The 144,179-nt window shown below is 42.5% G+C and overlaps 1 protein-coding gene across 2 annotated transcripts; it reads right to left on the reverse strand.

Annotated features, from left to right (window-relative positions):
* Positions 1–21,955: 21,955 nt before the first annotated feature.
* Positions 21,956–101,087, reverse strand: ELOVL6 (ELOVL fatty acid elongase 6). Of its 2 annotated transcripts, XM_030947526.1 has the most exons (5): positions 101,003–101,087; positions 100,784–100,845; positions 51,259–51,390; positions 30,085–30,236; positions 21,956–28,182 (listed from the first exon to the last, which is right to left on the reverse strand). In XM_030947526.1, the coding sequence occupies exons 2-5, from the start codon at positions 100,795–100,797 to the stop codon at positions 27,758–27,760; spliced, it is 723 nt and encodes a 240-aa protein (XP_030803386.1). In that variant the 5' UTR covers positions 100,798–100,845; positions 101,003–101,087; the 3' UTR covers positions 21,956–27,757. The 2 variants fall into 2 exon arrangements, with proteins under 2 accessions (XP_030803386.1, XP_030803385.1); XM_030947525.1 differs by having other exon boundaries at positions 100,784–101,072.
* Positions 101,088–144,179: the final 43,092 nt, after the last annotated feature.

Consider the following 144,179-nt stretch of genomic DNA (forward strand, 5'->3'; position numbering starts at 1 on the left):
CAAAATTAAAGGAGCAGGACTTACATTAATGGAGCAGAGCCATCTCATAGCCTTTGCTCTCTGAGCCACTCTGAAGTTCCTGGAAGTACATGGATCATCCAGACACCTTTTTACATCACTAAATGTATTTTAGATGTGTTTTTTAGAGGAAAAATAGCTCAGTGTGTAAGATTATTTGCTATATTTATAGAGAAAAAACTTCCACCCAAACCCTTAAGTGTTTCACTGATCTTAATGAATCCTGGCTGGAGAGAAACATTATTTGTATTTTTGAACAGGGCACCTGAGGCACTTGGAGAGGGAGCAATTTTTGTGAGTGCAGAAAGGCACTTACATCCACCTGTGCAACCTGCTCTTCTCTGTGGCTGCATTTACTAAAGCAGCATTTACAAAAGCTGCATTTACTAAAGCTGGGTGGATTCTGACACTTGGACTCAGTAGCACCCTCGTGGATGGTGCCAGCATCAGCTCTCTTCCGTCCTTCTCTCCTTGTCCTCTGTGTCCTCTAACTGAAGCTGAAATGCCAAACACTTTCAAAGGTCTGGCTGCTTCTGCAGACTTCCTGGTGCACTTTTTCATTGCTTCCAGTATTTTCCGGCTGTGTGGGAGCTTCCACAAATTGACACCGTGGAAAAAAGTAATGCGGGATACCAGGATTTGTGTCTAAACTGGGATCAATTCCCAGGTTCCAGGTCACCTGCTTGCCTTGGCCAAATGTGTCACCATCACTCAATGACACCTGCACCCATTGCTACTGCTGGCACCTCTTTTCCAAGCGATGGAAACCTCCATGTGCAGGAGAGAAAGGAGCTGTGACAGCCTCCACCAGGTCCCTGCACGAGTCACCAGGACAATATGATCCTAGGCCATGCCAGGGGCACGTGTACCAGAGCATGAGCAGAGTCAGAGTTCAGCAGCAGCTCCCTGAATCCAAGTGTAGCCCACCTGGTCTCTGACTCTTTTCAACTTCTCGAAGCATACGAAGGAGCTGCCTGGGGCAGGATCACAGCCTGTGGGAACTGTTGGGCAAGGGAATGGTACAGGCTCTCTTCCAGCAGGTGGTTTTCCATGTGGGGAATCAGAGGGAAAATAATTTTTATTGAGATTATGTCTATTTGTTTTCTAGCTCCTGGTAGACAGCTTGAGCATGAGAGACTTTGTGCCAAGGCAGCAGATGGACGGAGCATCATAAAAGCTGGGGCATCTCAGGTGAGTTCCCCACTGGCTTTACACTACAGATTGTTTCATCCTTTATTTTCACTTTCACTTTCCCAGTTCCTGGTATTGGCAGTGATCTTGTCAAAATGCACAAGTGCAAGTTGCCAACCCAGGGAGTTTACACTTCCTTTGGAGCTGTTAAATAGGATGTTATTAAAAGTCCCACCTGTATTGCTGCCTGACAGTGCCACTAAACAAAGATGTGAACTAATTTGTATGTACTTAAAAACCTGTTTGGCGTTTCTTCTAAAGCTCATATCAAACCTTTTTGGGGACATGCTGGGAGAATTTGACAATAATGACTATATATTAGAGAAAATGCATAGCAGCAGCATTGAATATATTAGGGGATTTGTGTGATTTTTTTTTCCTTTTTGGGAAAGAAAGTCTACATTGCTTTGCTTTAAATTCTCCCCAGACTATAAATTGGGAAGAAGTTTCACAAAATATGCATTTAAGGAATTGAAATGAGAACTATTGTTTTAATATGGCAGGCATGAAGGTAAAGAGATAAAGAATGGATTTGATTTCTGTACAGAAATTTGTAACTGGGAAAAGAAAAAGGGGATTTGGAGAGTTTGATTTAGAAAGAGGTTCTTTTTCCTGCAGGAAAAGTTGAAGATTTGTGCTGGGCTCTGTGTGGTCACCAAAGAACTTTTTTGGGAAAGCAGGAGCCCACTGAGCTGCAACCTGGGTAATTTGTCCATGAATAACCAGAAGTTAACTGTAACTCTGATAAAACAAGCTTTAAATTGCCAAGGGGTTCAGTCTCTCTGGTTTTCAGAGTATCTTGCAAAAAAATCAGGAACAAGGCTCTAAACTCCATTGGAGGCTTGTCATGTAGTTTTTATCTGTAAGATAATTGTGTGCTGGAGTCTGGTTATGAGCATTTGTACTCAGTGTTAACATCTTCCTTCATTTTATTGTCCAACCCTTTTAGATGTGAGGTTTTACATGGATTAAATTAGGATATAAGAGTTGTTTAGTCTTCTGTTCAAAAGAAGTCCATTTAAAAAAAGAAGCTGTAGCATTTAAATGAAGGGCAGGAAGGAGTGCATACCCAGAGGGGCTGCCGCTTCAGATGAGTGTGAAGGCAAGTTCTGCAGCAAGCTAACACAGAGAGCTGGTTTCTTCATGTGTTAGTTTTGCTCACCACTCAGTATAATCAGGAATCCAGGAACTGTTCAACCTGACCCAGAAGAATAAAAGCTCTTTTGAAGCACACTGCAGAAGAATGCTGATAGCTTTTCAGGATTTATTATATATCCTGTAATATAAAGGGAAAAGATGACTCTAATTTGCATTCAGCACATAACAGTAAACACTAATGTTGTTATTCACTGTCTTCCAAAGACATATACATTCAGTTATGACATATAGGCCTGGATGACTGGGTTAATCTTTACACCTGGATTTATGAACCTGTTAACAAGCTTTCCTATTCTCTCTGAAGGAGGGGGGCCATAAACACTATAATTTAATCAGAAAGCTTTTGACCTTAGCACTATCTGTGGGACTCCTTGTTGCTCACTGAGGGTGTATAGGAGCGTGCTTGAAAGTCAGTATTGCAAAAATGTGTTTGCTATGAATTAACATTTGAGTGAATTTTGGCAGCTACTTTATGTCTGGTTTTGTCTCTTCTCTGGTACAAAACTTTATCTGGAATTTCTGAGAGGAGCTGCATTCAAACTCTAAATTCAAAAGTGTTCAATGAAACAGAAATACATATAAGCTACACAGTTATTTTTGCTCTCTCAGCCAAGGGCTGGAAGCAGTCCCAAACATGGCCAATAACAGCTAGCAAACCTCAGCCTGGAACATTAAGTATTCCTTTGCGCTCTGACTTAGTAGATAATTATGAGTTTATTATTGAAGTAATTGGTAAATTAAACAGTTGCATAGATGTTTGCAGAAGGGTGTTTGCAACTAGAGTTTTACAGAACAAAAAATTTCTTTTCGCAGTTGAAGAAAACAAAATACATTTGAGAAAATTACAATTGTTCTCAGATATTCTGCAGATGGAAAGAGAGTCTTATGTCATGGGATGTATTATTTGTTGAGAATCAATTTTTCCAGCTCCAGTTGTGGATGAAAGAGAAAATTTAAACTGATCAAAAATTACAGAGCTGTTACAGAGCTGTAACTGTAACTTCAAGTAAGTGGAAGCTCAGAAATTAAAAAAAGCCATTTCCACATGGCTGAATTGAGATGATGACTAGTGATGAGATCCCTTTGACACAATCTTGGTCCAAGCAAGAAATTGCTTGGAGGGCTTGAAAGAGCGAAATTTGTGGAGTGCATAGAGAGAAGGAGAAGAGAAAAGGGTAGAGTTAACTGCACTGTTTCAGACCTTAGCAAAACCTCTGGATGTCAAGGAGATGCATTGTGAAAGCTTTGGCCATACCCTCTTCTCCCAGATATTTCTATTGTCTCCTGTTTCAAGAGATTGGAAGAGAAAGCTTTGGAAATATTGTGTTAGCTAACACTGCTGACAAGGATTTGTCAGGGTTTTTTGTCAAAAATTTGGTGAACTTTAAAAGTAAACTTTGAAGTGGGTTTTACTGATCTGTTTGATTTCCACATGAGTTCAAAGATTGGCCATCAAGAACAGACTGTGACTACAACAGCAAAGCAGCAAACACTGCCCCTTATTTTGGCTCAGAGGGGTAGGATATTCATGTTTGGAGCAGAAGGCTAAGACTGCTCTGTGTTCATCTCCTTCAGGACACCACTGTACCTGAGCTCTTGCAGTACCAGAGTATTGATCTTTGAGAAGGTCTGATAGAACAGGATAGTACTACTATTCTCATTTTACAGGTGGTGGAATCAGGAAGAGGGTGTGCTATGACAAAAACATGTTTGAGGCAGAAAGGTGTCATTACCTCACAGTTGGCCCATATGGAACACATGCTCCAGAAAATAAGTCATCTGGGGGCTCAGATTAATATACTGATTTAAAATGTGTTTTCCAAAAGAAATAAGCATTATTTATTTTCATTGCTTTCCAGGTGTGCTGATTCACAGTGAGTAGTTTGGACAGCTTTATGGACTGCTCCTTCTCCAACCCTGTGATACTCTTCCATGAAACTATGCCACTTCTTCTTCACTCTTCACTTATGTCTCTCTCTTCTACCACCTCTTAATGCCTCTCTGCCATTTTTATCTGCCCTGAAAATGCTGGTTACATTTGTTGCTCTACTAATTACTCGATTTGCAAAAATTTAATTGAGAGCCTTTCCTTGAGTATCTTGGCTCACATGATTTTCACTTGAGTCCTCACACAATTACAGGGCTCCTTTCTCCTCAGTTGTGTGTTTCAGCTGCTTTTTACTCTCACCTCTCAGTGGTTTGTGGACCTTTTTTCCCCTCCAGTTCTTCCCTCTGCTCACTGGGGATGCTTTCTCTTTTTTCTTTGTGAGATGCTGTCACACAGCTCCAGCAAGCCATGTGTGAGAGAGATTCATTGCAAACTAATGATAGTCCCCGTGTTTATTTGAGTTGCTGTCATGTTTAGTCTCCATCAAGGCAGAGTGAGTGGCTGCATCACTGCCTCTCACTTACAAGCTTGTGTTAAATGTCATTTTCAGCATGTGTTATAAAACACCACGTGGTGAAGATAATCCATTTTGTTAGTTCTGAAACTTGAAACCTCTGTCACCAGATGCCAGAAGGAACCCCACATAGGTTGTATAAATGACTTTGTTATAGCCAGGCTAGATGCTGAACCCACAGATTTGCGCCATTGTTAACTGCTTAAGCAGAAGTGCCTGGCAGGAAAATTCACACTGATGAAAAAGCATAATTTGGTTTATTATGAAGTGAGGAGGTAACAGCATCGTCCAAGTTGTGTCTTCCTTCTTGATTTTTCCCCTGCTTTTGCAACATCTGTGAAGTTAGTTTTGGCCTCTTTTGATCCTTTGCACTGCACCTGATGTAATCCCTGTCCATTTTCTTGTAGTCACTAAATTTCCCCATTTTTTTTTCCCTTCAATTTTATTTCCCTTGGTGGTATCTCCATTCCAGAGTGTTCCTAAGTCCTTCTTTTCTGTTTTGGCCTTCAAGGGGGATCAGTTTGGGCAAGCTTTGGTGCATGTCTCTGCACTTGATGGTATGCCATGCTTTTTCATTGCTTTCCCTTCACCCAAGATTTTTTTTTTTTTTTTTTTTTTAAGTATGCATGCCATGTCCCTCATATCTTCCCCTCCAAGTTGTGTCTTCCTCCTTGATTTTTTCCCTGCTTTTGCAACATCTGTGAAGTTAGTTTTGGCCTCTTTTGTTCCTTTGTCTTTTGTCCAGCAAGCACCCACAGCTCTTCACCCTCCTGCATGTTAAAAGGCATTCCTGCTGTAGGCAGCAGCTCATTGACAAAAGCCATATTGACTGATGTCCTAATGAATTATTGACTCTGGGCAGGGTCATCCCTGGGTGCAGCTCAGATATTGGGTGTGGCAATAGTAAGAAGGGACAGTTGGGAAGCTTTTGTTGGAGTCAAGATCCAGCTGAAAATGGACAGCTCATAATGATGGTGCTTGTCTAAAGAATCAGATAGTGATGAGAATATATCAAAGGTAACCTTGGAGTTCCTTTGTCTCCAGTGCCTCTTGAGTGAAGGGGACATAGAGAACAGTCACCTAAATTAGAGCAGAGCACGACACATTCATTTCTTTGTTGCTCTCTCCGTCCAGAGCAAATAACTCTTTAACACCGTGTTCAGGAAAATAACAATCTTTACTTTTGCTTCAGAACTTCTCTGATGCTGAGTGTTTTCAAGGTATCAGAGTAGCCTGCTCAACTCACTGGGACACTTTGGTTTCACTCTTCAACCTTCCAACATCTCTTCCATTTCAGACGTTCCTCAGTATTAAGAGGATCCTCTCCATGAAGAGGAAAGGATTAGCAGCACAAAAGATCTCCTGGGGAATGGCATTGCTCTCCGCCAGGTAAGAACTGCCTTGGCAGGATATCAGGAAACAGCCTGAAGCTCAGGAGTCCTCCACACTTGGGACAAAAGGCCTTGTGTGCACCCCACACGTGGGACAGGTAAGGTGTGTGTTCATCCAAGCACGCTGTATCTTAGAAAACCATTCCTGTGACTCGCATGGCATCAGTCAGGGAAAGGGCTCCCTGCAGGAGGGACAGCTGACGGAGAACTGCTTTGCTGACTTGTCCATTTTTGGGGAGGAGGTGGGATGATCAGCAGGTTCAGCGTTGCGTGGTTTCCATGTCGGGCTGGCCCAGCAGAGGGGGCTTTCGCACACAGCGGAGGCGGCCCGGCGCTGGGGCGAGCGCTCCTGCAGCAGGAAACAGCAGCCTGACCAGAATCCACTCACAGCACCTCCTGTGTGAACACAGCCCTGGGCTAGTTGCATTAGATTTGCCGTGCAGCAGACGTTTCCCATTTTTATTTGTGCCTGTACCACTCACCTGATGCAGTATTGTTATGTCTGTTACCAAAATATTCCCCTGTCATCACTCCACCTTCCCAGTCATAGGATGTTTCAAAAATTGCTATAAAATATGCTCACACTGATGAAAAGTAGGAGCAGTGATACGATCTTGGGAAAAGTAATTATATAAAACCTCAAAACATTTTAGAAATACATTCATGCAGCACCTAGAATTGACCCTTTCTGGCAAAGCAAAAGCTCTATTTGCGGCTCTGACATGTCTTGTTTGATAGTTAAGTGAGATTCCTACACATGGAAAATTAAAACCCCATGAAATAATAATTGGTTATTTGTGCAAGCAGGGCCTCAGTGAATAAGTGAAGCTTATGGCCTCATTTTTGACCACTAAGCCCCAGTCTTTGCTATTGAGAATCCATGTAAATTCTGCCACCATCACTGGCCAAGGATGACCACTGGAAAAATACAAGTTGATTTTTAGAGAGTTACAGTTTTTCTATAATTTGCTGTATATGACAGAAAGATTGATTATGCTTTTAATACCATTTTGCCTAGTAGCTGCTTGAGGACTTCTTTTGGCCTTTTTCTGCAAGTTAAGTACACTTTCTTGGTCATACATAATCCTCTGGAATAAAACCCATCTGTTCCTGTTTAGAAAGTGAACTCTTACAGCTTTTCTACTGACCATACCACTTGGTAATTGTGAGTTTTATGTTTCTTAGCAAATACTTTGCTTGGAAAAAATAATTGAGGAAAACCCATTGAGGGTTGCAATAAAAATCATAGCAGAACAGGGCTGAAAAGAAATCCAGTAGCTTGCCTGATTCTTTCTGCTCCAGGATAAGAACAACTACCTTTATAAAAATATTTATTCTGTTATCATATTGTATCTTCCTAATATATTCTTCAATACTTCCAGTGGTGGAGGCACCACACTTTAGCCATGCCTGCAGTACACACTGCAGTACTCATCTCCTCTTCCCACTACTTTTTGTCTCACCTTGAGACAGTGTGAGCTGTAAATCCTTCACTCAGTCTGTGGATGCTTTGAAATATTATAGATGAGCCCCAAAAGTCAAGCCACACATCTGTTTTAGAACAAAACTTTCTGACTGACCTTCCCCAAAATGGTGGGTTTGCACATCAGCATCACTGTAACTGTGGGGCTTCCTGATTTATGAAGAATCAGGAGTGAATCAGGAATCAGGATCAAGAAACATGATTTCATTTTAGCTCATGAGTGTGAGTGGAGAAAAATATCCCCCACACAAAAGCCCTGGTACATGCTATGAAATGAATAGCCAAATGGCAACTTGCATATTTGTGCATGTTTGTGTCTGAAAACAGAATTAGTTTCATTCAGAGAAGGAGATGTTCTGTGGTTTGCATGCTTCAGAAAAAGCTCTGTGAGGGATATTTCACAAAGTTTTGAAATTATGTGTCAAAATGGAACAAGATGTTCTGCTGTGTCCAGTCATCTTGATTGAAAGACACTGGAATATTACTGTTATTGCGGCCCCTGAAAATTTCTGCCTATCCCCAGAACAAGTTTGTAAAGAATTAAAGGAAGTGGATCACTATAAAAAAAAATCAAATCTCAGCTGATACATAAGTAGTTAATAATTCAGAGTTAATCTGTTACCCAGGGAGAGCAGCAAACCACTGATCCTTGTTTGCTCTTTATCACATTGAGTAGTGACAGCCTTTGGACGAATGGGAATAACTTTGCCAAGATTTCCTATAAATTGTTTCTGTGGTTTGATACTCTAAGGGAAAAATTATACAGTGAATTAAGAGAAGAGCTCAGCCTGTGTTATGTCTTGGTGTGCTGACAAGGGGTAAAAAAAAATGTGTTGAAAGGATGCAACTGTGAGAATGGCCTACCCTCAAAGTTTTACATAAAACCAGAGAGCCTAAATTTGGGCAACTAAAGACATGACCACCTTGTAGCAAACCCAACCAGCCCTACATCTTAGCTGAGGCTTGCAAATGCTACTTCAGTGCAGGCACAAGGCATCTTCAGCGTCTCAAGTGTGCTTAGGGCCAGAAGGTCCCTTTTGACCAAAGCCCCCCAGCCTGGCACTGAGAGCAAAGACCCTGGCAGAGGAAGAGCTGAGGAATACATGCCCAGAGCCTGGCTGAGCTGGTGCAGCCCTGCAGGGTGGTGTTGCTGGGTGCTGCCTGGCTGGATTAAAATTGAAGCCCCCCTTACCACTGCCCCAGATCACCCACCAAACTCCCCCAGCAATACCCACCTGCTAGGAGTAATGGCAGGGGTGTGGATAGGCCTAGGAGGCAGATCTCCTCCTCTTTCTCACTGTTTCTTTCTGGATTAAAAATAAAAGGATAACAAACCATCTAATTTGCTGTGTTTTACACCTAGATATCCCAGTTAATGCTGTGAATTTAATTCTACTAATGCTCTTTGATCTTTCTCCGTTGGCAAGATTCTTACAGTCTAAACTGCAATTGAGTGAATTGTCATAGAATAAGGATTCTTTTGACATTTTTTAGCATTGTCATTTAAAGCAAATTTTTTTGCATCAATAATATAGCATTTTGGGTTTTTTTTAATTGTAGCTGCTGAAAATCCCTGTGGTAGTCAGGCTGTTAGGAAAGATATATTTGTTTCAATATACTTTATGTCAGATTCCTGTAAAATAAGTAACTGAGCCATAAGAAAGAAAAAGAGGGGCTTCTATTCCCAAACAAGAGTCTGTCTTGTTGAAAGCTCTGAACATCCACTTTGCTTTGATTGTGTATGTTCATTCTTTCTTTGATCATCTCATTAAAGATGAAGAAATAATTGATTTGCTCTACTTTGTTCTGGCCTTAACAACATTGCAAGATGTGTGAGACAAACAAAGACTCCTCAGAAAGGAGAAGAAGGAAAATGAGAAGGAAAGAAAATACTGAAAGGTCTCTTGCCTTTGTGAGTTGAAGCAAAAAAAATTGATACTGACAGTTCTTCTTGTGGCAAAGCATAGATCTGCAGAAATTAAGTGTTAAATTCTCACGAGGTTGGTCTCCTGGCTGATGTATTGGCTAATAGCAATGCAAGCCATTCATGGTAGTCCATGTGCTCACTGTGCTTGTACAGATCCTTTCTGCAGAGGGAAAGATCAAAGATCACTCTCTCAATTCAGAAAAAAATTACTTAGTCCTGATAAAATTCCTTACATCATTGCATAACTGCTCACCTCTGCTATGGAAAGCAATGGAAACACAAGAGAGCAATTTGTGCTGGTTGGTTCCCTGCTCTGAGATGAACTCATGCTCACCTGGAGGCCAAGTCCTAGTCAGAACCTCTGTTTGCTCCTCTCTCTGCCCATCCCCACATTTGTTCCAGCCTCAGTGTATCCATCTCCCCACTGACTGTGCAGGATTACAGTCCAGAGGATTAGATCACTTCTGCCTTCTCCATTTCCTAAGGGCTGGTCTGTCCCTTTGGGCTGCTGACTTTCTGGGTGGCTCCTTCAGGGACAAACCTTCCCAAGGCCTTATTAACAGCTGTGTGTATCACTGATTGATGAAATATCAAGAGGTCTTTAAATTTTCTTAAGAAAGAAAGAGACACTGGAGTACTTAGTCCTGGTGAATGGAAACAAGATTAGCTTTTTGCCTCAATTTAATTTTCTGACTCTTCTCAAGGGGATGCTGCCATCTTTGCCAATTTGCATTGGGTAGGTAGCTCCCCACTGACTTTCTGGCTGGCCTGTATTATTTATGTGAACACCTCCTACTCTGTCAAACATTCCCCCAAATCACATAAGCACCACATTTAGTGTAGAGAAAACCCTGGGGCTAGTTCATAGTTTATAGGTTTGGAAGATTAACTCAAAAGCATGAGTGATGTCTGAAATGTTGTTTCATGCATCTGATGAAAGAAGAGAACTGCTGGGTTGACCCATCTACCATCCATGTGCAATCATCCCCTGCTCTGCTTGCCTGGGCCAAGGGGTAGGAGGAGTGAGAAGGGAGCAAGGAGGAAAGGGACAGCAGGTGGGAGTGAGAATGTGCATCTGAAATGCACAGATTTAGTAGGAGTCATGGAGGGACCTGACTGACACACCTGAGAACGTTTCACCATGCTGCCAGCTCTAAGCTGATACAGGTTACCTTGGCTTGCAGTCATCCCTCTGGTGCTCTGAATGCTGCCAAAGAAATCAGAGAACCATGTTTGTCTCTGGACAATGGTTTTATCAGTCCCCCTATAGGCAAGCAGGCCACATTTTTCCATGTCCTACTGCCCTTCTCCTCAATGGGCCAAGGATGCTGGCTGGGGTGGCACCAGCCATGGGTGCTGACCATGCCAGAGCTCTGCCAGTGATCCAGCTCCTCAGGGGCAGCAGCAGGGGGGAATTGCTGGTACTCCCACCTGTCTGAGCCATCTGTCAAAGGAAGGCACCACAGGGCTGTTGCTGTGATTGAGCAGGCTGCTGGGTGGGGCTTTCCCAAAGGTGTGGGAAAGGCTGCTTCCCCACCCTGCTCTGCTTGATTTATATCAGGATTGATAAGGGAAGGCATCTCTTATCATCTGTTCATCAATCATAGAAGGTCTACTTATTGAAGAGAAAGTGAACAGAGCAGGTTTTCTTCACATCTTCTGCATTCCCTTTTATATACAAAATATTCTTATGGGAGCAGGAATGTGAACTATGGCTATTTACACAGGAAAACCAGATCCACCACGCTACTGACTGAGCCTCTCCATTGCAAATTCTCTCTGGTTTTCCTAGAAGCAAATTAAACTATCCAGCAGGAAGCAGCTAGTTAATGTGTGTAAAAGAATGGAAATCAAAAGTGTTTAGGGAAACTGGGGACAAGTGGCACTGAGCCACAGAACCTTACTGGTTCTGTTCTCTGAATTTGTCATGTTCAGCACTTGTCACCTGGTACTGTTACATGAGGATTTAGAGAGGGAATCAGTTTAGTTGGCCATTTTCTTCCAGCAGAACATCTGAAAACTGTTAAGAGAAGTCTGCAGACAGGAGGAGTAAAATGCCTTTTTCTTTAATTTGAAGGTTGTAAATTTCTATTCAAGGGACTGATGTTTTACTAGGTAGTGAAGCAGCCTGATTAGCAAATTCAGGAGCCTTGCACTTGTGGAAAACAACAACAGAGCAGCTGTCACTTCTCAAGCCCACATTACTTTTAGCAGGGTCCTTTTAGCAGGGTCTCTACACTCAGGCTGATGTCCCACGGAGTATTCAAATTACTTTTGGGCTTTCTTTTGCATTTCAGACAGGTCAGACTGGCATGACTGACAGTGCTGCCATAACAGAGCAGGGCTGTGGCTGCACTGCAGCTCAGATGGGGGTTTCCCACCTTTCCTGGGGAGAGCCTTCAGGTGGCCACCAGGCTGTGCAAGGCAGGAGTCCAGAGCTGCAGCGTGCATCATCCACTGGTTTTCATTTCTAATTTCCATGGCAGAGTAAAATAAAGATTCTTTCTCTCTTGAAATGTCCCCTGAGTTCCTCTTGAGGGCTTCCTATGTGGACAATTAAAGAAAGCCCCAGAGACATTCACTTTCTTCCCATGATACATGTCTTGTCACAGATATTTGTTATTCACTCATTTGCAGTCAATTCCTAGTTCCTGCCTGATCTCAGCTCTCTTGTTTAGAAAGCAGGAGTTTTTGGGAATGGGAGGTTTTTCCCCTTGTTAGAGTGACTGAGAGGGTTGTCAAACAGGTATTTTTCCCCTGGAAGCTATGCAGCATTAAGCTGTCAGGTACCCTGCCAGTCATTTTCTCTCCCAGTTTTTGCACATGCCTTTCAGTGAGCTTTGCTCATGGGTCGCAGAGAGCCATGGCTGCACAGTGGACACGTGCTTAGAGTTATGTCTCACTCACACCCTCTCAGGACAGCTTCATCAAAACCCAGTCCTGGTGGAAACTCGTTTCTTTTCCTTTCCTTCAGATTCTATCCAGAAAACTTCAGCTGGGCTTACATGTGAAGGAAGAAAAAGAGCATAAGAGAGAAAACACTCCTTCCCTGCTGTGCTCCCAGGGAGTATCCATATTTTCTTCCATCAGGGCTGACTTTTCACATGAAAATCCCTTTACCTACTTGAAAGTTTGTACAAATGCAAACACAGGACTATCCCTTTCCAGATCCTGAGGAAGTCTTCTTCCCTCCATCTGTGACTGAGTATGATGAGACAGAGTAAGAAATTACATCAGGGCAGGCTAACTAAAGCCCATTTGATGCCTACTCCAGAGGCTTCTGCAGGGGCTTGCTTGTCTCCCCTTGCATCTGGCCCGCCCAAGCTATTCCATTTCTCTCTGTCTGCACACCCTAGGCTCCTGATCCTCCACAGTAACTACCTCCAGGGCTCAGCTGCAGCACTCCCTCCCTCTCCTCCTGAGCTGCAACAGCAAAAGCCCAGGCACACTGTGATTTTAGGATTGGGACTCTCTGCTCTTAGCCTGGAGTTCAGTAGCAAAATGTATTTCTAGGAAGAAGTACTGGCTGATCAAAGCAAGGGCTGCTATTCCAGCCCACAGTGATCCTCACAGCTGTGAGGAGCCCAGATGCTGCTGCTGCTGCCCTCCCTGCCCAGGGACTGGGCGGCACAGGCTCTGCTTGCAGGCAGTGCACCAAGAGGCAAAGCTCTGCAAGCACCCAGGCACACACTCGTGTTGACCTGCTCATCCAGGTCAGCACAATCCATGTGCTGCCAGCAGGTGATGGAAAGCTGGCACAGAGCTTTCACCTTCATGCTGTGTGCCAAAAAGAAACCTGAAGCTGGGAAGGGCATGGTATTTCTCAGTTGGAAAGCAACTTAGGGAAAAAAAAATTCTTGGAGGCCAACTTCTTCCACATACTTTGTGTTTGAAGTGAGTCCTTTGTCTACATCTGTCACCCCTCTGGTTAGCTGATCGCCCAGTCATGCTCTCTTTTGGCAAGGAAACCCCAGGAGCTACTTGATGGCTTCCTTCATGGGAATAAAGTTTCTTCCAAGCAGGAGTAGAGACAGTTTTTCCTTGAATTTTAAACAAAGATAACTTTTTCTAAGTTTCCTTTAAATCGTGGTGCCAGAGGAAGGGGAAGAAGAGTTACCACAAGAACAAAAGTAAGCTTCTCATAAAGTTCAAACTAAGAAAGAAAACCTACTAGCTTAGGCTCCAAGCTTGTGATGAAAGCTGGGAAGTATTTTTCCTCAAATGGCAGATTCCAGAAATTTTTAAGGTGAAAAAAATTCTTTTATTTTTTCCAGGTCCAGCTGGTAGAAGGAAGGTAAATAATCCCTCATCCCTTAGAATACCATCCCTGGAGAGAAGGAATTTGTGAAGAGCAGCAGTCACTGGCCAGCCAGGTGCAATGCAAATGTAGGATCTCAGCACCCAGTGCCCTCTTGGCTAAGCATGTGAACAGGCAGATTGCAACAGACACAGTGCCTCTGACCCTCAAATCCCATCTTTGGGAGGACTGGAAGAAAGAGAGAAAGGCGGAGCAGCAGAGGGTCTGCAGATGGACGGTGCACCTGTGGTAATTCTGTGCTGCAGAGCAGAGAGTGGGAACACCAGCACGGCCTCTCATCAGTCAGGAGAGGTTCTTTGAGGCATTTTTTGTGCACATCTTCTAACTCCTCTCCAAATGGAGAACTGTCAGGCTAAGTGAGGACATTTATACCCATGTGAAACATGAGTAAAGTAATGAGTGCTGAGAACTTTATTAAAAGATGGTTTGTGCCTAGAGAGTAGGTCACACAAATCCCCTGCCCTCTAATTATGACATCAAGATTTTAGTTTTGTGTCTTTGAAAATGTTTTCAAGGTTCAAGGGTCCTGCTGCAATAATTACCCAAAAGCATAGAATTCATGACAGTCCTGCTGGTGAAATATCTATTTTTAAGAAAAACACTGGCTCCCATTCTACCATTGACATGACCAATGAGGAGATTCGCCTCAGCTAAAATACAAAAAAATGTTTGTCTGTATCTTTCTTTATGTTTGTTTTGGAAGCTTTCCCATTTAATTGTAGCAGTATTCAGCTCAAGCTGTAAATGTGGACATAAAGAAAGAACTGATGAGTCATTCTTTACTGAATGCTACTTTCTAAAGTTACAGGTCTATAGTTTAACTTGATTTTTTCATTCTCACTATTCCACCCTCTACAGAGCTGTAATCCCTGTAAGGTATCTATTGCTCAACAGCATAAATAGTCTTTGTGAATGCACGATGAACTATTTGCATTCCTCTTGCACAATTTATGACTATTGCTATGGAACAGCTCAACCAAATAGCAAGCAAGTTTCTTTTCTGGAAGTTTCACGTTTGCTGCTCTTGTAAAGGATTTTGAAAGGTTGTGGATAATATTATCTTACTTTTTGGAACTAGAGAAAGGCATGTAATTGAAGCAAGCCGAAAAAAAGAGTAACAAATGATGAAACAAAGAAGTATCTTGTAGACCTGACAAGAACTTTGAGAAAGTTAAATAAGTAGCTTAAATTCTGGAGACATGTAGAACGACTACTACTGCCTTACCCAGATAGTGTCTGTCTTATCTAGGCAATCTTAAAAAAAAATAAAAAATAGAAGTTTTACCTGTCTAAGTAACACAGATTGAGAGGGTAAAGATTGGGTTCAGTACAAAACAGGACCATCAATGTTGAGAGTTGCACTTAAGCCCAGTGTTATCTGGGGGAGAAATAGAAAGAAAAGAACTTACCAACAAACATATTGTGAACAGCAGGTTCACAACTGACCAGCCACAAGCACTTATAGGCATCTCACCAAGCAGAAGTCCTTAAGCAATGGACAGAAATAATCCTAAATGGAGAGTTTGGTAAATGAACAGGTTCAGTACATCACAATACCACAGTCACATCTCTGTGGGCTGCTGCATGCAAAGCCTTTCCTTGTTGTCATTCTTAGTGCTTCCATTTCTGTCGTTTGTTTGGGGGCACACCTGAGACTCACATTTTCTCACTCTTGCAGCAGAGAGGACCCAAGGGCCCGGCCATCCTGACCTTATGGCAGTCCTGGCATTGGTATCAACAAAGTGGCTGTGAGTGTCTCCTCAGTCATGTGGTGACTTAAAGCGACTGTTTCACCAGGCGTCATTCTGGAAAAATAATTCATGTCCTTTCCCTCTTTTCTCTCTTTTAGGCTTGCCAGTGTATTAGAGAGGAGGTGCACAAGGAGAAGGATTTGCTCAGAGCAGGGGACACAAAACCAGAGGTGACCTGTGTGCTTCACTCCGACTCAGAAGGGGATGACTCAGGAACAAGCAGCTGTGTGTACAATTACAGCAGGTAGGAATTTACAAAAAAAAAGTTCCACAAAAATACATTACAGATCTTAAACCCAGAGTGTCTGCCATACTGAAGGATTAAGCTTATCAGTACAAGTAAAAACCAATCCGCTTTAAGCATTATTGCTTAATTTCAAAATTAAAAAGTGTCAGCTGCAGAATTACCAACTTGCTGGTGCCTGATATACACATTTCACTCTGCAGGCAGTGGCCAGCACTGTGGGGTTTTGACTGCTGAGAACTTTCCCACTGAAGAATGAATTCATGAAGGACTGGCAAGTGCATGCTGCACATGGAGTTATACAAGTCCTTTTTGAAGGCAGAATCAGGAACAAAACTGTATTCTCTAAACTTGCTTTATAGTTGGTTGCCATTTCACAGCACTGCTTGTGACACTGCAAGTTCAAAGTTTGCATGGCATACTTTCAAGCAGTGAGCTGTTATTCATAATGAAAGTTTTATGTTCTTTTAAAAATCTCCATATTTTAAGAAAAAAATCAGTTGCTGCCTTTTAAGAAAATGACCCCAGGAAGTTCTATACATCAAATATTCACCTATGAGACTTTTGCAGTTAAAATATTGGTATTTTATATATATAAATGCACACATACTTTTGATGAGTTTTCTAGAGTTCTACAGAATTTGAGCAGCAAAGTTAGCTCCTGGTTCCTCTTACTGCCAATATTTTACACAAAGGAGTTTGAGAAAGAAAAATAAAAAAAAAGGAAGGAAGGAAGGAAGGAAGGAAGGAAGGAAGGAAGGAAGGAAGGAAGGAAGGAAGGAAGGAAGGAAGAAAGAAAGAAAGAAAGAAAGAAAGAAAGAAAGAAAGAAAGAAAGAAAAAAAAAGAAAAAGAAAAAGAAAAAGAAAAAGAAAAAGAAAAAGAAAAAGAAAAAAAGAAAGAAAGAAAGAAAGAAAGAAAAGAAAGAAAGAAAGAAAGAAAGAAAGAAAGAAAGAAAGAAAGAAAGAAAGAAAGAAAGAAAGAAAGAAAGAAAGAAAGAAAGAAAGAAAGAGAATATAAAAAAGACTCTACACAGTTGAGAGCAATTGAATTTTCAAGAGACACTTGTACAGTTTGGAGTCACTGAAGCTGTACGTGGTTGAAGTTCACCTCTTTAAAAGAGTGGGAAGCTCTCCCTGCCCAGGAGCGATGCACATCCACCAGCCCTGGGCAGGCAGAGAGCCCAGCTCAGGGGCTGCTCAGCCTCTCTGGGGCTCAGGGGTCAGCAGGTGGCTCTGGCTGTGCTGATGGACCAGAGACATCTCAGCACGTCCTGGACTGCCAAGCTGTGGCAGAGGCTTTTGGTCAGGCGTGCAGTATCTGCAGTTATATAGAAGACAGGCTTGGGGAAGTCTGGCTGGGTAATGATGACAACCAGTTTGTCCTCTTTCAAATACCAGCAAGTTTTTCTTTCTGTTTTACATCTACCAGCAAGTTTTTCTTTCTGTTTTACATCTGAAGTTAATTTTGTAGAAGTTAAGTGCTTTTATTTTCCAACCTAAGACCCTCAAGTTCATTAGCATTACCCTACTGAGGGAGGTGGAAGGGAAAGGAGCCTTTTTGTTGTCCATTTTTTTGCTGGCTCCTTCACTGAATCCTCCCTGTGGTGCTGTATGATTTTAGAAGACAGAGATGTCTTTGTTCTGAGGCTCCCATGCAGTGTTGCCTTGCCAAGCTTGCTCTCTCTGAGCCATGCCATTTTGTGTGGTGGCCTGGAGCCCATACCAGTCCCATGGCCAGCATGCAGGACCTGCCAGTGGCATTTCTGCCACCCTCCAGGACAGTACACAGCCTTAAAACAGCAGCTACATCCTTCCCTGCTAGAAATTAATAATTTTCTTTGCTCAGGGAAAAGCCCTTTTCCTTATGCACATACTGAGGCCACACCATGGGGTGGCAGAGCAGGGAGTAAACAATATTTTGTCAAGGCAGTGCAAGAAGTGAGCAGCCCTGAGTTCCAGAGTGCTGCTGCATGTTGCCCACCACCTCCCAGTGCACCAGGGATGGGCAATTTAGTGAAGGGAGGTCAAAAGTGCCCACAGCTGCATGGGAGAGAGCAGCCCAGTGCCCAGGCTGTGTAAGCCCATGGGAGCTGCCTGTATGGGATTTCTGCATGGTTTCCTCACACTGAGCAAGCCAGGTGTTCCCAGCCTCTGGATGCAGATCCACACAAGCCACCAACATTATACATGCATGCAATAGTCCTGGCCAGCTGCCACATCTCATTTCTTGTGTTCTTCTCTTGCTTGAAGGAACAGGTGTCCTGATTCAATTCAAATGAGTCTGGGATAAAGCAGGGAAAATAGCAGCTCAAAGGTGTTCTCTTGAAGAAACATGTATTGCATAGGAGCAGATACTCTGAAATTTTGTTCCCTGGGTGTAGTTCATACTTAAAACTCTTTAACTCATGCAAATTTTTCTCCTGGCCCACATAGTGTACTACATTGGATGGCTTTGTACTGACAGGGCTGGCTGCAAAAGCATGGTGGAAGCTCACAGAGGACCTCAGATAAGACCAAAACCTTAAGCTGGAGTCTTTGAGATTTTTCTCAGTTTTCTCTTGAATGTTCCATCAGCTAAAAGCAGCAGATGTTTTTCAGAAGCCAAGTTTCCTGTATGTTTTGTCCTTTTCTGATTTAAATTAGCCCTGTGAATTATTAGTGCTATCCTTGTTTGACTTTCATTACCAGCCACACACCCCCAAACTGCATATCCAAGAGTAGCCCACAGACCATGTCTTGTGGTCAGCCCGTGGTCCAAGGCTGATGAGACCTTCTCCAAGCTCCCTGGGAGCACTGGCACCCCTCTGTGGAGACTCACTGCCCCCAGACAGGGCCAGGGACCCCCCAGGATGGGAGTTTCTCACAGCTGCAGGATGCCAGGCCCAGCTCACCTGCAGATGCACCCTCCAGCTTTGGAGTGTGGGGTCAAGCCCCATGCCTGCATCATGCTGATTGCCATGTGGGACAAAGGAGGTCATCTCTGCTTGGGGCTTGCAAAACTCCACCTGAGGCAACAGTTTCATGAGATATGCTTGAAGTGGTTTAACATCCTTTCAGCCTAAATCTCTATGGACATCAATAGCTGTGAATTAAATACTGAAATGGTACAGAGTTGCCATAATGAAATGCATAAGTGATGAGTGTTACCACCCTTAAGTGACAACAGGCCAGAACAGCTTTCATCTGCCTAGACAAAGACTCCATTACACAACAGAAAAAACATTCCCAAACAGACAGCACAGCCCCAAGTAGCCATGATCTTACCTGTCCTACAGACAGATACCCTTAATGCCCATCAGCCTCTGTGGGCTAAGCTTATCTTACATGAATAAAGCCATGTTGAAAGAAAAGCTGTAGTGAGAAAGCAGAAGAGGTGAACAGCAAAGTCTTTGTTAACTGTATTTTACTGTGTTTAACAAACACTTAGGGAAAAGGGTTTAAATTCTTTAAGCGGTTCTAGTGGCACCATTTGTATCCAAGTGCCAGCATTGCATTGGACAAACCTCAGATCCCTGGCACTTCTAGTAAAATTTTAAAGGAAAAAATACTGACCAAAAAAAAAATCCTTTACATGTGACCTTTAAGGTCCTTTCAGCAAAAGGAAATTATTCTAATGCTCAGAAACTGGTATTTTCTATTACTGTTTCCCTTATTGTAACTTCACCTCCTGCCATTTCTGTGGTTAGATTTTCTTCATCTCCCGCCCTGTGGAGGTGCCAGCTGTGCTGGGGGGCAGCAGCTGAGATGTGATGCATGGAGAATATGAAGAATCACAGTGAGCACAGCAGCAGAAAGGATTTGAGCATTGGATTGCAAACTGCAGCTGGAAACAGTGGGATGGGGACTGGAGCAGGTGGACAGAAAAGTCATCCTCTGTTACACAAAGCACTGGATTTCAGCCTGGGCTGAACAGACAGACTGTCAGAATCCTTGAAGCAGCAGGACTTGGGGCTGTGTAAAGCAGAGAGGAAATGTGAAGGGCAGTGTAGATGAGAGGCAAGACAGAGCACTGCGCCCCTAGCAGAATTCAGCTGGCTTCACCTGTCTCCCCCAGATAAATAATTTAGGCAACAGAGCCTGCTCCATCGCTGTAAAAGTCATTATAAATAACCCCTTTTAAGCCTTCTCTTGTGAGCTTCTGACAGAGCAGCAGTGAGGGTTTGCTGCCTGACAAGTTCTCAGGCCTCCAAAGGGCTGGAAGGTGGCAGAGCAGGCGCAGCTGAAGGCGTTTATGTGAGGGTTTCTGGCAGGGATTTTGCGGGCACATCACTCTGAGGGAGCACAGAGGTCACCAAGCTACTTGGAGGAGAATGGATGAAGAAAGTTTATTCAGCATTTTGACATTAAGCAATGTGGCAAAGGCTCAAGAAACTTCTTGGCCAAGTCCAACATCACTGTAGAATCTGTGTTTGCTTGTATGGACTTAATGTGAACTTTGTGAGGTGCTTCAGCTTTGTCTCTGAGGCAGTTGCTGTGCATGAGGGACAGAGCATGGATCAAGGTGGGGCTGTGCCCTACTCCCTGCACAAGCTGGCAGGAGAGCATCAGCTACAGCTCCATGGCTCCCCTCCACTGTGGCTGGGCTCCTGCATGTGCCCAGCTTGGGAAAATGTTTCTTCTTGCTGGGATGGCAATAAACAGAGCACTGCTAAAGCCTCGTGGTGGATGCCTGCATGTCCACTCAGCGCTGAAGGACAAGCACAACACAATTCCTTTCATCCCGATATCATCTTTCTGGGTAAGCAGCAGCCCATGTTTAGTGGGATGCCAGGATGACTAATTCTGCTGGGGACGTCCAAGCACAAGCTCACTGCAAGCCACAGCAGCTTGACAGAAGAATCTAGAAAGATCTGGGGGCACAGACAGTGTCACAGGTACTTGTCAGAAGCATAGAGAGCTGGAGGAAAGAAAATGTAGTTTCTGCCATAAGCCTGAAGCAATCCTATATGGCCCACATAATGGGTTTTTTTTCTGCTTGGTTATTGAACCAGTTATTGAGCTGCACCTACCTTGTAAACCCCCTTCTGCTTTGCTACATTATTTGCTCTTTCATTCTCCCTGTGATAATACTGAAGATGGTAGGCAGCACTTCCCAGACCATATGTGCAATTCCCTCTTCTTGCTGCTTCATGTTCAGACTGCTCCTTGTGCTGATTCCCGAGCCAATCCTCAGGAAGGTCACCAGGGTCTCTCATATCCCCATGTGTCCCTACTGTGGGCTTCCCACTCCTTTACCCTCCTCCCTCTGCCTCCAGCTTCTGCTGTCTTTGCTCAGAAAGCTGCCATGGGGCTGGAAGGCAGTGGGGAGTGGTGAGGGTTCAGCAGGGTGATGATGCAGCCCAAACATTTTTCACTTTGGATCTTGCCTTAGGTTTTGGTTAGTCCTGCAATAGATGCCAAGTCACTTCATTGATTTGTGTATATAGGGCAACAAAGCTTTTCCTTTATAGCCTGCTTTAGCTTAACTCCAAAAGAGTAGGAGCAAAACCAGCCATGAACTGCTCTTGCTGTGCAGAGCAGGGCTGGCTGTGTCCATCACTCAGCAGGGGTGCCTGTCTGCACAAGCCATGCTGCTGGCAAAGGGATGGATAACTGGGATGTTCAGGGAACAACAGACACAGGATTGTCCAGGGAATGGCTGGTGAGAGCCACTGCAGAGCAGTCAGTGCCATGGGTACAACAGCACAGAGCTGGCAGGGCTTGCTGGCAAGTGCTGCTCTGCTCTCATGGTCTCCCTGCACAGATGGTAGCATGGTGGACAGGGATTCTGCTCCTTACCACAGATGCAAAGATTAGGATTTCCAAAATGTAGGCATGTACAGTCAGGGCATTTAAGCACCTGTATGATATGCACTCTCATCACACAGATGCATGTGACATACACAAAAAGAAAAAAAAATCAAGCAATACTTCTGCGTGGTGCACAAAAATGGTAGGGATGTGCTGGGAAGTGACACAGTAGTCATGTTGTAGTTTCATATCTGGAGAATGACTTCTCTTTTTCAATAGATGGACTCAGTGCAAATAGAGAGAAAAAATGGATGTCACAGATTAATAAGACACAGAGACAGATTTTATTTTGAACCAAAAGTTAAAATTTATTTGGAATATCAATATACCCCCAAAAAATAAAAATAAAAACTTCCTTTTATGTAATGAAATAGCCATTTGAAAATGGTAAAATAAAGATATTTATCATACTATTCTCTTCTAGTTATTGTACACATATTAAGGTTGTATTTCTTTTTCTGAATATAAATCTAGCTTGAGCTTTAAGGCTCCAAAAAGCCTAAAGCGTGTAGTGGCCCTTTTGAGAAAGCAGATAAGTCAATCAGAGCTGCATTTTTTCAGCAGACAGGCCTGTTTGAAGCTGTCCAGGACTGGACAGAAGGGAGATTTCTCAGGAAGGTCACTGTTTCAGGGAAGTATTATTTCATACCCATTGGGAAATACACTCTAACCCCTCTTCATGCAGCATTTTACATTATGATGTCCTGGGGAGGGCCCTGGTTACCCTTAGCTGTCAAGTTAATGTGCAGATCCAATCTTATTTGTGTTGGTACAGTTGATTCAATTTAAGACATCAAATCCTACCCTGTGGTGTTTGCTCTGCTAGAAATTAAATCAGTAACAAGACCCTGGTCCTGCCTTTACCCCTGTAAGCAAAAGCCTGTGTATGGTGCAGTGGCTGCAAGGGAGTGTTCATGATAGCAGGATCAGGGACTTGTCCTTTAGCTTGCTTTTAATAAAATAAATGGAATGGAAAATGTATTGAAATAAAACAGTGGAAACCCACTGATAAATTCTGAGTTACAAATCTTCCCTTGTAGAGGGCTCATTGATGCTGGGCTGGAAAATATGACTGAAGACCCACGTCAGAGCTGAGTAATGCCCCAGATGGTTCATGTCACCACTAAGCAAAAAGGGAATTTAGGTCTTACATCACCCTCTGCAACTGGGCTCCAGTGGGCTGTAGAAAAGCTACCTGAAGTAATTGGACATCTCACCAACAATCTCACTTTAAGCAGGCATTGGAATAAGTCCTGAACTTATGCAGTATGGTCTGAAATTGGTTTTGACTTCTTCCTTGATCAAAGCCACCTTCATTACTTTATGTCTGTGTTTCTGGTTTCTATACAAAGATGCTGTACTTCTGCTTCTGGTTCTGAAGAACACGATAGGCTACGACTCCTAGAGATATTACAGCACCACTGCATTGCATCTGGCACTGCTTACAAAGGCTGCTGTTTCACGGTCACAATATTTGGTTTCTTATGCTCTTTGTTCCCTGAAACCACCTGAATGTCGCCTGAACCCTGAGGCACCATTGTTTTCAACTAAAATGTCCCAGGTTTTTACTTTCAGATGAAAAAATAAAGTACACCCAGGACTTGAACAAGTTATCAAACCATGGATGTTCCTCCAAACAAATCCACAGACCCACCTTCGCACTCAGAGAGCGACTGCCTAATTAACTTCTCCAGGAGGGACCCCTACATGGAAACTTCATTGCACCAGCCACCCCATCCTGAGCACCTGGCACTGTGTAGCCCACCCTTCTTCCATGTTGCCTTCCCTCATCTTGGAAAGGAGCGAGTGTTCAACCTGGAAATACTTTGTCCTGGGATATGGAATAGATCCCTCTGTGTCTCTCCTGCAACTTGTGCAATATTTCATTCCTGCTACCTTGCCTGACTCTTTTGACTGATTCCTTTTGCAAACTTTGGACCTTATCTTGCAAAAAACCGGAATCATTTTACTGGTGAGAGGTCTCTTTTGGAGCCAGCTGCTCCTAGTTGGGTGTTATCAGTGAGCCCAGACATAAATAATTTGTGACTCTGAGTTAGAGAAGATCTCTAAGAACCAGGGGTTTCCTTCTCATCACAGGCATGGTGTAAGGAGGCTGCAGAATTATACAAGCTTTCGTTCTTTCACTAACTAGTTTAAAATATTTTCCTTAAGGTGTTCACTACACAGAAGTAGTTTTAAGGAAGAGCCAAATTCTGCTGGCAGCTGCCTAAGCATAAATCCATACCGACCTTTCTGGTTTTATTTCAGTACATTGGATTAATGCATCAAAACATAAAACACAGACTTTGACCCTGGCAGAGTGACCTCATCAACACTGGAACTTTCCTGACTTTAACAGTAGGTCCCATAACAGCATTTCTAGCATGTCTCATGGCTGTCACAGGTCCTATAATCCTTGGTAAATTTATATAAAGTTTGAGTTCCCCATGGCATGTGTGAACACAACAGAGTTACAGATTTCTTTAAAATAACTAGGGCAAAAAAGAGTTCTGGTACTGGACAGAAAAATCTGAAAATATGACTCCAAGACTCAAGCCAGGGGAAATAAGTAGGACCCAATTAGCTCTGTTTGTATCTTGTGGCTCAAAGGTTGAAACAGCAGGAGTACTGTTGAGGTGTCATTACATGACAAGCTCAGTGTTTAAGAATTTGCAAGTGGATTAAATGTGATGTCTAAATATGATTCATGTATGTTTCAGGGGAAGAAAAGTAAGAAAAACAGTGTCAGGTGTATTTTGTATTTTTGTCAAATTCTTTAATGCCAGTTAGACCATTTGGGTCCAGTGGAAAACCTCAGAGGAAAAGCCCACTTGGTACAGTAGGGCCAAAAGACCTGTGTACATGTGTGTATGATGTTCTAATTTCCTGAAGCAAATGGCAGTGTCACAGCCAGCTCCCAGTGCGACAAAAAATGCTCCCTAATTTGTCACTGTACCTTACATGTCTGATCCTGCTGCCACATCCCTACAAGTGTGCTTGTCTGCAGCCCAGTCACCTGCCAGGATCCCCCTGCACTTGCTGCTCAGCTTCCCCTGCACACCAGGGGGTGTGCCTGCACTGCCTGCTGAGGAGGTCACTTGGGCTGGTGACTGCACTGGAGCCACTTCCCAGGCAGCAGGGCAGCTGCAGCAAGGAAGCTGCAGCAGGGCAGCTGCCTCTCCCACAGCCAGCCTTGTCTGGGAGGGCACTGGGCATGGGAATGGTGCAGAGGCACCCATGAGGGCTTTGAGAGATGGGGAAAGAGCAGGTGAATTTCTTGCTCTGCTGAAATCACTGTTGGCATTGCCAGCATTGCCATCCAGGACCTAGAAATATGGGGGTTTAATCCTATGCAATTAAGGAAAACAGAATATGAAAGAGGGTTGATTGTTGTTTGCAACCCACCCTGTTTCATGCCTGTGTTAAAGTTGGGCAGCAAGTCCTTGCCATGCTGTGATGTCACTTGCCATCAATAAAGGTTTTGAGTCATGAGCCATAAGCCTCAAATTTGCAGGAGATATGCAGGGCTCCTTCCCCTCTGCTCAGATAAAGGCAGTCAGGCACACTGGCTCTGTTCAAAGCACAGCAAAGCCTCCATTGACTTCAGTGAAACCAAGAGGTCTGCTCCAGCTTCAGCTCCAGACACTGGACCACTTCCAGCCCCTCTTGCTCTGTCTGAGAGACTTAAGACACATGGGACTGAGGCTCTAAATGGCACAATGGTGGGCTCCTCCTAACACTTTATCAGCTAATTGCAGTTAACTTTAATTTTGCCTTTTCCACTCTTTACTGGCCTTCTTAACCTGCTTTTTGGCCAGGGCAAAATTAAACATGAGGAAAAAGGCTTATTCAGCATTATAATTATCTACTCCCAAGCTGTATAACAAAATGGTTTACACATTTAATTGGTTTTGTCTAATATTTCCACGTATACAGTAGTCCTATTAATGAATATCATAGCTTCATTACTGCATATCACATTTTGCAATGGTTTGTACCATAAAATAATGTCAGCACATCAATAACTTAAATAACACAAATGTAAAGTCATTTTCTGCTTGTTATAATTACGATTTGAGCCTGAAAAGGCCTTTGATTTGTAAGACCATTCACATAATATGGAATGTAACTTTATTTGTTTTTCTTTTGTATATAATGAGACACCAAAAGCCCTTGTCATCTCTTAACAGGATACTAAAGCAGCTCTGTTTCAAGAATGACAGCACAATTAAAGCTAAAAATCATAATTAAAGAAACCCCTTTGTACTGTACAATCTCAAATTAAAGCAAGAAAGATAATGACAATCTTTTGCATTAGCCAGGAAATGTGATTCTCTGCCACTGGGCTGTTTTTTCTTGTTGACAATTCACAGAATGTGTATATGGGTGTAGTTATAGGTGTGTGTATATTCTATGCAGAACAGCAGTCCCTATTTTGTTGATCTAGTTCTTCTAATTGTTTAGTTAAACTACCTAGCTGTTACAATTTAGAATACTACATTAACACATTTAACATCAAGTTTACATACTTGCGTCTTTGAAATACTAGGAACTTTTACACATTTTATTTGGCTTTGTAAGGACTGGAATATCACAGATAATGCAATCTACTTGTCTTTGAAAGAATATGGCTGTTCTCAACTAACTCTCTAAGGTTCAGAGTGAAATACATTTCTGTTTACATCTGTAGCTGACTTCAGAGAAGAAAGAGTGCCTTCTTAAGCGGTCAGTCTGATGTTACAGTACAGATTCTGCAGAGATATATTTATTTAATGAAAGATTATTCTCTCTGGACTTTAGAGTCAAGCTGTTGCAGCAAAATTACTTCATTTAGACTAATTTTTTTCCTACACAAATCTCAAGAAAAACCTGTTCCAGGTATGTTTTGTAGTAGTATCTCCACATGACCAGAGGAGGGCACTTTGAACATCTTTGCACTGCCCAGGAGGCAGATGCAGAAGCACAGTGATACCCAATGTCGCACAGTCCTGCCACCTCTCCCGACTCAGGCAGGCATCCTTGTGTCTGCAAAAACACAGAATCCAGATTGTACCACAGGGCTCTGTTCTGAAAACAGTGGGCAGATAAATCACTCTCTTCTCGCTAACTGTGATTTCTCCCGATTTCCCCCGTTTAATTCGGTGTTGCTGTGGGCTAAATTAAGAGCAATGGATAATTCCTAAAAATCTTGTGAGGGGAGTTGTCTCCCTCTGCTTTCTGAACATCTCTCTGCTATTAGCCCCTGGTAATTTAGCAAATATTGATTGATTTAACCCTCTATGACTTATCCTGCTGCAGAAATTCCTTGCCTTTAACTGAAAAATGCACTTGGAAATGCACTCTCTGAGATATGTATTGCAACAGTGCATCTTTTCACATTAAACTCTTGTAAAAATACTGCTCCATTCCACCTTCTGAGGGAGGTCACTCTGTATCCCAGATCTGCTCTCCTGGCAGAGTACATAGCAGAGAAATCAATCTCTTTTCCATATGTAACCACAGTGTGGAGTTCAGCCAGTTTCCATGCAGGAAACATCTTTTTGGGCTTCATTTTGGCTGAAGGTATTAACCTTCTATGGAAAAAAATTTAATTCTGCAATCTTGTTGGTATTATAGACAGATTTTTGTCACCTCTGCTTTTTTTTGCTGTTTATTGCAGAGAAATTATTAGAAAGGATTTAGAAACCTTTTTTCTTTTTTAAAATAAAAGTCTCTCCTCCACCTTGGGGAAACACACTGCTTATTTAATGTACTTTTTCCTCCCCCCTTAACATTATTCCATTTCTCTTTTCTTCTCTCTTTTTTTCTTTTTCTTGATTTTTCTCTTCTTTTCTCCTTCTTTCCTAGAGCAGAGAGGTACAAGAAGGAAGTTGTCTTTCATCAGCAGTCCTTTGAGATAGAGTAGAATTCAGTGAGTCCTCACCATGATAGGATCATAAACTTACTGGGTTAAACCAAGCTAACTTTCCCTAAGCTGCCAAGTTTTAGCTGCACCATACATATATGTGTTTCCTTGTGCCTTTTTTTTTTCTTATAATTTTGTTTTTCTTGATGACCCTGAGCTATGGCTTCTCGTTTCTACCTCTAGTCAACCTTCCTTTCTTTTCTGGTTTTGCCAATATAGGCCTCAAAGAAAAAATGGCAGAAGAGCACAAAGTAGCTGAGGTACATGAGAGAGGACCAGATGATGTTCTGCACATGGGAATGGCACTGGCCGTGCTGCATCCAGGAGAAGACCAGGTAATTGATCACGCAACCGATCAACATCTGAGTGATCTGCGACAGGGTGATGAACATGGCGAACTTGCGCGAGACCCTGAAGCCGGCGGCCCGCAAGGCATAGTAGGAGTACATGACGGCGTGCACTCCGTAGTTCATGGTCATGAACCAGCCCCCACCAGCCACCATGTCCTTGTAGGAGTACCAAGAGTAAAGTAACACTGTAATGTGATGGTACCAGTGTAAGAAGATGAGCTTCTGCTTCCTAAGAATAATGAATATTGTATCACCTGTAATGAAAACAAAACACACACACACACAAAAAAAAAAAAAAAAGAAGAGGGGAGGAAATGAGAAACATATCAAACAATTCCATAATTAATGCAGTGCTGTCTTGCCTTTGCTGCTGCTGGAGTATACACCACTTTAGAGCATGAAATCCACCTCAGCTCTAGATCTGAGAGCCTGTCTGAGAGCCAGTTTGGCTCCTAATCCCTATGCAATCTTTAGCAAACCAATGCATTGACATTTTCCTGTATGGATAACCCCATATGGAAACTCCATATGTGTACTTGGTAGGCTTTTGCTGCAAACATTATCCACAAAAGTCTGGGGTGAGGTAGGTGGATGTAGGTGTATCATCTCTTGCTGTGAGACTGCCCATTATATACTGTGACTGGAAGAGAAATGCAGCTTGACAGAGAGCAGAAAACCTAGAGGAAGCAGCACAGTGTCCTCTGGCTCAAATGTCTACATGCAAACTGAACCTAGTTAAAACTGGTAGAGCCTTTTGAGGTTATACACAAAAAAGCTGTTGCATATGCAACTTACCATACTGAAAGAGATGCTTCCAGGAAGAAATTTGGGTTATGTTGAAACACACATCCCTTTTCTGCAAATCAATCTTACTATTGTATAAAAGTACGTATTATTCATCTTTCTTGCTTTTTTTCTTCCTTCTGCTTCTCATTATTGCAATAAGCGTCTCAATTAGATTTATGGATATAGATATATGCTACTTGTTTTCCACTGTTATACACACAGTGTTTCCAAAAGGATCCCTGAGATTTGAACCTGGGGACTTAGTTTGATGTGTAAGTATCCCAGGAAATCTAAGTCATGGATGGAATATTAGTCATGGATGGAAGCAAAACTGCACTGTCTTCACAAGGTCTGTAATAAACCTTAACACTGCTGTTCACTTCATTAACTGCAAGATGTTGACTCGTATTTTAATAAGTAATCATATGTTCAATGTATTGTTGCTGTGCAGTTCTAGCTGATGTTCCTCATTTTTAACAACTAAATTTCTATGGGTTTGCAGCAATTTAAGCAGCAGGAAACCCAGGGATTCTGACACAGCAAGGCAACTGGTGTCTGTCTCATTCTAGTTTTAATGCTGATGAATTGCTGTCCTCTAATTTGCTGAATTAAATTACCTGCTGAAAGGTAAAGTCTCATTTTTGCTGTACACCTGAACACAGTGAGAACTTAAGTCCTTTGGGGTTTAATAAGGGCATCCCCTGAAATGAAAGCTGGAGGGCTGCTCCTTTCCATTAAAACAATCCTTTCTTACACTAATAAGCCATGGATGAGAACACATGAAGTCTGACTTTCAAGTTGGCTTTCACATAGATATCGTAAGTATCCTTATCAAGAAACTGCTGGAGAGATATAAGTTTACAAAAATCAAGACTGGAAAAGCTAGGGATATTATGGGAAATTGGTTTCTACTTGGAGGAAGCAGGCAGCCACAGCTTTCATAGTCTAGGGAGGAAGCACCTTACTGCTCATAATTGTACCCCTAGATGTGTATTAAAGAATGAAAGCTGCAGAATGGAGGCAGAGCCTGACTCAAAGCTTCCTGCTGACACAGCTGCTCTAGCCCACCCTCCACTTGTGTAGCCATGGGGTGTGTGACTGCCAATTATGCCACTCCTATTTGCCTGCAAGGAGTTCAGGAAAAGGTATGGACCAGATTGCTTTTACTTCTTGACTACACTGCTGGGTATAATCACTGCAGTTTATTCCTGGGCTAAAACATGTAGTTTGAGCTTAGTTATGCTTACTCAGTTTTTCTGAGACTTAAATGGGATTTTGACAGTGATGAGACCCTTCTTGTGCTGTCTGCATGGACATTTCTTCCCTAAAAATACACAAATGCATATGAGAGAAAGAGAGAGGGTACTCACCTAGTTCGGGTGCTTTGCTTAGCACGAATGCATATGCCCAGAATTTGCTGACAGGTCCAATGTAAAAACTCTGGTCACACACTGACTGTTTCAGGCCTTTGGTCATCAAAATGTACAGCATGTAAGCACCAGTTCGAACAGCACCGAATATACTTTAAAACAAAAAGAGAAAATTAGGAAAGGTCAGTGGACATTTGAAATCTACATGCCATCACTTCAAACCATTATGAGGAAAAGACCATAACTGTGCTGAAATAGTAAGTTTGAGACAGCTTGAAAGTTGAAGAAGCTTTGCTGGCTTCTAGGAAGTTACTCTGAACTCAGACTGTAAACTGGACTGCAGCCACATCTCCTGGTGCAAGTCTGGAATGCTAACATCAGTGTTTTATTTCATTACCACAGGAATGATCCTTCAGCTTTCAGGAGCAGGGAAACATTCTATTTCAGCTCAAAACAACATGTAGAATTTTGATACTGGTGGCTGGGAAACTACAAGAAATGGGTTGATAAAATGTTGTATTAGGAATATAATCAGGACCAATTCACTCTTCTGGTTTCCTCTGAGTTTCATCTCTCCCTGTTTTTGTTACATCCACAGGAGCTCTGAGCACAGCCATACCTAGGCACACAGATTTTGATGAGGAATCTCAGAGCCAGTGTTTTGGAGCACATGCTTGACTTCATCCCTGAACAGGTCATTGCTAACAGAGGAAACAGGTAGTTAAATCAAGCTGTAAACAGCAGATGCACCTTCACCTCATCAAAGTGAGATGCAAGATAACAGTGTTCTGTAAATGAGAAACTTCAACAGATTTGTAACAGTATTAACTACTGCAATTACAGAGGGGATAGGTTGACATCCAGCTCATATCAGAAACAAAGGCTTCTGTCTCACCAGCAAGGAGCTCTGCAGAAGGAGTTTTGTCTCATTGTTTTATGGCAAGAACATGCCTGCCCATTGTCTATCACTGTAGTTTGGTGGCCCCACATAAGCTGTGATGAACACTGGATGAAGGAAGTAGCTTTCAAAAACAAATAGAGCAAAGACAGACACAATCTATTTAGGGGTTGAGTATATCTTACTTTATGCCTACATCATACATCCTCATCCCTCTACCCAGCTCCATCTTATTTCCCCTCTAACTTCTTTGTGACCTTGACCTAACCTGGTTCCCACTCTGCCTCACTGTCATTACATGGCAGCAGGCAAAACAAGCCACCTAAAACTGGTGTATAAATACATATGGGTAATGCAAGCTACCATTTATGCAAAGTGTGTGAAAGGAACAGTTCCTCTGAAGCTGCAGATTCTCTGTTACTTGCCCTTGTCTTGTGAAGTTAGTATTCTGTAAAAAACTATTGTTTTACAATCATCCAGGCAGCCTCAAAAGCTGAGTTTGATGGCAGTTTTGCTTCTTGGTCAGATTAGATGGTTCTAGCAAGCCTACTGCACATTAAAACTGCTACCTAACGTATATAATATGCAGAATATTCAGATTTCCAAATCTGCAGCATTGCTACACCCAGTCAAATCTGCCTGCTGCTAAGGAGCAATGCAGCTTGCTCTCCCCTGTCCACTGCATGGAATCTGCAGCCCAGTGGAGTGCCACAGTGCCTGCTGCTCTTTGGGCTGTCAGTGGCATCACAGATGGGGCTCTACAGCCAGGTCATACCCACGGAGGAGTGCTGCATCCTGGCTCCTGCACCATTACCTTCTGATGCCTGAGGTTTCACTGCACCATCAGGAAATTCAGACGACTGTGAGCACTTACAAAGCTACTATTATTATCTGCTATTTGCACAGTGGTATTTGCTCATTGGGTCTGCTGCCAGATGAGTCCTCTTGTGCTATGTGCAAGTAAAAAACCACCCTGCTGTGGTTTCCAGGTGTGCTGAAGAAGTTTAGCTGAGTCTGTGTTTCCCATTACCATTGCCCAAAGCAACGCACACATTCCCAGGCTTAGGCAAGAGAGCCACTGCAGCCTCCCATGTTCACCCACCCCTGTATGCAGAGGAGACAGTGCAGAGCTCTGAGCATCCACACAGCTCACAGTGCATCCTCTCCATGTAGGGTGGTTTCCCCCCAGAAATGTTCTCTCAGCACACTTTTCTCACGTCTTTCAGGCATCGGTTATTTAAACCCAGGAGAGTGCCAAAACCTGCAGGAGGAGTTTTGAAATGAGGTGCAACTCATTCTGTGTCTTCTCTTTGGTGTTTAAAGCTTGCCCTTTTTTTTCTTTATTTTTTTTCTTTTTTTCTCAGGAACTGCATTTCTTGTTCCCAGAAAAAGACAGGAGATCCTGATAGAGATGTGATCTGATCACTTCCTGAGGCAGTGAACTCCTCAGGCTAGCCAGGGCATGCTGCTGCCTGCTCCTATGTTTTGGGTGGTTGCAAAACTGGGTGGAGGAAGATCAGGCAGAATACCTAATGATATACTGGTTTCTCCCATTAGCAAGTATCTCAGTGCTGACATTAAAATGGGGGGAGAAAAGGAAATTTTAAATAATGAAATCAAATAGCTGCAAGCAATATGTCTTTTTCTATAAAGAGGATGTATTGCTTTTCTAAAAAATTGTTTGCTACTAAAGTTTTAAAACCAAAGAGAATTCTGTGCCATGAACACAAATGCAAATAAGAAGAACACTTGTTGGAGCAGCAGGCAAACAATGATCTAACTGTGATTTGGTATGGACACCCAGGGATCTAACTCAGACTGATAACAGAGACACAGAGTCTCTGCCTGGGGGGTATTACAGTGTCCCTTTCTGTCTTTGAGATTATATTGATGAAATTCTGCCTGTCTTTCCATTTAGCAGCGACTGCAGAGCTCTCCTTGGAGCACACACACACTGATGCACACTCACACACTTTCCTACAATTCCTCAGGATGGCGGCATCCTTTAGTTCCATGACTCTAGAAGTGACCCCAATTACAGCTCTACACAGTGTGAGTCAGCCTAATCTGTATTTTTTTTTTCTCAATAGAAGCCAAGTTACATTTTCACATAATTCACCAAGGAAAGCTTTATGCAAAGGAAGGATAGCAAAATCCAAGTAACTGATTCAATTACCTAAATAGACACCATGAGCAGGTAGAAGCTTTTGAGAAGTGCTGCATGCCAAAACACTGCCTTGCCAACAAGTATCTGCCACTCGAGACTGAAAAAGATCTAATGCATGCCTGCAAATGTGTCTTGGAGCCAGAGAAATATGCCTGCTTTCTGTGCCTCTGCCACTTAATCTTGTTTGTTCTGTAAGGTAAAATCAACCAACAAATTTCTATCTTGCAAAGACATGATGTGCAGCAGAGTGATGACATTGCTTACTCAGTAAATCACTTCTGCTTCATCCTGTCCTCGCCCTGCTCTCTGCTGTAGCTTTTGTGAGGTACTGAAATGAACTGCTTACCAAAGCAGTCTGTCTGGTGGGAATCATCTGCAGGGATTTTCAAAATAAGGTAGCAGTGAATTACTGTACAATTACAGTCTGTACAATTACAACTAGAGAGACTGATCAGAAACTGCATCATCTAATGCAGCTTTCTTATCTATTCAGGATCAGAGTGCCCTACATTCTCCTCCCTTCAGGCAGTGACTTCTCTGGTAAGTTAAAAAATGCCCAATTGATATTTTACTCTCCATAGTATTATCAAAATATATCCATGAGTAAAATACAAACAAATATTTTACCATCTCAAACTTGTTTTCTAACAGGGGTTGGTGGGTTGACCCTGGCTGCATGCCAAGTGCCCACTCAGGCTGCTCTATCAATCCTCTCCACAGCTGAACAGGGGAGAGAAAATATATCAAAAGGTTCCTGGGCTGGGATAAAGGCATGGAGAGATCATTTACCAGTTACCATCAGGGGCAAAACAGAGTCAGCTTGGGGAAATTCCTTTATCACCAATCAAAACAGGATAGCATAATGAGAAATAAAAGCTAAATATTAAAAACACCCCCATCTTCTCTTCTTCCTGGGTTTAGCTTTACTCCCGAATTCTCTACCTCTTCTTCCCCAGTGGCGAGGGGAGGAGGAGGATGAGGAATGGTTCTTCTGCTACCAAAATCTGGCCACAGAAATCCAGTACTCAGAGGGCCTCAAAACACATCCCATGCATGGGTTATGTGCAGAATTAAGGGCTATGTGCAGAATTAAGAAGGGCTGGAGAGGTGGCTGATGGGAAGACAATGCAGGTGTTATTGTATGAAGCCTATTGCTACTTTCTGCTGTCTCCATCCTACCTGCCAGTAGGGAGTGAAGTATGTTTTTATCAAAAGTCCATGTGAGTAGCAGGTACCTCAAGCCTTCAGTCCAACCCCAGATGGCATTGCAGCAGGCTCAGCTCCTCCTTACAGTGGAGGTCACTGCACATTTTTGCTAGGGCTGCCTTCTGTGGAGACCCATCCCTGCTCTTGGCTCCTGACACTTCTGGACACTCCACTCTAGGCTCAACACTGCAGAACTGAGCAGGGAACGTGACTTCCAAATAAGAACAAATTTAGAAGTGCAGCAGAGAATATAGCAACAAGTCCTAAAGGATAATCACAGAGTGGAAAGTCTCTGCTCTGGTTGTAAAAAAAACTTAACCAAACAAACCATGCAAACTGTATATACAGTGCCCAGCTGGTTCAACCAGTCTCTGAGGTGTGGGACTACAATGTGCCGTGGGTGTGCTGGACTAGTCCAGCAGCAAGCCAGCCAGCCAACCAGACAGAGCTCCCACAGGTCCAGCTCCAGCACCAGATTCCAGCCTTAGGCCCAGCTGGAAAAGAGAAAAAATATTAATTCTGCCCAAATCTGCGTACATGGTGACTCACAGGAGTTCTGGCAGGTAAGTCTGTGCCCTGGATATGCCAAAAAGCACAATGTCCTCCTTTGTGGATGTCACATTGAGCACAGTGGTCCTGGGAAAGCAGCTGAGATGACCACACTGACTGCAGTCTGCTTGTACCATAACAGCAAGAAAAGCAGGGAAGCAGGCTCTTTAGCTGTTTGCTTACTCCTTTTCTTTTTTTTTTTTATATTTTAGCATGTGAAATATTTACAGAGGCAGCACTCTCTGCAACATCTAAAGGGCAGCAGGTGAAGAATGTGGAGCTTCCCACACCTTCCTCCATGACAAATGAAACCACGTTCACCTTCCTGTTCTGGTCAGCAGCAGTACCTTGGCAGTCATTTCAAGCTTCCCTTCTGCTGCTGAGGAGTTATAACATAATAAAATGGCCTTTCTGTGCCCTTCTGATTTAAATCCCACAGTCCTCAGGAAAGAGGAAGGAGTTGCACCGCTTTGGCACAGGAGCGTGGGAAGTACAGCGACCCCTCAGTCTGTCAGTTCCAAGCAGCAAGACAGTCCTGAGGGCACACCTGGAGACAGCAGTATCTGTACAAAGGGGCAGCAGAGTCCTTCTGTGCTTAGCCAAGCAACAGAACACACACAGACTATGAACCAATGCTGGGAAAATGCAGGGAGGAAGCATGCATGAGAAACAACTCTCTGAAAAGAAATGCAGCTTCATCAAACACTGAAGTCCCCAACAGGACAGTAGTCAAAAGAGTAAAGAAACTCAGGAACTCCTGGTATTACCATGCACCATGTACAAGGTGGGTGCATCTCCATGTCAAAGAACACCTCATGTCATTCAGCTGTTCCCTTGCTGTGCTTTTAACTCATTCCTAAAAATACGTTTGTAACAAAGCAATTTTTCAACATGAGTAGTAGGTTTGTTTTGCAGTTCTCTGAAAGTACTTATAGTTTTTCTTCTCTGTCTGGTAAGGGCAAGCTTCTTTCCAATCACTCATTCTGCAGTCTCACAGTACCAGCCCATCAAAGATGTGAACCACAAAAATAACACAGCAGACAGGGCTAGGTGACAGACTTCTTAAGAAACTGACAGATTTTGTTGCTGGAAATTAAGCTGTTTGCAGGAGATTTCTATTGGTCTCCCATAAGACCCTGCTTTGGCCATGTGAGAAATAACAGTAGTTCTGGCTGACTCAATAGACACTGGGGCACCTCCAGAGGATGCTGGCATTGAAGGGGGCACTTGCCAACCAGCAGAGGAAAGGGTTTTTTCCAAGTTTTGTATTATTTTTTTCCTAGGTTACTAGAGATAAAGTTGGCAGACCAGTGTTGGGAAATGGCCTATTCCAGGGAGCAAGGAGATGATGACAGTTCCTACCTAGCAAACAGGGCAGTTCTGGGAATGTGCATTTGTATGGCAACCACATACTAAATATATATTTACAGCTGTATTGTAGAAAGATAAACCTAAACTATTACCTGTGTAGACAGGTGAGGCAGTCAGATCACAGTGTGCTTGCTGTATTGCTATTGCTGTGGTGATTATACTATCAGCCCAGTGGGAAAGATGGAAGATTTAATGAACCATTGGCCTGCTCCTAATCTAAAATCTGTCTTTATATTTTGTGGTAGTTTCAGGTCCCCTAGGAGCAGAGTACTCTGTGAAACTGCTAACCTTAATGGCAAAAAGAGAAGGCAGTCAAAGAAAATTTTAGCAGTTAAATCAGAATGCTTATGGGAGTCTGCCCTCATCATCTGAAAAAAAAAAGAATAAAAAAGAACTGCATTTTTTTCAGTTCTCCCAGGATGTGGCTATAGACAGACTAGTTTCTTTTTAAAGTTGAGCAATACCAAAAGGGAATGTCCAGGTTAAAGCGTTTATCTGGGTAACAACAAATGAGGAAAAGATACACTATGGTCTGGTTTGTGCTGACCAGACTTAGGGACCAACAGCCTACTGATGCTGGTGCCTAGATACTTATTCAAAGATTATTGTTCCAAAAACTTTTGTGGGCAGATGTGCCAGCCTGTTTCAAGGCTGGGAAATTAATTAAGACCACAAGAGTAGCCTCCTTAAGAGTCTGTCTGACAGAGAACAGCATTCCTTCCTCCATTGATAAGAGATGGTGAAAAACCTGGTCACACAACAACCTTCCAGTGTACTGAAGCAAAGGACAAGTGAGAAGTATGTTTCCTGGCTAATTAAGTTTCCTTAAACTTTTGTGTCCATGGGCACATGTTTACAGGTATCACTGAGACAATGTGGGTTCTGTGGGCCCCACTTTCTAGGGGATTGACGTGTGCACGAACATGACAAAGGGGCAACACAACCCATCAGAATTTGCAGTTGTTTTGATCTGATTTCTGATATCCAAGCTGCTCTTGGGTGTTTGTGGATTGGTTAGATTTCATTGCAGGTGTTCCTCCACTTCTTTTTTTTTTAAATGAATCACCTCTTATGTCTTGTTATGACTTTTTTCCACTGATGGACATAATTGTCCACATCTGGCTAGCTCTGCAGGGGGAAGTGAGGAGCAGCACCAACTTCACTGGACAATGTGCAATATGTGATGGTGCAGTACTAAAAAAAAAAAAAAAAGTTGGATTTTCCAGAGAGGAAAAAATCTTGGAACAAAAAATCTATGGAACAAATCTTCTAAAAGAGAGAATGATTCAGTTATGCCTACAAAAATCTTAATATATAGTGTCACGAGAAGGTTGTCCAACCACCTAAATATGACCTCAGATGTGACTCCTGTCTTAGTTTGTCTTGATGGTATTCAATAAAATTTAGGTTACATAAATTCCACGAACTGTCATAGGTCCCGGATCTTCCTGTATTTAAACTGGTGTAGAAACTATATGGTTTCTTTAGACTTACCTTTGATTGCAAAATCATGGTATTTGTACTGTACGGTGAAAAGTCGATCGTTAAGCACAAATTAAATGTGACCAATGACTGAAAGCTATCATTTGACTGTTGTTCCATGTAGTGACCTATGTGGCATTAATGGCTCTTATTTTGATTTCACAGAGTTAATGAGATCTGTTGTTAAGCCACTGCAAAATAATGAGTCCTCAAAACTCACAAAAAACAGCCTAGAAAAGGATCTGGCACCCAAGATCCTAAAAGGTCAATGTGACACAAGGGCAGCCTATACAAAATATTCATTTGTATTAATAACTGACTAGAAGAACCAGCTTTGTAACTCTGTGCCTAGTTATTAAAAATATTTTGCTTGGTTTGTGGGAGAGTGTTTAACTTTCCAAATTAAATTAATCAGTCTCTTGGTCCATGAAGGATACACAGCAATATGGTACTCACAAAAAAGTCTGAAAAGAATGGTACTGAGTATGGATTTGGTCACTCTTAACTCTAAATGTAATATTTTTGAGGTGTTTTAAAAGCATTTAAAAGATAAGACTTCTTAACAGTGAGTTATGTAGAAATCCTAGAGAGACATTTGTTCAAATCACAGCTGCTGAACTCAGCCCAACTGTTATTTTGTAAGAAATGGCAAACAAAATTAATGCAATTAGGCTATTGTTTCATCGTCTTTCAACATTTCCAAAGTGCTTTCAAGCAATGCCAAGGTTAGTGATGAAGAGGGAGACCTGATCCTGCAGAAAGACTGTTGTTTTAAGACATTTGTAGAGCACTTCTCTGTTTTACCTCCTAGAACTGATCCAGGTACCTCCCCAGAAGGCTCTGCCTCCTTACTGAATCCACTTCAGATGAAAAGAGCATCTCCATTCTCTCCACAGAGCAACCTTTCTCTGCCATTCCAAAATCTTGGTCTTTGCTTTCCAACAGCCAAGACCTACCACCTCCAGCCTGGGCTGTCCCAGAGTTACCAACCTAAATAATATTCAGGCCAGCAAATGCTTTAGGTCAGACAGTCCTGTGTGAAGAACTGCTAGGTACAAAGCTGTTCATGAGCTGGGGTCTATTAGGTAACTTCCTTCAGACTTCTGTCTGTGTTGGCATCTCCAAGGCCTTTAACATTTTATGTAGGAATTCCTCACAGAACTTTATGGACTTTACTTATATGATAGCCTTGTAAGGTGGTTAAGCATAAAACCCATTTCAAAGAGAGGTGAAGCAAACTGAATTTTAATTGTTCTGTCAAAAATCTGTATCCAAGTTGGGATAAGAAATGATGTGCAACTTCATGAGTCTAAGGTTGTGGGTTCAATCTCCATATGGGCCATTTACTTAAGAGTTAGACTTGATGATCCTTGTGGGTTCCTCTCAACTCAGGTTATTCTGTGAATCTGTGAGTTGTGGTTCATTGCCCTACCCATGAGGTCTGTCTGATGTAAGCAGAAAGAGGTCTGACCTCACTCCGTATCACTGAAAACAGTATAGTTGATGTAAGAGTAAACACACGCCACTAGGAGGAATTTTCTTCAGAGTCCTTTGACCTACTGCAGATTTTCTTTTAACTTTTTGAAGTTGCTCTCTAAACCTTCAAGTCCAAAGTCCTTCATCTTAATTACCCAAGGTACACCTATACCTTTCAAGATAAATAGTTTATAGACATAAAAGCTATTGGCACACCTCTTAACAACACTTCATTGCTTGTACACTTGATATTTTGGCAGCACACTTTCAAGATCTAAAAATACAGAGTGATGTGCAGAGACACACAGTGCAAATTTACAAAGCTGTGCTGCCCTAGAAACACCCAACAGCTGAAAACATTCTGACCTAGCCTGAACACCAGATGTGCCTTCCACAGAGGCAGTCAGACCCTTGCCTTCCCTCTGTTTTCCCTTAGGAAAGGACGCCAGGGTAGATTTGGCCTGACACAGCTGGACAGAAGTGACAGAGTATGTGAACCTAAAAGTGAGTTTCAAGAGCATCCGTACTTCTACCTCCTCCCCACTATCACACCTCCTGAGTTTGCACAGGACCAGACTGCAGCAACTGACCTTTACTGTAGCAGAAAATACTTGGGATTTTCTCCCTCACGGAAGTTTTGCAGCTGTTTTAACTACTGTTGTTGTTTTGCACTAGTCAGCTCCAGAACAAAATCATCTATGGATCAGAATCCATGATGGGGTGCTTAACTGCTTGTGACATGAGCAGATACAAAAGTGAGGTGGAAAATTCAATATTCTTAAAAACATTCTTATATTCTTAATATTCTTAAAAAAATTCTTATTGGAAAAGCCAATATTCTTAAAAACTCCTGTTCTCCTTTACTTATGCCTTCAATTGATAAAACTACAAAAATGGAGTTTTAATCCTATTCATCAGCAATGGAGTATGTGGAAAACCCACTTTTAAAAGGCTTCCATCCAGCCCAATCTATGAAGGAAATGCTTGAAGACACAACCATTGAGTCAACTATGGACAAAACCAGAACCCTAAACTTTCACTGTAAAATGAAAACATCAGATTATTTCAATCTCAGTCTTTCAGAGGACTGCAACGCTTCTTTTTGTATGTCTGGGATTTAGGACCATTGTAACATTACAGAGCACCTAAGCTGAACTCCCTTCTGCTCTACATTGTTTGCATTTCACTGGGAAAAAAAATCACACTGGCTATAATTTTCTCACATTTTCCTTTAAGAAAAGTAATTTTGGGCACAGATGTGAAAAAATGTTACCAAGTTTTCTCTGGTGCTGATGAACTATGGTACTATTTACATGCTCATTCTATATCTAGCAATTTTAGTGTAAAGCTATCAAAAGAAGGAAGTTTTTGCCACCATATTTTACCCCTTGTTAACTGTGTTTAGACAACACCTTATTAACTGTGTTTAGACAACCATGTGCTCAGTTACTACAATTCAGTTGCAGCAGATAACTGAAAGCACAGGAACAACTCTCTCATGCCTGTGTCCTCCAAGGCCTAGCCTATATATAAAATAATTTGTGACTATTATTTATTCTCTTACAACAGGCAGGAAAAAGAAAAAATAATGGAATAAGCACCCTGGTTCCATGATACGCTTTTTTCTTATGGTAACTGAACACCTTTAAAAGCACTTTTCCAAAAATTAACGTAACAGTAATTTAACAGCACTTATGTTAATCCCATTCTTTAAAAAGAAGACAGTACCCATCCTCTTCATCCCATGCGTCTCAAAGGCTACAAAGTATCTATAAAATGACTAAATCATTATAATTAAGAGCACTATTTTCACAAATGTTTCCGACTAGAAAATGTCTTTAACTTCCTAAACTGCCTGAAAGCTTGCAGTGACTAATGCCTTTGTTCCCACTTGCAATGTTACCTCTCCAGCTGAGAGAGAGAGGGAATCCACTATTAGAAAATGTTGGCTTTGGGGAGGTGAATGTGATTACTAGCAATGGGCACTCTCTGTAGCTGCTCTCTGCTCTAAGCTCCTGTATCCATGCCACTCTCTCCTGCTGGAGCTCTCCAATCCCTCCACCCATCCCGCAAGCAAGGCCTGCAGTGCCTTGCTGCCCACCCCGCTGTGCTGCTCAGGCTGGCTCCGTGGCCATGCCATTTAATCCTGGACTGGTGAATGATGCAGCTAAAACAGTCTCTCCTCCACTTCTTAATGACACGATTTCATTGCTCTCATTCATTGTGGAGAAAACAAAGACTGGGAAAGGCAAAGACTTTCCAGCCAGCTTTGGTACTAAAGAGTTCAAAATGTGGTGCTGTGCTCTGAGCAGCTCTCTGCTCTAGGAAGCCACTGAAAAGGAATTAAAGACAGTGGCTGGCATCTCTGTTGGATCTTGTTATAAATATGCTCCTTTACAGAGTGACAGAAAATCTCAGGAGTGACTCAAAAGCTCAGAAATACACAGGCTACAGTGGAGAATGGAGCAGGAACTGCACCAATGCTGTATTAGGTACCATTATGTTTTATTACAGACTCTTATCTCTATAATCCATTGCTCTGAATAACAGAAATGAGTCCCTCCAAAACATACACAAATGCAAAGGCATGAGAACACCAAGAATTTAACAAGTCCCAAGACTGAAACCTTCCTTCTGGTGTTTTGCTGCCCAGTTGCTTCTCAGCCTCTCCTCCTGACCATTTCCTAACTGGGAGGAAGAATAAATCAATCTTGCAGTTCACCCACACAGTCCTCCTTTATCAGACCAGGTGCAGCTGAAGGAGACTCATTCAGGGCAAAGTCCAAGCCACAGTAATGTTAAAAAAAAAGGCAGGAATAGGGGAAGATGAGGAGTAACACTTTTTTTTTCAGTATGGTGCTTTCTTATCCTAAAACCCGCTGGTCAGCAGTACTGGAAGTACTTTATAATGAGGTTCTCTATCTCTCAGGACCATGTGTGTGAGCACAACTTGTGCTGATCTTTGCAGTTATCATCAGTCTTCTTGGCAGAAAATTTCTTGTTGCATAAACTCACACATACTTTTAGGTTCGGGCTCCGTCCTATCAAAATCCCCCCCAAAAATTGAGAGAATTCCCCTTCCATTTCTAAAAAAGACCCCTACCACTGAACCAAGCATACAAGCCTTGCTTTTCAGACCTGTCTACTGTAGTGATCCAGATGCATTTCTAGAAAGCTTTGCAATGCAAATCAATTGAATTTTCAGGTGGGACCAAAATCTGAAGTCAGGCCAGCTCAGACTGATTTAGAAATTGTGCAAATATTTCACAGGGCTCCAAGAAATGATGTATCATTTGTACAGCTATACAGACCCATAAACATATCCATGCATGCCTGGGTGGTGTTAGGATCCCATGTATTAAATTTTGGGGGAGGTAATGAGGTCTATCAAAGTGATGGCTCACTCTGTGGTTTCCAAGTGAGGGCAGATATTGTGCATCCTCCATCAACCTTTTTTTTTTCTTCTTGCAATAAATTCCTCAGTGTGGGACCACTCCCTTCAGCTCTTCCTTCTTGTAGGCAGATTTCTTAGTCACAACTCACCTGGCTCCCCAAACAATTTCTTTGTCCTTTTTATTGACAAAACTGGAAGGAAAGCCAGACCTAACTTATTTCTTTCCCTCCCCAGGGACCTCATTAAGCATACCAAGCAGTGACATCTCTGCAGGGTTCCCGATCAATGGACACTGTCATCTGGAGATTTTAATCACATTAACACCACAGCAGAGGAAAATCCATCTGAGTCTCCCTTCCTAAAGTGGAAAACTCAACAATTCTGCCAATTGCTGCAACTACTACTTGTAAGGCTTATTTGTATGTGTGGATAAAAATCAACCTACCACAGGTACTCCCTTCCAGTCTCTCCCCATGGAACCTGAATAAATGCAGTTTGAGTCTCCAGATCTGCCTTCCTTATGATTGGGAATAGCTATATTCAGGCAATCCCAAGAGCAGAGCACAAAACCAAAAAATCAGTAAGTGAAGCTTTGTGAGCTGGTGGAAGAACCTGCGCTACTTAAAAAGCACAGCAGGAAGAAAAGATGCTGGGGTGTAGATCCCTACCAGTAGTCTGTGCAACAGAGGGGAGGATAACTGGTAAAAGTGAAGAGAGTTATTCTAGCATGGAGAGCCTTACCCAGAGCACTCAGCAGCTATGCAAGGCCCGCTGGGTTTTGGCAGAGATAAGCAGGGAGCAGTGGTCAGGCTGAAGGGCAGCTGCACTCAATCATTGCCCGGGGAACACCAGAGGGACACTCTTGTACCCATACACTGCCACAAATCACATAATTCTTTTCTTACAGAGAATGAAAAATAATTTTCCAGCTCTAACCATGCATCCTTGCATCTCCTCTGATTTCCAAAGTGTCAGTTATAAGCTAATCAACAGTAATAACCTATCACCTGGTTTTACCCCATTCAGTGTGCTGCTACCTGACATTGCTTCCTGGTGACCTGGCAGATGGAGGGTGGGAACTTGCAGGAACAATATTTCCTGATGAAAGTTGTTACTTCTTGAGCAATACCATCACTAAATAGTAACTGGACTTTGTTGTAGCTGAAATTCTCTGGCACCCTGTGAAGGCTGCATAATCAATGAAATATTTTTCTTTCAAGAAGCATTTCCTAGTTCTTGGATATTTATTTCGACAAGTTTGGACCGTGGCTCAACTACTAAAAAGGAAAAAAAATCAATTTTCTACTTAAGCCTCGTGTTTGGTGCAAAATCTCATAGGAATTAAGGAATCCATCTGAGGATTTCTAAAGTAGCCCATGAGGATTCATAAGCACAGTGTGCCTCTTAAGCAGTCCTTAATGAATGCATCAGGGGCATTTGCACTTGTTCCTACGTTGTTACTGAAAATTATTCTCAGCATCCAACATCATCTCAAGGCAATCTTAGAGTAAGTACAGAATTGCAGTGATTTAAATGATAATCCAAAAAAGTGGCATTATCTAGTTCTGCAGGATAAATTAAAGATACTTACAGGATCAAAAGTATCAAGTTGGCAAAGTAACTGTCATGTATAGCACTGAAATTTATGTATTCAGGAGTTTGAAATGATCCTATGCAAATAAAGCCAAACAGTAATAAAAGTAAAAGATTTAGCAAAGAATCAAGCCAACCAATGAAGCCAGCCATCAGCAAAGCTGTAGAACTGGCAGATAACAAAGCAAGAAAAATCTAAGTTACAGGGAAACACTAGCATTTGACAGAATAAAGGAGGCTTAAAGAAGCTACAAGTTATAATACAATTGTAATAAGCTGCTGAGATCCATAATTTAATACCAGTTGCTGGCCCGGAGCCACTGATCTTCTTTTTCGTTCTGTCCTCAGTGGGATGATGCTCCTGCAAGCACCTAAAGAAGTTCACATCTCAGGGATTCGCCTACAGTTGGCAAATAATTTACTTTTCTTTTAAATTCAACAATCTGGGGGGAGGATGCTGAATGGTACAGGCACAAGGAGACACATTTGTTTAGAAGAAGCTGAACTTGTGACAAAACTGTGACTCTGCTAAATCGCGGGCCGACGCCCGTGTGCAGCCCAGCCCTGCGTGCGAGCCCTGCTGGCTCTGGCAGGGTTTATTGGCAGCCTGGCTGCAGAGGAAGCACTGGATTTGATAGGTCATGCAAGTTAACACCTCTCAGCGCTGTATTCCCACTGCCTCCAAGAAGCACAAGCTGTCAGGGACTTACTCAGAAGGAAACACATGGAGATACAGCTCCCCAAGGATTTCTGAATGGAGGAGGCCCTTTCACCATGCTCATGAACCAAGTGTTGAGGCTGAGTAAAATGCAGAAGTGCTGCCACACAGGCAGAGAATTTGATTGATGGATTTGACTGATTCCTTTTAAATTAATTATATAGTTTCTCTCTAGTACAGTTCCCTACTTAAGCCACCAGACAGATGTTCTTTATTCTTCAAATGTGCACTTCAGTCTGATCCTTGCATAAAATTGAGAGGCAAAGTTTCACTCTCATGGACTTTGCTTTGGGTATTATTCATGCTGGGTGGTGGGTGACCTGTGAGGGTTCCTGTGGGCTGGAACAGGGTGAGCCCAGGAGAAAGGTGTAATTTAAGGTGAAACACTGAGTGTCCACACTCATTGATTGTGAGAGAGGGGAAGGAACAGGGGCAAAATGCACACAACAACAGTTTTTCAAATGATGTACTGAATTCACTTTGCTAAGATGTTCATTTTCCAGCAATAAAGGCAAGAAAGCTAAGTCAGAGAAAAATAAAAGGTCTTAAAGAAAGGAGGCCCAGCTTAGCACCGAGAAGAGATTTTTCAAAATAATTTTCAGACAATCCTATCCATACCTCCCATAAAGTAGAATCAGCCAGGTCTCACAGTTAATCCTTGGTTTACTTTTAATTAGGCCTGAGTAGGTAAAAACAGTAAAATCAACTTACATTCAAAATTACTTTGATGGACACAGGAGTCCACAAGAGTAACAGCAGAGTGAACAAAGGGGTGAGACTTTAGAAGATGGGCACAGTATTTTGTCACATGGTATCTGTTACAAATCTAGGAATAAGGTTAATTAGAATAAATAAGGTAGATATTGGAGATACATCTTCTTGACAGTTCTTTGTTTTGTGACAGTTTATTGTTCTTAGTCTGTATATTTTTATCACCTCTACAAAGTTTTTTTAATGCCAGCTAGCATTTGTCTTGCACTGTATGAATTCACTCTACACAACGCTGTTTCTGTTTTCCTACTGGAATTACAATAATTTATGGAAAAAACCTTTTCTTCTTAAACTGTTAAATCTTATCCAATGGATTTTTGTCTTCTCTCCAATCATTCTGAATTTCTACTGTTCACCCAACATTCAACTTCATCTCCAAAATGGTAATTAAAAAGACGTTTCTTTATCTGTCATGCAAGAAAATCAGCTAAGTATGTAAAGATGAACATGGTCCTACAGAAATAAATTATTAAGTAGATGTATATTAAGCCTTTTACTGATGTAGGTTCTGAGAAATGTCCTGAAAATATGCATTACAAATGCTTTACAAATATAGGGAATGTTTCACTTTGAATTAACTTCCTTTTAAATTTATAAGTGAGAAGATTATTAATTCACCTTAAATGTGCTTATTAATTTCAATGTTATTTGGCAAACATTCCTCTTTTCAGTAATTAAATTTTCTCTTTGAATGTACTGTCAGGACCTTATAAAATTTCAGAGTATTTTAAGATTTTGATGGGTTGCTCAGCAACATATGAAATTAAGTTGTGTTTAAATCTCCACAGCAAGTATCTGTGAACTTACAATGAGACATAAATCTCAACTATCTTTCATCGATTTTCCTACTTACACGCATGATAACTAGAATGTATTTCAGAGTTACAAATCCAAGCAACTGAAATCTTTTCTTTAAATATATGTTTTGTCTTTTCTGTTTAATTCAGCCCAGAATTGAGCTCTTCACATAAAGGCATGTGTTGGATTCCCTCGTCAGGAGCCCTCTGTGGCTGCAAACCCCTCTACACGTGCTGCCGTGCTTTCAGTAGGAAATCAGTCAACTCCAGTTCTGTAAAGGCAAAGTGAGTCACCTTCCTTTAGTGTGTCTTTTTGGGTTTGTCTTTCAATTATAACACCTGTTGTTGCGGGAATTACTTTGCTTTTGAGGCTCTGGTTAGCTCTGTGGCAAGCAGGTAGCAACCTTTTAGCTACATTTGATACTATTTCTACTGCTTAGAGAAAGTGGGAGAAAGACATTTGGAAACCTGTACCGACATCTACTCATTTCCACCACAGCTACAACACATAGCTGGGCTTCGATTAGAATCTAAGTGATCTCAGGAGATGATAAGAGCATTATAGTGGTGTGGTTTGGCTAGATGAAGAGATATTCTTCCTTTCACTGCACCCACCAGCCATAGTGAAGCTCAGCCTCTGCCTATAAATGATTGCATCACGTTAGATGTTTTAGCTTCTTTGCCTCCTGCATTGATGTGACAGTACTCCCTAGGGAAGACAACCTTTTACTATTATTAGTTAGAGCCTTGACCCTGAAACTTCTGTTGTCAACCCCTTAAGGATGCATAGGAAAATGGTGCCATGCTGCTGTCCTCTGTGATGATGAGGTGATCAAACACGTTTAAGCTCCTTGAAAGAAAAGCTACCCATACACAGGCTCTGTGGCTATAAAAGGAATTACAAAAATCCATCTGAGATGTAATGAAAACATGAATTAATGACTTGTATCCTTCTGTGAGTCCAGGCCTCAGCTTTGATAGACTCCAAGTAAAACATTCAATGAATGGCCCCAACTTTATGCTCAAAGTGTCAGAAATATAAAACTAGCAATTCAGGTTTGATGTGTTTTGCCCCAAGAAATATTCAAAAATACAGGACTGTCACTTTAATTGTGTAGGTGAAACAGCAATGGTTTCCTTGGGGTCTTATGAGACTGAAGAAAGACCTTTTGTGTAGCTGCCTAACAGCAGGTTCCTGTTACCACAGAGCAACACGGTTCTGCTCCCCAATGACCTCAGTACATACCTAGGCTGGGTAAACACACTTAATTAAAGTGTAGAAAACAAACCAAACCAAAACAGAACAAATCTTCAATGACTGAAACAAGTCAACAAGCCTGCTAGGGACCAAAAGACCAAACCAGCCCAGTAACCCCAGTATCTCAAAATGATTTCTCAGCCAAAGATTTCAGGAGATGATGTTTTCACAGTGGTTTCCAAATGAAAAGCAAGATTTACTGTCATTGCTCCTACTGAAGTTTTCAGTGACAAAATGTTCAAAACTAGTCAATGCTTTCAAAGGGAAATAAAGCTACTTTTTCTCTCAGAAATCCTGCTGGCTGCCAGTGTTGACACAAAACTCGCTCTTGACCAGGCTCCTGAATGCTCAGCAAGCTCAGCAGGGTGGTGTAATTGTTTTGTTTATTTATAAGCGTGGCGAGTTTCCTACTGTAGCAGCTACCACATGTAAATGATCTTGGCAAGCGTGAGGGCATACAGGATACCTTCTGAAGAAGGACCATGTGATTGCCTGGCAGGCAATTTCCTTTTCTTTTAAAGCCCAAAACACATCTTTTCAGCCTCTGCTAAGTGTTACTATTTCTGAGGATATTTGAAGCAGGTAAAATGGTAGGAGTGCTAAAAGGGACATAAACAAGGAGTCCAGAAAAAAGGCTCACACTGACATTGAGGCAGAATACTGAGGCCTCTCCAGGCAGGTTTTTCTTCCTCAGTACAACCACTCATGGCAGACAAATATATTACTTAGAATTTCTGCAAGGTATTGTAAAAGTCAGAGCATTTTGGCATCACTGAAAGCCAAAGAGGAAATATTTTGAAATTTAAGGAACATTTTCCTGGATCCATAGTAAATATCCAGTCCTCTAAATGTACCTGAATAGACCTTTGGAGGAAGCTGAAATGCCTTTCAGTCCAAGCATATATAAACACAATACCTAGTTACAACAGGAACCAGAAAAAAAACCAAATCCAAGTTACTTGGCAAATTTACAGCATTTCAAGTGCTGCTTGCTGAGACAGTCAGTAAGGTTGTGACAGATGGCCCCAAAAAGGACACTGGCGCTGAAGCACCAGGTAATGGATGTTCTAGCAAACACTTATATAAGTCTTTGTCTCATGTCTTCATGAATTTTTTGTCACCTCTCCTGTTTTCCAGGGAAGAAGTCAAGGGGTTTTGTATGGGATTGCATGTTGCTATGGAAGTTACAAAGGTTTCATGCTGTCTTACTGCAAACATTTGGGGTTGGTTTTCCCCTTTCCCTATTTCTCTCTTCTGCACACTACTCAGCACCACAGAAGAGCAAAACATAGTCATATAATTTTCATAATCAGCTGATGCCCATGGCAAATCCAGCAGGTTAAATGCACAGTGCTTCTGTGCAGGCCAAACATCTGACACACCCCCTCCCCTCTGCTGTCTCTTTTCCCAGCAGACAGAGGAAAGGGTGAGTTCTGCAGGGCTTTGGGAACCCTTGTCCCTGAGTGGTGCTATTTGAGCTGACAGAGGAAGCAGACTGTGGAGTTGCAAATCCCTCTCCCAACTGTGCCTTTCTGGCCAATGCTTCTCATCTGCACAAGCAGAGCTCTCCTTGAGTGCCTGCCCTGAGGCGCTCTCTGTGGCAGATTCATCCTGGCAGCTTGAAGCTTCAAAACATGAAGTCCACAGTTTTACATCACCCAGCATCACTCAGCAGCTCATGCTGGCCATGAGTTTTTAGCTACTTCATATGATTATGATGGGAAACTCCAATCAGCAAGTAATGAATCTGTTGATTTCAAAGTCCATCTAGGCAGTGCAGTGTAAATTCATGCTATTCATTGATCAGTGCATTGATTACTTGAGATTTTGGGAGGAAATTAGCCAGTGAAATTGTTTCAAAACCCCACACTGTGAATGTCAGCCACATCTCAAAATAATACGATTTTAAAATTCTCCCTAGACATCTTATGCAAAGGAAAGTTCCAAAATCACGCTTCCCCACCTTAGATTGAGAATTAAACTACAAATGCTTTGTGCTAGTTCCTACTGTCCCCATTTATTAAGAAAGTGCTATCAGAATTGGGATCCTGCTGGCTACAAACAACTTCACAAACTGATCCAAAACCAAAATGGCATCTAGGATCCAATTCAACAGCTGCTGAGAGTCAGTCATTTCTGGAACAAACAATGACAATTGCTTACAGGACCTTAAAGCAAAATGATGTTAGATACACTGCCAGAAATACAGCACCAAGTGCAATCAAATGAAAATTAGAAATTTCCACAAGTGCTAGACTTGCTCTCAAAGTTATCCAGACCACTAAAAGTTTTGTCTGCTCTGAGATATTCTTTGATGTGTTGATGAACTATTAAAACCAAGCCAAATTAAAGTTCTTTTGTTAGCATGCCCTAGCTATTAGAAATACAATTTGTTTTCCCCTGCCAGAGTTTTGGAAAGTTTCAAGGTGATACAATTTTGGACAACAAAAGGAAAAGCCATGAAAAAATCCAAACTTCCCCATTCCTGCTTTATTTCACTCTGTAGAGTCTCTCAGCAAAAACTATTCCTATCCTGTGAAAAGCAATGCACCATTCACACCTGCTCAATAAGCAAACATGTTAATCAGTAAGTATTATATTGAAATTAGAAAGATACAAGTAGCAGTGTTTGATAATGGTTTGTGGATGGTCTGTATGTTGTTCAGTGAGCTCTAACTTACAGTCCCCATAGTCCCTGAAATGAAGGATAGTCCTCAGGTCATCTGTGTACTGTTACTAGTAATTTGTACCAAAAATCATGTGTTTGTAAGGGCTATTTTTATAAGCATTTGTTTATCCATTCATCTTCAGCCTCATTAAAAGTTAGCATATTAAGCATGTAGAGAGGAGTTCAGATTGGCCAATTCGACTTCAACAACCACCAACAATCCAAACATGACATTCCCCATATTAAATATGGAGTCAACACACAGCCAAGAGATGTACATCACTAAGAAACAGCCTTTCCCTGTCGAGCCACCTTTTTGCTACAGTCACAAGCAATTTGTGATGGAATAACCAGAAGTTAGCTCCTGATATCAGTTACAGTGATCTAATTTACCTGTCATCAAAGCAGTGACTTTTGTTTTACCTCACTAATGGGGATCAGAGTGTCCTGACTGAATATTCCACATATACAGACCACATAGACATAATACTACTAGCACCTGAGACAAGACTAACATCTTAATGTGTTTATTTCCATTTCTAGCTTGCATGGTAAATGTATTGCAATGGTAAGTGCTTTTTCTCATGTCCTCCTGTATTTTCGCCTTTGTTATTGATTTCTCCCCTCTTCAAATGCTCTATGATCTGCTAAGTCAAAGGGAATAATTTCAATGTTAAGGAGTGGATCAGGACACAACCCTGAATAGCAGAAGCAAAGAAATGCCACTTCTGTGTGAGCCTGTTGTTGCATTAGCAGTGCTGCTGGAGGTGAAGAAGCCCAAACCAGGGCCTGCTGTCAAAGGCAGGTGGTGTGAGGAAGTGCCTACCTGAAGACGGCGAGGCTCAAAGACCAGAGCACTAGCGGCTTCCTCAGCTCAAACTTTGCTCGTTTGTTCATTAGGTGCCGACCACCAAATATAAAGGCAGCGTACAGAGCTGAAAACAGGAATGATTTCTTCCTGCAAAACAAAACCAAAAAACACTTGTCAAACGTTTAATTAATATTAGATACACAGCAGAGTCATGTGTGGACATCATGGCTAAGGGCTTGTATGCTTCCTTGAAAGGAAACTCTTTTGGAGACATTCCTGCATCCCAGCTGAGCTTATAATTTCTGTATTAAACTACTGCACACACTGAGGGCTGGGTGCAGGCAAAACTGACCCTGGAGAACTTCTGGAAAAGAAGAGACAAATTTGGCTCCCATTCTTCACCAGTTTCAGAAGACTGAACTTCTGTGAGGAACAGAATAGATGTGGCAGAGCCTAGACACCCTTCTGCAAGCAAAACATGGCTGGAACTTGAACCAGCTGATCACATTTTGTGCCTCATTTATCTTTTTCATACAAATTTTTGTTTCCTGGAGGATCCTCCCTATGTGGCAATTTAGTTTCCCACTGTTTCCCCTAAAAAGACACTTAAAGATTATCAGCCCTGCAACACACCATGATGAGCCTCACAAGAAGCAGAGGATCAGCAAGCAGAGGTCAACAGCCCCATCAAGCAGCAGGACCATGCTGGTTGGCATGGCCCTGTGGCATCGTTCAGGAAATCCAGTGCATTTGCTGAAAGGACAAGCACAGCTCTCTAAAGGAACTTCAATTATACTCTTCAAATTGCGAATTTTATTTTTAAAACTGCCTGATAGTAGTCCAGCTCAGCAATAATCACCAAATATTTGAACTCTGCTACTATAACTCATTTTAAATCAACCATTAGAGGTCTAAAATAGACTAAGCCTGGGATTCCTTCCCACACAGCACAACATTATACTGACTAAGGCTTAATAATGTACACCATTAATCGTGGCCTAACTGGAACAGCATCTACTAAAAAATAGAATTTTCTCTACATAATTTATCATTACATTCACAAATATAGGAACTATGGACTATGGTTTTGAATGTGTCATGGTGTCACTACTGGTACCAAGTAGATGCCACCATGCTCTTCCATTGTGACTGGCCAGCTGAGGTTACCTCGTGGCAAGGAATCTGCCCAGCACAGCACAGCATGGTCCTGAGGGCCAAGCATAGTGGCACAGCACAGCACGTGCCTGTGCCTCCTCAAGGCAGCTGGTAATGGATTATGAGACCCTCGATGGCCAAGGGTCTTCCTGGAAGGTTCAGAAAAACTAAGAAGGCTGTAGCACATCTGACTGGAACCTTCAATGCAACCTTCAATCAAGATAAATGAACTGAATTTTATATAAGTTTAAAAGCTAAGTAAAAACTAACCCAAGAGAGTCAGATGCATATCAGTAAGCATTCTGCAGCATGCCATTTTCTACCCACTGAGAAACTCTGTTTCTACTGATATATTTATAGCTCTGTGTTGTAAAATGCAGGTAACTGCATGAAGATACATCTGATGCTCTGAGAAGGGGAGGACCCAGTGTCTGTAATCCACTGGGTGAGCTTTAGCATCAATGCTGGCAAAAGCCCCAGGAAGACCCAGGAGCCAGCACCCTCTCACCTTGTGCATTGAGATGGTCGAATTGCCAGGGCAATGGTTATCATGACCAGGGTTTGAAAATGACAAAGCGTCAGCCCTTATTCATATAATACAGAAAAAAACCCATTTATTTCTACTTCACTGGTCAGGGAAGGGATAGAATCACCAATTTGAAAGCACGACTGCACTTTAACTTGGCTGGAGATCAGTAAATATTTGTTAACCAGTCTGGGTAATGATGAACCACCTCAAGCTTGCTCGTACTGAACCACCTAACTGTTTACACAAGATTTATGGGTTGAAAGATAGAAGCAGGCTCTTAGTGTGAGTCTGGACTGCATTCCCATCTCCTTCCCTCTGCAGCCTTTTCAGCAGCAGTGTGAAGCCCAGATCAATGCCATCCTGGGCATGGGTGATGTCTCTCTTGCACTGATCTCCAAAGCAACTGAGAGCAGAGCAGGATGACATCCCAAGTAGTGCAGGGGAAAAGACTGCCATGCCGTGCTGCCATGCAGCTGCCAACACAGCACAGGCCACGCAGGCTGCCACGGGAGGATGTCAGGATTCAAGAGCAGGAGCTAGAGACACTTTGCAAAAGGCAAGCTGGAAACAGTTCAGTTCTAGATCAAACACAGCCAAGACTTCAAAGTAATGATTCAACTTCAGTTCCACTTCAAGACAAAAAACACAGTCTGAATGAGTTAGCAGCTTAGGTCTATGTTCTGTCTGTCTCCAGTTCTTCCCGAGCCAGATAATCTATATATTTACATCAAGTAACATTCCATTTTGCTTCTTATTACTGAAACTATCTTTTGTGAGTTCAATCAATTTATTGAGGTCAATAGTTATGTTACAGTAATTAGAATAGATAAATTTTAGGTCACTTTAGAGCTTTGTAATGAGTACAGCATTATTTACAATGATGGTAAATGGTACTCCCAGAGAATGCAGCTTTGTATCAGCAGTGGCAGCTTTGTATCAGCAGAGGCAGACATGGCAAGATTTGACTGCACACATGATGTGAACTGCAGAGAGCAGCTGTAAGCAGCTTCAGAAAAGGAGGGACACAGCAGTATTATCTCCCATCAGAGGTAAGCACAATACTGAATAATGATTAGGCTGATCTTGAAATCATCCACTGTTTTGATCCCTGCTACTTTTTGCACTCAAAGGACTTTGAATTTTCCCCATTTTTTCAGCCTAACAATGGTTAAAAGAACTGGGCAGTCCAGGTGACAGAGTTACAAAGGGGTTGCAGAGGTATGTACTCTTAAGATAATCTGATAAACTCCATTAGACTGGTATTAGCCAGTTTCCTACTAGTGTTTTTATGATGGGTTTTCCCAAAGGTTCATACTACAGTCTGGTGCTGGGCTAGTAACATAAAGCAATGGCAATCTGACAGAATTCAATAAGGTCTGGTACGATTTTAGCCAAAGGAGAGCAATATTGAACAAGCATTTTGAAAGACAGAGGTTTGGAGCTGCTCTGTAATGTACCTTTTCAAAACTATTACCTGAAGAGAAACTAAATAGAGCAGAACAATGACCAAAAAAATTAACATTGAAACTAAAAAAAAATAAAATTCCTCAAAATAATTCAGTAACAGACTTGCATCAATAACTTAATGTTAGCACATTCATATGTTTGTCTTCAATTCTGTTCTGCAGGGTAACACAGTAGACATAAAGACAGGGCTGCCAAATCCTCCACATTTTTCTGGCATTTCTGTTTCTCACAGTTGTCTCCCACCTTCCTACATTTTCAGACTTCAGGGACTAAGCACTATCTGTACTGAATACAACTCCATGTTCCTCTGACAAAAGTTGCCAGCTCTTTCCCTCTTTATAGGTTTCTGGAGAACCTATTAAAAGCTATATTTGGGCTTACTACAAGAGAGGGAGGCAAGAGGGGCTATGGGCTAAAGATGTGACACAGATCTTCCAGGACAGTAGCAGAGAGATGGCTGGGTCATGAGGCAAAGGGAGAGGAAGAAGCTGGGACATGTGATGTGAGAAAGAGAAGAGAAAGGATGAATAGTAAGCATGGCAGCAAATGATGGGAGCTGGCAGCCATGAGATGGACATAAAGCTGGGACAGCATGGAAGGCAAGGAGGCTTGAAGTTCTTTCTGTGCTGGAACCCCTGGAAGGATCCTTCCTGCATCCATGGGCACACCTGAGGCAGAGGAACAGAGACAGGAAAGAGGGAAAGTACAGCTGAGAAGAGGGAGGCAGAAACTGAGAAGGATAGGGGAAGACAGAAACAAAGCTTCTCCTCATTTCCAGCAGGGAGTCCCACGCAGGAAAGCCCACTCAAGGCACCATGGAGTGACAAGAAGAGATCAGCCACCCAAGCCTCAGGCAGGAAAACATAGCACTGGGAAGGGGCAGCAAATAATCCAAAGAGGAAAGCAGTTGTAAACAAATGGCTAAGGATTAAGAAATCCTGATTTCCACAGAAGCAGTTATTTATAAAATGCTGAAAATGTAAGATGTAATGTTACCACAGTATTCTAAAATTAGGGGCCAAAGCCTGAGGGTGAGCCTCATGTGCAGCAGCATGAGACATCCCCCTGTCTCTGATGCAAAGTGAAATAGCTCTGAATATTGCACTACTGCTGAAGGAGGTGGTTTCAAACCCAGATGCACTGTTGCCATTTTTTCCTCCTGAAAATAGCAGCCTGAGTCATTATTGTAGAGTTCTCTGATGTTAATGAGTAAACTGAAACAGATAGATATATGTATCTGTGAGTGTGTGTATGTGTGTGCTATAAAATTGACTATTTCCACAGGATTTTCCTTAATCATTAAGGAAAGTCCTTACAGAAATGCCCAAAAGACAACCTTATCACAGATTGTTAAACTCTCTTTTATCATGCAATACAGGATTATCTGCATAACAGCCTTCAGTAAAGGAGTACTAAAGTGGTGTTAGCCCCCTCTTTCTACATTCCATAGGATTTTTAAAGCTTTTTTAAATCAAGATGTATTTACTTTGCACATCCAAAGCTCATTTTTAAATTCACTACCACTTCATCTGTTGTAAAAGGAGCGCAACAGGTTAAAAAAACCCCACTGCAGTTGCCAGAGCAGAGTGTTGCTTGAAAGTAAACAAGCAGTTTCAGGTTCCTGACGTTTTTCTCTTGGCCTTCTTCATCACCATTTTATTGATGTAAAAAAACCCAACCAGATTTACTGAAAAAAAAGAAAAGAAATAAAATAATGTCCGGCTATATGAAATATAAGGGAATTTTCCTACTGCTTTCTCCCAGGTTTCAACAGAAAATAACAACAATAACTTGTGTTTATAATTGAAACTGCTAACTTGAGAGTCTAGCTCAAGTGCTTTAACCTGAACCCATGTGAATCACACAGCATATCCATGTCCACAGATCAGGCAGCAGGACTGGTAGCCCTGGCAAAGTTACTTTCTCTCTGGTGCTTATTTAAAAATCACACATTCTGTATAAAAAAGGGTGTGAAAATGCTTCTCAGTCTCTCAGTGTTTCTTCTCAGAAATACTGTCAAAGCAAACCATTCTCTCTCTCTTCACTGATGCAATTTTGACAGAACCAGCAAGAAGAGATCCAATGTGTGGACATGACAGATCTGTGTATGAAAATATAACCTGTACTCCTGGCTTAGATTTGAGTTCCTGCAGCTGCTTCCCATTGACCAAGGCAGCCTTCATAACAGAGAGAGAAGGACACACAGAAGAGGAAGGCCTGTCTGATACCCACATGCCAACAGAGTCTGATTTATTCCTGCAGCTCAATACCCTTTGACATTTATATTTAGCACAGCAGTGATGACAGTCACACAGACGTGTAGGTGATTCACTGATGATGGTCTCTGACGTAAAAAGCTATCAGAGAGTAACCACAGACGTATCTCATACCAATCATCTGATCCCTTCATTTCTAAAGCCTGTGCCTCAAAGGCCATTCAGCCTCCTCGTGAGAGGTACTGTTGGATGTGCAAGTCTGTGCTTCCCCCAAGGCTGGAGCAACTCTCCAGGCACCCCTCTCCTGTCTGAGAGCAAAGGAAGAGGGGTCAGGGCCCTGGGAACACACATGGGCCAGGGACTGTTACTCCCCCACATGTGCCTTCTCTCTGGGCTGCTGTTCCCATCACCCAATTCTGTCATTACTGCTAGATGTAGTTGTGTCACTGCCCTGACCCCTTAACCCACACAAAGGAAAGAAACATGGGGCCAGGAGGCTGCCAGGAGGAGTGCTGTGGGACCTGTCCCAAGCACAACACTGCTGAAAAGGATGGAAGAAGGATGAGGAAGACTTGCGTATGCACTCTTGCTCTATGAGTGCCAGTGGCTGAGCTGAGGGGCAGCCTGAAGCCCGGGTCCCCACTGCGCAGGTCACAGTGCCAAAGGTGAGAACTGCAGATGCAGCAACCTCCGAAAAGCAGAGCAACTATTTTTTTGTGGCGTATCACCAGCTTATAGCCTGCTGTGGTCCAGTGGAGATAGCCCCAGCTCACCACCAGCCAATTTGCAAGAGCTAAACTGTTTAGTGCAATACAACACTGGCCCAGGGGAGCAAGAGGCTGAGCCGACCTGAGCCTCTGCCCACACTGCACTGTCAGACCCAGGGGCAGGAAGCCACTCCTGCAGACAACAGGGCAGGGCAGACAACAGCCCTAAAATTACAGAGAGGAGAAACAAGGGCATGGAAGTGTGGGGGCATGGGGGAAGGTGGCTCATGTCCTGCACCTCCCTGATGGTTGTGTCTGTTTTGTTGAAATGTTTGCCAGTAATTTGTAATACTCATGTTTGCAAAACATAGGTGTTAGAGAGTATTAGACACATACTTCAAATGTGGGCAGCTAGGGACAAAGAAAGCAGTAAACTTTTGTTTTTCTCTCTGTGAGTGGGAAAATATAAGAAAACCATAAGGGTGGGAAAACAAAGTTAAAATTCAGGAATAATTTGGGTTTTTTTCAGATAGAAGGGGCAAACTCAGCTCTGACGCACAGTCCCCTGTTCTTTATAAGCCTCATACAGGCTTGATGGAAGAAACCATGTATCTGTAAAAAAGTTACAATCCCAAATATAAGCCATGCCACAAGAGAAAAGAACCTCTCAAATAGAAACCACTTCAGAAAAAGACCCCAAAACAAGTTCCAAAATTTTGGGGTTTGAAACCAAGTTGCCAAAATTATCACTGAAGGAAAATCAGCTTCATCTCTGGCTCTGCCCTGGACTTCCTCCACTTAAGCTTTGAATGGGGACCCACCCAGTGGAGATGGCAGGTGAGTGTGCCATGACAACAGCCACCCCTGAAGTTTCACCTGGCACAGACAACAGTGGAAGTTGCAGCTCAGTGGGTTGGGTGACTGGGGTGAGCCACACCATACCCTCCTACCCAGCTGGCATCCCAAGTGACACGGTTCAGCCCAAGTCATAGCCTGCACCACCCCATCCTCAGTGCCACCACACATCCCAAGGATGGGCCACATCCCAGGGATGGCATCTGACCCCACTGTTACTGACACTGACCATAGGTGACAACCATTTTTGCATAACCCCCTCCAAGATTTACAGGGCCAGTGCTAAGACTTGAATCGAGCCCCACAGGACCCTACTGGAAAAATGACGGCCATCCCTGTCCCTGTTAAGAGCCTTTACAGAAGCTCAGTGTAGTCAGAGAAACTCCCTGACAGGGAGCCTCTGCTAAATGTATTGATATCACTCTGACAACATACATAGTTCTTAAGACAAAGATTTGGGGTTATAACAGGTGACAAGTCAGGGTGTCCCAATTCCACTTGATTTTTGCAGGCTTTGCTGAGACTTTCAGGCAGTAGGTGGAGAGATGGTAGAAAGCAGAGAAGCTAATGTAGGTCATAGGCACTGCAGCTCTGATGAAAAGCTACAGTACTTTCACTTTTAATTTCATCAATGTAAATGTAAACCTCTGGCCTCCACCATAAAAACCTGGAGCTAGTAAACACAACTGCAAGTGAACTTGGGGACTACTAACCTACATCCTTCCAGTTGAAATAATTCTGTTTGTTCATACCTCTCACCTGAAAGCAGTTAATGAAGATGCTAATAGAGGTATGTCATACAGACATAGCTGAAAATTACTAATTTCCAAACTGCCTTACTCCTTTGATCTGCTTTATCTGATCAAATTAATCAATGGTTATGACATTTCATAATTTTACACTTAAAGAAGTACGTCAATGTAAATCCTTCAAATCCAAGAAGATCCCTGAAGAAACTCAGAATGTTATTTATATAGACAAGTGCTGCTTTTTTAAACTGCTTAGCAGATAGATATTTGTTTATTAAACAGAACAAAACACAACTCAACTAACAGATCAATAAGAATACTTTACTGAAAATGCCTTTGCCTGTGCATCTGCAGAAAGCCTCAGCACCACAATGGCAAGTTCATGTCTCTCTACCACTGCAAAGGCAATTTGTAACTATTCTGGGAAAGTGTCTGTTGGATCCCAAAAAATATTTAAGTAAAAATGAAAGCAGTCATTCAAGATGAGGCAAGGAAAATGGAGGGGTTGCAAGCAGTGCGTTATTTTTCTGTCTATCTGCCCTAAAAGACATTCCAGCAGACATTGCTCCCTTCCAGCCTTCTGCAATACAGCCTCAGAAAATGATGTTGCTACAACTGTCAGCGGATTGCAAAACACAAACAAATAAAACTGTTCTGATTTCCCTGAGAGCATTCTCAGCCAAAGGAGTCATGCATGATTTTCCCATGAGCAGAGAGCAATGGCAGAAACAGGACAGCAAAAAGTAATACACAATTATTACACAAAGTAATACACAATTAAGACCTTACAGCCAGGGCTTGTTGATCATCTTATAAAAACATCACCATATAACTTTTCCAGTGCTAGAAAACATTAAATTATCCTAGAGGAAACCAAACTAAGGGGATGCCTGAAAAGCATAAGAATTTAGAATGCTGTCCTGGGTCTGGCCAGGACAGGATTAATTTTGCAGTAGCCAGGAGAGGGCATGGCTGGGACCCAGAGGTTATTCTGTACCACCACATGTCACTGCTGAGGTTGGAGGTAAGGGAGGCTCTTCTGGGAAGAAGGGGCACCTTTTGGTCAAGTGAGCATGGCAGAGGGAGCTGTCCAGTCCTGTTGGCTGCTGGGGGTTTTGTGTGTGAATCCTTCCTTTCCTGTACCCTCTGTCATTAGTATTGCTGCTGCTACTGTTTGTTTTCTCATTGCTCTTTCCAGTCAATTGTTCTTATCTCAACCTGTGGTGCCTCCAATTCTCCTCTGCAGCAGGGGAATGGCCAGGAGGGGAGTGAGTTAGAGGAGCATGGGTTTTAGTGGGAGTTCTAAACTGGCACATACCATTCCTAAACCACGTCAGATATACACTTACTCCACTCTTCTTCACCACCTAAAGCCATACACCTGGATGAGAGCAAGCCAGCAATATCATTTGGTGGCCTAGCTTTGATTAGAAGGGGATAGTGGTACCAGTGACATTGCAGTAACGTAACTGTGGAATAAAATGCCTTGCTTTCAAACTTTCTGAACGTCCAGGCAACCTGTGGAAGAGAAGGCAGCAAACAGAACTCATAAAAAAGGACATTTTGGTGGAGAAGCAAATGAAAGAATATCTTCCAGTATCCCCTACTGATGAAAAATCAGGTCATCTTGACAACAACTGCCTGTTCTGACTGGTCCCACAGTACTTTTTGATTCATGATGCCAAGGACTGCTTGATGTAAATCTAATAGAATCTTCAAGGGCATGTGACCTTTGTCTACGGGTGAGAGAGCAAGTGACAAAGGATGCTAATGGACACGCTGCAGTGAAGCCAGACCTAACTCTTGACCAGAAACAGAAACCGACAAAATCCAGAAAAAAAATTGGGCAATCTTTTCATAATCTTTTCAATTACCTCTCAAAAACAAAGAGCTCTGCCCAACAATCATTCTGCTTCTCAATCAACTGGGAATTGGGTCAGAACAAACAGAAAGGTGTTTCAGCAGAGCTCAAAACTTGCAATAGAAAGCAGTTTGGAGTAGCCAGGAGGCAGGTTTACATGCTGCAACCTCCTTCCAGCACAATGCTTTGCCACCCACTTGTCTAATGTGTCCACTGGCAGGGAAGGTAGCATTATCTGATTATGTTGTCATTGCCAGATGGCATTTTTGTGAACTAAATCTCACTACTACTTACTTAAGAGTTTCTTGCTTTTCATTCCCAGTGGAGACTTCAATACCCAGAATAATCTGCTAATAAATTTCTGGGTACTTCCAACCTGTCACAATTCCCATGTGATTGACCATGACCTATAGCTTCTCCATTAAATCCAGAATCGTTTTACTTGAAATCAGTCAAGGCAGTATCTTTAAAGCAGATCTTTTCAAATGCAAAGGTAGAGGCAAACTGGCCTGAATCCAGCTAATAAGTCTTTGAGGAATATATTAAACACCATGAGAAATACGGCAAGAAATAAACTAGCGGAAGTAATTTTCTAATTACTGTCAGAATTTTCAGGATCTGAGGTGGACAAAATTTAAGAAACAGGATGACATTCCTATACCTGTAGTGGAAAAAGTGGGATGAAGGAATGTAGCAAGAGCTGTACACTGTACAATCACCAACACCTGTTCCTCAACTAAATATCACAGCCTGGCTGTTTTTTTGGCCATTTCCTGCAGACATCCCACTTGCACTCGTGAACAAGTCCAAAACAATTGGCATAAACCAGCAGGAGTGGCACAAAGCAGTACAAAGTACAAGGCATTAATGTAGCTTATCTCCATCCTGTCAGCAATATGGCTGTGACAGCTTGTTCTGCCTTTCCACCTCTGCCTGCAGCGTCAGGCTTGGCACACGCCCCTCAGTCTCTCTCAACAGGTGGCAGGACCCACTGGCTGTCCCAAACTAAAGAGTCCGAGTCTCTTTTTGCTTCCAGCCACGATGGTTTGACTGACTGCATTCTGCCCTCAGCCACCCCCTCACCTAATGAGATGGGATACTAAACTGCTTAGCCGTATTTCACTTTCCATGGCAGCATAAGAAGACCAAGTTACTGAAGGATTAGGAAGTGTAACATGAAAGAGTTACATATACAAAGAGAGTTGCCTGTCATAGTCTCTGCCCAATCTTGCTCAGAGGGGACCTGTTAAAAGACAGGAGATGCCAAAAGGAAAGAAATCACAGACAAACAAGGTGATGAATCTGGACTAGGGTGGAAGTGCCTGACCCAACAGAAGGAAAAGAAGCATTATGAGGAGAGAGCAGTGACTGACATTCAGCTCTTCTGGACAGGCAGACAAATGGAGCAAACAAGGGCATAAATATGAATAAATTTTTAAACAATTCACATACACCAACAGTCAGAATTCAATGGCTGTGGCCACTAAGGGACAAAAAGCAGAACCAGATCATTGCAAATGAATAGGAGAGCTGTTAACACATCAGTGATCCTGTTTCAGATTGTCTTTAAATAGGAAGCAGCCTCCCGTGAAGGTAAAGAACTTATTTAAGTTACCTGACCTTGGTTTGTTCTCAAATGTCACATAACCAAAATTTGTTTTACATCTTGTAATATATTCCATTTTCCATTTTTTTCTTCATTGGATTGTACACCACTGTAACTTGTGGATTTTGCTCATATTTCTCTCCATGGCAGGTTTACTAACTTATGGGTGGCCTATAAAGAGGTTAAAAAAAAAATCTGTTCCAGTCAAAAGCCAGGCTAGTCCTACATTAATTTCTGTATCACACAGCTACCATAGTAGAACACTCTCCATTCTCCTCACCTATGCTTACCACTTTTCTTTCGTGGGGCTGTTGTAAAGTCAGCAGTAAATCCATCTCCTGTATCTGCCCACTGTTTCTCTCAGGCTATAATTAGATGACAGATGAACCCGTTTGCATCAGTATCTCATTCAAGGATGCTCTATTCTCTTTGCAAACAGAATACAAGAGTTCCTTGGCCCCTGTGTGCAGGATTTGGTGGGCAAGAGAGGTGGAAGAAGGTCATCTTCCAAAAGACATTGTTTTCTCAGAGGATGCCTTGAGGTGCTCCAGTGCTTTGCAACTCTTCCACCAGATCCCACCAACTGAACAAAAGCAACACCCAGGCACTGGTCACCCTCACTGCCCCCGCACCTGATGGCCCCATCACAAAACCCACACATGCAACTGAGAAATATCTGATGCTTTCTTGCTAAACCTGCACGATCCAAGCACCTACCACACTCTCCAGGGGTGGGGCACTCCAGTTTCTGGGCATTAAGTACACATTAATAGTAGCCTGCTTTTATAAGCCTCTCCTTGGGAAGGTAAATGCTATCTCTTTGAGGTTGGTAATGATCAACGCAACTGCACATTTGCCACCCAGCTAACCTAACTGCCTGGAGAAAAAGTTGCACAGCTGTGCATTCAACAAGCTTTTCCACTTCCACGATACTCTAGAGCAAATGGCAGTTTGCCATTGTTTACTGCTTTTGGTTTTGCTTCTTCTGTTGCTGTAGCTTGCTTTGAGATTTATGAGTGTAAGCATGCTACAAATGCATATTAGAGACTTCCAGAATTACCCTGCATCTGGACTGACACTTCACTCCAGCCTGTTTTCCAAAAGGCAGATAGTCTTGGAATTGAAAGCACCAAGGGTAAAGAGTTTACTCACATTTTAGGGAGCTATGCCAGTGATTCCCCTTCTGCCCCACTGCAAGGGGTTTTCTACTTTATCCAATTTCTCCAGATCATTGGGAAGCCAGCTCACTAAAAAACATTTGAGAGACCTGGACCTGCACCACCACCAAGTGACCACCAACACAGACACATGCCCCTGTGTTTGCCTGCATCCTGGCCGTGGTTCTGCTGTGTTGCAGTCAGCCTGTACCTGCACTGACAGCCAGCAGCAATGGTCTCAGGCACAAGCTCTTCTTTGCTTCTTTGGGGCTCCAGGCTGCTGTGTCCCCATGGTCAACACAGTAAAGGGTGCACCAGCTCACGTGGACATGTCCAGTCCAGCCCTTCATTCTGATCCTTCCCACTAGCCTGAATCACCAAGGTGACAGCAAGTACAGAGGGACAAGTGACAGAGAGAAACCTCTGAAGAAAAATATTCGAGTCCTCTGTCTTTTGCCAAGCAGCAACAAAATTCATGCTCAAAGTTTTGGTTTAGCAGTTTCAGTCCCATTGGTAGAACAGGTTGGGCCAAGCAAAAACACAGTTAGTTTGTGATTCATTGCAAATTTTTTTATTTCAGCCTACAGTTTATGTTTTAGTCATTCTACCTGTCTACTCTATCAGTAAAAACAATCAGCAACTCCTCGCCTTAGACATTTAGCAATCTCATAGGATCCTGGGGACTTGTTCAAAGATATATCAAGCCTGTAGTTGCAGAAGTTTGTTCTTTTGGGAACTGAATTCTCATAAACACAGCTTTGAGCTTCTCGTCAACATTTCTGGAAAATGCTGGATCTGTGTTACAGTAGCGAATGCACCCATCCCGCCCCACCCCAGTAGCTTTTGCTCTAAATAAAACAAGGCTATTAGCATAGCTAAAACCCAGATGATGGACATAACTAGACTTTAGTCACAACTGTACCAGTCCTTACCACTTAAATCAGACTGTGCTTCCTTGTTCTTCTATGTTGGTATTTAAACAATGTGCTGATATACACCAAATTTCCTATAGCACTATAGCACACTTTATTCATATCTCACATGCACTTGTTTGCTTGGTTGGTGTGAAGAACAAATCCCACTTCTACTCCTCACTCACTCCAGTTAAATAATACCAGCACCATGGATAAAAATTAAATACTACTGATAATACTACTACTGGTAACATGCTAAATGAGCCTCTTAAATAATAATTAAAGAAAATGGATTTACTCACAAAAGAGGTAACTAGTTGAGAATGTGGCTCCATGTAATAGAAACTTTACCCCAGTGCTAAATTTGCATTCACAAAAAGACCATAAACTTTGAGTAAAAATGTATTCAAACAACTTGCCTAAATTTGGTGCTCACAGGCTGTGCTAGGCTGACATCTTTCTGAGAAGGCTTATGAATTAATTCCATTAGACCTTCTAAAACGTACTGATGACAGGATGTGTTAATTGGCAATGGTTTGGGAGCTCCTTGAGACCAAGAAAAAGCTGGTAATGTGTCTGTGTGAATTTAGCGGCTGCACTGATCCAAAAGAGCAACAGTGCAAAAACATTCTTAAGCAGCTGCTTCTCTTCCTCACCATTGTACACTGAAGCACTTTAAACCATACAGCTGTTTAAACTATAGGAGTGGACATAAAGCACCCTTCTGGCATACATCCTGCAGCCAAAATGAAAATGCGAAAATCCTGGTACAAAACCTAATCATCCTGCAGCTAATGTAACTGGAAAGCAACAGAATAATGTCTCAATGTCACTGCATGGCTGATTCTTATATGCTAATGCACTTTGGAGAGAGTGAGCAGTCCTGGAAAACTCTCTGCATCCAAAGCTCCACAGACCCACCAGTACTAGGGCTCCTTCACAAAAGGAAGGCTTCTCCACTATTAAGTTGGTTTTCTGGCAAACTTTATGAGCTTTCTGAATGGTGTCTCTGGGGGCAGAATTTTAGACCTAGAGCTGCAGTTCTTTCCTTTCACTAGTCAAAAGCTTTTCATGAGATGATTCCATGGTCAGCAACCTGCAAGGGAGCTCATCCCAAATGCTCCCGCACCCACTGCCTCTTAGTCTGTCTGGAAAAAAAAATCTCAGCTTCCCCCAAATTAAACATTTTATGGAGAGGTCAAATTGGCTGGGGAAGTATTTGTCTCTGATGGGTCTGAGGAAGTCAGACAGGCAGTGAGAAGGCTGGGAAATTAAAGTCCCTGCAGCTGCCTGCCAGTAACGGGCATGCATCACTGCTCCCGTGGCTCCCTGGGCTGCAAGTGTGTGTCGCATGAAGTAAGTCCACACCTGATGATTAAATTTCTAAATCAGCATTTCCGTGTGGTGCCTGGGGGCAAAATATAGGGCTCTGTCATCCTTCCTGGAGCTGTCAATACTGGACCAAGAAACTGGAGGAAAAATGTGGAAACAAAAAGCTGGAAGGAAACTAAATTCAGGTCATGGCTGAGAGTTGGATCAAGCAGCTACAGAGTGAAGGCAGGTCCTTTTCTTTGCTTTCTTTCCCTGTTGAATGCCAGACTTGTTTAACAAGACTCTTCTTGGTGAATTTTCTTTTGTAATTAACAAATGAAAAGGAAACATGTTTCTCTGCATTAAAAGAAAAAACAAACAAACAATGCAGCTGCTTTTTGTAATCCGTTTCCATTTTCAATACTAGGAAAAGGTTTTGCTGCCTCTGCTTAACTACAGTCTTACTTTTCAGCCTTCTTTACTTTGGGAGGGAGAGGGGGAACAAGTGAGCATCTTAAATTATTGAGGATTTCTGCATACATATTCAATGATAAACACTAACAAAATAACAGTGAGAAACAGTTTCCAGCACAAGGGCTGGGCAAATCTATCACAACAGACACAGTGGATGGCTGCTGATCTCACAAAGTCGAAAGGATTATCTTGCTCCTCAGCCTGCACTAACCACACATGCTTTAATTATTTTTTTTAAAGTACCTTTTGATGCCTTACATAGGCTCACACAACTCTTCCCTGACTCATGTCTATTAAAAAACCCTGGCAGGTTGAGTTTGCTCTCATGCAAGAGGGAAGGTGAGGAAGGTACATAATCGCTTCAGTTTTCCTGGCAGCAGAACAAACCCACAGACGCCAGCCACCACTAAGTGTAGGCAGGAAGATGACTCCCAGGCATTAGGACATCCAAACTCTGGGAGACTCTGCTTTCCAAGTGCAAAAATATTTGCCTGCTTCAAAGATGGGGCTTGGCAAGTTTCGGGAAAAAAATAATTAAAGACTAGGTGATGGGCTGCATGACCCTTCAGGGTCCTTACAAAATTAAACTGGGCTTGGGCACTCCTGCCTGCACCCAATGACCTCCTGCAAGACTGTGCTGAAAGTGATCACTGGGAACACAGACCCAGGAGAGGAAAAGCTTGGTGCTGCTGGGTACAGCTGGGTGTGACGCACAAAGGTGGCAGACAAGTCTCACCTCTACCCTACAACAGAGTCATTCTGCAAATAGAAGCATGCAAGCCTAGCACCTTTAATTTGCAAAAATTCTCCTTTGCCTTCCAGCACTTGCACTTTGCCAACGCAAATCCCCCAGGCTGCAAGGCTGGGACTTGTTGAGCAAGATGTACACAGTGAAACTCTGATTGAGACTCCTGCACAACACAGCAGCATAAAAATGATATACAGCCCTCCTCTGGGCAGGAAACTTCCTACAAACTGCATACTCAGGACAGCTGCAGAGCTATCAGCAAGGAAGGCAAATCTAGAGAAGAACAGAAGGAAAGGAAAACTAAGTTTGCAAGCATTAAGAGACACAAAGATCTGCTCCTGCACAGCCATATAGTTTGCAAGCATTAAGAAACATAAAGATCTGCTCCTGCACAGCCATATAATGACTGCCAGTCTATGTGCTACATCATCTTCTGCATCCTTGTAGACTGGTGACAAAGGATGGTCTCTATCTCCAGGGCCACTGAAGACAAGTGCTGTCTAAACTACTCAGACACAGAGACCAGGACTTGGGATGAGGCTTGAAAAAATCTCATTACTCTGCACCTTGAGATGGGCTGGAGTGGCTGCAGTGGCAGTGGGATCAGCAAGGATCCCAAAGTGGTCCCTGTCATGGTATCAAGTCTGCCTCCAGCACAGTGCTCTGCAGACCCAGAGGTTTTGGCTGCACTGATAATAGCTGGTAGCTCAACCTAATTAAAATTAGGATTCCTTTGGGGCTGACTCATAGCAGAAATGTAGTATTTTACTGGCCCGCGCTTCCCTTTCCCCATGTGCTCGCCTCCTGCACAGCAGAACAATGAAGAACTACAATTTACCAGTGAACAGGCTCCCACACCTCCCCAAGCCAAGACCAGCTTTGCTCAACACTCCAGATCCCTGCAGCTACACAAACAATTTAAAGGACTCCAGTTTAGAAGGCAACTCGGAGCCAAATGTTTAAACGCCTTACTCAAAAAAGCTCACTGAGCAGTACCCCTGCATAGATTCCTCCTTCTATTTGTTTCACCAAAATGCTTTGCTGCATCAGTGCATTGACTGGGCTGACAACAGTGTTCCTGAGAACTAAACAGAAAACTATTTGCTAGCCCATTCCTAGCAAATATGCCACTTGTAGTAAGAGCATGTTTTTGTCTGGCTTGGTTTGGATCAGTGGTATTTGTTATGCATTACCACAGAACAGAAAGAGGATAAAGATTTCAGGGTTTGGCCCTACACTCTGTGTGCAGAAAGGAGAGCGAAAGGGAGCCTGGCTCTTAGTGATAACAACATTTATCTGAGCTCAAGACTTGGTAAGTCCTGGAAGTTTTTACCAACATATGTTGACAAGTCTTTTATAGTTTCATCCCCTTTCCCAAGGGACCTCTCTAAGGACTGCATGGCACTGCACTGACAGCACTTGGCAGCTCAGCCATCGTGGCAGCCAATGCCAAAAGGGCTGACAGGGAATTACCTGAGTCACTCTCTCACTTCAGTTCAAGTCAGCCCAGGTCGCAGCTGAGGTGATGTAGAGAGACCTGCACTGATCAGCCTGTAAGGGTGGACAAAGGGCTGCCAAGCTGGTGTTTGCTCCCAGTGCTAAATGTTCTTTTCTACCTAATTCTCTAGCTGTAACCATGCATGTGTCAAGAAAAAAATAGAATCATAGAACCTTTGAGGCCAGAAAAGACCTTTAAAATCATCTAGTCCAACCATTAACCCAGCACTGGCTCTGGGTTCTCCTCCAAACCAGGTCCCTAAGTGTGACATCTACATGACTTTTAGAACCACCAAGGATGGTGACTCAACTACTCTGCAGGCAGCCTGCTCCAGTGCCTGTTAAACCTTCCTGTGAAGACATTTTCCCTAATATCCAATGGAAACCTCTCCTGGTGCAACTTGAGGCCATTTCCTCTTGTCCCATCACCTGTTTTTTGGGAAGGATGCAAAGAGGATAGAGCCAGAGTCCTCCTGGTGGTGCCACGCAGCAGGATGAGAGGCAATGGGCAGGAATTGGAAGAAAGGAGGTTCCGTCAGAGAAAGAATTTCCTTCTATGAGGGTGACTTATCACTGGAACAGGTTGAACCCCCAGAGAGGTTCTGGAGTCTCTTCTCTGGAGATATTAAAAGCCATCTGGACACAACTGAATAACATGTGCTAAGGGACCATGCTTGACCACGGAGGTTGGACTAGATGATGTCCAGGGGTCCCTTCCAACATAAATCACTCTGTGAAAAAAGACCAACCCCCAACTCAGTTCAACCTCCTTCCACATAGTTGTAGAGTGTGATAAGGTCACTCCTGAATTTCCTATTCTCCAGGCTACACAACCCCAGCTCCCTCAGCCACTCCTCACAGGACTTTAACCTCTAGACCCATCACCAGCTTCACTGCCTTTATTTGGACACACTCTTAAGTTAGAGCAACTTACTGGGCAGAGAGGGTAGAGAACAACCCTTGCTTAAGGCATAAGCTGGCAGAAAGCACCTATTTCTATATCTGAGAAACACAACTCAGCAACTCCAAGCCAAACACGAATGCTGCAGGCAAAGCTGCTCAACTGCCTGTCAAAGAACAAACACATTTGTTTCCTGTCCTTTTTATCTGCACAGGCCCAGTGGGAAATAACAGACAAAGGATGCCAAACACTGCCAAAATATGTGGTGAAACTGCACAGAAGCCAGAAAAGATTTCACCTCTTTCTGACTGCCAGAGAAACACTTAGGTCTGGTGCAAGCTTAGGGGCGTCAACGAGAAATTCCTTAAAATTTCAGAGCACTTTGAAAAAGTTGCATATTAATTGGTGGACCCTGTTTTTTGACATCCCTAAGTCAGACAGCAAAACTCAACAGCTTTTGCAATCTTACTTTATTTCTTAGTTCCCCCAAGTCCCTATCCAGTGCTTTTTCTTGGTTAAGCAAACTTTCTTAAGGGACTTAGGAGCTTCCAGTGACCTCTCTTTCTGTGTGACTTATTCACAGGCAAAAGCGTGTTGAACCCTATTCCCCTTCCCTGGGGTTCCTTGCAGTACCTTTGAAGTGTTTTATTCTGCCTTTTCCTGACTGGATTGGCAAGATTACCACTCCCTGTATGGGTGTGTTGACTATATCTATATTGCTTAGTAAGTGAAAAAGAAACAATTCAAAAACTATTCCTCATCTAAAAAATTCACGCGGCCTGGCTTTCAAGAGTGAATTAAACAAAGGTATCTCAAGGGTGGAACTACACATCTGACCATGTTCCTGCTGTGGTCAACCACAGGAGTCAGTCCAAGCCATTTACAGCCTCTGCATCCTTACAACAGACATTAGCTGGGAGTCAGAAGGGGATAGACATCAATGCAGGCTTGCCTTCCTGCTTCCTTGCAAGACTCCCACTCACTGCATACAGGTGGCATCATCCCTGGTCCCACTACAGCTTAGCTACTTCCCAAGAAAAACTGGAAGTCCCCAGGCTGCTGAAGAACATTCCATACAAAGTAGGAGCAAGCTGCACTCTACTAAAGAAAAAACCCAGTTTCTCTCTTTCTATTAATCTTTGGCCTGTACAACCCAGCTGTGTCCATTAAAGTTCATTTCACTGACATTTGTAGCAGTGCTACAAGACTGTAATTTGCATTGGTGCCAGGTTGTCTTCATTGTGAATCTGCATTGTACAACTCCATTGTACATCTACCCTAGTGGAGGTTTCTCTAGAGTAGGTCTGAAGAACAGAAATAAAACCAGAACTTACCAGGAGCAGAAGTAACTGAGTTTCATCTTTGGTTTACAACATCTTACTGGATGCAGCATGTATGTTACATATCAAAGTGCCACCTCATGAACTTTACTGTAGGTCAGTTAAGTATCTCAATTTAGTTATCCAGAAGTAAAATAAATATGTAATTACATTTTCTATGTCTGTATCATCTTCTTAAAACTTCGGAGACCCCCACCTCCTGTAATGTCCTGGTGCACAACAGTTTGCTGGAGGCCTGCTTACAACACAAAAATCAGGGACAACAGAGCCAAGAGGGAAAACTATATCTTTCTCCTAGTTTCTCATACCTGTGCAAAATGCCACAGCATTATGAGACACATAAAGACATGTTAGTATGGACAGATTCACAGTAACAACTCCCCACGTACAGTACTTTTCCTAACAGTGGACTGTTGGTAGATGCAGCTGACTTCTGGCCATAATTACTACATAAGGTGGTTCATCTACTTTAAATGCCTGTGTAATCTCATTACTGCTCATATTCTTCTCACACGCTTTTTTACTTCACCCCAGAACAGGCCAGTGCCATTTTACAGACGGAAGACTGTGTTACAAAAATAGGCCTGGCCACAGTCTTACCTGTGCTTTTGAGTCTCTTTTGTGGAGAAATGCTGTCCAATGGCAAAACTTAGGAGGAACAGATGTAAGACTTCTTCCCTTTCCTCTCTCCTCCCTGACTCACTCTCATTATACCCAGGTCTCTCTATATTGAAACTAGTCTTGATACTGGGGTGCATTTGGTTTTACCAAATGTGAGGGTTGTCAGTGACAACACTCCTGCCCCCATAACCCTTCTTATCTTGCAGACTTTTTGGTGTCTGTGGGAGGAAATGAGGCACAAAATATTGCCCAAGACCCCGCCTCTACTCAAGCGCACTTCTGATTACTCACTTCATTAACTGACTGCATTAGGGAACTGCAGCACCAAGCACATCTACATGTAGGGCACATCTACATTCTCCTTTTTAATACATCTTCATGATTTGCAATGTATTTATCTCATTTAGAAGCAGAATAACATTTCCTACCACAGACTGAATTTATTCAGATGCATAGAAGTCAGCTGTCTTTACCACTGACAGATGCACTTCAATGTAATTAGTTTCATGACTATTAATGAAATAACTCATTTGAACTTTTGCCACTAAAATGTTAATGAATAAGACCAGACAGTGGCTTGGTAATGGGATATAGATCCTTTTACAGTTTGCTAGTTTAGATCTGGCCCATGTCCACCATGACCAAAGGTCATTACTACCTGAAGACCATTTGATAATCTGCACGAGTCGAGCTGGTAGCATTAAGCCCGTGCTTAGCAAGAAACAGCCTTATCATTTCCTCTCAGCAGAAACACAAAGCTGAGGAAGGTCACTGCTACTTTTACACAGCTGTGGTCAGAACATTTCAGACATTAGGACTGTTCACCCAGCATCTTTCACCAGCAATGAATTCAATGAAGGTGAAAGAGAAATAATTGGAGTTGAAAAAGCTTGTGGATTTTCTGTGCAAGACACCATTAGCCTCTCTGACTCACTGCCACAAATTGTTTGCTTTTAGCACACTTGTAAAGAGAACAGGAAAAATAAATAAATACTAAATCCATTAAAAGATCATACTGCATCTAAGGTTTAGCTAGTCACTCATTAGGTTCAGAAGTGGATTTAGGGATGTGACCCATGTTAATCCTGGTATATTGTGCCCTCTTGACAGCCCAGCAAACCAAAATACACATACAGCTTTCAGCGGTAACCAACACATACTGCATCCACCCCTTTAAAAATTTACACTCTTCTGTTTCGTACTGATACAATTCAGCCCATACATAAGTACATACCAAAAGTAATAAATTCACCCTGACAGCATTCCAGTGCAAGCCTTGAAAGATATTGCTACCTCTTCACAGACAGTAAAACGAGACATGGACAAGCAACAAAATTATTTGCTGAAGGACTTAAATGAACTAGGACTTATTACATTTTTATGGGGAACTTTAGGACGGGGAGGCACACCATAATTACTCAAAGAGAAATTCTAAGCACTCGAGCTGGGAACCCTTCTCTTGTGACTGCACACAAGCTTGACCAGTGTTACATGTCTCACTAACAGGATGATACTTCCAGTACCATGTTCCTTCACCTTGCCATCTAACTCTTACTTTTACATGGAGTCACAACGAATCCTGAACAAACACCCTCCTCCAGCACTGATTTTGACAAAATAGGCAGTGTATGCACTTAATGCAATCCCCTAACTTACCTCAGCTTTCCCCTTCTTTAGTGTCCTAAGAACAGTTTTATTTGGACTGGATTATTTTCTGCAAGAGATAACTGGTGGGAGATCTCATAAACCCTCACCATTGTTTTGGCCATGAAAAATGAAATTAAAACTGTTGAGTGGGACCCAGTCCTCTGTGGATTTGACAATATGATCAGAGCACTCTTTCAAATGTAGTTACAGGCTATGGCCTTCCAAAGTTCATGGGTGCAGATCCAGGATAAATTAAATGCTCACAGGGTGTTGTTATTTCATGAATTTTTAAAAAATAATGGATCAATACTTAGCATTTACTCATGTCATATAGGATAGTAATTCTAGCTCACCTTTTTTTTTAAAGAAAAAGGATTGCAGCTTGGGTAAAAACCAGTCACTGATCTAACTGGGAAATTGTCATATATTTACATTTACATATATATGACTGAGCCTCAGCAATTGGCAGTACATGAAAGACCCAAGAACTTTTTGAGCAGTGTTGTCTTAGATGTTGCAGGGAATAGTGACTGTAAATGCTTGTGGCCAAGATCTTGGTGGCCAGTCTGGCTTTCAAAGCAGAGCTGCTCAGTACCTTTTGCAGACTCTCATAAGGTGTTTCTGACTAGGAAACTCTTGGGAAGAATTATAACCATTAGTCACTTTGAAAACTTTGAGACACAGTAGATGTCCAAGACTGAGCACTTGAGTTCATGCACATTTCAAAGGGAAACTTCACATTACATGGTGTAGCCATAACTCCATAGATACTAATGCACACACAGGCACTCTTTTCCCACCATTTCCAGATTTCACACAAATACTGCAGCAGAGTAATGAATGTCATGTGTTAAGATTCAAACAAATAATTCTTCAATTAGTTAAGAACCCTCCAAATCTGACACCACATAAACGAACATGGCTTTCCCTAAATTACACATGCACCCTTCAGTAATAACCCAGCTGCTCCGCGCTTTCACTTGCTTGTCTCCAGCTGGGTTATGGAGTCACCCCTGCAGTCCTTGCATAAACACCTACTTGTGCACAGACAACCTCCCTAGGTAAAACCCTCCACACTAAAAAAGGCTCCAACCAAAAGGACCTTTGACACACTAGAGTGTCTTGGTGAGTGGCTAGAGCTTTACTCTAGGAAGCCACACTATCAGTCATCTTAACTACAGCCACAATCAAATGATTTGTTTATTGACTTTAAATAGTTATTCTAAACAGATTGGATGGCGGCTTCCAAACCTATTGATATTACAAGGCAAAGGCAACAGAAGAATTACTTCAATGTATCAAAACCAAATCTGTCTGAATTCAGACTTGACAGGAAGAATGTGCACTTTTAACAGCACTGCTTGAACACAAAGCTTTGATTCTCTAGAAATGGGGCACTTTATTCTGTATTTATATTTTTCCTCAAACAGCAAGGTATGGCACTGTTGTACTACTGACAGATCTTTTTATTGTTTGCAATGATAATTTTTTTTTCCAAATATTTGGGATTCTTCTGAAGTGGGATCTTCTGCACTTCACAGTGACATTCCTGAAATAACTTTGAATAAGAAATAATGAGCCTCCCCTTACTTTACAGGTTCTCTAATACAACATAAGCAGCTTTATAAGGCTTAGCTAGTCTCTGCTGACCTAACTGCATATTTTACTCCTACAAGAAACTAAAATAAGCAGCCTGCTTCCACAACAATTGACTAATTGACATAGTGCTTTTGTTAGTTTGTTAATAAAAAACAATCCTAGTCTTTCAAAAATCAGGCATACCAAGTAACAGTGGAGAAGATTACTAGAAAGAGAGAGAGAGGACAGACACACACACATCTCAGTAAGCAGATCAGCGCACTATGGTTGTTATGTGGGGTCTGGTTTTGGTTGCTGGGTTTTTTTTTTTAATTTCCAGCCATTTAGGGTGTTTTTTTTTCATTGCCTCTGATTCATTTTCTCAAGCAGAGACACTGTTCAGATCCCTGTTGGCTTCTGTGTTTGAGCACTCCCCCATCAGCGCTGCAGTGTTAGTATGGGATGTGTCTGCTACTGAGTCACTGTGTCCCTGCAGAGAGCAGGAGGTCACTTGCTGCTGGAGCAGAGCACCCACAGGGAATGCCCAGAGCTCAGCTGGACTAGGGAAACATCTTTTACATAAGAGACAGGCTCCTCTCTGCTGCCCACCATCAATTGCCCTGTCTCTGCTCCAGAAGCAGGCAATAATGGGCTTTTTATTAACACAAGCATTTAGGGAAAGACAAGCTTGCAAAATTTACTATCTGGAACATCTATGTCTCTTGCACTGAGCAAAAGCAATACCTACACACACCCTATATACACACTGTGTGCATACTGATACTGGGATGTATGGGGAGGAGAGGGAATTTAATTGGAACAAACCCTAAAACTGCTTTCTCAGATCCAGCCCATCACACCTGTGATGGCAGACAGCATTCAGATATGATGTCCCCAGTCCACTTCTTCTGTGTTTGCCCACAAAGGAATCAGCAAAGAATGCTTTTAAATTGTTATCATTAAAATCTCAGAACTAGTGCCTTACAGAAAAAAAAAATAGGCAGCATTCAATTCAGTTCCAGCAATGGGGCAGAAAATTACATGTTGATGCAAACTTAATTCACAAGGTTTAAGAATTTTTTCCAAGTATTTAGTTCTATTTTATCTGAAAATTTGGTTTCTGAAACCCAAGTAAGTGGCAATTCTGAGCAGCAGTATTTGATCAAAAATTCTGTCATCCCCTGGCTTTACCCACTGCAAACACTTTTTGCTTTGAGAAAAAAAAAAGGTTTACTACCTATACCAAAGCTCAGTTGCCTCAGTATTTTTAGTTTCCTCAATTTCCTCATTCTAGCTTCACCTTCTGGCTGAATAATTTGGTCAAAGGTATAAGTAAATAAATGTGATAATACAGTGGAAAATTAAAGGCAATGGTATCTCTGTATATTGTTATATCCACAGCAACAAATAAATAAAACTAATCTAATAAAACTATACAGGTAACAGACTGAACATATATTTAAGTTGACTCTGTGAACAACAGTGAGCAAGAGTAAAGAAAGGGATGCATCTCATCTCCAGCAGCTGTTCATGTGACGAGTCCCAGAATGCCATCATCAACACTGGGAACACATAAAATGGTACACATGAAGAACTGTGTATGGCAGTTAAAGTAATACAATTTCTGAACCTTCTTTCACTACTGAAATTCCAAAAATTCTACATCAAAGGTTTCTTCCTAGGGACTGATAAAAATATATGCTTTTTCTAAAGATGTAATTATCACAAGAACTTACAGAAAACACTTAAGGAAAGGACAAAATTTTCTAAGGTGCCAAAACATTTTACAGTAGTCTCCTTATGTAGGTTACTAATTTGCTCCAATGCATAATCAGGCTTATTACCAGCCACAAATGCTGTGCATAGGACTTCACCTCTCAGGCACAGACCCTTGCTCATCCTCCCTTTACAAGATGGGAGAATTCTTCAGTGCTCAGTATTTTCTTTCTTTTCTATGACAATTTGGGATAAAATCATCAGATAAATGCTTACATCTTTCCTCAGAGGGCATCTTCTGCAGACCTTGAGTCATCTGAGAGCTCTTTCACAACTTTTCCATCTCTGCAATAACACTGCCAATGATGGATACATACAAATTTTTTTTTCAATATCCAAAACAATTTCTTGACTTTATTTCATGTTTGTCTCTTTGGACACTGGCTTGAGCATGTTCTGTGGAAGGAAAAACCTGACCTGACGATAACAACAACCGCTGATGCACTGGCACATCCTCCAAAAGAGCTGTTTGAAATCAGAGGACTCCCAAGCATACTGGATGTACCATTAAACATGGGCTGTGTATGCTTGATTTCTCCACAAGGCACTTCCCCAAAGATTAAAAACAATCAGGAAAGGCTGGGACTTCCTCCCTCTTGCTATAAAAAATGAATACCAAAGCATTCAGAGGCCGAGAGGCACAAGACTAACTGCAAAATGGTTAAGCTACCCACAAATGTTTCACTGGAGGTTATTCTCAGCCCTTGGGAAGAAATATGAAAGCAGACAAACTTAGGATGACTACAACTAAAAGCACCACCTGACACCTTAACCACTAGCTCCTGAGAAGCAAGCAACACAGCCCAGAAGAGCTCCAAACAAAGTGCAGCTCAGCACTTGTTTGACACATGTTTTACATAACTTTCTTGGAATAAGATGGCTGAAGAATCAAAGGAAATGCTTTGCAAACAACTCACTAAGCAATTTTGAGGTGAAATTTTAATTGCACAAAAATAAAGGCCTTTGGCATTATCATTACAAAACTAAGTTTATATTTGTCCTCTTGCCTTGTTTGAATTGCTCTGGATTGTGCAAGTGAACACGTCACCAGGTTGTGCAAGTTCCAGCAAGGTGACATTTATTTAGCAAACAGATTTAAGAAACTGAACTTCTAAAACATCAGATGCATGAATGTAATTGTTTGTTTTCCTGTAATTATTCTAGGCTGTAATTTAAATACCATCCCTCCAAATACAACTACATAAAAAGAGTTAATTCTGCATCATATGCATAGGTTCAAAAGGTATTTTTTCTATAGCTATGGATATATTATCAATCCAATCTCATATTTCATGCTGGATGATAACAGAATGCTTTTTAATGAAAATTTAGGGAGCAGAAGCCAAATGGCATTTCACACAGAAACCTCTAATCCAACCAGTGATCTTTACATATATATCTCAATCACACCAAGAGAAATCATCTTACCAAAGAGTGCATGTATCATCAGCCAGCCAAACAAACAAACCAATGTAAAAGAATTTAAGTTTGACCATGCATTTATTTTTTACTTACCTTTCTGTGGCTTAAAGCATTTTTTGACAGTAATCCCCATGTGGTGTCATTTCATAGTTTTTCCATTAAAATTGCCTTTCAAAAGTTTACATGTATGTGTGCATCCATCCCGATAGCACAGCTACATCTTCTGGATAATCCAGATGAATAATCCGGCAAGTATCACAAAACCCTATAGATTTTAATTGCAGACTTACAGGAGGAGTTTGAGAACAACTGCCTGCATCTTCCTCTGAATCAGCACTACAGAAATCTGGAAAGATCTTACTCATCTTGGGCAAATCTAGAAGCTTTTACTGTATATGAAGCCAAATTCATCCTTTGGATACGTCAGAACTAATGCATCTCTGAAGTCAAATGAAAGAACAACACAATTCTGAGATCTTCAGCAGTGATAAGGCTTGCCAGTGGCGTCGAGTTGAGTTTGATAGCAATGAAACCTGCCTCTAAACTTGCTCCTTCTCAGTCAGGAAAATGACATACCAAGCAGTTGCCAAAACAAAGCCAAGACCAATGTTCAACTGCTGCTCTGCTTTAGTTATTGCTATTAATTATGCACAAATTCCTTGAACTTTCAAGGGGTTATGGATACCCTGATGTCCTAGTTTCATTTTGCTAGCACTCACTAAGCTTTCAAAGGACTTGCCTGCCTCAGATGGTCTCTTCCTCTTCTGATTTGAAGTTATGTCATTACTATTACTATGGCAACATGGCAACAAACAGGAAGCCCCAAAGCAAGCAGCGCTCATCCCAGAGAGCTCAGAGGATTATATATGACAAGGTTTATTTAGGCAACACACACAACTTCACGTGTGACCAAAGGGCAGGGGCACATTCCCCAACCACACAGTGTGGCTACCTGCAACCAGCAGAAGCCACATCATGAGCATACTTCTCTGGGAATGCCTGAAGGAAGGATGGTGCCAAGCTCATACCGTGCTGTTCTCCTCCCAAGGCTGGCAAGAGGGTCACAATCTCTCTGCAACTCATATTGCATAACTGAGGACTGAATTCAGCCCTCAGTTTTTTCAGACAGCAAACTGAGCTGAAACACCATTCATTGCACGTGGCAATTTGCCCTAGTCACTTCCAAGCAGGTGTGTGTATTGGCAGGTGTGAGAGGTAAAATCAGCCACAGAATCACAGAGTCAGGCTGGGAAAAACCTCCAGGATCATGAAGTCCAACCTTCAAACACCACCAGGTCAACTAGACCATGGCATAAAGGACCTCTTGTCCTGTCACTTTTTGCCTGGGAGGAGAGGCCAACCCCCACAAGACTGTACCCTCTGTTCAGCTAATTGTACAAGAGAGCAATTAGGTCCCCCTGAGCCTCCTTTTCTCCAGGCTAAATAATCACAGCTCCCTCAGTTGCTCCTCATAGGATTTAACTCTCCAGACCCTTCACCAGCTCCATCGTCTTTCTGGACTCACTCTAGCACCTTAATACCTTTCTTGTAGTGAGGGATCCAGAACTGGACACAGCACTTCAGGATCTCATCACTGCCCTGGTCCCACTGGCCACACTATTGCTGGTACAAGCCAGGATGCCATTGGCCTTCTTGTCCAGTGGGCACACGTGACCTCATGTTCAGCTGGCTGTTGACCAGGATCTCCAGGTCATTTTCCATGGGGCCACTTTCCAACCTCTTTTTGCCCCCAGCCTGTTGCACTGCTCAGGGTTGTTTTGGATTGAAGTCTGGGACTCAGGTCTTGTTGAAGGTCAATTAACACACCTCTCACAACCAAGGGTGCAATTAAGGGGAAATTCGCATATGGCTCAGCCCGCAGTGTTGCACAGGAAATGCAATGGAAATAGAGCACTGTATTTCTTCTCCAATTGTTTCCTGTTTACATAGCCCAGCACTGAAGAGATCCTATAAAGACAAACCCCATAATTGCTCCCCAGGTTAATCAGGTCCGCAAAGAAAGGTCCAGACCATGCTTCATAGGCTGTTCTCCTCTTCCTAATTCTCTCAATCCTGGACTGAAAGAAGAGGTTAAAAAATACATGGCCCTTTTCTACGTTAAGCAAATTTAGTTTTAGCCACCTTTACACTTTGGAGCCATAAGTAGTGATCCAAAAAGATCAGACAGAATTCAGCAAATCCCTTTTGGCCTTACAGGGAATGGCAGCTTGAAGTTCTTTGCAAATAAGCTAATTTTTTAAGCCTTTGTAATACTGACCAGGTTTTGATGATTTTTTTTCCTCCTGGACTCATCCTCCAGTCTTACTGCTTATTTCCCTGATGTTTTAACTGCCTAAACTACACTGAATTGAACTAAATCTAATGTAGAATTATGTAATCATTATATCAACTGAAAAGTACAGGGCTAGCTGATTAATTCATTATGATCTTCTAAAATGACTTCAAAATTTGCCTTCTGTGAAGACTGTGACTGAGCCTAAAAACATTGCAAACCTGTGATTTTTCTCTCCCCACAGTGAAGTGCAGAGAAGAACAGATGGATCTCTGCAGAGTTCTGCAAGCATGGGAACAGGGAAAGAGCATGCAGCGTCTACATGAGTTTGCAGTTTGGGCTGTCCATCATTCTTCTACTGATAATAGATAGTAAAGAGCATTATTGTCATTCTCGATTGGACAACACTCTAGTCTAGTCACACCAACCTGTGCAGGTTCCTACATCACCTTTTGTTACTGAGGAATAGCTTATGTAAATGTTAAGATATTGTTTTATCACCTTCTGAAAGATCACCATTTAAATACAGAGTCTGTCTCCATAGTTAACGCCAATGTAAAGTCCTGTGCAGAGCATCCAGATTCACACACATCACACATCGAAGCTGCAATGCCCTCAGGAATCTGGCTACCTGATTTTGCCTTATTTGATCTGTTGGAAAATTGGCAAAACACTGCTGTGCCTGTATTTGGTCTGCTATGCCTGTTGTGTAGTAGGACAGTTATTATGGCCCCACCTATAGAGAGCAAAAACAAGAAACACTAAATAAGGGAAGAGAGCCTTTGTGTCTCAAGGAAAATTATTTTATAACTGAACAGCAATTGTATTAGAGATAAGCTGTTAGTAGAAAAACATATGACTCTAGATAATAACCTAAAGACAACAGTGATCTTTCTCTAGAGAGCTTTTTCTACAAGGTAAGAACATTACATCTCATTAAAGCCTGTGCTTTTTTTTTTTCTTAAACCTTTGTGCTTTTTGATTCTGGATGTCTGGACTTGATGCTTTATTTCTTACTTACTTGACTTAGAACTTGGTTCTGACTTATGAATCTACTTGCAGAAGATGACAAATTTATAATGCTTAAAACTCTGCTAATACATTCCAGACCACATTGCCAAAATGACAGAAGTATAAAAATTAGATCTTCTAAATTAACCTCTTATCAGACTTAGGAACATTACCCAAGTAATACAAAAAATGTACTGTACATAACTGAAGAAGTCAGAGAACAGAATTATATACAAAAGAACAGTAACAGCATTGTTCTATATTTCACTTGAAAAAGTAACCCTAGAAGGTTTTAAATCTTCTCTGAATTCAATGAACTTATATGAACTTTAAAATGTACAGCATGTTGCAATTTTAGACCTAGTTCACATTCAGAATAGGATTGAAGAATGTAAATCAAAGATTTTCTATATTCAAAAACTCTAATATGGTTGAAACCTGGACCTGAATGTTTCACTTTTTGCATGCAGATTTGTTGCATCTTCACCCTGAGGTGAACTGGAAGCAGCTCCCAGAGTGGGAGAAAGGGTACTACCTCATGCAGGACCACAGTCCAGGCTGGTACCAAGTAAAATGCAATGATATAAAACACAAGAGTACACACCATGCACAGTGAAATGGAAACAGGGGTTATCCCCATGTGTCAGTGACTGCAGGCACAATAAAAACAAAACAATGCTCATTACATCGGCTTTTGAGCGGCGCCGTAAAACTGAGATACTGCATGATGCTACTACTCAAGGATACCACTATTTTCTATTCAAGGGTGATAAAACAATGTCTCACATTAGTGTGACTGGAGCCTACTGGATAACACACTAACATTTGGTGAGGAGTCCAAATACAGTTATTTGCCTAACCTAGGTTAGAAATAGGATTACCATTTCAATGCATTTCAGTGTCTAGTGGGATAAGCTATTTCACTAAACAGTTACCTAATGGCATAACAGACTCCTCTCTCCACAAAGCCCTTGACACATTAAAGAAGTGTTTATTGCTTCGGCTTACAAGCCAAAGATCAAAAGATATATTAAGCTAAACAGATCATAACATGAGAAAGTGAGAGGCAAGCCATGAAAGTCATATGGACAAAGCACTGACACCAGGAACCAAAGACTAGAGCTTTGGTTAGATGGGTTTCCTCAGACATGCTTAATCACTGAATTTAACCAGTGAAAGTGCTGTGTAGCCCTTTATGAACTAATAAGCAGCCAGGAAGAATTTAGATGAATACTAATTATGGTGTATTTATGGAAAACCATAGAATCACGGCATGGCTGATGTTGGAAGAGACCTTAAAGGTCACCTATTTCCAAACTCGGCTGTGGGCAGAGAAATGTTCCACTAGACCACATTACTCAAAGCCCCCCCCAACCTGACCTTGAACACTTCCAGGCATGGAGCATCCACAGCTTCTCCAGTCAACCTGTTCCCAGTGCCTCATCACCCCCACAGTAAAGAATTTTTTCCTTATATCCCATCTAAATCTACTGTCAGTTTAAAGCCATTACCCCTTCTCCTATCTCTATATGACTTTGCAAACTGTCCCTCTCCAGCTCTCTTATAGCCCCCCTTTGGGCACTGGAAAGCTGCTCTAAGGTCTCCCCAGAAAATCCTCTTCTCCAGAAAGAAACAAATCAAGCTCTCTCAATCTGTTTTCACAGGAGAGGTGTTCCAGTCCTCTGATCATCTTCATGGCCTCATCTGGATTCACTCCAACAGGTCCACGTCATGTACCCCAATCAGCACTCCCACGTGGTAATTTGTAGTAATTAAACAAAATTTGTCATGTGCAAGTACCTGCAATGCAATACATCCGTAGGGTATCAACATCCTCACCGCTTAAGACTCAAGCAGATTTAAACAAAAACTGAGATGGATTTACTCATAAACCAGTGAAATAAATAAAATCCAGGATATGCACACATTACCTGAAGTTATTAAACAACAAAGGTTGATCCTTCATTGTTTAATAAGTCAGCAGACATGTAGCGCCAACATACACTAAAGAAAACAAGAGACAGAAAAGCTTGACAAAATATTTAGGAAAGCCACATTGGGATAATCTCTATAAGACAAACAAGTATTCATATGGCCTCGAGTCCCTTCTTTTTTTGAGTTAGCATTCTTTTATGGTTGCTCATGGTATAGAAAAAACTTGTCCTTATGGCATTAGTGAAAGCTTTGCCTGAGTTTGTTTCCTAAAACACAACAGCAAAAACATAGCAGCCACAGGTAAAGACTTTCAAACTGCTTTTGTACTTTTCTGACACCAGCCACAGAAGATGTCACCAGTCAAATGAAAAGTACTCTCTCATTGTGTGGTTGCAGTTATACAACTGCAAGTAAATCACAAAACCATCAATAGTCTTTACATTAAAAATAAAACTTTGATTCTATTTTTTTAGAATATGGTGTACATGTACATTTAGTTTAAAATCTGACTTAAAAGATCAAAATGCCTGAATCCTGGAGTACCACCAAATCCTACCTAGATTACTTTTTAATCACTGCAAATCAGGATAGAAATTGCCAGCTAGTAGAAGGCAGATTAAATGCTAATGTACTCTAGAAACTTTGAAACTTAAAGTGAATTAGTGGAGAAGCACTTTTAAGCCTAAAGAAAAGATCTTTAAGTAACACAGAAAAAAGTGGTGGTTGATACTTATTCTGCTGTGCTTTAGCAGCAGGATGTTTCTCCCAGGGAATCTGAAGAGGGCTGAAAGCATCTTGTGCTAGGCTTCACTTCAGTGAACAAGGTCGCATGGTCTGTTGGGCAGCTTCTTAGGGCTCCTTGGCTGGTACAATGTTTTATGCCTCATTTGAACCAAACCAAATCTTTTTCTTTCTCTCTCAATGAGCCTTCCACCCAATGCCTCTGCCTGGCAGACACATACAGGCACCATTTTCAAAATCAGCCAGTGATGCTGCTTACAACAACAGCATCAGGCTTCTTCCTGCAGATGGCTTTCAATTTTAGTCCAAATGCAACTACAAAGTCTATGTTAGTTAACAGCAGCAGAAAGAAATTCATCCAAGTATCTGGGAAATACAGGTATTCTTTCAGAGAGCTGCCAAATCTGACACTTTGAAAAAGTATCAACATACAACGTAAGCCAGTAAGTAGTACTGGATCAAACAGGAATGCTACAGGTCTATTAAAATCATTAAAATTAACAACTTGGACTTAACAACCTCTAACTGCATTATGATGTCGCAACAGGCTTGTAAAATAAACAGCTGGAAAATCTGATCCAACTATCCACATAACTAATATATTGATATTTCGTTGATGCTGCCTGCAGCCTAAAGCACCTTCCAGAGGTACAAACCTGTTTCTTTATCTTACAGAAGAAACCAAGTCACCAGGGGAAGGCATATGGCAAAAAACTGAAGGGTCAGCAGTTTGGAGGCCAGCCAGGGTGGGGGCAGGCTTTGGGCTTCCAGGCTACTGGGTACTGTGGTAAGGCAACAAAGTCTTCTCCTCAACTCTCTAAAAGAGGGGCTTTGAAAGCTGGGTGGCAAAGTCCTGGTTTCCATTTTAAACTCTTCACTGAAGCAGCTTTTCATCACAGAAATTCATCATCCAGCTGCACAAAGAAGCATAAAACATTACTGGGAGCAGGTGCTGCAGTTTGGAGGGGGTTCATCTGTTCCAGCACCACTGCTCACCCAGTCCTGTGAGAGTGTGTCACACTGAAGAAAAAGCTTACTGCTCACCTTAGGCAACAGAAATGAAGAAATATTTCAGTAGAGCAGACCTCACCAGGATATGACTACCACCAACTGATAAAGATAAGGCATCATTATTAAAGCCCTCGTATTATTGCCTGTTCTGGAACTGGCTTCTGTTCACTTGGGCAAAATAAATCTAAACATATGACTTACAAATGGGTCATGCTCGATGCTCTTTGCCAGTAAGTATAACACAAATTCAGAGAAGGTGGGCTAATTTAATGTAAAACAAAAGCTCTGCTCATCATTTAGTTCTCACTGTATGGGTTCAAGGTGCCAGGCACTGCTTTTTAAACTCAGTAAAAACAAGTGGCTTTCAGAAGGATTTGGAAAATGTTCTTACCCTTTTCAAAAACTTCTGCTATATTGCCCCACACAATGATACCATCAATGTACTGCAGGTGTTCCAAAACTTTATCCCACTCCAGTGCAGTCTGGATAAGTCCATGGCAGATGGTAGGGCTGTATTTCTACTACTGGGGTAGTGGATTTCAGGTGTACTGCATGCCCCTCCAAGTGAAAGCAGACTGTAGCCTGCTTTCTGCTGTCAAAGGGATTGAGAAAAATGCATTAACAAGTGTACAAAATTATGTGCACAAGCACACTGTCCTGATATTGTTTGAATATATACTCGGTCCATTATGTATTCAAAATCAATGACAAAAATGTAAATGCTAAAGTGAGTAAAGCTGGGCACAAGTCCTTAGCATTGCCACTGAAATGCCTGGAGGGCTTTCAGAGCTTGATTCAAGAAGCTGACAGTCATTTCCACTATGAATAAACAGATAACAGAAGACACCAGAGAAGCTGCATGTTTAACTCCCTTCAGCACTTACAAAAGTCACAATAAAAAATGCCAAGATTTTTCTGAAGTTTCTGTTTGCAAATGCTAAGTATCACTGATCTCACTGAATCTGGAATACTGAAACCTGCAAAAAGAAATGCTATAAATACTGTTTAACTTGAGAAAAACAATCATGCCTAAGAAGAACCAGAAAGGCAACCCCTTCCAGGCTAAAGCCCTTCAAAAGTGTCCAGGCACTCAGAAGCCTGGCTCTGCTCAGCTGCTGATGTGCAGAACCAGCACAGAGAGGCTGCAGTTCCAACTCAGGGAGGGTTTTGAAGGCACCATGGAAGCTGGATTCCTCTTGGTGATGCTGGGGAGTGCTGTCTGTCTGCATCTAGGCTGACACAAAAGTGGTGAGCAGGAAGGAGAAGGCAGAGATGCAAACAGCATGTTTTGTTTACAGCAATGCTGCTGCAAGGTGATGCTGTGTGGTATGATCTTATGGGAACTCATACATACTGCTCTTTGAACCAGAGGAAGAAGCTGCTAATTAGTTCCCTGGTAATTGGCCATGCAGTGTCCTTGCATGAGGACTATGTGAATATACTGAACATCATCTGATTAAAACAAGAGAAAGGAGCATCATGTGTTGACAACTTAATGAGATGGGCTTCAAACTAGACCTAAACAAGCTGGACAAGAAAAGTAAATGGTGGCTTGTTTAGAAGCCATTGAGAAGATACTTGCAATCATCTGTGCTACTCATACAAAAAGTTTAGGAGCCTGGGATTTAAAGGGAAAGAACCTGAAGACTTAATGTCCTTGCATACTAACCTGGACCCTCAAACATTCTAGGACCATCACTTAGGATCACTGGTATTTGAAAAGACATGTCAGAAATGAGCTGTACCTCCAGAAGTATATGGACATTGCATATCAAAAACAGGCACTCTGAAGTGGCAAGAGACATGGACACTAAATGGCTCTGGGTGAGAGATGGAGGTGGGAAAGCACACTGGGAGGTGAGGAGGCAGGGCTGCTGCAGCACAGCTGGTGAAGAGTAGCCAGATGGAGCCCTTCTAGGAGCAAGCTACAACCAGGGCAGGGCCTCTGATCACCCACACTTGTCCTAGAAAAGCAGGACAGTGGGACCCAGAAGCTCTGCTGACATTCTTAGCCATGCCCATGTACAGCTCCCACTTAGAAAGTGCTTTCAGACACAGGCTGCCTGTGTTAAGAGTCTTCTGCAGGTGAAACATGAAGCTGCCTACAGGCCGTTCACTGAAGAGTTGGACTTGATGGCTGTTGTGGGTCCACTCCAGCTCAAAATATGTTGTGATTCTGAATTTAAATTCATTGTCCAAAACAGTTTGGGCGAGCAGGGCTTGAAGAGACAGCAAGACCGAATGCAGGTGGTTGTGTGAAATACCAGGCAGTGATGCTGGGGATGGCCCTGTCCAAGAGCAGAGTGCCCCTGCACTCCTTCCCATCCCAGGGGTCTTCAGACCCCTGTATTTCATTGCTGTTATTCCCTTGTGGGTGAACGATATTAACGTTTGTATCCAAATGTAAATACCTCCCACCGACACAGGAGCCGAACACAAACACGATGATTATACAGTGTCTGGGACACAGCCCTAGTAGCAGAGATAAAAATCAACACATCCAGGGAACAAGAAAGAAAAGGCAGTGCAAGAGTGAGTCAGCAAATGTAAGCAATATGTTAGTCAGGCAAGCATTTCTGAATGCACCACCAGGCTGCTCATGCTGCAAAGTCACAGCCCTGATAACCTGGAAGACCATCCTGATGTGAGGGCCCCCATCCTTTTGCAGGGGGACCTCTAAATATTCATACTGCTTTTGGGAAGGTTTTAATGTAGATTTTTTCCACTGCCCCCACCCTCTTCCCATCCTTAAGCCTGAGAAAGGAAAAAAATCTGTGCCATGTTTAGAAAGACAGAGATGTGAGCAAGGAAATCTGGTAAAGCAGAGGAGGCTGGCTGTGCTGCTGTGTCAGGTGTCGTGATAAAGGCTGCAGATTTCCAGGATTAGCCTGGTCACTTTGCAGGCCATGAAATGCTCCACCGAGCCTGTTTAGCCTGTGGTTTGGCTCTTCCTCCTGCCAGCCTACTTTTTCTGCAAAAGAAGTGACTGAGTGTCTCAGAGTACTGCCAAGACGTGTCCCCATCAGCACTGAACCTGTGCAACAGCCATGGGGAATGGGACTGCACCGCTCCTCTCTGGGGCCACATCACAACCCACTGCACAGAGTCCAAGGGACACAGCTACAGAAAGCACTGAGGGGGAAGAAAAAGCGAGGCACAAAGCCAGGAAATTTTACAATAGTCACTGGATTTCACGTCATCAGCAAACTTACTTGCAGTTTTTCTGATCTAAATCCTGTTGTTCTGCCACTTTGAAAATGCAGGCTCTAATTAACTCACATGCTTATATACTCTAGTGCCTGAAGGATACTTGCTTTTGTAAATGATATTTATAAAGCAAGAGCTATTTAATACCTGCTTAACATATATCCATAACCTTCAGAATGTCTCCTATGAGTCAACACAGCCTGACTTAAAATGACATCTTTCCTCTTTCTGTTCTGTAAGGCTTTCTGCAGTGTACAGCCACTACCCCAGAGCACAGCAGAAGGCAGCCTAAGCCATTGCTCATATTAACTCATTCAACACTGGGTAGTTTTATGCTGGAGGAGGAGCACTTGCACAGACAAGACTGTATCTAAGCCTGTCTCTGGAAAACAAGACCTTTTCAGCTTAGTCTCCATGCTTTCTAGTGATGTCCCATATTTAACCATTTACTCCACAGCCAGACCCTGCATTTAAAACTCTTCATTGGTATTTCTGCAGGAAGCCTGTAGGATGGTGGCTTAGTCCAACTTCAGCAGCACTCAGATTTCTGTCTGCACCAAAGCTACAGGTAATGGTAGAGCCATCTCATTACTCATCCTCAAAAATTTACATCTTCTTCCCATTCTCATCACAGATATGTCTCCCACTGACTTGGATGAATCCCAGGCCCCAATTTTAATAATGAAGGTCCTTGACAGTCTCTAGCTCTCCGGATGGGTGCCTTACCCACTCTTTGAATGAAGCAGGTTCAGCAGGATAGTCCAGGAACCACACCACAGGGCATTATCACAGCAGACCGTGGGACCCACTTAGAGAGGGATGTTTGCTCAGTTCACAACTTAAGAGTGTTTATCCCCTCTCATGCAGCCATAACAAAACAGCTCAGACTGCATGGGTGCAATGTTTGGGCACACAAGCACCTTAATGTAGATGTCCTAGGTACTATCCTAGGACACATCACCTCCATGCCATGCTTCCTCCAGGACTGCTTTCAGGACACCTACACAGGCAGCCTCCAGGCAAGGCAGCTGGAGCAGTGTGGTAATTTACTGCCTCTGCTGGCCCCTTCCACTCTGCCACAGGAGATCACAGTCCCAGGAGGAGTCATGAAAGGCAGCTCAGTTTACCCAGCTGTGGCAGCGCTTCCACGTGTGCAGCATGAGGACGAAGTTCAGCCCTGGGAAACTACTCCCCTGCCAGCAAACCCAAAGCATCCCACCCTGATATCACCCCCTTGTGCAACCTGGCTGACCAGGAGACTGTCCCTGTTGCCTCACAGACTGGCTGACATTCAAGAGGGAGCATTTGATCCAGCAGCCAGGAAAAATGCATGATGATGGTACCAAGTTTATGTCTGTACATGCAATGGGAGACTCCCCAAAGTTTTGGGAACCAAAGTCTTGTTTTCTTTTACTGTCACACAGGACTTGGGAGCTAAGATGAGAGACCTCTGCTGAAAGACAGTGGAAATGGTAATTTTCATTTGGGAAGACTTCCAGCTGCAATGGCTTCAGGCAGGTCTCAGAGCAGCCCTCATGGCTGTGCAGATCCACCACTTTCAAGGCATCCTTCCTGTTCTTCGAAATGCTACATTACAGAATTTTGTGTCATTAAAGCCTCTAACTCACCAGGAATGTGACTGTGGGATTCTGTCTTGATCTTAGCAAAGGGAAAAAGGAATCTTAAAATACCATAACTCTTCATGGTAATACAGTGAACACAAGTGTCCCTCTTTCAGGATGTACAGCTGTTTTAGAACACAAGAACTACCTGAAACTCCATCAAGTCAAGACTCATTCTTGAAAACTTAAACAAGGTAAGTGGGTTAAAGATGTCTGAAGCCGAATTCGTATCCCCTGTAAACAGATCCAACACTATCTAGTTTATGGAAAGGAGTCTAACTCTGCCAGCAATAAACATGGATTGTAACTAAGGTCATCAGGACACAGCCTGTAAAGACAAAATGCAGGATCACAATCATAAAAGCATAGGCAAGATACCTGTGGTCTGTCAAAAATGCCCCTCAATCCTATATGCCATTTTACTGCAAGCAATGAAAACTGGTCACAGTACTTGCAACAGTTCATTGACGCACAGCAAAGGACCACACTCAGTATCTTACACACTTAGCATGCCTACACCAGAGCCACCAGAATCTATATGGGAAGATGCCCCATGGCACCCCAAGAGCTGAAGTCACAAGAACTGCTAAGCCAAGAACATTTGGAAAGCTTGAGGTCAAAATCTGCATTCCCAGCTTTAATGCCAATACATGATCGATGCTAACAAATCCTGTTTTGTTACCCTCATCCAATTTTCCTCTACATCAATGGCATGCCACTACAGAAAGCAGAGGAAGGAGCTCTGCTTGTTCACCCCACAATAAAAAGCTATGGTAGCTCTTCCAGTTACAGTTTCTCTCTCATCTCCAGACTGCCCATATTATCAGCCTGGTGCACTTGTTTCTAAATGTAGGCACAACTTTTCATTTTCTCCTAACATCTTTTCAAATTATTCCATTTACAGTAATGACCATTTCAAAATATGTGAATTGTCATAATTGTTTTACATACCAGATGCTACATTACATTTAGCCAACACACATAAGTTTAGGAACTAAATCTTTTACGTTTTACTATAGACTAACTTTAGTATTTTTCCACTTAGTGACTGGGAAGTGGCTTTTAAAAGGGAGGGCCCTTTTATACCAGTATACCATGGGGCTGTGCAAAGGTACAAGCAAGCACTCGTCCTTGGTTATTATTGCCTTATTCCAGAAACAAAGTGATTTTATCAGAAGATGGCAGTGGGACCACCCTGATGTAGTGTTTTTTACGTTCAGCCAGGGACAGCTCAAGGCCAGGCCCGTGCCACCCAGCTCCACCAGCCCAACACCAAAATATGCACCAGCTGTTTCCCATTGTGCAGGGTGTTCTGCAGAAACATGCAGGGCCTTCCCCAGCCACTTGTGCTGCTGACTTAACTGCTCCTAAAGGGGAAAAAGATATACAGAAAATAAAAGAGAAATGGGAAAGGGTGGGAGAAAGTAAAAACCAAATAGGTACCTGAAAAAAGAGAAAAATGCATTATGGGGGAGGAAAAGGGAGAAGGATCAGGAGAAATAACTATGGTCTAGTTTGCTCCCTGAGTCTCTACATTTGGTAAGAGAGGGAGTGGTTTTACAATAAAACTTAGTTCTCTCAGCTGCCCACTTCCTGATGACTCAAGACACCTGACATAGCAGGCATCTGTGGTCAGATAAATGCCATCACCAGTGCCTGCAAGGTGCTCCTAGGACCTGACTGAGTGAACAGTAATACAAACTGTCTGTAACCATCAAATACCAGAATCTCAGACGTTAAACAAAACATCCCAAGCAGGATCAAAAGACATCACTGGAAGGATCTGGGAAGCACATCCACTGTAACTACCATCTTTTTCAGGGGAACCATTACACAAGGACCACCTCTCACAAACATCAGGGGACTGGTTTTCAGAATCTTTCTTTCAGCAAAACGTTTTCCTTTATTTCCTAAAAAGTGTAAGCATCCTGGGCACAACAGCCTTTAGACAGTCAGGCTCCAAGAGTTACAATAGGAATAGCTGGTGTTGATCCTATCTTTCAAACAAAATTTTAAAATTTGTCCATGATCTAAGCACTGATATAGGAGAGAGGATCTTGGAAAATGCTGGAAAGCTTATGTGAATTTCTTAAAACTGAAAAATATGCATTTCAGTCCTGATATTAGAAGTTAGCGAACAAGGACGCTGAAGATTCCTTTCAGTGCTGTAACATTACTTTTTTTCACGGTCTTTGGCTGTTTGGAGCCATTCTCTCCCCAGTGTAACAGAAGCAAAACTCCCCACTGGGTCACAGAGATGGTGGCAATGTAGCAGCACAGATCTGGCTGTGACAGTCCAAGCAATAATTTGCCTAAACTTTTAAAAAACAGTGAGTTTTGTCTGCTTGGAGTACTAGTCTTAAACTAAACCCAAAGTTAGGGGCAAGACAAGAGTTTTTCATTGCATCCATGGGCAGTGCCTTGCCCAGAAGTAATCTTGCCTAGCATAAGACTCCCAAGTAAGATTTTAAAAAACTGTATTTAACGCCACAGTATAGAGTGCTAAAACACCAAATAATGGCGTAACAAAATAATCTGATCATCTGCGTACACTGCCATTTCAAGAGGCAGTGTCACTTCCAGGCAGTTGTTGTGAGACCAAAAGTAGTATTTTCTTTATCAGGCATGATCAAAATAGGATATTTAAGCACACAGGAGCAGTCAGGTCAGATCAAAGGTTGAATTAGGCAGTATCTTGTTTCAGACAGTGCCAACAGCAGTATTTTATAAAAGCCTATAATGGGGAAATGCCCTTACAAAATAATGTAAAGACAACATTATACATCCTGAAATACTTCTACCCACTAAACAACCTGTTTCATCATGAGTCTGCAATGAATGCTGCACACTCTCATCAGCAGTTCCACTTAGCACATCCCCACAGCTTCTGCTTTTACCTGGGAAAGGCAGTGAAATCACCCACAGGTTTGGGTGGGTTTGGGCTGGATGCTCACGAACACGGAAGATGCCATGAACACATGGAACAGGATGGATCCTTGTCCGCAGCTGGGACCAGGGCTGAGGTGCAACAGGGTCCAGGGCAGCTGGCAGCCCCAGAGCTACTATGCCAGCCAAACAAAAGTCTTTGTGAAAGTTGAGGTAGACAAGAGCATCTAGACATCCATGTGGTGGACAAAGCAGCTTGGAGTTTTCTGCTTGGCTGTCAAGCCAAGGTGAATGAGGAAACAAGAAGGAATTCAAATGCAAGGTGTCTACATTATGTCCTGCTAATAACTAATGTTTCTTTTGCTTGTGACCTGCAAAGACATGGAAAACGAGTTGGCCAGCCAGCTCCACGAGGGAGAACAAAAAGGAAGAAAAGCCACGACTTTCAGCTGCCTGGAGATGATGTATGTTGGCAACAACAAAATTCCTAATTATGTTTACGGAGGACCTGCATTCAGAAGAATCACATCAGGGGACCTAGAGACTAAATTCCCAATTAAAGCTAAAAGGAAAATCACATAAGGAAAAAGACAGACTTTCTAAACATTTGTTAATAAACCCACTATCTGAATGGCACAGCGCAACATTGGCATCCCACTTTTGTTTATACTTAGGGGATTTTACTGCTATCTTAAGTAGTTCTTAATGGCTCTAATTTTTTTTTTTTAAAAAGAAAAAAAGAGAACTGAAACCCAGGAAATTTTATTAGTCAAAAGATAAGAGTCCTCTTTTTTCAAAAATTAACTTGGCCCATTGTTTCTTCCCCTTAAAACATTATTTGGCACTCCCTGGGATTGCTCTTTCCAGGTGTATTTATACTACTTATGGCTGAAGACATATAGAGCAGACATTTGGCCTTAATAACACTCTTGACTGACCTTAAATTTTATGTCCAGGAGTAACTGAGGCCATCAGATACCAAAATCAACACATTCAATCTGACAAGCTCACAACCTGGATGACATCCAATTCATTTTTTATTCAGTTTGCAGACTTCACATACTGAAACTAATTACTAACAAATTTTAAAAATTCTATTTAAAAGTTATCATCAGATGTTGATGCCTGAAGTTTTACTGGACTATGTGAAGGACAGTTCCTTTCATAAATTTGCAATTAGAAATGGTCTGGACTTTTGCAGTTTAATCCCATGATAAACTGTCTTGCCTCTAATATTACAGCAGCTCTTCTCAGTCCTCAGTTACCACAATCAAGGAGACAAACTTTGCCCCACATCCTTGGCAAGAATAAAGTATTCTTTGCTACTATATAAGTGTAAAGGTGCATGGCAATAGTGTAAGACCATTATGTTTACTGTACTGCTGTATTGTAGCTATATACAGGTCTTACCACCTCAGGACTACCTCTGCGACATAGCAGAAAGCCAACTTTGAATATTCCCAGAAAGTTATTATTCCCTATTTCACAGCAGAGGAGCTAAGGCACAAGGAGAAATTTTCAGAGATGACACAGGTCCTTAATTTCCATTGAAATGATGGGACTCAGGCACCTGACTGATGCCCAACTTCTAAAAAGTGGCTGCGGCTGCCTTCAGTTTGAAGTCAGGCTCTCCAATTCCTCAGAGATATCATTCCCCTGCATGCCTTGCACCCCATAAACCACTGCCTGTGCTCTGCAAGGTCCCTACTGCCCTGGCATGAGGTAAACCACTAACTTGCATCTCCCCCTCTTCTTCCCCACTCTGAATACCAGCTCTTCCCAAAGGAGGTCAAAGACTGCTCAGCAGATGCAAACTCTGCCCATCATTTCATGGCATGTCTGCTCTGTGGGACCTGGGTCCCTTCTCCAGGCAAACTGAGGTCATGTTGCTTTTGGAGTCCTTCCACCTTGCTCCTAGTATGTAAATAAAATTCACACCAAAAAAGTTTGTGTCCTCACGAAAGTCAACAAACAAGTCTCGCAACTGATGGTTTGCAACAGAGCACATAGTACAAGGCACACCGTGAAGGGCAGTATCTGTACCATTGCTACTTTGGCACTGAAAGCAATCATAATATTTGCAAACCTTGCACACAAACTGATACCATTTTCTCCTTCTATTAGCCTGGGTGCAGCCACAGCCTCACTGTTTCCTGCTCTGTTGACAGCTTGCGAAACGTTAACCTGGCTGTCCCTGCAGAGCTCCCCAAGGGGCTGCACCAGCCTTCCCCAGTGAATCCAGGAAACCCCAGGAGATGTGATGCTGGGATGCACACAGGAACAGCACAGCTTGTAGTAGCAGCAGTCTGGGACACTCTGGCAGCACAGCAGAAGAAAAAACCCTACCACTCCAACCCAGGGCAAGGCTCAAGTGGGCTGACAAAACTGTTGGTAAGACAAAATTTACTGGGTAGCACCACACAGGTAATGTTGTTACACAAACATCTCACATGTTGATATAGCCTAAGCAAGTGAAAAATTTATTTCATATTTCAGACCAATTTAGAGTTTAAAATAATGTTTTAATCTCTGCTCTTTTCCATTAAAAGAAAAATCACTTAAATTCTTAACAAAGCTTTCCAAAAAGTGTTTTGGAACACCCACGTTCCCGAATGTCATATTCACTTCTGAAGATGAAGGCAAGCTCCTAAACTACTCCTGGCTCCACTCTTATAAGTTTATTATTCCCAGAAGTATGTGGTGTTTCACAAAGTAGAAGAGAAGTTGTCAGTCTCAAGAGGTTTAAAATCACAGAGGCAACATGATAACTGATACGTTCATACTATAGGAACAGAGTAAACAAAAGACCAATGCCTATGTTTCAGTGGTAGGCTGAATGACAAGACACTCATGTTTTATCTTCAGGATGACATTTGGGTGTCCACCATATTTTAAAAATTTTTCTTCCCCAAGCCCACAGAAAACACCTGAACTCTGAAAGGACATCTACTGTTATTCTGCACAGATTCAATCCTTTTATTTTCAAAGAGCCAAAACCCTGTGATACTCCAAAACATTAGGGTTTGGCTCAGAAAGGCCTGCAGGATGAAAGAAATGCAAAATGGCATCCTCTAATCTCTGCCATGCACTGGTGGGTCTGTGAGCTTTTGGCCAGTTTGCACAAGAGAGCAGGAAAAATCCTGTCTGGAGAATGACATGTGGAGGAGGTAGGCTAAATTTCTGGGCCAACTGAATTCTCCTCAAGTAAAAGAGTCTCTCTGTTGAAAAGAACCAATTCACATCTTCCCTTTGAGTCCTTGCTGCAGCACAGAGGAAAGTACAGGGTGACTGCAGCATCCCTCTCTACACCCTTCGCTTGGCATCTAGCAAGAACTCGGGGGAAGTAATTTACATCAGTTTTTAATTTACATCAGTTTTTAATTTACATCAGTTTTTGGCCTCTATGCACATATGCCTGGAGAGATACGCTCACAGCCTCTCACTCTTGATTTCTGCATGAGGTAAGAGCAGCTTAAGTGGATGAGAAGAGCTTGTTCTGCATTTAGGAAACAAACCTGTCTAGGACGATGGTGCTTGTGTGAATTATTAAAAGGCAAGTGCATTTACAAATCCAAATTAGCTGACCCTCTGCCATTCCACATTTATCTCTAGTTTTGACTTGAAAGAAAATCACACCAAAGGACAAATTTCTCCCAGCACTGGCTCCATTTTCTGCCTCTTTCACATAAAAGTTTTGGTAACAAAAGGTTAAAAATAACTTCCTGCACAGATGTTTTCTTTCAAATACATAAACAGTTATCCTCATCTAAGGTCCACTGAGTTGATTTCAGAATTGAGTTGTCAGATACCAAAAAATTCCCAGCAGTGTTCTCTTTACTGAATCATTACTTCAGGTAATGATAAAAAAACCAGCCAGTTTGTGCAGCAGAGCCCAACAGCATATTTAGGGAATAACCAGTTTCACTTTCATCCTGCTCGTCCTCCTCCCAGTACTACCTGCGAGCATGCTGCCAGCTGCCAAGGGTTAAACCATGGCTTTTTAGGAAGCAGAACAGGAGAGGAATGAGAGAGAGAGGACTGAGGAGAGCCTGCCCAGGGCAGCAGCTGGCAGGAGGACATCAGGCTGGGGCAGGGATGTCCGGAGCGCTGCAGCAGCCGGTGGAGCAGCAGAGGAAAAGTTTCTGTGATTTTAGGCAAGCCCCGGTGTGACGTCAGCTCTCCCAGATAATCTCAGCACAGTCAGCACAGGCCTCCTGCCTCCCCATTGGCGAGCCCCTCGTCAGCAGACATCTGAAGATAATTATTATTGGCCAGACAATTATAACAGGAACGACTGTCACTTCGTGCTGCTGCCTGAACCTGGTGCTCTGCAGCACAATGGAGAAGGACTCCGGCAGTCACTACTCCATCCAGGCATTTCTGTCACTTTGCCTTTCCTGAGCACCCACCAGCTTTTTGCTGCCTCACTGGCTGCAGCTGGGAATCACTATCTCAGTGCTACAACACTTTTTGCTGCATGTCTGACAGAACGTTTGTGAATTTTTGCCACAAATATTAAGTATACTTACCCATAAGAAATAAAGGATTAGAGTTGCATTAATTCTTGTGCAGCAGTTTAAAGAAAAAAAATCCTTTGCAGACTATTTACTTCATTCACTTCCCTCTTTGAAGAAGTTTGGGAAGAGGTGCTGAGAGAGTTTGATTTGAGAAATCATTTTAACCAATTATTTTAATAAACATTTGACTTAATCCTGAACATGCTGAAATCACACGTCCCATGATTTGAGTACAACATGACAATATCTTAAAGTGATACTTTATTTTAAATGCAAAGCTACTCGATGGCACTATATTTAAACATGTATCAACAACAGCTTTCCCACACAATAAAGTATAAGGAGTTTCATGAGAGTAAATGGACCTGCTGTTCTTTAACCTCCTGAAATCCTGCCATTGTTAATTTAGGGAAAGGAACTAATTGGCAGCTCTTATCATCAGAGCCCAGTAGTCCATCTTTGCAGTTTCCAAGCTGCCTCCCTGCATGAGAACCAGGCAGTCTGGGGGCTATACCATAAAGGTGTGTGTAAATATAAAGCCAGGGAGGCATGAAACATATCTGCTCATAAGTATCAGGCAACAGACTATTCATTTCTCCTCAAAACCAGCGCCCTCTTTACAGCACTGCTAATGCAGGCCCAAGCTTTAAAGAGGTCTCAGTGCCATGCATGTTTCAGGATGGGGTCCTCCATCCAGTGAAGCAGGACCATCTGGAATGAAGCAAGGAGAGCTCATTCACTGCCATTAGACCAATATGCCCTCAGATGGGATTTTCAGGGGCAAATGGCAGTAAGGAATCAAGCCCTGGGATGGGAAAGAAAAGACTGGGTGCCAGCTACTGGTGTGGGCAGAGGACATACACGTGCCCCAGGGAGTGATGAAACTTGGATCAGGCTCAAAGGACCAAAGCAAAGAGGGGCAAGCCTTGGCTGAACAGAACCAGTCCTTGCACCATGATCCTTCCTGACCAACCATACCAGTACCTAGGGGTGTATGCCACTACCCCCAGGCTTTGAGTTCAAGCTTTTCCAGCTTTAGGCTTACACAGTTTTAATTAAAAGGACATGATGGTGCTTTAACCAGCTCAGAACGCAAGAGGATATGTAAAAGGATTCACATCCATCCTCAAACTAGGCTACATCTTCATATGCAACCTAGTCAGACATTTCAAAATCCAAAAGTCAGGGTCAACTCCTTAGAGCCAATTCATGCCCCCTAACACCCTACAGCCTTTTTTTGTGTGTGTGCATGTTGTAAGGTAACAAGACATAGTTCTGAGATGAGTAAACTAGCAAATGCCACACCTATAGAATTTGTTTACCTTCATGTTAGACATTGTAATAGTATGGCAACCTGATTTAAATAACAATTACAGTATAAAATCCTGCCACAATCTTTCCTTAAGCATGTCCCCCAGTCTGTCTTCCTGCTCCAAGAGTGAAGGAACATGTTTATCCCTACATACTACTGCCGGACAACTTCATCCAACTTCATCTCTGATGGCTCTCACATTAAGGATGTGTACATTAAGGCTACACCTACAAAGTGCAGGAGCCATGTACTCTGACATTGATGTCTGCATACACAAACCTATTGAGTCATCCTCAAGGCAGTAAAAAAAATCTGCTATATTTTACCAGTTCAGCTCCCTGCAAAACCCAAACACTTGAACAGGACCTGTTTCATTAAGCAAAAGTGTTTCTTCAAGATAAAAATGCACAATTTAACCTGAAACTTCTAAGAGTCTTCAGCAGCATCTTCAGGAAAAGCCTGCCACAACAGAGACCTCAGAGGCTACAGCTCTATTTAATTTCCAAAACCATTCCCAGGACACAGGAAGATCGTTCTCCTTCACTTTCACAAGAATCAAAGACATTAATTGATCAGTTCCCTCAGAGAAGGTGAAACTAGACTGAAAAGCATGTGGACATGTATGACTGTGCCTCTCTAGCCGTACAGCAGCAGTGTAACACTGACAGTCTCCTCCTCTGAACCCAGAAAGTGGGAGCCCAGCGTTACAGAATCCCAGCTGATGACCTCTGCAGCACATCAAACTGCCAGACAGATTTCAATAACACTGCTTAGTATTTATGTGGTACCTGACGTCTTCAAGGCACTCAGGAAATATTACTTAAGTCATTAAAGCACCTCATAAGGACATTTCAGCATTATTATCCCCCACTCCCCTGGTCTTTCTTTGCTGGGGAAACTGAGGCCTAGGAGAGGTTATGTAATGTTCCCAAGGTCACATCACAAAGCACAGGAAAGTCAAGAAGATGCAGGAGTGCTAGTTGCTAGGCATGTTCTTTAAAATAAACTGTATCTCTCCTGGGTTATTTGATTATTATATATACTCATGTATCCCCCTCCATCCTCTTTCAGCAGCATGTCCTATTCTGATGCCAGTTTTCTTCTGGAACATGGACAGAATGGGAAGCATCCAATACTCCCAGCCCAAGAATATCTAGGTGGTCTCCTTTCTCCTGAAACATGAGTGACACCAGGCACCCTTCAAGAGGTGATGAGCTCACCTGCAGAACAGAGACAGACATACATGCACTTAAATGGTCATTTTAATGATACTGTCCTTAAAATTCTCCAGACAAATCACTAAAGGATTCTAGCACATCCCTGCCTGAAATCCACCTAGGATCCTGGACCACTGTGCCCTACAAATGTAGACACCAAAGCCTGGGCCCAGAGGCAGTCCTATACTACTGTCCCATGAGGGTGGCATGTGGAAGGTCCTCACTCAGGAGCTCAAAAGGGCACACAGCCCTGCCAGGGGAGGGCATGCAGGCAATGCAAAAGCTGGGGACCAGCTGGAGAGAGAGACCACAGAAGCAGCAGAAAGAGCAAGACTGGGCACTAGGAGAGGGTGGTCAGGGACAGTGCACCAGCAAGGCACAGCTGAGTGGGGGCAGACTGCGAACACAAGGCCCGTGCAGGTGGACAAAGCCAGGACAAGAACCGGGGCAAGGTGGGCAAGTGTTATCGAGAGAGGGATCCCGGCCCCGAGCACAGCTCAGAGGGCCCCGCGGAGGGGGGAAGGGCAGCTGGGGCGCTCTCTCCATCCTCGCCTCCCTGCTACCGGCCAAGGCCCGGGGATGCCCCCGGGGCAGTGCCTGGCAGAGAGCAGCCCGCCGGCACAGCCGCTCCCCTTCGGCGGGCCAGGCTGGGAGCGGGGTCCCTTCTGCGGGGCCGTCAGGCTCCGGCTCGCCGCCACCCGGGGAGCCCCGACGGTCCATGCGCAGCCCCGGTCCCGCCGCGGCTCGGCTCGCCCCGGCTCCCCGGCCGCACGCTCACGCCGGGAAAGTTAATAACCGCATGGCTGCAAATGAAGTTTAATACGAGCTGGGGGAGGGGAAGGGGAAGGCAAAGGGGCTCCGCGGGGAGCGCGGGCAAACGCGCAACTTGTTTGAACGAGGCTACAGCACGGGGAGCGGCAGAGTCGGGCAGGGCTGGAGGCGAGGGAGGCCGAGGGCAGAGCCGGGGCACGTGTGCGGCTCTGCGCCGCCGGGCCAGCCGGGGGGCGGCGGTGGGGCTCGGGCCCCGCACCGCACCGCGCCCGCGGCGGGATGCTCCGGCCTTGTGTAACCCGGCGGGGTGGACTCCGCCCGGGCGCGCAGGTAGCCCCGGCGGCAGCGCCTGTGTGCCCGTGCACGGCGGCGCAGAGCCGAGCCGAGCCGAGCCGCACCGCGCCGGCCGGGCGCAACCCGCGCACCCGGATGGGCTCAGCGCCTCCCCGATCCGGGCGGGCGGCGGGGCCCAGGGACGGCACTCACCAGTTTTCCTGCATCCACTGGATGGCCGCATGCTCGTTGAACTGCTTCTCGAATTCGTATTCCTGCAAAGTCAACACTGACATGTTCATTGGCCCGGTGGCTGCGGAGCCGCTCCCCGCGCTGAGATGCTGCCTGCCGCCGCCTCGGGAGCCGGGCCCCTCCGCGCCCGCCGCCGGAGAGCCCCCGCCTCTGGCCTGGCCCGCCCCGCCTCAGCGGTACCCCGGTTTTAACATAGCTCCGCTCCCCTCCGCGCCTCTCCTCCCGGGCCCGCCGGTCTCCTCCTCTTCTGCGGCCGCCGCGCAGCGCCCGGGGGCGGCGCGGTCTTAGTGCCTGCCCGCCCGCCGCCGCCGCCGCCGCCCGGGACACCCGCCCCCCGCCGCCCCTCGCACAGCCCTGGCGCTTGTCTGTGCGCCGCGCCGGGGCTGCGCTCCTGGCAGGGACGAACCCCCCCCCGCACACACCGCAGGCTGTCAAAAATAGCTACAAAAATAGGAAGCCCCCACCCCTGTGCTGAATCCATGCCGCAGCGCCCTGCGTGCCCTTGCCGGCCAGCCGGGAACTAAAAAGCACAGGCTCGAATTTAGCCAGAAGGGCAGACGCATACCCTCCCCCAGAAGAAACCTACACACCCCCGACATGTCCTTTTTTGCATTTAGACCCCAGCGCACCTGCTGCGATTGCCTCCATCCCGCGGGAGTGGGCGCTCGGCCCCCCTGCCCAGCCGGGTCCAGCTTGCTGCAGGGACAGGGCCTGTAGCTGGGTGTCCCCATGTGAGGGGCACCGTCCTGCAGCCAGGCTGCCCCGAGCTCCCTGCTGTGCACAGCCACGCTTTTGGATGTTACAGTCTGCATGGGGCTGGTGGAGCATGGGGCAGAGACCCTAAATCTAACCATCACCTGCTGAGCCGCTCTCGCAGTTGGGTCACACGGTGTTTATGCAGCCTTAATTTTCCTTCCCGTCACATCTGCCACTTGCTGATTTTTCCAGCTGTGCTCTTCCGACTCCAGCAGCATCCCGGACGTGCATTGCAGTACAAGCCAAGCTAAAAGAGTGGTCCCAGCCCCCACTAAACTTGCAGCCTTAAGGCAGGAGGAAAACAGGGTCAAAGAAGCCAGTGTAAGCAAGCAGGTCCAGCAAGGTCAGCACTCTCTTGACTTTCCTGGACTTCAGTTCTCATTGACATGGAAGTTTTTAGTATCATTAAAACTCAAGCACTGAGAAAATGAAAAAAGAGAGCCCTCAAGTATTGAGACATCAACAGCTAACCAGTCTGATGATCCTGCTTGCAGTTGGACTACCATGCTCTTCAGAGTCATGTTTTTCAGCGCATGAGCCCGAACGTCTGAAGACTTGCTCCCTTAGACTGGCAGCTTCCTAAAGTTGGTGTCAGAGCTGGTGGAGTGCACAGGGTGAAGCTGAAGGGTATGAAATGTTATGACAAGGGCTCCTTTAGGGTTAGGATGGCCATGGGGCTTCAGATGAGGTTGACTATTGCCCCTGCAGGGTTTCTGTCTACCTGGGAGATCAGCTACCAATCAGACTCGCAAAGCATCCATGTGGCATTCAGCCTTCATTGCAGAGCGCAAGATATCATTTAGAGGGTAAGTCACAGCAAGACTTGAAAATTTACTGTAGCAGTTTCAGGAAATACATAAACAGCCTGGAAATACAAAACCCTACTGAGATTCATGTGAGTCTCAAAAGGTCACTGGGGACTTTTCCAAGTTTTCCATAGCTCTCACAACTTCTGCATAGGTTAAACAATCTGCAGCGAATCTTACTTCCTTTCCTGTCCTGCTCTACCTGAAAATTTCCCCTAGCACATTACTATCTACAAGTTAATCCTCAAGTTTGGGGTCACTTGCAAAATCTGTGTGAACAGTGGAAGAGCATAAAAACCTTCTTAGCCTTGAGAAGTTTGTAAGACCTGCTTCTAGTTGATTAAACTGATCACAGTCAAGAACAGTAAACAAAAACATATAGCCTATTCTAAAGGAAAATAACTTTTATGTAACCATTTTTGAAGTAATTTAATTAGTTCTCACATAACAGCACAAACTTGAAGTAAAAGTAGGAAATGTCTCTCAGGAGAAAGGAGGTGAGGAGAATTATGTGATCTCAAGAGGCAGGGAGTACAATGTTAGTCCCTCTGTGCTTGTTCATGTGCATACCTCTATATTGTTGTGGTTTTTTATGGGGTGCCCATCTCGTTTAGTAAGTGGATAGTTATTGAGCATTAGTTTTTATTCCCTTTATATTTAGCATGTCTCCTAAGGCTGTGTAGAAGGCATAGCAGGTAAATTATACATTTTCTACCAGATACGTGTTTATGCTGTTGCTGTTTTCCCAAGACCTTTTGGTTGAATAATGCAAGCAGCTTCATTCAGGATTTACAGATAACTGTCTAATCAGGTTGGGCACCTAACCATTATCATTTCTGCTACTAAGCAAATACTTTTCCCTCTGTGTCATAGAGTTAATTTATTGCAAAAACCATTAGGCTTCTGTTGCTGTAAGAAGTAATTTTGAATAGTTTGTCTTGCTGATGTATAGCTAGGCCTCAACTAAACTCTTAGCAGCTGCTGGGAAGCGAGATGCTATACTGCTTAAGTCAACATAAGGTATAGTAAGTGGCAATGAGAGTTGACATTGTGATTTAAATGTGACATCGATTACTAAAACACACAAAGACTTGAAGGAGGCCTATGTGCTCAAGAGCTTATTTCCAGCTGTATCAATTAATGCATCAAAGGATTTAATCTCTCAGTCTGTGATTTGGCATACTTGAAACGAAAGCAACATGCAATAATGGAAGCCATGGAAAACTGGGTTCTTCTATATACCCCATAATTTAGAAACAAATCAGTGATGCTCTTAGATAAGGTAATGGGAGATAGCATCAGGAATGAATGGTCCTAACATAGAGAAAGATTTCATCAAGTGCCAGGCAATGAACCAAGAATGGACAAAGGGCATTGATGTCCAGCCCAAGTCTACCTTATAACTCAGGCCTGCAAATTGTTTGTGCCACTGCATTTCTCCTGATCTCAACCATGGGCAGCTGGGAAGCTGCTTGAATGAATTCCATGCTAGGTCTAAGCAACCCTATGTACACAGGAAGTGTTAGCACATAATAAATTAATAGTAAACATTAACCTGAATTACAATGTTACAAAGAAATGTAAAGCAGGATCATTGTGTCATCTTTAAGGCCTGTAAAATAGTCTGTGTCTCAATGTCCTCCCTTCTATCATGCTACAGAACCCAGGGACTTCAGCTTGATCACATGCTTAGAAGTCACCTGTGTGCTCTGAAGCCACCTAGATCTGAGCTCTCCTGAAATATTTTTAGTGCAGCTCATGCCAGTTACCTAGATGATGGGCAGGAGCAAGCTGCAGAATGCATGCTAGGCCTGGGCAGCAGCTCCAGGGTGCAGCCCGTGTGGGTAGCTCAGATGGAAATCTGCCTCACCTCCTTGTCAGGGCTATGGTTTAGACTGGCTCGATAAAAGCTTACTGTTGAAAGTGGGGTAATTTTATCTTTGTCTTCACGTGGTTCACCTCCTCAGCCCCTCTCAGTATTTCCTCCACAGCCATAAGAACCAGAAGCGTTCTTCAGTTTGAGCTGAAGCTCTAGCCTGTGGTTTGTGGCAAGAAGTGGAAAAGATCTGTGGGTTTAGATCACATGACATCTTGTATCTAAAGCACAATCCAACAGCAAGATCTCCCTCCTTACAGCCATTTCCATATAAATCACCAAATTTGTATTTGCTATCTTTGCACACACTAGTAGCAGTTCTCAGCATATCCCAGATGGTATTCATTCACAGGCAAAAGACACCAGTCTTCTTCTGCATTATCTCCCAGTACATCTGCAGACCTGTGGAGTGCTTCAACCATAGAAGCTGGGGAAAGCCCAACACCAACAGCGTCCTCCCTTCCCTAATACCTTGAGTAGGATGGTATCAGTAAATGGAAGACAAAATACATTGACTTTCATTGTTCAGAGCTCAACAAAAAGAATCTGTTTTGTAAGGCAAGGAGGCAAGATGCAGAAGCAAAAAACAAAAAAGCTTAAATATGGACACATAATTTTGGAGCTGGATGCCTGTGCTGAGCTACCTGTTTTCATGTTGAGGACATGATAAAGGTCTATGGCAGAGATTGGAATAGGAACTGACTTATGGTATTTGATGTTCCACATATTCCATATATTTTCTTGACATTCTTATGTATTACTTTTTAATTGAATTAAGTTTAAAATGAAAAATATGGTTGAAGTAATGGGGTCTGTGCAATCACATTCTACAAGACTATTTTAATTTTAGGTTACAATACAAAAGAGACAGAAGCAGATAACATGGTTTCAGATGCCTAGTGCTGTTATTGCCAGTGTCTGGGTAGGTATGCCTGTATTTTGGGTAAAGAGTGAAAAGATGTAAATGTAGAAACAAGTGTGTGTACTTCAATCTTTACCTTCCATGCTTTTTGTATAGTTTGGATTTCTTGAAAACCTGTTTCTGCATATTTCATGATCTTGGAAAGTGAGCAAAAAGCTGACAAGTGCTTTGATAAAGTGACCACAAAGCAAAATACTGGGCACCCTGAAAATCTTGTGGTTGGGTTTTTTTCTTTGTGATTTCACCCTCTAGCAGTGAGATTGCCTGTCAGCTGTGATTAGGAAAGTGTCATCAAACAGGCCTGGACTTTTCACCTACTTCTGCTCTGTGCAGGTTTAACTGCTTCCAGAGCCAATGCAACTGATACTGCTATCACTCCTGGACAAATCAGTTCACTCCCTTCCCTAAAAAACCCCTGATAATGCAACAGTGGCATTGCCAAATGGCTTACAGGCTCAATCCCAACTGTTTCAGCTTGCAGTACAAACAGATTGCAATTCTGCTGCAGAGTTTTGGGGTGTGTCTTGCAGTGGCTCTGGAGAGACCTGCTGGTCTCAGCCGGGACTAGATGTGGTGGCACACTTGCTGTCTGAGGTAATGGAGTCAGAGATGGGATTTGGAAATGGTGCCCACTTGCTACCTGTTTGAAGATGAAAATTATCGCTTGGGCTCCTTCACAGCAGGAGCAGGATTAATTCCTGTTAATGATTGCTTATCTGTTAAGGTTATGATTAATTACTGCTGTTATTAGATCAAATGTGAATGTGCTACACAAGTGTCATGTACAGATTACCAAAAGGAAGGACAGGACTAAGTCATAGGTGTGCTGCATAATCTTCCTGCTGCTGCTGAGATCATACAGGTATGCACAAAGGCTCACTGATTAAAAAGAGGAAAAAGAAGGTCTTGCTCTTCCATGTTATAATGAGACATTTAACCATACAAATATTTGATCATATTCACTTTTAGGGGATTATCAAAAAAGTAATGGTGCCTCAAATAATGCTTTGGCTGATTCTTCAAGACTGAAAATGGGAAATGATTGCTGAGATCTTTTCTTGTTCTTTCACTTCATCAGTCAAACTAAACCCTGCAGACAATGAGGAAGGGGGTGCAAAAGATGAAGAAATCTTTATAGTCACCTCCTCTAAAACCTTTAGTTCTCAATAGCAAAGTCACTTGCTCTGTGCCATCTGGAATCTGTGCAAAAATATCATAGAAGAGAACTTTACTTTGAATTTTAGAGATGCATGCACTTTAAAGTACAAGAAAGAAATGCTTTGTAGAAACAGTTGCACAGTTACACAGACATAAGCTGTTTTTAAAGGGCTTCTTTTAATTTTTAAACACATCTTTGAACATCTTCTGCACATGTATTTTTTGGCTTAAGTATATAAGTATATAAGTACTTTTTGTTGGCATAAAAAGTGGTCTATGATAGCATTAGATTGAATACATGAAGAAAAGAGAACAAATTATGATGCTAATAAACCTGCAAGGATTTTTGTATGAAGTCAGTGGGGTCAAGGGTACGTTTTTATACCCAGCTGTATGTTAAGTCTGCTGTCACTGTTTCAGAGGTTTGGGGAAGTCTGTGAGCAGTCTCTACCCCTGCTACTCAAGCCTTGGGGTATCCTATATCACAGCAGTTTCCTCAGTGTAGCTGGAGCTATGTTACATCATGACTGAGGGCACTTAACATAAGTTGCTTCAGTCTCAACTCACTTTCAGAGAGATAGGTGTCTGGTACTGCTATTTGAGATATCCTCCAGTATTCTTCTTAGCCTCCAGCAGCTGTTCCCCTAAATCTCATGTCCTCTGTACCAGCCCCAGAAATGTGCTGGATACCCTAGCCTACCTACCGGTGGATGCAATCACCTGCGGTTGGGCACACAACCATGCCTGTGTGCCTCAAGCTGTTTGCATTCCAACAGAAGAGCCAGAGGAATTACAGTTGTTTGGAGGATGAATACTATTTGGGGAGTGTTCCAAAATAATATGTCATCTTGCTCTCTGCACTCCAACTGATTGCCACACTGGCAGGGAGAGACTGCCTGGGTGGAAGGGCTGAACCAGCCTGGTTGCCACAGAGGGGGAGTTTCTGCTCCTTGCTCTCCTGTTGGTCATGCATCCCCCCTGCTTCTGCAATCCTATCATTCCCTTGGCCCCTCCATCAGCTGATGCTGCTCATTACAGTGGGTGGGTAATTAATCTAAAAAAAGAAAGGTAAATAGCTTGTGCAATGAATTGTATTGGCTCTCTGAAAGGTCAGGTGGGGCCCATAGAAAGAGTGAGTAGTGTGCTTGGTGGTACAGCTGAAACTGGGATGCTCCCTTGCATTCTTCTAAAGGGGCCAAGTGAGCCAGCAAGTTGTAGTGGCCAACTCTTGAAACATCTCCAGGGGCTGAGGGATGGGCAGGGAAGAAAGACCACCTGCTAAGTATGGCAAGGGTGCTAAAGTGTGAGGTGTCAGTTCTCTCTGGGTTTTATACATTACTGAGCAGACAGGTTGTTCCTCAGTTCCAGCTATCTGCTTGTTTTTATCTTGTTTTCCTGCTTCAGTGGTCATCTGTCTACCAATCTGTAAACTGGGAAATGCATATTGCTACAGCCAGGTGCTGTCCAAGGATAAGCCCACAGCATTGCAAGCTTACAGCAGACACACTTCTCACTCAGAGAAGCAGAGTGCTTGAAATAGATTAGCCCTGGGCCAACTATTCTGATCAGAAAGGGATAGGTTCAGGTTTGCTCAGCTTAGTTAACTTGTGCTCAGTGTGGGAGAGGGCTCTGTTTAAAGTTTGGCTCTCAATTGGAAAGGAGGGGTTTCAGAGTTTTGGTGTGAGGGACGTATATAAGTTGCCATATGGACATAAGGTTGGACATTATTATATCAGTTTAAGTAATATTGACTATGAAAAAAGAGTGATTAAATCTGGAACTGTGGGGTTTTTCTCCAGCATTTTAAAAAGTACAGATATTGGGAAAGATCCTTCCAGGGATAAAAATTACCTTCCCACAGGAAGGTACAGAAACATACCACTGTCTTTGATCCCAAGATACTTTTCCCTGTCATTTCTCTCTCCCTTGTCCAGGACAGTCCAAAGAAGAGAGATGAATTTTCCAGCATGCTTATATGAGTATTGGATGAAGGTTTGAATATGGATAGGTCAGATATGAGCACTAATCAGCATGAGGAACTGACCAGAGGAAGATTCTTTGCATTTTCATGTGGGGCTCTTCACTAGCTCCCTTAGAAAGGACAGCAAATCAATCTATTTCCTATCTGAGCCCCTCATGTGCTCAAATCAACACCCAGAAGACAGGAAATTTCATCACTTGCTTCTTATAACTTGTGTCATGGCATGATCTCTGAAGGTCAAAGTGCTGATTCTTTATTACAGAAATCAAGTAATCAAATCAATTACAGAATATTTGTTGGGCTTCTGTCAGGCCCCAGAAGCAGGCATGTGCAAACACAATTTATGGTTACATGCCAAACCTGTGAACTTTAAGGATTTTATTCATTAAGCCTAAATGGGTCAATGGCAGAGTTTCCACGATGCTTCTGAAAAGTCACTTCTGTGCTTCATTTTCTCTCTAAAGAGCAAAACTCTCTGCTTCATTTTCCCTCTAAAGAGCAAAACTCTCCCATCACAGCTGATTCAGAAGGCTAAATTCATTAGTGAGGTTTAAATGTAGGGAAAGCCTTAAAAGGAAAGTGTTTGTGTACAAAGCATAATTGTTACGCTGCATATCTGTTACATATGTTGTCCACATAATTAAAATGTGCCCTATTCATAGTGTTCATAGTGTAAATGCTTGTCTGTGATTTGTGGTCATCAGTGAAGAAAGACCTAGATGCCCTAGTGCTGTAGCTAGGTGTTAATTGCTGTCATGTTGTATAATATGGCAATTTCACTTGCCATGATGCTCTACTGAGACAAACAGAAAGCTCCAGTGTGCTTTCAATCATGCCACAGAGGGAGAGCCCTGACTGGGGAGAGCACAGAGCTAAAATGAGCACTGGGAGGCATCACAGGAAGAAGTAGGAAGAAGTGGTCCCTGAGCTCTCCCTCGCACATCTCCTGATTTGTAACTCCCTGAAGGATGTTTATCACTTTCTCCTCGCATGTAGTCTGAAAAGGAGGAATGCCCTCCCTTTGCTTTGGTCCCTTTGAAATGCTGAATAGAGGGCTAATAGAGGGGAATAGGAAGCAGAGCTGTCCCAGCTCAGACAGGAAGGGCCTCCATGCCCCACTACACCTCAGGCCCATGGCCCCCTCTTGAACCAGGCAGAAAAGCTAGTTACAGGTTACAGCTGGTGGGTTTTGTGTTTCTCGCAAGGCAAGCAAATTTCTAACCAGGTAACTGTCAAATACCCCTGAATCTAGAGCCTGAGTTTAGTGGGAAGAAATGGTAAATCTCAGCTGCCAGCTTAGGAAGCCGGCCTGATGCACATACCCAAAATAAAATCAAACATAATATTGCAAAAAAAAACCAAAAAAAAAAAAAAAAAGAAACGAAAAAAAACCCACCACCACCAACAAAACCAACAAAAAACCAAAAAAAACCCCACCATTCTGGATGTGCTACCTTCCTTTAACCTGCCCAGACCAGGTGCTCATATGCTGTGGTACTAAAAGCAGATGCTGCACCTCTCTTGGAAGTAGCAGGGACCAGGGTATTTTTAGAAAAGGACCCCAGCTCCTCTTAGGGTGCATCTGGGGTCAGCCAGAGCCAGTTCTGCTGAGCATTGAGACTTCATCAGCCATATGAAGTTCAACAAGGGAAAGTGCCAGATTTGGCACCTGGGATGTGCATACAGACTGGGGAACGAAAGGCTGGAGCAGCACTGCAGAAAGGAAGCTGGGGATCCTGGTCCATGGCAAGTTAAATGTGAGTCACTGAGCCCTGGGAGCCAGGAGGGTCAACCCTGTCCTGGGGGACATTAGGCACAGCTGGGCAAGGGAGGGGCTTGTCCTGCTCTGCTCTGCTCTGAGCTGGGGCAGCCTCACCTCCAGTGCCGGGGGCAGTTTTGGGCACCACAATATGAGAAAGACACTGAGCTGTTAGAGGGTGTCCAGAGGATAGCAGTGGAAATGGTGAGGATCCCTTAGGGGAAGCCTTAGAAGGAACAGACTTGGTCTGTTCAGCCTGGAGAAGAGGAGACTGAGGAGACCCTCATTGCAGTTTTATGGCTTCCTCATGAGAGTAAGAGCAGGGGAAGGTACTGATCTCTTCTCTGTGGTGACCAATGTCAGGCCCTGAGGGAATGGCCTGAAGTTGTGTAAGGAGAGGTTTATGTTGGATGCTGGGAAAAGGTTCTTCACTCAGAGGGTGTTTGGGCACTGGAACAGCTCCCCAGGGAAGTGGCCACAGCATCAGCCTCACAGAGCTCAAGAAGCATTTGGACAATGCTCTCAGGCACATGGTGTGATTCTTGGGGATGGCCCTGTGCAGAGCTGGGAGTTGGCCTCGATGATCCTTGTGGGTATCTCCCAACTCAGCAGATTCTGTGATTCTGTAATCTCTGCTCCCAGGAGCATCCTGCTGCTGGCACTGCCTCTGCTGCTGGCCCAGCTCCCTGCTTCTGCTGGGTGGCTGTGCCCTCTGCTGGAGCCTGCATTTTGGACACTACTGGGTAATGACCAGACCCAAATCCAGGCTTGGGCAAAAGTGCCAGTCAGTGCTACAATCCAAGTGAGCCCTCCACAGCCCCCCTCCCAGCAGGATGTGTCCCTGAGGGCTTTCCCAGGCTGCTGATTCAAGGGATGGGGCCAGTAACAGTTCTCCCCCGCTGGTTTTAAGGTCCTGTTGGTTGCAATGGTGTGACTGTTGGGTTTGGGATGGACACTGAATAAACCCTAGAGCCCGGCACCTGAGCTCTGGTGTTCTGCTCCCAGCTAAATTTTAGTTGCAGAGCACAAGAGCTCTCACTATTGGTTCCTCTCTGCTCCAGTGGAAGTTTAATTAATTCCTGCGGTCTATACATAAATTTCCAGCCTGTTAGCAGGCTTTCTTCCCCAGTGCCAACTCCATTTCTCTCCACTGAATAGATGGATGGCAAGCACCAGCCTTAGGACTGAGAAACCCTGATAAGTGGGCCCAGCTGCTGAACTATCTTTTAGTGTTGCTTCCTCCTCTATTTTGCAGGGACAATCAAGACTCTTGCACTGAGAGGTAATTTGGAGGTTGGCTCTGTAAGCTGTGGTCTGTGAGAGGCTTTTGTCACAGCTTCACTGGATGTTTGAGCTGTGCTGAGCTTGTTACTCAGTACAATCTTTTGTACTGTCTTGAGTACTGTTAGGTACTTCCAGGCTATTTCCAGCTGCTTCCATGCAGGGAAATACAACTGAATTCTATTGAAATAAATGAAGCAGATCCAGCAAATAAGATGCTGTGCTTATGTGACTTATTATTTATAAATCTCAGGGGAATGAACCTAGTGAAATGTATTCTACCAAAGGATGTCTTATTCTGGAAAATATTAGATAGGAAGAGGGGCACAAGATGGATGAAGGTACTTGCTAATAAGAGATTTGGAGATTCAGATTTGGAGAAGGACCAGAATTACTGGGGCAGGCAGATTTTTAATGAGGGTCAACTACTTTGGCTGTGTGGAAGTCAGTGGAGGTAGGGCTGTTGACATCAGCTGGTTCAAGTCTACGATGAATTCCATCACAGCTTTTTCCTCTGCCAGCAGCAATGTAGAGAAGGACTCTATATCACCTCCACATCCAGTGCAAACATCCCAAATCATATTTTCATTAAATTATTTTGCAAAGACCCCTGGGAGATCAAAATTAATAATAAAATGCGTAACTGACTTATTTTTTCTGAGATGCTCCATTGACACTTTCATTGATCTGCATTTTGGGGCTAGTTTCTGCCTTCACATTCAAGAAGGGTTGTGGGTTCTCCTTGAATTTGCCTTAAAATAATACGGCATTTTTGAAGGGAGACTCCTTGATAGGGAGAATGTACTCCAACAAAGCCAATACTCATGCACACACACAATTACTATGGCCTCTGCAGTGATGGGAGAGATTTTGCTCCAATTGCAGAGCAAAACTGGAAAACTTTCCAATATTACTGGCATTCTGGCATCTATAAATCTAAGCTTCTAGACTGACTTACTGTGGACAGGCTAAGGTGTTCCCTCAGGAGCCATGAAGAAAGTGCCGTATGTGTCCATGTTGTGGTCGGGGTCTAGACAAACAGACCTTGTCCTGTCCACAACTTATGTAAGTCACAGTCACCGTTTTGCTCAGATAAATAGGAAACACAAACATATTTTTTCCATATTTGTTCTTCAATGCTCTGATAATAGCAGTCCTTTAGGAGTTTTTGCTGGTGGTTTACTTCTACAGGCTTTCCAGTTTCATTTCATTTCTTGATTTAGTGACCTGAAATGTGCCACCCAAAGCGGGTAAGCCTTGGTTTTGGAATAGTTGAAGGAATAAGGATGACAAATAGCACTACATGCTGCATAGAATAAATTACTACTCCAAAAATTTAATAAAATAAAAAACCAAATACCAAATAGAGCAGAAAGAAATCACATCTTTCTACCCATCTGCACACACATGCCCCAAAACCTTTCAAGTGAGCTTGGCATTTTGTACTTCTACACCACAGATTTCGCTCAGCATAAATGCATCCCTGCTATAACTCCAGTGACATTAATGACTGCCTTTCAATACATTTAACCTCAAAGGCCTGATGCACTTGTTGGCATCAGCCTTGCTCAAAGGAGATCTTCATGATTTTCAGTTTCAGGCAAAGTAGTCAGACTGGCTGTGAGACTGTACTTTTGATTTCTATCATCTGGCTGAACCTTTGGAAATTTCCTGTGAAATGCTGCACCTGAGTGCATTCAGAATAAAGCCCTGAATTTCCATAAAAGCTCCTAGACTGTGTGTTTCAGCCCTTACTCTTTTTTGTGATGGCCAGGAAGATGATCTGGAGTCAAATCAAGTCCCTTTTGAAATCAATGGCAAAACTCCTTTCATTTGTTTTCTCTGCAGGGAAGCCATGCTTTGAGCTAAAAGAAAAATAGCAGGGACAAAAACTACTGAGGGTTTATGAAGAGCAGAGAGAAAGGAAACTGAAATAGAAGGGGAATTATTTTTGGGAAAGTGTTAGACAGTTATATGTATTCAACTTTTTCACCACTGATTTTTTTGTATAGAAATAATGAAAAAATAAATTTCTTTTTTATGCCTGTGTTTTAAGTTACTATGCGCCTTTCTTTACCATACACATTATTGAAGGAAAACAACATTAACCCTCAATGTAAAATATCTCCTAGCATTTTGTGTATTGTAACCTGTTTGTTACTCTTAAGTAGGACCAGAGATCAATTCAGAACTGTGTGTGCCTGTATGTATCATGACTGACATAGGCATGCCTTTCATTTTTGACAGCTGAAACTAAGGACAGTTTTCCTACTGCCTTTCCAAAGGCATTCATCTGTAATTCCAGCTTGGAAGGTCACCACCCTCTTTTTTAACAGAACAAACTCTGTCTGCAAAAAGCTGCATTGTAGCTCAAGCAGCAGGGAAGACTGAGTCAAAGTACAAGCATGATGATGAAAATGCAGGTTTCAGGCTCAGTAGCACATCTGTAGCCTCTGTCCTCCTGCTGGCCATAATAATCACCTCCTTGCTCCAACATCTGTTTCTTCACTATCCTCACATTTTCAGAGCCTGGCGGACAAATGTTCCCCTCAGTTAAGGAACTGGTTGATTTCCCCTTCATTCAAATAATTCATAACTACAGGTGACATAAGAACCTTAACTGTAAAAGACATTTTAAGGGCAAGTCCTACTCTATAAATTAAAAGCATCTCTCACCACCTAGATAAAAATATTTAATGGATCGTCTGGCAAGATTTGTTTAATTTGTCCAAACCCATGTGTATTTACTGAAATTAAATCTTCAAACATTCAATATGTCATTTTTAGCACCTTTTCTTCAACATCTAGAACTATTTCATATCAGAAATAATTTTCATTTAAATAGTAAGAAATGAAAAATAAAAAGGAGTCCAAATTTATTAGAAATTAATGCCAGACATCCACATGTGGGAACTATCTAGGTTACAACACGAGCATAGTTGTACCATAAACTTTAATTATTAAACAAAAAAGAGAAAACAAGATGGATTAAACTTTGGTAGCAAATGCAGCTAAATGTAATAGAGAATTCAGTCTCAAGTGATCACACATGGATTCAGCGGAATCCAGGTTGGATCCCATGTTTTCCTCTGCCCCAAAAACATATTTTAGGATAAGCCAAAATTTCATCTCAATGCCTTTGAAACCTAAAGGTTCAAATTTTCATTCTGAAAATATTTTTTCATTGCTTTTTCAGCTTATGAGTAAAATTAAAGACCTCAGTTACCAGAAAACTAGAGAAATATTAATTTGTTGTTCCATTCTTTACCTGGGGAGGAGACGTAAGGAAAATAATCCCAGACAGATGATTATAAATCAACTTCAAGCTTATTGCTTCTATTCCCAACCTCTCTCTGGCCCTAAAGGTCTGGCCTGAGCTCCCCATGATATCACTAGTGCTCCTTCCCTGCTTTCCCAGTTGCCTGTGCACATCCCAGGCCCTTCCTACTACTCTGGATGTTTCTGTTCTGCAGATAATACAGTGGGAAGCAGTGACCGGTGTTACTGCAGGTCTCCTTTCTGTTTTTTCTGCTCTCTCTTGTGAAAAGGAGTCTTTTTCTTCTTTCTTTCCATGTCAGAGTGTTGGGAATAGGCACTGGCAGAGGCAGCACTGAAATGTCTCAGCTCCCCTGTACACAAACAAACCTAATTGAGCCTGCATACAGGTACAGCTATAATTTGTGAGAGGTGCACTGGAGCGTGCAGGCAATGATCCCGGCATCGGAGCTGACAAGCAGAACAATAAGGTGTTCTGTGCAGCTTGGAAGCCAACAACTTCCTCAGCTCCACCAGAAAAACAGCAACTCAGATTTTACAAAGCAGGGTTTTACTGCTGAATGTGCCAGGCTTTTAAGAGCTACATGAACACACCTGGGAACTGACAGAGTTGAAGTACTGCTCTACTCCAACTGCATTATTACGAGGTACTCAGTCTGTAAGGGTTGTGTTTATGTGGAGTCAGAGAGTTGAAAGTGTGTGTGGGAAAACATGCTTTTCTACTGCATGAGCCATTCCCTTCCAGCAAGGCAGTGAGGTGTCTTTGAGAGCCTCAAATAGGACTGAAGGCAAATCATCTGACTCCAGGAAAGAAATATCAAAAACAGTATGCATGATCATGCTGGCCTCCAGAAGTGGAAATGCAAATCTCTTTCCAGCTACGTCCCTTCCTTGCAAATGCGAGTAAAGCCAGTCATGGTGACCTCTGGGACCTGGACATTTATCTCACCAGAGCCTGGATGCCAGCATTGGCCATGTGTGCCAGCAAGCAGCTGTCACACAGTCATGAATTCTGGCCACTAACTACTGGGATTATCTTTAAACCAACAACTTACAATGGCAAGATTTTCATTCCTGTTGTCCCCTAAAATGATCTGAAAAACCTAAAGTTTCATAAGTAAGTTCAGGGAGAATACCAAGGCTCATCAAAGGTGAGGTCAAGGACAAAACCTTCACCTTTGGGTGTTATTACTTAATGGAAGCTGGTCACTGTGGGAGGCCCTTCCTCCTCCTATACTTTGCACTGTGCACTAACTGTTATGTGTGACTTTGTAAGGGACAATCAGTGTGTTGCTGAATTGCTTTTTTAAAATTTTAATTTCATTAAGGTATTCTGGTAACATTTCCAATCCATTTTCTGCATTCATTATCTTTCCATTCCCAAGTAATTTAGTTAGTTACAGCAATGCCACTGAGAAGAAAAAGATCAACACTTTGATCTCAGCTTCTTTTATCAGGCTCAGAAATACATATTCTATCTAACCTACCTCTAAGGACAAAACAGTAGCAATTAAAGGTAGAAATCACAGTCCAAAATGTCCTCTGTCCCACCCTCTGCTCAAAGGGAAGAGGGGAGGTCTACTCCCCACAGCCACCCATTACAAATAACACTGTAATGTGCTGGTTTTGGCAACAGCAACAACAGCAACAAAACAAAAACCATTGCATTCCTGTTATACAAATACTGTTTCCACATAACTTTGGCAATAAAATGCTCAAGCCTAGCATGTGCTCCTCAGGCTAATTATGGCAGAACCGTGGTAAATTATGTAAATTGATGTCTGCTGCCTCATAGGCATAGGATATTATTTCTTCTGAAGGACAATTCTGTGTGTCTTAACATACTGTCTCAGCATTTGAGTGGCTACTACATGTACCTGACTGCAGGCAAGAAATTGTGTCTGCACTCTTGGGCAAAACCAGGACTGAATTCAGCCTGTCCCATGTATAGTAAACAGCAAATGGAAAAGTTTGGCAAAGGAGGATATCTGCCAAGATGTGTGGAGAATGGAAGCCCTGTTAATATCGCAAAAGTCTAGATTCAGTATGTCTGAATTTTGCACAAGCCTCACTTATGTCTTTAATTATATTATCTAAAAAGCAAGCTATCAGAATGCACTTCTCTGGGAGCAATGGTAGCTGCAATTTCCCAGGCACAATTTATGCACTTCTGCATTTGCAAAAACCTTCCAGTGATTCTGACAGGAGACAGGCACTTGCATTCCATAACAAGGTGGCAGCTGACGAATATTTATTTTTTCCTTTGGTACCTATCTTGTCTGCTTTAATTGGCTGCTTGGGAATGCACTTGGAAACCCAGCACAGAGCACTGACACTGTGGTGCTCTGAGATGGGGGTGGGTATCATCAAAAACATTTCCTTTTTAAACTTGAGTGGCAGTGGCGGAAAGCTAGAAGATGACTGATAAGAAACAGCAAGGCCTATACATGTGATCCTGTGGGGAAATTACAATTTTCCTCTCTCCTTTTCTTTCTTTTCCTTGCTTTGCTCTTTTCTTCCTGAGATCTATCTCCTTTGTGGTAGGGAGTATTTTTTATCTTATATCACATAACATAGTGGGACTGCCATACAGAATTAACAGAAACAACACCACTAACAATAATAGTAACAACAACAGAAGTTTTCCTGGAAAAAAGCCACTGACTTCCCAGAAAACAGACTTCTCCTGTAATAAATACAATTACTTCCTCCTAAGCTGAATTTGGCCTATTTTGAAAGATACTGAACAGGAAAATAACCTAATTTCTTCAAGCATGTGCACTCCAATGGGAAAGTTTGCAGTCATTACCTTTTAAAAATCAGGCTATGAATTTTTCTCTTTGACAGTTTCTGATGAAAGTTAATACTCAGTAATTTTAGCTATCTTCTGGTAACATTAGAGCCACTGTGGGGAGGGCAGAACAGAGAAAACTCTCTTTTCACTACAAGCTGCTGAATTAAGTGAACCTGAAATGCTTTGCAAATGTGTGTCTGTGCCAGTGAAATTTAGAGAGAAAGAAAACAAACAAGGTCTCTTCAGCAGGTTTCTTGCCTGTCCCATTTCCCAGTCAGTTGGCAGCTCTCTTCAAAAGGAAAAGATGCCAGGTAAGCTAGTCTGCCTCATGCACAGATCTCTGGCAGGCACAAATTTTGGGTACTTTTAGGACTGAAGGCTCGAGTGATAGCTGCTATGCAGTCAACATAAGTCAAGAGTAAGGATGCCTTCAAGTGCTGACATAAAGCACTCCAAACATTTGGTTTTTCCACTTGAATTAGGACAAAAGCAAACTGTGTAATCTCCAAATCCTCAAAGGCATAGCATTACATTTCTGTGCATACGTTTGTAGCTTTGGACACATCATGCATTAGATTAATAAGGGATTTCTGAATGATGGTCAGAAAGACAGAAATGTTCTCTCATGGAAAAAGCTTGGTTTTCACTATGAATGCTTTCCCTTGCTTGTCAGCAATCCCCTACATTCAGCATATTGTATATGGAAACACAAGAGTACTTGTATAGACCTGATTTTTCCCCCAATTTAAAGGTTATTCAACCACAGCAGAACAGAATTTCACCTCTATAACAATGGCAAAAAGATGACAATAGAAGTTCATTCTCCCTTGTTATTGTCTTCCAGTGGCAATGCTGTCAGCACTGCTGGGACAATAAAATATCAGGCTTCATTAAACCAGTACTAAACCTAATAGTTACAGGAAAATTGCTCAGTGAGTAGCAAGACCATGCAAATATTACTGTTAATGGAATATTCAAACTGTTGGAGAATTTGAGAAAAAAGATTCACAATTGCTTTATACTGCCTCTGGGCAATGGCTACTTGCATGCTGTTGTGACAAGCATGTCTTTTAGGCAAGTCCAGAGTGTAGGTGCATCAGGAATGTTAACTCAGCACAACAAGTGTGCCACCTCTTTCTGTTTTGAGGACAGTGGCATCTCACAGTGTAAACAGCATGCCCCAGGGTGGATGTGTCCGTGTGTGCCTCAGCAGCTGCCAACAGAAGCCTGTGTGCCTATGAATATCACTGTGCTGGGGATGGACCTGTGAATAATAGCTACTCTAACTGCTTGTGGCAGATCTGAAAACTGAAGGAATTGTGACTGATGATGCGGTAGAAGTTACTGCTATGGAGGGAGCAGCAATTCAGCATTGTGGTCCCAGGACAAGTTTTGGCCTCATCAGTATGTAGGGCAAAGCAGCTGCTGTAATCACGAATGATGGCTGGGGATTCCTGTGCTCGTGAGCTCTCTGAGGAGACTTGCAATCACAGGCTGGCCTAGTTTCCCCCTCTCCCAGAAAGGTGGAGCTCATACACCAATGCTTGCCTCAGTGATAGAGGGGAATATCAGTGCTGAAGCCCCCTAAGTGTTGAGGAAACTCCTTCCAATCACTGCTGGCCGCAGCCAGGAGTTATCCAGGTGCTACATCAGTGATGTGCAGAGGCTGTGCCTGTGCTGCTGTGGATCACATTGTACCAGGAGGCAGCCTGCAACTGCTCACAAGAGGAAACAATGCTGCTCAGTGTGTGCTGGATCTGCCTTTGGTAGTTCAAATCAGTTTAAACCCATCCAGACTGGTTTAAATCAGTCCGAACTGGTTCAAACCAGTTCAAACCCTCCTTTGAGCCAATTTATGTAGCATATAACTTTTTTAAATACTAAAAATTGTGAATAGTTTGAAAATGTCTGCTTAATCTGTTCTGTCAAGGCTGCATTTTCTCACATGTATGAGACAGGCATTAGGTGGCAGTGTGGGCTGGAGACTTCAGCATGGGGCAATGGGCAAGACATTCAGATTCCTGTTTCCAGTTGGAAGATGGAAACATTCTCTAAACTTTCTCTTCTGCCTAAAAAATGAAAGTGTGAGTAATGGTCCCCTGACATCCTGTGAAGATTAATTAGCTAATGTCTTCACAGAGCTCTGTGTATAAAAAAATGTACTCTTATGAGTACAGAAATAGTCAAGTAAAGAGTTTTTCTTTCACATCAGTTTAATGTCACACATTTTGTCCTTGATTTCTGCAGTGACACATTTGATCCATAATTCAGCCCATACATTCTCAACTATTCTATTTTTAGATTTCAGAGAGACAGATTGGAATTTATAGCTAAATCTCACTTCCCAAACCATAGACTGACAGGACAGATCAGAGTAAGTACACAGTAGTTAGTGAAGAGCTGACAAAGTGCTTTCATAAAGTCATCATAAAGGTGGAAAAAACCCATTGGGTATACTCTAATCCATCTTCTTGCCTCTGAAATATTTTTATGGTACAGTTGTACAAGTGCTGTATCTAAGAAGGTGAAAATGTTGTTTGAAGTTTTCTAAGGAAATGCCCTGTCTGACAACCAAGGAAGACTCAGATTTCCAGATCAGTTTCAGAACTAATTTTCTCCAAGTTTCATCCTGTAGTTTCCTGAGCAACATGCCTCAATCCAATCTGTGTCACTTTTCAATGTGCAAATGGGAATTTGGCTAGAGCCTGTCCAATATCAAAAAACTCAGGTAAATTCTGATCCAAATGTATTTTGACCCATATCTGGATCCTGCTTGAACTAATTTCAGTTACTCCAAAATTGCCTTGTATTATTGATATTTCAACTCACAGCATGGTATTTTTCTTCCCAAGAAACTGACATTAGGAAGACATCTTTACCTCATGCTGTGTTTATGTAAGACTAAGGTAAGACTAGGTCTAGACTCTGAACTTGTGTTTTTACATGTGAAATTCAGAACTAATGCCATCTTTTTAGCTACCATATCACACTGCAGACTCGTTTCAGTGGCTCCGTATTTCCATCTTTGCACATTTCTTATCTTTCAGCATAGCTGCTCTGTACAATTTTCCCTTCCTTTGGATTAATTCCATCTTTTCCTCTGCCTCAATGAGTTAATTTACATATTTTCACTCTGAATCTCACACTGTTATTCTGTGCCTGTATTATTATCCTCTACCAGTTTTTTGTATCTTCTTTTATATTTCCTCCAGGGCAGTTACTTGTACTTTCACATCATCTGCAGTTCCCCTTACTCTCACATTAATGAGAACACCTGCATAAAAACTGAGCCTAACACAAATCCCTACCTCATCCATTTTCCTTTCAGGATTAATTTCACCCTTATGTGCTTGTATAAAACCCCACTCTTCTCAGACCTCCTTTCATGGCAGGGAGTTACTTGGCTTCTCTGCTACTCTCATTGCTCCACACCTTATGCATGTTATTTGCCCAACCAACCCTTTTCCCTTGCAATATTGGATTCCTTTTTCAGTCTCAAACATTGGAACTTTCTTACCTCTCTCTTGACAGCCAGCATGTCATAAGGTGCCTGTTTTCTATGTACATGTGAACAGTCTAGAACAGTTTTCTCAATATTCAAAGCATTTGGTTTCAGGTAAGACCCTGACCTCATGCTTGTATTTATGGCTCTGTGTGGATGCTCATGCAATTTTAACTCACTTAATGTTTGAGATACTTTCAGTAGTTTTCTTAGATTTGTGGCTCCCGAGGCCAATGGGGATGACTGGAGCAGCACTCCCCTGTGTTGACTCTTATTAAAGTGTAGCTGTAAGAAAAAAACAAGAAAAAAATTTTGCAATTGCTACCATAACTTTTGATGACAGCCTTGCTGTTAGATCCTGTGCCATGCTTCTAGTTCCATTTTTTCTGGCTTCAAGGCTGCAGGAAGCCATCACCAAAGCTTTCCTCCCTGGTAAACTCATGGATTGCAAATTAGGCACCCTTTAACTTTCTTTTCATAAAATACACACTAGCTCCTGGCTTGTGGGTTTTCTGCCCATAATAAGTATTTTCCAGCTTCTTAATTGTTCTCTAACCCATTTCAGTTTGCCAATATCCTTCTCTAATAACTGAACTGGACACAGATTCCATTAGTGCTCTCTCCAGTGCCAAACACAAATATCATTGCTCCATTGCTATTTGAACTACCTCTGTTTATACATCCAAGGACTGCATTAGACCCTATCCTGTCAAGGAGAAGCTTATTACCCCAGCAGCTCAAATTACCCTTCCCATCCTTTAGAGAAATGCTGCTTTTTGAGATGCAGGAAGATTTCCTCCACTGATTTTTATTATTATAAATTGCACCCAGACCATGTATTTGAGTAATAAACTTCAGTTTAAGACCTACACTGTTTAGCTTATTCTCAGTTTATTCAGAGAACCACATTGTTCTGTCTGGCTTTTAACCTCAACATTGCTGTCGTTGTAAACCTCTTCGGTTTCTGGCAGTTAGTCAATGATCAAGAAGCAGCCACCAGCTGACCACTCTGGAAGAAGATATGCTTGCTCATGGTTACTTGCTTATATGTACTGAAGACTTGTCGCCCTCTTATTTTTTTAAGATGTGGTTTGGTAATTTTGTGGCAGTCTTATTTAGTATCAAAATATTATGTAAGATCTAATCAAACTCTTACCAGATGTTTGAGAACATTATATTCCCCAATGCTAGCCAAATTTATCCTTTTATCTAGCAATCTATTTCAAATATGAAAGCATCCATTTAAGCTCTTTAATAAATGTCAAGAAGTAATAATTATAAACTCATTAATTCTCTCCTCTATTTTATTATTATATCCCATTTAAAATACTTTACACAGAATGAATGTCAGGATGAGAAATAGCAGTTGAAAGCATCTGAATCATGCCATCTTCTGATTGTAAACATTGGCATAGAGCTGAAGATGCCTCTGTCTCTAAATAGTTGTTTAAAATTCATCCTAGAAATACTGAGGTCCTCAACCAGCTCATTTAAAACTCTGGGCTGTTGAGAAAACAAAATACTCTCTTTCTCTCATTTTAATGGATATTTTAACAAAGTTTTTGTCCAATGTGTCCCAAACTTTTCTGGGAACACAGTCAGACTGTCTAACAAAACTGTCAGTGATGGCTCCATGTTTCAGGCAGGTGCCCTCAAGATTTCTCTCAGTTGCCACCTACCCCTGGAAGCAGTAGTATCCCAATTGCATCTGTATTTCTGTCTCTGAAACTACTCTCTTCTGAACAATCAAACTGGTACTTTTGCTTGTGTATCATACTTGCAAAAGCAGGTCTCACTGGTGTCATCTTGGCAAACACTCTGGGCATCTCCCAGCAGCCCCGTGAGCGTGCTTCTTGCACCAAGTGGGGACTCTGAGCCCTCACTGCCCCTTCCAGGAGGTGACCTGAAGGGTGAAAGGCAGAGGCAGCTGCTCCTGGGGGCTTTTCAGTTTGATTTGAGGAGATGGGAGCTAGCTGTTGCCCTTATCCTCAGAGGACATTCCTACTTGGAGTGCCCCTAGCAGATTTAAATGGATTTAAAATGAGGTGAAGACTTCAAGCTGCACTCCCTAAAGCATTTGTCCACACGGCTGGGGCCAAGGTCTAGCAAGGACACTTTCCTTTTCCAGGAGTTATTTGTGGCCCAGTGTCCCCAAGCTAACGGTGTGTGGAGCCCCACCAGCAGCATGCTCTAGACAGAGCCCATAAAACACCTCTAAGAAATTCAGCCTCAGGGAAAGCACCTTTCCTCTCCTGAGCTGCACCATTTAGTGCATGTTTTCTGGTGGGAAGTGAAGGATGAAAGAGAGATATAGACTTCTAAGTTTATATCTCCAGTTGAAAAAAAAGTAAGGTTCAGATCCTATTTCATACATGACCTGGCCTCTAACTTTATTCAGCAACTTCTATGTTAAGAAAACATTCAGCAGGCAGGAGAAGGGAAGAAGAGGGTTAGAAGCTTTAAGCTGTTCTGCTGCTACACAAAAGAAGGGTGTGAATAAATTATATAAAAATAATCCACCTAAAAAATAAGTAGAAAAATAATGCTAATCCTATTTAGACACGGTAATTCTCACTATATGTTTTATTTATGAAACTGTAATCCTAGAACAGTAAATAGTGCTATTCTTTATCCTCCCATGAAGATAATGTGGTAGAAAGAAAGGCATGTAGCATGCAAAAAAAGCACGCTGAAGAAATTGATCATGTAATTAAAAGAGATTTTTTTCATGGAGCTTAAGAACGTTTTAAGACAGCATTACTTAACAGATATTTCTAAGTGATTGCTTTCACAAAGCATATAGTATAATAAAAATGGGGGAGAAAAACCCCAAACCTGTTATGTTTCAACTATTTGACACTGCACAAACACCCTTTGTCAAGTTTAAAACTGATGGTTTCAGCTGAGGCTTGTTAGTAGGCACAACTTCAGCTACTGCAACTGAGAGCAGGCTTGTGTATGCCTGTGTGAACGGGCTGCACACAAACTCCTCATCTGCTCCTCAATTATTCTTTCTGCACTAGTTCCCAAGAACTATTTAGCAGTCCTGGTTGCTCAGCAATCTCCTGTGGTTTCCACACTGAGGTAAACACTGCCATGTGGGGCCCGAGTCTTTGCTCTCAATGCGCTAATTGAAACTTGGCTTTGGGAAGGAAATGAAATGAGGAGAATTCTGGCAGGTCAGAAACCAAAGGTGAATTTTTCTGGCTGAATGAGGTATGTCCTGATTTTGTGCCAAACCAGGGCTCCAAGTTGAGCTGGAAAAAAATGTAAACATCTCCCACAGTTTTGGTCTGCCGTCCAGCAAAAAGCACATGATTAGCTTATACAAGTAAGACCCCTGTTCATGGCTTTGTTCATCCAAAGCTTGATTGCACCCTATGAAGCAACAATTAGTGATGGCACAGAATTAAGCAGATTTGATCTGTGAATTCAGCTGTTATAATAGCTTCTGCTCAGGATTCCCACTTTCATCCATTTAATAGTTGTGATTTTCATTTGACATCTTAACCTGTATGGTAAGGAATACTGTAAAAACACTTTCTCTCATAAGATGCACCACAACCCTCTCCTTTGCTGTGACAGTGGTATTTCTGGGAGAAGAATTTCTTGCACTATTCCTGGTTCTCTGCGAGTCCACTGGCAGCTCCTCCATAGCCTTCTGCCCTCACTTCTTTTTGGAGGGTATATTCAATGAGAACACCACCCATGACATCCTTACTTGATCAGCTGTGCCACCAGAAACTCATAAATCTCTGGGGTGAGATGGAGTTCACATGAAGGTGCTGAGGGAGCTGGTGGAAGAGCTGGCCAGGCCACTCTCCATCATTTATCATCAGTCCTGGCTACCTGTGGGGGTCCCAGATGACTGGAGGTTGACCAGGTGACACCCAGCTACAAGAAGAATGGTTAGAGGAGGATTGAGAAAACTACAGGCCTGTCAGCCTGACCGCAGTGCCAGGAAAAGTTATGGAGCAGATCATCTTGGGTGTGATTATGCAGCATGTTCTGCACAGCTGGGGGATTGGGCTCAGCCAGCATGGGTTTAGGAAAGGCAGGTCCTGCTTGGCCAGCCTGTTCTTTTGTGACCAGGTGACCTGCCTAGTGGATGAGGGAAAGGCTGTGGATATGTCTAGCTGGACTTAGAAAAGCCTTTGATACTGTGTCCCATGGCATTTTCCTGTAGGAGCTGACGGGCCATGGCTTACACAGGTGCATTCTTTTCTGAGTTAAAAACTGGCCAAATGGCTGGAACCAAAGAGTGGGGGAGAATGGATTTCATCCAGTTGGTGGCTGGTGACTAGGGGGCTTCCCCAGGTCTAAGTGTTGGAGCCAGTTCTGTTTAATCTTTATCAATGATTTGGACAAGGGGATTGAGGGCACCCTCAATCAGTTTGCAGATGACACCAAGTTGTGTGGGAGTGTTGATCTGCTGGAGGTTAGTAAGGCTCTGCAGAGGGATCTGGACAGGCTGCATCCATGGGCTGAGGCCAACAGTTTGCGGTTCAACAAGGTGAAGTTCACTGTCCTACACTTGAGCCACAACAACCCCAGGCAGTGCTACAGGCTGGGAACAGGGTGGCTGGAAATATGCCTAGAGGAAAAGGACCTGGGAGTGCCAGCTGACAGTGGCTGAGCATGAGCCAGCTGTGCCCAGGTGGCCAAGAAAGCCCAATGCCATCCTGGCCTGTATTGTCAGGAGTGTGGCCAGCAGGACCAGGGCTGTGACTGTCCCCCTGTACTCAGCACTGGTGAGGCCACACCTCAAATGCTGTGTTCAGTTCTGGGCCCCTCACAACAAGAAGGACATTGGGGTGATGGAGCATGTCCAGGGAAGGGCAATGGAGCTGGTGAAGTTACTCTAAAGAGTAACTCGCATGAGGAGCAGCTGAGGGAGTTGGGATTGTTCAGCCTGGAGAAAGGGAGGATCAGGGGAGACCTTGTTGTTCTCTACAGCCACTTGAGAGGATGCTGTGGCCAGGTGGGTGTTGGTCTCTTCTCCCAGGCAACCAGTGATAGGATGAGAGGAAATGGCCTCAAGCTGCACCAAGGGAGGTTCATATTAGACATCAGAAAGAATTTTTTCCCTGAAAGGGTGATTAAGTGTTGGAATGGAAATTGCCCAGGGAAATGCGGGACTGATCACCACTGCAAGTGTTCAAGAAACATGTGGACATGGCATTTAGTGCTATGGTCTGATTGACAAGGTGGTGTTTGGTCCAAGACTTGGTCTTGGATATCTTTTCCGACCCTAATGCTTCCATGATTCTATATGTAGAAGTTCACAAGCAGTCCTACTCATTCACACATCCTGGCATATGTCTGGCAATGACAAGAAATAGGTGGTGATTCACTTCAATAAACTCGCAGTCACAGGACATACAAGAGCAGTTCATAAATCTATATTGATGGTGAAAGACAAAATTCATCAGTATTTTGGTTGGACTTTTCCTTGAACCTGGAAGAGGGCATGAAGACCATTCCAGCCATCTAATTTAGAAAAAACAATTCAATCTAATTCCTTAGTGTATTTTCAAGCCCACCCTTGGCTATGGATCTCTGAAGGCTTTAAGGTGACTGCTAACCCATCAGCACTGAGGAAAAAGACAAAGGGAAGACAGTTCTGGGAACTCTAGGCATCCTCATTTTTTCATAACCAGAAATGCCATGTCCCTCCCCCAGCAGTGCCCTGTGCAATACAAACACAGAGTCACAAGCATCCTTTGCCTCACCTGGAATGAGAAAGAAGGAACCAGTCCTTGAGAAAACTGAATAATAAAATAGAACACTTATTCATCTAGACTACCTGTGACTGCTGTGAGAGGCAATACTGCACACTCACACACCATACAGACAAGACTGGTGGCTTGGAGCTGCAGCAGAAGCAAAAGTGAGATGGGAATAGAGAATGGTTTGGGATTCTGTAGATCTGAGAGGACATGTGGAAGGAGGAGTGGGAGCTTTGTGTCAGTTTGGCACAGGAAGGGCAATTTCTAACTGGGACTGAAATCACCTGGAAATGCTTTTCAGCATCCAATTCCCTGAAAACAGACATGATTTCTTCCAGTGCAGTCCAGTACACACTCCTGTTTTCCATTTATACCAGAAGGAAAGGTTGAGGTGCAGATTCTTTATCGTTACCAATGGTGAAAGTTGCACAGCTCAGTGTTTAGCTTCCTGACAGTGACTCTGCTGCCACAATGACAGAATACAGCAGATGTACCTAAGTTAAAAACTCTTTAGCTATTGCCGTAGCTGTAAAACTCAGTGTTGAAATACCCACCCTACTGCTCATTCAGTTTCTCCAACCCATTTTGCAGCATTTTCTGCAGTCCCTGATGTTGTGGGTACAACAGACAGATGTTACCCACTCTGTTGCAAACTAAGCCCTTCTGAGCCAGCTGGAGGCACCACAACCCTGCAATGCCTGTTGGGAGTGAATGGAGAACCTGTGTGATTAACAATTCATGTCTCTATGCTGCCTCTCTGCAAGAAGGATACTGAGGATTGTTGCTTACCTTTGTAGTGCTTTGGGAAAAATGTAAGCAATTTTCTACCCATCTAAATACATTATGCCTTAGGAAATTGGCTGGTGCATAGAGAATCTGATTATGCAGTACTGGAAACAGTGTCTACTCTGCAAATCAGAAATAAAAATCTTGACCTTAACTTCTTGCTTCTGCAAAGGCCATCTGGTGGTCAATTGGCACTGGTTATGCAAGTGATGAAGTGCACACACTACAGAGAGGCTTCAGAGGTGAGCACAGCACTGCAGCAGAGCTCCTCCAGCCCCTGCTTCTCAGCTTCTGAGGGAGTAGAGCAGAAGTCTGCTCCCCAGGCAGCAGTGAAGAGGATGCTGGCAACATTTCCAAACCAGCAATATCTCCTCACTGCCCTTGCATGCATTCGTATGAACTTCAGTCAGCTGTTCTCCAAAATTATCCATTCTATTACTTGAAAATTTGTACTTCAGCGGAAGCCAAAATACCGCCTGCAGTCATTAAAAGGATTGCAAGCAGAAAGGAAAGGGCCTGGGATTTGCTTCTAGGCTGGCCCTGGCATACATGATGCTTGGATAAGAGAGAGGACTGTCCAAATTGAAAGGAGAAAACCTCTCTCTCTCTCTCTCTCTATATATATATAATTGAAATAACCTGTGTGGCTTAATTCCAAGCAATTCAAGTTTCCATGTATTTTTTTTTTCATATTGTAACCAGCCATTTATATGCAGCATAGCATAGTTTGCAATCAGCACTAAGCTCTCAGAGAAATTTTGAAACTCCTGAGTAACGTATAAAATAAACAGGCTGATTTCCAGTTTTCAGTCTGAAAAACCAGCAAGCCGTCCTACACTAGGGAAATTTGGATTTCATGGTGCACACACTGTCCACATTTAAACTGCCGCACATTTCAGTGTAGAGACCCCATCAGCACTTTACCATTGTCAGTGGGTTGCCTGGCTAAGAATTAATTCCTGATTTAGATGGCTCCCTCTCATATGCCTATATGGCAATCAACTTCTGCTCTCACAGCCAGTGACAACATCAGTATCAGTCCCAGCTGACAAAACCTCTTCTTCCTTTTCTACTTGCTGGGCTGTAGCTTCTGGCTGGAACTCTGCACTGCAGAAGAGACATCAAAAAACACTTTTCTGGAAACTGAGTGGCTCAGGGAAATGTCAATGAGTGGCTGCCTTTGCTTTTCAAGCACTAGTAAGACTCCAGCTGGTGCCTTCATCTCCTGGTTAAAGGCAGCTGAAAGCAGCTACCATCTGCTTGCATAATGTTTCTCTCTGAAGACTTGGTATCACCAGTCAGTCATAAATGCCTGTGTCCATACAGACTGCATATTTCACTTTCAGCAAGCAGTTTAAGGAGTCTAAGGGGCATGAAGATCTATGAGTTAGAGTTTTAGCCTATGGATAAGTAGCAATTTTACCTTGGCAGTAGCTGTATGAGAAAAATATGTTGACAGTTATACAACATAATGCTGACAGCATTCCATCTGCTGTGTAAGCAGGTAGGGAGAGAGAACTGTGGTCTGGGCAGAAGGCTGCATGTACCACCAAACTGAATTTGTCTTTGGAGCTGTCTATGCACAGGGAGAATAACACTTTGGATCTACCAAGTACTTGTCCTATCTTTTCAGCAGAACAAGGAAGCTGAGTCATGGAGCTCCATCTGTGCTTTGCCAAGAGCAGTATGCCAAAGGAGATCCCAGCCCCTTCTTACATGCTCTTTAAAGCACAGTTCCTTATGTATTTAAAAGTGTATATGCCCAGTACTTTACACCTCCATTTATAGCAATTTCTTAAACAAAAAACTGATTTTTGCTGTTATTGGCCCAGCTTGATTCCAATTTCCAGAAAAAATTTAAAGTGAGTATCACAGGGTATATATTGTGCTCCAACTTCCACTCAAAAATTATGGGTTTTTTTCCCAGTTAATTCTGACATCTGAACTTAACAGTCAGAGCTGGGGCTGGAACTGAATTAGCTTCTCTTGTAGGACAGTGCCCATAGCTGTCCCTGAGAGTGCTAGTACTGGTTATCCTGGCTCCTTTTTATGTAATGAAAGGGAAATTACATTGCTAGAATTGTTGATCACTTTTCTCCTACCAAATTGAGCACTGAAATTAAAAATCCCAATTTGTGGCTGGATGCTGTATACAGCTGAAGGATATTGTATTAGATTGTATTAGTCTATTGGGTATAGCTACATGCAGTTTCATGCCAATGTCTCCTACAGTGTTTTAAGTGGGATGTAATTAACTATTGGTTAGTTAAATATTTTAGTTGAAATTAAATCAATTGCACTTCTTCTCCCAGAGTGAACATGCTCTGTGGTATGAGTGACTCCCAGAGTGAACATGCTTTGTGGTATGAGGACTTCTTTGCTTTAGGTCAGTTGGATATTTATTATTTATTCAAGTATGCAAAGAGCCCTTTTGCTCCTATAATTCCTACTCCACTGTCCTGACAAAACCACATCTTTACTCCTATTATATAGTCCTGATGGGAAACACAGATTTCACCCATGTGCGTGGTGTTGTCAATTTAGGAATAAAGTAGTAATACTTTGGAACTGATAGTATCTTCTCCTTCCATTATAGAACTTGGCATCAAAGCTGGTCTGACTCAGCCAGCTCTTTCCATTTAAAAGTTGACCATCAATCTTACGCTTTAAAAAAAACCCCAGAGATGCTTATCATAACATTTTACCCATAATCAGTTAGAAGGTGCATTTGCTTTTTCCAGGTCATTAAGATATTTGAGGCTAAGCAGCTTCCAGGTTTCATTTTAAAAAAAGTCTACAAAGTATGATGGAAATTTGAACCAGTGTTAATTCCTTGCACACTTCCATTGGTGTGACTGACAGGGAGCCTGGGAGGTCAATGGTCTCAGAAAAATGCAAACACTTCACATGTTTTCCCCTTGGTATAACTGCTTGTTTCAAAACTTTATCTGAGGAACAAACCCTAGTGCCATGGCAGAAATGAATGGGATTAAAAGTAACATAAAATTAATTTTGAGCTCAAAGCACCTTGACCGACAGTCCAAGCGAGTCACTGGAAATGCACAAACTTCCTCCCGCACTTTCCCATAAATATGCCTAGACACTTGACAGACCTCACAAGTAAATGGTGGATTTGTGACCTTGACTATCTCAGCTTTAAATCAGTGCCTAGCAGTACTACCAAACTCAGTTTATATAATCAGATAAAAATAGGTGGCAAATCCTATTTACTATTAGGCAACTAAGTGCAAAAGGTATTAAAAAATACATCTGGTCTACTCTATTTCCTTGAACAGGTTTATAGGACTGCCTTAAATGCATGGGTGAGATTCCAGCAGCCATACTTTAGCAAACCTATGGAGATCTGTTAAAAAAGCAATGCGAAATAATCTGGAAAAATATTTGGCTTTGTTTCTTTCTGCCTTCTGCTAACACAAAACCGCAGCCCTGCCTGGTGACCTGCTGTCTGAATGGAGCATAATCAGAATTGAAAGATTATTTTCTGATTGAAACAGCAGGGCTGTGTTTTGCATATTTAAATTGTGGGGACTACATTTCTTCCCAGCAGCATCTCATGACTGCTAACTAACTTACTGCTCTTTCAGATTGCTGTAGCTTCTCATGAGACTGTTTCCCACTTGAAAAACCAACTCAAAATAGAAAGGTACTGCTGCTAAAAATGGATGTAGGCAGGTAGCAAAGACCTTCTGGTACAATCACTGGGCACAATATACAGGAGCAGACTTGAATGTATGAATTTATTTGAGTGAAGCAGGAAGGTAGTGCTAAAGAACCTGCAGAAGCGTTGCCATTCCATGTTCTGCAACCTCACTCAATGTTTTAAAACCATCTTATCAGTTTCTTCTATTGTACTTGCCTGGCAGACATGCTGCCTTTCTGCTAAGTCACTGGAAGGAAGAGGATGGCATTTATAGCTACCACTGTCTGCCTGCAACATACAGAGACAAAGAAAAGATGGTTTATTACCTAAAATAAACCATTTTCTCCAGTAAAGCAACTTCATAAAAAGAAGAGCTAGTAATATGATGTCTGTAGTCTTTTTATGCCTGTATTTCTTCAGATTTTATCTGACAGCCTGCCTATAAAACTTGCCAGAATATCTGGACTCCCTTTTTATTTGGCAGCAGATAAGGCAGAGAGGCCCTTAGATTTAATATAGCTTAGAGATAAGAGGTGATAATACCCCTAAATGAAAGTGCTGGAGTTGAAGTTTGCTTACCTACCCCGACTCCCTCCAAGACTCCAGATGTAGCAGTTCTATCTCTAACAGTCCCATGGTATGAAGTTCTAAAAAGGAAAGTGCTGGATTCTGCACCTGGGATGGGGCAACCCTTGGGTTTATGGACAGACTGGGGAATGAGATGATGGAAAGCAGCACAGTGGAAAGGGAGCTGGGGATCCTGGTGGATGACAAATAGAATATGAGTCAGCAGTGCCCTGGCAGCCAGGATGCCCTGTCCTGGGGGGCATCAGGCACAGCATCACCAGCTGGGCAAGAGAGGGGATTGTCCCACTCTGCTCTGAGCTGGGGTGGGCTCACCTCGAGTGCTGGGGGCAGTTTTGGGCACCACAGTATAAAAAGACATTAAGCTGTTACAGAGCATCCAAAGGATGGCAGTGAAGATGATGAAGGGCCTTGAGGGGAAGCCTTATGAAGAGTAGCTGAGGTCACTTGGTTTGTTCAGCCTGAAGAGGAGACTGAGGTGAGACCTCATTGCAGTCTACAACTCCCTCCTGAGGGGAAGAGGAGGGGCAGACACTGATCTCTCTGGTGACCAGTGACAGGACCTGAGGGAATGGCCTGAAGTTGTGTCAGGAGAGTTTTAGGTTATTAGATACTAGAAAATTGAAATTGAAAGTTAGAAAATAGGTTATTGGATGTCAGAAAAAGGTGCTTCCCCCAGAGGTTTGTTAGGCACTAGAACAGGCTCCCCAGGGAAGTGGTCACAGCAGCAAGGCTGACAGAGTTCAAGAAGCTCTTGAACAGTACACTCAAACACAGGCTGTGACTCTTGGTGTGTCCTGTGCAGGGCCAGGAGTTGGACTCAATGATCCTCGTGGGTCCCTTCCAACTCAGGGTATTCTGAGGTTCTGTGATTCTGGGATGCCACAGGACACCAGAAGTACATGACAAAGGACAGCCACTGCCCCAAAGGAGGCAGGACAGAGTGGATGAGAGGAGCAGCTGGCAGACTCCAAGAAGGCTTCAGAGCATGCTAGCAGGAGTTCTCTGGTCAGCTCTGCCTGATACTGCTACATCTGCCTTAGTAGAACCTACAAAAGACCCCAATGTATGCTTTGAATATCTGTTTTCCGGCACTTGACTTGAACTTTTGACACTAACACTTGAAAAATAGCTGCAAGTCTGCTAAAACAAGTAGTGATTTGACTGTACTGCAATTCAAATCATGCATTGAACATTCACTTTTACTACTACTTTATAAATAAGTTTATCAAAGACATTAATAAGAAAAAAGTTGTGTGACAACAAAATTGATCATATCCTGCAGGAGCAGGATGCTCTTCTGTTTCTCTCCTTTTTGAAAGTTACTCTGAGAGTTTTGGTATCCAAAAATAGTGTCACGAGTTGACATAGTAGCTCTTTCCTACAGTGACCTATTTTCACCGCAGGCTTCAAAACTCCCCCACTTGCATGAGCCTGGTTAAACGCAGGAGAGGGTAACTTTGCACTCAGTGAAAAGGAAGTTCCTTGTTCCAGCACAGCCAGGGCCACACAGTCACTGCTGCACAGCTCCTTCTGCCAGCCTTGAGGGGCAGAGGCATAAGGCACAGCAGCACCTCTTTGCCACCAAGGCAGCTGCCACTGCCAGCTGGGCTGTCCCCAGCAGCAGATATGAATTGGTACAGCATGACATCACAGGATGATGCACGACAGATTTTCTGCTTTCTCCCTCATGTCTTTAAAGGCCACTGATGATGCCAGTAACAAGTGGCCTTTCACGGCTTGAGTTTATTTTTTCAAGCTGCTGTGTAGTCAGCTGAATGGGTGGAGGCCTACTTCCTTTCTCTTGCTGATGCATAACTCACTTTTCTCTCCTATTTCTTTTCAGCCTTACTCTTTTCTGTCAACTTTCTGATCCTATGTCACTTCTCTTTACCTTGATGATAATGAAACATCAATTTCAATAGTTGATAATTGCAAAGATATTCCAGAATATACTGTATCCTTGCCAGATGTGTTGCTAATTTAAGTTGTATATTACAGTTGGCAATTCCTCTTTTGTTTTATTTAATTAGACTTTAATTCCCACTATTTGTAAAATATGTTATTTTTCTAAATCAGCTTGTGTTCAAGCATGAGACGATATTTTCAGGTACAGTTTTATTCCATTTGAAGAAATCCCAAATCTCTCTATGTCTGTCCAAAAAAATTCAGCTTAGAAAGGAGCTTAAATTCCATTTGCAAACATGCACTGTACTGTCATATTTTAAGAGAAATATTACAGTTCTTTATGGACAAAAGTACAGTCAATATCTTTTTAGGTATTTTAATGAGATCTAGTCCCAGCTGAATAAATTACTATTCAAGAAACTGAATTAAATTAAAATTCCCAACACCAAGGTTAGTGGTATGGTTGACATGCCTGAGGGATGAGATATCATCCAGAGGGACCTGGACCCATATGAACTTCGTGAGATTCAACAAGGCCAAGAGCAAGGTGCTGCACCTGGGTTGGGGCAATCCCCAGTACCAGCACAGGCTGGGAGAGGAACAGATCAGAGCAGCCCTGCTGAGATGGCCTTGGGGTGCTGGTGGGTGACAGGATGGACATGACCCAGCCATGGGCATTCACAGCCCAGAGAGCCAAACCTGTCCTGGGCTGCATCCAGAGCAGCGTGGGCAGCAGGGGAGGGAGGGGATTCTGCCCCTCTGCTCTGCTCTGGTGAGACCCCACCTGCAGGGCTGCATCAGCTCTGGGGGGCCCAGCACAGGAAGGACAAGGACCTGTTGAGTGAGTTCTGAGGAGGCCAGAGAGCTGATCAGGCAGCTGAAGCGCCTCTCCTACAAAGACAGGCTGAGAGAGTTGAAGCAGACACAGATGCTCTCAGTAAACAAGCAGGAGCCATCCCTGCACAACAGCAATGACCTCCTCCCTCTCAGTTGTCCCCATGGCTAAGACCAGCTATGAACTCTGAAATGCCTCAAAACTTCTCTTAATGGAATACAGGTCAGCCAAAACTAAGACCTCAGTGTTCAGGGCTATAGCTGCCCATCCTGCAGATTCTACCTGATCTTCTATCTTCTCTGCTTCTGGTCTGTCTCATGTAGGAAATCTTCATTCAAAGCATCTTTTCCTCCTCAACAGAGCTAGGGTGCTCAACTGATAGAATGATCTGTTTCTGAGGTCTTGTTTCAGCCTCCCAATACACTTCATTAGGTGCCTTAAAGGAACTAAAGAAAGAGTAGCTAAAGAAAATCAAACTTCCCTGCAAATGTAACACCTATGGAGGTAAGGCAACACAATATCAGCACTCCCTGGGACTCCCTGAAACTCTAGATGTGCTTGAGGTTTGTTGCCTTTGGGGCAGGGCAACTTGGCTCTATGCAGCACTCAATATACTTTAGTGGTGAACATAATGGTGCTAGATTAATGGTTGGACTTGATGAGCATAGAGGTCTATTCCAACCTTAATAATTCTGTGATTCTATTGAGAGATACTGACAGAGCTTAGCCCACTGCACCAAACACTTAAACTACATTTGCCACTAGGGAGTTGGATGTGGAAAAGCAAAAAAGCTCAGCAGTATGCAGGCTCACCTTTTGTTTCACACAAGTAAAGAAGAAGAATTTTGCTGTATTTTTCTTTAGAGAAAATCAATTTGGAATGGCCTCCTACATGGCAGAGCTTGCTCTTTGCTTGCTTGGAATTCGTTTTTCTTTTGACTGTTTCAGACAGAGGATCACACTGTGCACTCACTACTAAAAATACAGAGTAATACTTAACATCTACAGTCAGCTTTTGCTTTGCACTGAGCCACCCATAGGCAGACCCCTACAAAATTGAAGGGAGGTCAGTGCAAAAATTATCAAAATGCTGCCAATCTCTTTGTATTAGCTATTCCCACAAACACAGATATCCACAACAAGGGAAACACATGTGGATAAACAAAGCAGTTTGAAATCCTGCCCTAATACCGCACATAGGACATGACTATGAAGTTGTAATGATGACAGCACCATTTATCTGGCAAGGAGTTACTGCTTCCATAAACAAGTGTACTACTGAAAGAAGACACCTGTGCCTCAAGATGCTACAGTGGAAGTGGCAATTAAGAGTACATAGCACATTGCCCTCTTTATGATATACACAATTATATAATAACCAGTTATTATGCAATGATATTTTTCACAGTCTGCTTTTCCATATGTGCCATTTTAGAAAAACAATAAATAACCAGAGATATTCTTCCCAATAGATTGGACTGCCTAAGGTTATTTACACACTAGAGATTCAATGCTCAGAAAGCTTTAAATAAACTGAGCCCAAATAAAGGAAATCAAATGCACCATTAGAGGAATAGAAGAGGATTTATTTTCTCAAGGCAGTGCTCTACAGGATCTGTGCATCAATTGCAGATGTAAGTACAAAATGAACACAGTGCATTCCAAGCTAAAGTGTGCTGGTAAATGGAAATTGCTAATAGTAGGCTGGATACATATTGCTTCACACCTGCTACTCTGTCCTTCACCAAGCAAAAAGGGACAGCTTTTCTTCTCAGTTCCTCCCAGTCTCACAATCCATTTGCTCTTCCATGCAAAGGATAGAAACAAGGACAATGGAAAGAAAGACATAATAATCACTCACACTGAACTTCTTTCCTTCAGGTCTGTTTAAATTTATTTCCCCCGGCTCTGTTGTGCTATCTGCTGACAGGAAAACAAAGGGTGTGGGTAGACTTATAAAGGGGATTGATTAGTTTTGATGTGGGAATCAGAATTAAAATGCTGGCAACTATTGATGAAAGTTTCCTACTTGACTTGTAGGAAAATCATGAAAAGTCATGAAAAGCTTGCAAGACTTGCAAGAGTGTGTTGATCTAGTCAACTATACTCAGTAAAAACATTATAGGTCTTCACAGATAAAAGGAAAATACATGTGTTTTTCCTTCAAAAGAGACATTTTCAACAAGATGTTTCAGATAAAAATTCACAATTAACATCAGATTCTTCATCTCCATGAATCCTATCTGAGACTTTAAGTTTAGACTGAGAACAGTTCACCAGTTTTCAGGAAACTATCTTCTACACAAACTCTAAAGGAGTATTCCTTAAACCTTTTGCAGATCTCCTTTTGCAGTTTACACAAGCCAGGATAAGAGCTACTTTTACCTGCCGACAGGACATCAGTCACACCAAGGTGGATATTAGACTCAATTGTGAAGACTTCTGACTCCTCCTCTTTGATCCCCAGTGACCACAACGTACTGCCTGAGAGATATTGACTTGGAAAATAAGAAATAAAAGGGTTATTAGTACAGCTGCTGTTTTTTTCTGCCATTCATAGAACAATATTGTTCACATGAAGTCTATAATTTCAAGAACAATAAGTCTCTAGAAATTCAAATATTTTTGGGGCTACTATGAAGAAGCCTGAACTCCCAGGCAGTTCCGCTGTTGGAAGAATTCTACACAAATTTATGGTGCCTCATTAGCAGGAATCAGTTATCTTCAGTGCCAATGCCAGCCCAGACAGGGTCCTGTTTAGCAGGGAAGCAGGAGAGAGATTCTGTGGTCTAGTGAAAAGTATTGAAGAAAACAGCCCTAGCCCTTGCAGGAGCTTTCACAATAGAGCCAGTCCAGAGAGCAGTGCTTAGAGGGAAGACACTGCAGTGTTTAAATGGTGTTACTGTACAGTTCACCCTGGACTGTAGATAAGATCTACAATTGGGTGCATTATAACTGGGAATTTTAAAGCAAGAAGCAAATGTTTACAAATGAGGGAAAAGTGTCACTGAACTACTCTCCAATATGGAGGTTGTTTAATGAACTGGGTGAAGGGATTTTCATCTTTATACAAGACATTTTTATAGTTGGACTGTGTTTGTTAAACTTGCATTAAATTCATCACTGGTGTAATCCCAATGACATTAGGCACTAAAATCAACCACTGGTTGGGGCTTTCCAGTTACTACAACTTAAGTTAGACTAATTTCCTCACCCTGAGACTAATCAAGGAAGCACACAGGTCTCAAAGAGGGAAAAGAATGGATAAAATGGACTTAGTGTTGGAGGCACTGCTTTTCCATAGATATTTCACCCCTGGTCTTGACACAGACAAGCAAACCAGCTTTATAGAGTGCCTAAGTGAAAGAAGGGTTCAGAAATAAGCAGTTTTCTAGCTAAAATTCAGTGCAATAGATATTTCTAGATCGCTGTAGAAATCCTGAAATCAGCCTCCATAACAGAATCTGACTGAAGAATATATTCCAACCCATTAAAAGAGTAGGAAAAAAGCATCTGTGGGTGGATCATATGGTGAATGACAGGGTTTGAACACCTTGTTATGCCCTGGTCTGCTCAGTGTGTTTAGGGCAAGGTTGTTTGATTCTCTCTGGGTGGTGTGTGGGAGAAAAAACAATATTCTCAGAAGCTTCAGTGACAAACTTTTACTTGCAAAATTTAGAACACTAAGGTAGAATAGTGTACTTGGCAAATTTTAAAACAATATATAGACAAAGTAAGGTACTTCATAATCTTTAAAACATAAACTTATTCAACTTTAACTTATTCAGACACAAGGCACTTACTGAGGCATTGACTGGGATCTTTTAGTCTGGCTTACAATATTTTTGGAGAAGAAGTTAGAAGAAGACAGAGAGAAAGAAGGAAAGAGAAAGAAAGGATAAATGTAGAGAAATATCCCCACATATCTTTACCTAGATTTCATTTGTGTTCAATCTATTGATTGCATCTACCTTTTACCCAGAAGCTTATTACATTAAATGTAGCATGTCATTCCCTTGTACTGCATTTTAAAAACAAGATTTACAATTAAAAATAAATGTTTTATGAGAAAGACTGACTATATGAAATTCACCTGAAGTTAATGGATATTCAGCCAGGACAAAAAGACAGGTGGGAGTTTTTTCCAGCTTAGGTAGTTAGAAAAATAACAATCCCAAGACATATATCAAAATTTATATCTGTATAGAGGAACAAAAATCTTTTTGTAAACTAGTTGCAATGATGTTAAGAGATCTGTTTTTATTTCTATTCTGTATAATAGAAAAATTCACAGCCTGACAGATAGGATACCAAATCAAATGTAAAATTCCCATTCTGGCATCAAATCCTGATTTCATGACTTTAATAGAGCCTCAGTAACTTCAAGAGAATCTTAAATTGTCTTCACAAGTCTCTCTTAGTTTCTTTGATCACACTTCAGTCAGTTATATGATGAGAACTGGTGAAGTATGCTCAGTGTAAATTCAGACTTGGCCTTTTGTACAGATTTATAATTGGAGATGAACATTCCAGAGTGATATAAATAGCCATCAAAACCTAATTGAGGACAGCCTCGGTGTAAAGAACTGAGAGATAAGAATGAGACTACACAGAGATACTCAAACTTGTGATTTAAAAACTAATTAATAGAATTTTTTTTGAAAGAAAGGAGAGAGTGATAAGAAAGAAAAAGCTCTTCTGACATGGTTTGCAGCTGAGAGAACTCTGTCACCCAGATGTAACAAATGGGATTCTACAGCAAGGAGAGGAATTCAGTAAATAGGAGGAGGGTGTTACTTGACCAGTTAAATCAGCCAAAACTCTAAAATCTCAAATGTCATGCCCAATATAAAAACAGTGCTAGGATAATTAATTAAAAATTTAAGAATTTATTTCCTCAAAGAAGCAAAAAATGAAGAAAAGACAAGGAAGAAATTACAGTCAGCAGACAAAGATGTACAAAGTTTTAGGGAAGAGAAAAAAGAGGACACATGAAATGTAAAATGTGGACATAAATTGATGAAAATTAGGAAAACCCCAAAGAGTTCTGGAAATGCACACTGACTTTGCAAGAGAGATTAATGATTTAATTCTTTGACATCAAAGCCTTATCTGTCCTGAGGATGATACACTCATGGAGTTAATCTGTGGGTAAATGAAAACTTAGTTATTTTGAAAGACAGAACACTTGGTGGATGAGAACTTAATCCCAGCTCCTCACAAGTAAAATTCAGAGTCAGAAAGGGAGAAATTCCTCATAACTATTAAGGATTACATGCTTGGTTGTTGCTATTTATGTGGAAAGTGATGACACTAAGATGAAATGTTAGGATGCAGAAGTGTGAGATTGGAGGATTTGATGTAATAGATTTGCAGAGGGAACTTTTTTAAAATGACCATTATTTTTAAATTAAAACTAGGTCTGTTAGTTCTCGGCATCTTTAATGACTTTTAAGATATTCTAACCTATTTGTTCTTGTGAGGAAGAGGAAAAGATGCAGTGTGATATTTTATGTGCTGGTGCTATAAATGTTCACTAGTTCCATATACAAACATCAATCTGGTACAGCTATTCAGGGTGTTTGGGTGTTGAACTCTCGCAGCAGCCAGTGGATGAACTCCGGGGATCTATACCACTGCTCATCTTCTAAGAATCTGACAAGTAGGTTTTTAGATATTTCAATGATATTTTTAGGACAATCAAAGTTTTCAGAAGGAAATCACACTCACTCAGAGAGCACTCTGAGGTTATGGGCCAAATTCAGCCCTGGGAATCCTAGAGGAAGCCAGCCAGTACTTTTATTGACAAAAGAGAACTCTGTGTAAGTTTAGGAGGTGACACTGAGAATGCTAAGCACACAACAAGGAGACACAAAACAAGAGTAGTTTAAAGACAATTGTACCACATCCCTGCTGCGTCATTGAAAAAAAAAATTTCACTGGTTTCAGTAAGTCATTATCAAAATTTAGTGGAATAAATCCTCCAGGACAAGGTTTGCAAGGAGAAGGGGAGATCCTGACTATAGGCATAAAAGAAATACTACTATTATTTACTACACCTAGTCTTAGATTGCATAGAATCTCCTAGAATTTCCTGTTCAAAGTAAATCCTACAGAGTCCAAGTTGAAGCAATTCCTACTGGAGGTACCATATATCCATAACATGTGCATTAAACTCCAACATTTTTTGTAAGATGAAGCAGAGAACTGAGCAGTATCAAAACTCAGAGGTAATTTTAACTTCTTAATTACATCAGCTCAACTGAGTCAGTACAATTTTAAGGGGTTGGGAAAGGAAACAGAAACCTGGCAAATGAGATAATATTTTTCTCAGTTTCATGATTTTCAGTGTTTCTATCAGGACAAAGAGAACAAACAAAAGGTAACATGTCTCTAGCCAGATAGAAATGCAGAAGATTATCCCATCATATTTTTCTCTACCTGATCTACATATTGTTCTATATTTTCCTAAAGTTAAGCAGCAACCATAAATACTTCAGAGATTTTCTTTCAGATAGAACATTCCCAAAGTCAGCAAATGCACCATACTGGTATAACTGGGAGGTGGACTTTTCTGATATGGACTCTCATTAAAATTTCCTAGTGAAGCATAAGCCTAAGCTTCACTGACTGCTTAAAGGTCAATGAAGATAAAAAGTTCTTATTTCTTGCAGAAAACCAGTTAGTCCTAAAGGCCTCTAACAAGGGCAACAAGTTGTGACATCCCATAAATGCACCATTCTGATGTGTGGGCAAACCTATTGACTGAAGGTGAATAAACCCAAGATTCTGTGTTCATTTTCACTGAAAAGATCAACTGGGAGTTCTTTTTTTCAAGAAGAGTAGGTACTTCTGGAGTTTTCTTTCTCCCCTAATAAACCTTGTGGAGGAAGAAGAAAAGGTCAGGAGCACTGGTGTAGAAAAGACTGCAGCAGCCTGAAAAAAGAGCACTGAAGAATAGGCATGAGAGTAGCCTTGGAATATGTAAATGCTCTTCATCTACTCCTGGTTCCTCAGAGGCTGCACAAGAGGCACTGGGATTACACTGATTTAGGAGGATGGACTAGATAACCTCTCAACCTTCAGCCCTATTATTTTCCTTGAATCAGCAGAAAGAGAAACTCCCTCGGTTCTTGAGGTTCCAAACACTCATTTTTCTTTTCAGGTGTCTAAATTATATAAACACAGGAATCTTATCACTAGACACAAACCAGACCCAGCATAATTACAACACACATCAGTTATCAGTAGTTTCTTGGTCCTGTCCCTATTGACTGCCTCAGTAGTGCAAACATATAGAATATACAATGCAAATCTTGTCATACACACAAAAATTCAGGAATAATGACTGTGGTGATTCTGCTTGTTGGATTTGATCATTGGTAATTTTGACAATTTTTGTCATCAAGGAAAGTCCGTTTTGTTCATACATTACCAAAGTGAGCTAAGATTGCTTTCAAGTTATCTAACAACTACAGCAAGCATCTAAAATACCATTTATTTCATGCCTAACTTCATCTTTATTTATCACACAGTACCCTATAATTACACATATTCTGAGACTTTAATAAACAGATTTTTGCTGCCACAGACATCTTCACCATAAAAAAGATGTCTAGCTGTCAGGCTGGCAAGCTTCTCTTTCATTACAACTGTTTTTATTGCATATTGAAAATGATATCACAAAGACAGGTGAAATGGACTCTTGCTCAACACATACTGAACAGAAGGGTTTGCTCCATTTTGCCTGACATTACCAGCTTTCTTCAGGCTGCACTCTGTGATCTTTTATGAAAGTCACTTTGTGATCATTTCTGGCAGTGCCAAATTAGTCTCTGTTGTTTGGTGATGGAAGACAACCTACCAGTTCCTTGAAGAAGCAAACCAGCAGCACCATAAATGATAAACTTCCCAAAATCAAACATATACATATTTCTTGTTTCAGCCTTGTCAGACAAGCTACAGAGATCTTTAACTTCAATTATTTGTAACTGCCTGGCAATCAGCATAAACTGTCCATATGACAAACTTGACAAAGCTGTCAATAATGCCTGCTTCACTGCAAATCTGTGCCAAAGAACCTTCTGCTGGTACAAAATTAGGCAATGATTTTAATTTTTCATTTCAGTTCCCTTCTCGGTATTTTGGGAAGAAAGGAATGGGCCTACCATTAGGTAAAAATGTAAGTCAAGGATGGATGCATGAGGAAAGCACAGACAGCAATGAACTGGCAAGTATAACGTGGTATCCATTACTGAGTCCCCAGGCACGTATGTGACTGAAGCTACTTCCAGTCAGCTTGCACATTTTTGCACACAATTTGTAGTTAATTATGTGTCACTAGTTTGGGAGTTTAGGCAGATTAAGCCTGGCATCTGATTTTCAATAACACGTAGCAAACACTGGAATAATTTGCACTCCCATAGCACCACTATACACTCAGAGTAGCACAATTTAAACAGTAAAATGTATGACTTTGTGTCTGGGATGCTGAATTAATTTATTGCACAGCTCTGCAGTTTATTTCTGAAGTAAAATCTAGGCTCTCTTGAAATCAATAGGAATTTTACCACCTGCTTCTGCACAGCCCAGACTTTTCCTTATGATGTGGGCTTGCACAGCAGAGGAAAAGAGACAAAAAAGACATTCATAACATTTTTTGTTTTGTACTCCTGGCTGAAATGGTCAGAATTTGAAGAAGAAGCCTCTATTAGACACTGCCAGTATTTAAGTTTGATCTAGTTTGGTCCCCCGTGGCTTGGGCTACAAAGGGACATCCTCTGTGGCTCAGGAAAGCTCCAGCAGCACAGGAAAAGCATTGTCCTCCTGGGAGCAGCTGCTGAAAGGGCCCCTTCAGGGTGTGAAGAGAGCACTACACACTACCAAAAGAGGGAGAAAGGAGGCATTGCCAGAGCAGACAGTTCATCCCAGGCATCTGCAAGCCTCGAAGTGGCAGGCTGTGGAGCTTTCCAAGCGGGCTGAGGTCTGTTTCTCACAGCCCAGATTTGGCACCAATTGGGTGTTGTTCCTTGGCAGTGTCCATACTGATTAAGACCACTGAAGTGAACAGGGAAAACAGTCCTCTCATCCCTGAAAGCAGTTTCTGCTCTGCTAGGGTTAAGCAATGCAGAGAAGATGGAAATCATGTAGTTTCTTTTGGGAATTACCAGCACAGCTGCCTGAGTCCTGTTCCTGTTTGTGACTTCTCAGCAACACACAGCTAGTGTAAATGATGTGGAAATGCTCCTCCCCATGCAATTACAGGCCTTTTAATTACTGTGATAGAAGCACTTCCACACAGAAAGCACTGGAAAAGCTGGTACTACTCATAAATTTCCCCCAGGAAAAATCAGCCCTGAAAATTAAGCCATTTATAAATTTTGCCCAGAACTCTATGTGTTCTCCTCCTAGGACATGTCACATCCACTTTAAGACTATAGAACACATGCAGTTATTCTAACTAGACTATTGTATTCCGAGGAGCTTGTGATCCATGCACTGGTTACCCAGAGCAGGCACAGGCACATGCTGAGCTGTGCCACACTTATTTCGTGGCCTTCTGGATTGTGCTGTGCTCTACATGTCCCCTAAACCCAAACTCAACTGGATAATCATAATGGAAAAGCTTGATGATCAGTATCACCTGGAACCAGTCATGATGCCTCAACATGTCCTTGTCTTTATCTTGAAAGGAAGCAGCTTATTGTACTTCTAAGAAAGTCCTATCAAAACTCGAAGACCT

The sequence above is a fragment of the Camarhynchus parvulus genome, chromosome 4 (assembly GCF_901933205.1).
Source record: "Camarhynchus parvulus chromosome 4, STF_HiC, whole genome shotgun sequence".
In the NCBI taxonomy this organism is placed as follows: Eukaryota; Metazoa; Chordata; class Aves; order Passeriformes; family Thraupidae; genus Camarhynchus; species Camarhynchus parvulus.

Coding starts and splice junctions, on each gene's coding strand:
- ELOVL6 (XM_030947525.1), bottom strand. CDS start 100,872: ATGAACATGTCAGTGTTGACTTTGCAGGAATACGAATTCGAGAAGCAG. Junction 51,391..100,783: donor CAGTGGATGCAGGAAAACTG/GTGAGTGCCGTC, acceptor TTTGTTTTGCAG/GAAGAAATCATTCCTGTTTT. Junction 28,183..30,084: donor AAGCAAAGCACCCGAACTAG/GTGAGTACCCTC, acceptor TTTTCATTACAG/GTGATACAATATTCATTATT.